The sequence below is a fragment of the Cupressus sempervirens genome, chromosome 7 (assembly GCF_028749045.1).
Source record: "Cupressus sempervirens isolate cs-2001-9-10 chromosome 7, ASM2874904v1, whole genome shotgun sequence".
In the NCBI taxonomy this organism is placed as follows: Eukaryota; Viridiplantae; Streptophyta; class Pinopsida; order Cupressales; family Cupressaceae; genus Cupressus; species Cupressus sempervirens.
This window is the reverse complement of record NC_143124.1, coordinates 367,735,802-367,879,980: the sequence shown is the minus strand read 5'-3', so window position 1 is coordinate 367,879,980 and position 144,179 is coordinate 367,735,802. Positions and strand designations below refer to the sequence as shown.

The window sequence follows — 144,179 nt, the reverse complement described above, 5'->3', positions numbered from 1 at the left end:
TCAGCAATTCATATAGTATAGACTACCATGTCAACTTGCTGGGTCCAATTTTTTCCTAACATCATCAATCTATGAGCATAAATTTGTCTATCATTTCACTATCACTAGAAAGAAAAATTGCACTATAGATACAACCATTTGGATGTCAATTTTAGCACAATGTTTTTTTGACATCATTAGTGCAGGCCCCTCATCATGTGTAGTTTTGATTTGATAGTCCAACTTAAGGAGGCCATATTTTAGTAATCTGAACTCCCAATCAGGTGCAATTTTTTTATTTGGGATAGAATTTCCTAAATTTTTTAGTGGTGCCATAATTTTCTAGTTTTGGTGCATGGATTTGTCAAAAAATTAATTTTTGGTGACTATACCTATCCAATCTTGCATTTTACAACTTCAAATGCTCTGTACGGGCTAATCTAGACACATATTTAGGTTCCATTTTTTTTGAAAGTGCATAATTTTTTTGTCTACTTTATTGATCTATAATTATATTATAGTCTTTTATGGACAAAAATAACAATTTTAGAAATACATTCTTGTTTTCATTGTATTGCTTCGATCAAACTTCAAAATTGTTGTATATCTAAGCAACATTACTAAGTACCAGATTTGAACTCCAAGACAAGGTTGTAAATAGAAAAGTCAAAAGTCCACTTTTTTTTTGACAAGTGGTCTATTATAATTTCACTAAGTATAAAGTTCCTAAAGAATTAATTTTGCGGGGGGGGGTGGTGGTGGGAGGGTTATTTGATTGATTGAATAGGGGGATGTGTCTTGTGTTCTTTCATCTCCTTGATATTGTGCTCTTCCTTTTTCATTATGGGTTCTTTTTCTAAGTTAACACCACATAATTATGCTACTTGGAAGGAAAAGATAAAGGAACCATTAGTTGAACAAGGTTTACTATGTTATGCAACTAGTGCAACAAAGAAACTTGATGATGATGCTAATGAGTCTTGTAAAGAAGACTAGGAATCAAAAAAAGAAATGGCCTTAAAAACCTTGTTATTGAATATCTCAAATCCTATCAAATATCACATCAGGAACATTACCAATCCAATTGAATTTTGGGATAAACTTGAAGAATTTTAATGGATAGTAGATGAAGATATGGCCTACACCATTGAGGAAAATCTTCTCAAATTGGATCCTAGGAATTTTGACACCATCAAAGATTATCTTACCCAAGTAGACATGTATAGGACAAAAATTAAGGATTGTGGTGAACCCATAAAGGATGGAAAGATGATCAAACATGTGATGAGTCATCTTCCTCCTAAATATGTCACTTTTGTTTCAAGTTACAATACTCACAAGTTAACAATGGGAAGCGCCTTCACTAAGCCTTCATTTGTGTCATTTTTACGAATGTTGGTCTTAGAACATTAAACGTTAGTATGGGAATTCTCCAATCTTCCAAAACCAAAGACTTGGTAGCTAATCAATGGAATCAAGGTAGTAAAATTTCCAACAAGAAGGAAAATTAGTGGAAGTCTAAGCCACAAGACAACACAACAATCTTCCTCTACACATCAATCTTCCTCCACACAAAAATCTTTCTCATAACAAGGCAAGTCTTTTTCAAAAAATAATAAGAAGGGGAACAACTTCAACAAAAGGGAGAAGAAAACTTGTGCCTATTGTAAGAAGAATGGTCATGATGAAAATGAGTGCAAGGATAAGAAAATTGATGTGTTGCTAAACAAAAAGTTAATGTGTCAAATGCCTATAAGGATAAGGGATCTTCATCCACTTCAAATGGTAAGGGACAAGCTTTTGTAGCAAATACAAACAATTTTATGGAATGGTTTCTTGATTCAGGAGCTACACATTAAATGGGTGCTTTAAGGGGCCATTTTTCCTCTTAGAAACTGTAACATGTACCTTACATCTATGTGGGAGATGACACACAAGTGGAAGTTGAAGGAGAAGGAAATGTTGAGTTTGAAAATGGACTTTTCAATGATTTTCTTCATCTTCCCAACCTTAACACAAACCTCCTTTCAATTTGCCAAATAACTCACCATGGATGTGGTAACAAAATGGAGTTCCTTCCTAATTTAGTTGTGGTGAAAAATCTAAATGATGATTCTATGGTGGCAATTAGAAAGGCCAATCATGATACAAGACTTTGTTCTTTTTTCTCATTTTGTGCCTAAGTCCACTTCATTTTCCTTGTTGACCCACTCAAACTCACAAAGTAAACTATGGCATGAGAGGTTTGGACATCTCAATTACTACTACCTTCAACAACTCAGGAACAAGGATATGGTCATAGGTCTACCTCAAGTCAAGTATTTATAGGGTGTATGTATAGGATGTGAAGCAAGAAAGCATTCCAAAGAGAATTTTGACAAGGGGTCTTGAAGAGCTACTATTGTTCTCAAATTGGTTCATAGTGATGTAGCTGGCCCATTTCTAGTGCCATCATTTGGAAAGGGTCACTGTGTTCTCACCTTCATTGATGACTTTTCATGCTACACTTGGATATTCTTTCTTGCTCATAAGAGTGAAGTGTTTGATGAGTTTATCACCTTCAAATCTCAAGTTGAGAAGCAATCAGAGAAAGTCATTAAGTTTCTTCAAACAGATAATGAAAGGGAATATGTGAACTCAAGGCTTATAGACTTTTGTACTCATGAGGGTATTGATCTTCAACATTTAGTTGCATCCACTCGACAGAAAAATGGTGTTTCTAAAAGGAAGAATAGAACCCTTAAGGAGATTACCACTTGTAAGCTACAACATAAGTCTCTAGATCAAGTTTTTTGGGTAGAAGCTATGTGTTGTGCCAATTACATCCAAAACATAAGTCCCCATAAAGTCTTGGATGGAATTACACCTTTTAAGGCTTGGTGTAGAAGAAAACCAAGTGTAAAACACTTTAAAGTTTTTGGTTTTCCAACATGGACAAGGATACATCAACAAAAATGGAAGGCATTGGAACCTCAAAGTAAACGTTGTATATTTGTTGGATATCCTAACCATCTTAATGCATAAAAACTCATGGATCTAGAGACACATTAAATTTTCTTTGAGAGGAGTGTTCACTTTGAAGAAACTTGTCCAAGTTTGGCTCCTTCAACTCCTCCTTCCTCCTTCATGGAAAGTGATGATAGTGACTTGGAAGATGATATTCCTTGAATTTTGACTTATAAGACACCAACTTCATAGGGTCTAAAAATAGTTGAGGATATTCCTTCTTGTTCTTCTACTAGGCCTCATTGGGCATAACAAACACCTGATTCAACAAGTTCATTGGTGGGGAATCCTTCAGACACTAGGAGGACAAGGGCACAACACAAATCATATCCACATGCATATATTGTCATTTCTTCTAATCCATAGTTATTTAATGAGGTACAGGGGTTCTTTAATGGGACAAGGCCATGGAAGAATAATATAACTCTTTAATGAAAAAGAACACTTGGGAATTAGTTCCTCTTCCTAAGGAAAGAAAGTTGGTTCAGTGTAAGTGGATCTATTGGACCAAATTTTTAGTGGATGGAAGTGTGGATAAGGCTATACTTGTTGCCAAAGGTTTCTCATAGGTTCTTGGTATTGACTATACTAAGACCTTTGCACTGTTAGCTAAGATGAACTCCATTTGCTTGACACTAGCTATTGTTGTAGCTCATGGTTGGGTTGTACATCAAATGTATGTGAAGAGTGTTTTCCTTAATAAGGATCTTCTTGAAGAGATCCATATGGAGACACCTTAGGGATTCATACAAGATTTTACTATGGTTTGTAGTAGGCTCCTAGAGCTTGGTATGCCAAAATGGTTTCCTTCCTACTCTTAGTAGGATTCACCAGGTTTCATTCAGATTTGAATGTCTACATTCTTTAGAGGGATGACTCACACTCGATATGCGTGCTTTATGTAAATGACTTGATCATTACAGGAAGTACTTCATCCATCATTTTTGGTGTCGAGACTTCTTTGAAAGACAAATTTTATATGGATGACTTGGGTTTACTTCATTATTTTATTGGTATTGAGATCAAACAATCTCTTTAGCTAGGATCACACTTTCTCAACCCAAGTATGCTCTTGATTTACTTTCTCACTTTTGCATGAGCAATTGTAAGCCTACACCTACTCCCTTTCTTTCAAGTGTTAAATTAGAGGCCAAAAGCTTGACTCCATTTGTTGATGCTACATTGTATAGAAAGTTGGTTGGGAGTCTTATATAGTTGACATATACATGCCTTGACATAGCTTTTATAGTTGGCATGGTTTCTCTCTTCATGCAAGAGCCACATGAGCTTCATTGGAAGGCCACCAAATGCATCTTGCACTACATATAGGGTACACATACACATGGGATACACTATGTAGTAGATATTGGACTTCATTTGGTTGGATATATAGACTTGGACTATGTAGGGGATCTTGATTCCTGCAAGTCTACTTTAGGTTACATGTTTCATCTTGATTCTAGACCCATTTGTTGGCAGAGTAAGAAGAAAAATACTATTTCTCTTTCTTCAACTAAGGCTAAGTATAGAGGGATTGTTACTATAGCTATAGAGGCTATATGGCTATGACATATCTTGAAGGAGTTTAGGTTCAACTTTCCATAGTCTACAGTCATTCATTTTCATAATCAAAGTGCTATTGAGATCTCAAACATCTAGTTCAACATTAACAAACCAAACACATTGAGGTTCATATGCACTACATTAGAGAGTTGATACATGAGGAGGTCATTACATTATAGTATTGTCTTACTATAGAGTAGGTTTAAAATATGTTCACCAAACCCTTCACCGAGGTCAAGTATATCCATTTGTGAGATCTCTTGGGGGTGCATGATATTTTAGTAAGGGGAGTCACTTGAATTCTCTCTTCTTTCTTATTGGAGGGATCTTTTCCTTATATAAGGTCTTCTTCTCTCTCATTTTCTTTTATTATACTTATCTCTCTTTTTGGAGGAGTTTCCCATGAGGTTTTCCCTCTTTCTCAGTTTTTAGAGAGATTGCATTGCATCACATCGCATTGTATGTAGAGAATTTCCTTTGTACATGGATACCTAACATGGCCTAGTAGCCCAGACCCATCATGCATTTTTGGAGCTTTAGTGAGCTTAAGTGCATTCCCCTATGTTGCACTTAGGGGGGGTGTTAGTTTACATAATTATTTTTTTGTTATACTTTACTTAAGTTTACTTAGGTTAATACATTATTATATTAGTTTTTATGTAGACACGTAGGAGTATGCATAGTCATATGAGTTGTCTTTTTGACAATACAAGAGTTTGCATATTCATCTGAGTTGTCATGTTGACAACACTATTATTTACACTCCAATTGAGTACATAGTGTCTAGAAAATCTCTTTATGAGATACACCTTTGTAAACTTATGCTCTCATCATTGTAAAAACTCTTGTGCTTAATGGAGGATAATCTACTCTTGGTACAAATGTGCTTAGTTGTGAGGCTTATCACATTGCTGACTCCTAGTCATTTTAGATGCCATTATATATAGGCACATGTAGTGTGTATTTAGATAATATTCATTCTCACTATTAATAATATGATCATCCATTATTGGTCCATATTATGCTAGTTCTTGAGCTTCTTGATCTTGGTGTCATTTTTCCCTAAGGAAAATTCTTACATGATCCTTAGCATTAGATTTTTTATTTTCTACTTTGTATTTGTCTTGACTATCAAAGACCATCTCCAAAACAACCAATATTTTTAAGATTTTATTTTTAGTTGTACAAATTCCTACCCAAAGATAGTCTCCTTACCATCAGCATTTTCAACATTTATTATACCATCAATCTCTTGTCCCCAAAACTAGTATTCACAATTTAAAAATCTAATTATATATTTGTCTTCTTCAAAGACTTTCCAATTCTAAACATTATCAAGAATAGATGGCCTAATTTGTATTTGAACATTTGATACACTAGAAAATGAAACGTCATCAAGTCTAATAGCTACATTAGCTAATAGGTCAGCCATTTCATTGTTACTTCTATCCTTCAAGGCTATTCCAAATGCACTAATACATTCAATTATTTGAAACATAGACTCCTCTAACCTGGGAAACAATCAAATTAGAATCCCAAATAACATGCATTTTCTTGATTCCATGACTTACTACAACTTTCAATCCTAACAAAAGTGCTTCATACTTAGCAATGTTATTGGTGCATGCAAAATTTAAATTAAATGAATATCTATGAGAATTCTTCTCTAGTGATATAAACGCTACTCCAACTCTTGAGCCTTCCTTACAAACTACTCGATCAAAATACATGTTCCATAAATTGTATGAAGTCATACAAGAAGTAACTTCCTTTTCAATCAATGGTGGAAGCTTCTCAACTTCTTGAATAATCAATTATTCTCTAAAGGCATTAACATTAGTGTCTAAGAAACATGTAGCATCCTTGTCAACACTATCTCCAAAAGCATAATTGACCCTTGACTCTCCATCATCCTTGATAGATTTTGTCACTTATATCAAAAGTGGCATATGATAGGTCACATTGTCAGCTACCTCCCATTCTAACACTTCATTTTCTATAGAGTAGCATTTCATAGTGAGGAGGAATATCAACTACAAGGACTGTCATGGTCATTTCAACCTTAGAATAAGAAGCTAGCTTGAAAGGAAATACACTAATAGTACCTATAACAGGAGATCCTCTTGCATCCATCATACTAAACCTTCCTTGTTTGGTGTCTACTTCTAAATCTAGGTCTTCAATGACTTTGAAAATGCATTATGGTATTAGATGCTCCTAAATCTATCATACAGTTCTTTGAGATTTGACCATTTATGAGTAGACTAAGGAAAAAGGGATCAATATCCTTCAATTAGGCTACAAATGAGTTGTCTACATATGTTTGAGGTATTTGTGACATGATTCAAGTATCTTCTACTAAATCTTGTGTTTGTTGTATAGCAATAGGCTTTTGTTCAACATTACTATTACTACCTATCCACCCAACAAAGCAAGAGCCTTACTCTTATGTTCTTCTATCCTAAACATTTCAAATAAAGGAACCTTAACATTAATCTAAGACAACATGAAAATCATATTAACTAGATCACAGACAACACACTTAATAGAAATACCTAGACCTGATAATGTTTGAGTGGTAGATCTTGTTATTTGTTTGATAAGATCAAGCTCTAATTTCTTATCTTGAACACTAGCTTTGACTATTTCAAAATTATAAAACTAAACTTTCTTCTTAGGCTCCAACTTCTTATTTTTAAAATATTTGACATTATCAGTCATTAGACTATCCTTCTTACTATTATTAGTCATCTTATGAGTGATATCTTTGATAAAGATACCAGATGGCTTAGTACTATCACTGTTGACATTTCTATTTCTGAGATTATAGTTATTGTGCACTTGAGGTATCATCTCTATTGTAATTCTATTAGTTTCTTCCTTAGATGATATTTTTAAATTTATGTGCCCAACACTTGCTGATCTAGTGTAGACCTTGTTTTCATCAAATCATCATTGTCTGAAAAGAGTTGTTGATGATGTACTTGATAAACACTTCTCTGATCATCAATATCATTTCTAGGTTCCTCTAAATCAATATTCTGATAATCTTCACATAAATTCACCATGCTGCAATTTACATCCTCATGAGCTTTTTCTTCCTCTCCTTTCTTATTTTGTACATGTTGATTTGCAACAAAAGATTGGGCTAATGCATAATAATTAATGGAATGAGGAGAATGGCATACAACACACCATGGTACATCATTTGTAATATTGAAAAAATTACTTTGTAGAGGGTCAAAGGTAATTTTATCTTTAGTATTTTGAATAGGGTGAGGGATAGGCTTTCCATCTTTCCATTAAGTGCTATATGGATAATTTTGCATTCTAGGCTTCCTATTATAGTGGTTATTAAATTGAAGTATATCACCACTATTCTATTTGTTTGCATTGCTTGCTAGTGGATTCATGTTCTTTAGAAAATGTAAAACTTGACTAATGGTATCCTTGTTAGGCTTCTTACCTACATCAATATTATAAATTTCCTTTTTATTATTCCTTGGATTGAACAATTTGGGGTCATCTCTCTTTCCTAGCTTGCCAGAGGCCTTTTTATTATTTTCAATATTTACTCCCATCTTGTAAGAATCTTTTAAAGTCTTATGATCTTTGTCCCTCAATATATATTCCATATTGCTATCAAAAGAATTAATGTAGGTAATGATACATACATCTTCATCGAGTCTCATCACTTCAAAGAGCTTATACACATGTCCCCTTTTGAAACCTCACATTGAAGTCAAAAGTGGAATCTTTCTAATTATTTTTGATGTTGTTGAATTCATTCAACATGAAGACAACATTAGGATTATCTCCATATAGTTCCTTAAAAGATTTTTCCAAGTCACTCAATGAATTAATGCTATCATTTGGAAACCCCATAAACCAATGCTTGACATCTTTAGTAAGTTAATGCACGAACAACTTCATAACTACATCATGATGTTCCACTTAATTATCATTTATCATGTCTAAAAATTTTCTTAGGTGTTCTTCACCAATGATAGCATCATTTCATCAAAACAGTACAACCTTATCACTAAGGTTAAAGGAGATAGGATGTGAGAACTCAGGGATACCTATAAATGACATTTGTCTCTAATCTAGGTCCAATAGAGACATGGCTTGACTTGGAGATTTACTAGGAATGACTTGAGGTTCATTTATTTGGATTCCTAAAACATTTTTTTTACCCTTATCAAGGTGTTTCACAGTCAGGTCTATAAGTTCTAATTCAATAGGTTTGTAGGATTGTATTTGGTGTAAGACAAGTCCTTCTTTTCCCTTTAAAAGATTTTCCTTCTCTTGGACTTAGATCTCAAAACTTCAACATCTCCAAATACATCTAAATATAATTTGGAGGAATTTTCTTCTAATTTTTTGTTCTACTCTTTGAGAGCAGCCATTCGTCTGAGTAAGTTATCTCTTTTAATAAGAGTATTCATGGTTATTTGTTCCTTTTCCTTCTCAAAATGAATGCATTTGGTCTCTTTTTCAAGAACTTTTCTTCAAAGGAATTCTACCTCAAAAAATACATCATCATGATCTATAGTTGTTGCTTAAGATTCTACAAAATCATCCAAATCTATCTAATTTCTTTCAATATAAGGGACTTTCTCAAGATTTGACCTATTTAACTTAATACTTCTAGGTCTAAGACATTGATTCTTCTCTTCTACAACACTGGTTTTGAAAATAGTATCTCATACAAATTATACCATTTTATTTTGATAAAACCAAACTTCATGATAAGGAATTATGAAAACATTACCTAGGAGTGTAGTGGTTTCAAATTCAGAGCTATGAGATGAAATTTCTTTCTTAGCTCAAGGCTGGTATTGTGGGCTATCTCTAGGTTTCCAAGTATGACTTGATTCTCTTTGCTTCTTAAGCCAACTTTTTCTACCACCCTTTTGTAATTTAGTATACAATGGGATATCTGGGTTTTTATCACATAACCTCTTGTATTCTTTCTCTTATCAACCATTTTTCATCTTTTAAAATAAGAACTAGTATCAAAGCCTAAGATTGAGTCACCATCCACTAGGGGAAAATATGTTCACTTGGCTAAAAGACAAAGAAACTTTTACACAGAAAAAATCTAACAAAGGTGAACCCAACCCTAAGCTTTTATATTGTATACTTTTTAGAAAATAACTCTATTTGACCAATAAGGCTCTTCCTAAACCCATTCTATAATACAACTTTTGTGGTATTGGAAATTTTCATAAATTCTTGAGGTTTGTCACTTATTTGAAACCAATACCCAAGCATAGACTTACACAATAATAGGATAATGATAGTAGATATGGAACACTAGTAGAGATTCTAGAACTTCAGACTTATTTTCTTTCATCGACTCCCTAGTAGACTTCCTATTTTTTTGTCATTTCAAAACCACCAGGGAACAAAGTACTTGATACCAAGTTTAAAAGGATAAGTCTTGGTCTATAGGTTAGCTACCTCTTATATTCAACTAGGAAATCTTCATATTTAGATCCAACTTTAACACAATCATAGGGACTCTCTACTTGTACCTTAGGGATAAGTGGATATATGACTAGTTTATGGCACTTGACTTCAACATATGCTTATTAACATTATCTTTCTCTTTCACTTCTATCCATTCCAACAAAAATTGGTTACAGTTCTTCAAAAACTTTTCAAATAATCCTTGATACCACTAGCTAACAATGGCATACAAGGAATTATTGAAAATAAGTACTATGCAACAATGAAACTCATCATACAAGATAGTAAGAATTGATTCTATTTTGAATTTTTTGCTTCATTTCAACCTTATGATCTCTTCAATATGCAACTAAATATATGATTGGTGCCCTACCATTGGCATTTAGAGTCTACCCAACAAGTTTTTACCTAATTATTTCCCTTATGATATTTATTATATCGATAATTAAACCTAAACCCCACTCTTATGAATATCCTTCATATATAACTGGAAATCCTACCAATTCATTGAAGCACTTACTTAATTGCTTGAATTAAAAACAACAACAAATTGATATACAACTTATATTAGTTGCATTGAATTGCATTAACCTTTCTCATACAATCTCAACATAACCAACATATAACAATGGAGATAGAATTTAGATAAAGAGGTATAGAAAAAGATTCCTTTTGTATTAATTCTCCTTGAAAATCATACAATACTTATGTAAACTCAGAAATAGTTCAAAAACATGACAACTTATCATTCACTGTTCAATTGTATTCTCGAATATGCAAATGAATACATGACAAGATTGACACAAAGACTAACCGGACTAAGTGCAAGACTAGCATAACACTAAAATAGACATCACATTGTGACCTAAACTCCACATCCTAGAAATCCTTTTAAAGAAGGATTGCAACAAGCTTTAGATGGGAGGACACTTGTCAAAAATCTATTGGAAAATAACTACAAAGATATTTTAAATTAGTTACATCACAAAAATTCTTTGTACTTGGCCAAAATTCTGAAATGTAGTTATAAGACTATCAAGTGGTGTTTGTCAATAGCTCACCCCTTAGAAAATTTGATTTTTCTTCAGCTCATGTCACTATCCATGCATTTTTCCTTTTTTCTTTATACCTTTAACTACATACTAATTGTATCCTTTAGTAGCACTAGGTACTATCATTAAGTGAAAAAGCTTTGATGTCTGCAATTAGCTCTAATTCATCTGAGAATTTGGTCGACTTGGCATCTATTGTGTGATACAGGAGGATCTAGTGGTGTAAGGACCATACTATATCAGCCAAAAATATGCTTCGTGTTAGTTTTTTCTTTAATGTGTTTTCATTTTTGGATACCAATTTGGGTCAAATAAAGGTTCCAACTCTCATAGTTCCACTATTGGTTTTTTGGGTTAGAGTTTTTAAGTACCTTGGGATATGTGCCAATGTAGAAAATAGGTTATTTTGTAATTGATCCATAATAATGATGAGTTAGAGGTTGTAATTTGGAGATATGATTATAATTTTAATTTAAAGCACTCTAGAAAAAAGAGTCAAGTTAAAAGCTTATGGTTTGAAAGTTATTACAGTTTTAAGTTGTCTGGAGACCTCCTAAGAGTACTTCAAAGTTAGATTTGAGGCACTAAATGGCCTTGTATGGGCCCTAAAAATGGGAGATGAGAAAATCTATCCATAGGCCTATAAATTTCTTGAAAAGATTTTTGTAAATGTAAATGAATCCTCAATTAGAGTCCCAGATCAAAAGTTAAGCATCTTGAAAGTTGGACTACCATTTCTAGATTTTTCTAATTTTACACCACCTTCTGACATGATTTCTAGAACCTTCTTTTTTGGTGGTGGATTCCAAATGGAATATTCTAGAATTTAATATTAACCCTAAACCTAATTGGGGCTACCTAAGTATATTTCTAGCATTGTAAAGGTAGTTTTTTGGTGGAGTTTGGGAGAGGGTATTGTGAGGAGAATTTTTCTCTAGAATCATACAATTGTAAGCCCGTAGGGCATGTCTTTAAGTATGTTTTAATTTTACTAAATGTAATACCATATCACTTCTAATAATAATATTTTACTTTTCCTATTACATTCATTTTTGTTGTGTTTGTGCCCTCATCAAGTGGTATCAGAGTAGGTTTTCCTGAGTGTGTAGATAGAGTGTTGACTGTAAGGTATTTTGCACCAGGACAATGTATTGTGACCTGAATACAAGAAGATTCCTCCATGAAGGGATCATGGTGGAAGGGTTAGAGTTGTTACTCCTGAGGTTAGATCCCTCTAGAGACAAGTTTAGGCATTGCAGGAGGAGATCTACAGAGGGATAAATGTTGTCGTAGGTGATGAAAGTAAGGAAGATAATGAAGATAAAGGAAATATTTGTAGGAAGGGGAAGGAGATGGAGAATTCCTAAACCATGTACAAGAGAATCTTTTAAGGGTCATTGCCAAGCTTGGTGAAGACCTAAAATTGACATCAACATGTTTTCAGGAAATCTAAACCTGGATAAGTTTATCAATTAAATCAATGAGTTGAAGGAATATTTTGAGTCTAAGGATATTGGGGACCATGATAGGTTAAGTTTGCAAAGGCCAAAATGAAAGACCGTGACAAGATCTGGTGGCAAGAGATTCAGTTGGAAAAAAATAGAAGAGGAAAGGAGAAAATCACAAGATGGGATCACATGGTGGACAAACTAAAAAAGTAGTTCATTCCTTTTAATTATGAGCTTGATTTGTTTAAAAAGATGCAAGGGTTAAAACAAGTGGGAAAATATATTCAAGAATACATAGAGGAATTTTATCGAGTCCTTATTAGGGTAGGGCATGTAGAAGCAAACAAGGAGAAGGTTGCTCATTACCTTAGTGGGTTAAGACCTAGCATTCAAGAGGAGTTAAGTCTAGTTAGAATGACTAGCACTAAAGAGGCATATTAGTTTTCCTTATGAGTTGAGGAGAAGCTAAAAAAAAATTTTGATGGAAGGAAAAGAGGACACAGTCAAGGAGGAAGGGGTGGTGGTAGGTCATTTGGAGGCTACAATGAGAACCAGAAGAAAAATGAAGATGTGGGCACTAGCCGAAACTAGAGGAATCAGGGTTTCAACCACTCCTGTGATCAAAACTTTGGACATCAAAGAGGAATAGGTAGAGGATGTGGAAAAGGTTTATGAAGAGGAGGCTTTTGTGGTACCTATTTTTATTGCAATGAAGAAGGTCATCATGCCTTTGAATGCCCTCAACAGAAAGGAAGGATAGATAGGAGAGCTGGTGGTTAAGAAAGGGTTGCTCATGTAGATGGTGATGCATCATCATCACATTTAGAGGATGAAAAAAGAGGAGAGGTTATAGTTAAAGAAAGGGTCTTATTGAGCAATGAGACTAAACCATCTATTTCATACTAGCTGCAAGTGTGAGGGTAAATGTTGTGATGTGATTTTTGACGATGGGAGCACCAAAAACTTGGTATCAAAGGAGATGGTATCAAAGCTAAATCTCAAGAGGTAGAAACACCCTCAACCCTATTAGATTACTTGGGTGTAGGATAATCATAACGTCTTGATTAGTGAGAAATGTCTAGTAAAGTTCAAGATTGGGGGTTACCATGATGAGACTCTCTATGACATCATTCCAATGGATGTCTATCATTTATTGTTGGGAAGGTCATGGAAGTTTGATAGGTATGCTATACATGATGGTCATGCAAATACATACTCTTTGAAAAAAGATGGAGCATACCACAAATTGAAGCCCTTGATAAAGGAGGGTGAAAAGGTATGTAATAATGCTAGGGTATGTCTTCTTGATGGAAGAAATTTTTTGGATGGCATGAAACATCAACATATGTGTTATGATTTAATTCCTAGGAAAGATAAGGAAGGTAGTAGTGAAATTTGACTTGAAATTTTAGGTCTATTAAGTAAGTATGGAGATGTCATCTCTCATAACATTCTAGAAGGATTGCTGCCAATAAGGAAAATCACTCATCAAATAGATTTAGTCCCTAGAGCTAGTTTTCCTAACAAGGATGCTCAAAGGATGACTCCTACTAAGACTAAGGAGCTATATAGACAAGTTCAAGAGATATTGAGGAAAAATTTGATTCAAGAGAGCCTAATTCCATGTGTTGTACATATACTACTACCACCACAAAAGGATGGAGAATGGAGAATTTGTATAGACTCTTAGGATATAAATAGAATAACCATCAAGTACTGGTTTCCTTTGCCAAGAATAGATGGTCTTATGGATTGTTTGAGTGGATCTTAGTACTTCACCAAGATAGATCTCAAGAGTCATTATCACCAGATATAAATATGATATGGAGATGAGTGGAAGACTAAATTCAAGACCAAGGAGGGTCTATATGAGTGGTTAGTCATGCCCTTTGGACTGACCAATGCACCAAGAACATTCATGCAGCTTAGGAATGAGGTACTAAATTTTTTTTGGGAAATTTTGTTTTTGTCTATTTGGATGATATTTTGACTTTTAGTAAATCATTGGATGAACATTTATTGCACATTCATATTGTCCTTGAAAGGTTGGGGGAAGAAAATTTGTTGATTAATTTGAAGAAGTGTAGCTCTTTCAAAAAGGAGTTAGTCTATTTCAGGTTTGTTTTATCAGCTGAAGGTCTCAAAATGGATCCAAAGACGGTGAAGGTCATGTTGGAATGGCCTACTTTAAGGTCTGCTACTAAGGTGAGGTCATTTCATGGTCTAGCTAGTTTTTATAGGATGTTCATTAGGAATTTTAGTAGCATATGTGCACCCATAACTGAAACAATGAGAGGGGATAGAAAAGAGTTCAAGTGGACTATAGGAGCTACAAGGAGTTTTGAATTACTAAAGAAGAAGGTGATAGAGCAACCTATGTTGGCACTTCCTAATTTCAACAAGGTATTATAGGTGGATTATGATGCCAGTGGTAATGCTGTTGGGGCTGTGTTGAGCCAAGAAGGGAAACCTATTGCCTATTTTAGTAAAAAATTGAATGATGCAAAGAAGAAGTATTATGTTTATGATCAGGAGTTCTATGAAATAGTTCGGGCCTTAAAGAAATGGAAGCATTATTTTTTGCCAAAATAATTTATCTTGTATGCTGATCACCAAGCATTGTAGTATCAAAATAGCCAAGGTAAATTGAATCATATATTCATTTGAAATGGGAAGAGTTCATGCAAAGCTATACATTTGTATTACAACATAGAAGTGTAAGGTCAAATACAATTGTATATGCATTAAGTAGGAGATAGTTGTTGCTAATAGTAATGTAGATTGAAGTGGTTGGATTCGATGAACTCAGGAATTTTTATCCTAAGGATCTTGACTTTACAGACTCATGGAAGGCTTGTAAAGAATGTGTTACTCTAGATAAGACTAGGTGGTTGGATTACTTGATTCAAGATGGATTTTTTTCTTGGATTGTAAATGACACAAAGGGGTAATGACTCAATATTTATGGCAGTTGATAGGTTCTCCAAGATGGCACATTTTATTCCATGCTAAAAGACTCGTGATGCAATACATATTATAGATTTGTTTTTCAGAGAGGTGGTGGCTACATGGTCTCCCAAAATGTATTATTTCTGGTAGAGATACTAAACTTGTTAGGTATTTCTGGAGGACTTTGGGGAAGAAGTTGAAGATAAAATTGAAGTTTAGTTCTACACATCATCCATAGAATAATGGACAAATAGAGGTATTGAATAGGAGTCAAGGTAATTTTTTGAGGTAATTAGTAGGAGATAAGCCCAAGGGATGGGATTTGATTCTACCACAAGTAGAATTTTCTTATAATAATTCTATAAATAGGAGTACGGGTAGATCACCATTCCAAATTATGTATTGGAGTAGTCTAAGGACTACACCAAAACTAAGGAAGATGGAGCAAGGGGAGAGGACAAGTGTTGAGGTAGAATAATTTGCTAAACATGTCAAGAACCTACATGAGGAGGTACATGCACATATTACCAAAATGAACCAACAATATAAGGCTAGGGTAGATCAAAAGAGGAGACATAAGAAATTCCAAGTGGGGGATTTGGTTATGGTATACTTGAGGAAGGAATTATTTCTAGTAGGTACATAAAACAAGCTAAAGTTGAAGAAATTTGGACCCTACAAAATTTTGAAGAAACATGATTTAGGAAATGCATATGAGGTGGAGTTGCTAGATGTAATTCACATTTCTCCTATTTTAATGTTGAAAACTTAACATAATATCATAATGATGGTACAGATGAGGAGTTGATGCTAGAGCCATTTCCAATTCCTACTTCTAAGAAGGAAGAGATAGAATAAATTCTAAATAGTCATGTGGGCCAGAGTACTAGAAATAGGTAGTATGAATAATACCTAGTTAAGTGGAAAGGATGAATAGTAGAAGATTCAACTTGTATATCTATAATGGAGGTTTCCCAATTAGACTGTCCTCTACCAAGTATAAATTGATAGGGTCGCTTTTCAATCTACATTGGGTGTCTGATGTAGGAGCATCCAATGGTGTATGGGCAATGCTGTATAACACAAAAATAAGCTTAGCACTAGTTTTTATTTAATGTGTTTTCATTTCTTCATACCCATTTCAGTCAAATAAAGGGTCCAACTCTCATAGTTCCACTATTTATTTTTTGGGTTAGAGTTTTTTAGCACCTTGGGATATGTGCTAATGTGGAAAATAGGTTATTTTTAATTGAACCATCATTATGATGAGTTAGAGGGTGGAAGTTGGAGGGATGATAAAAATTGTAATTTAAAGCACTCCAAAAAAAAAATCAAGTTAAAAGGCTCTACGGTTTGAAAGTTATTGCAGTTTTAAGTTGCCTGGAGACCTCTTAAGAGCACTTCAAAGTCAAATTTGAGGCACTAAACAGTCTTCTATGGGCCCAAAATATGGTGGATAACTAAAGCTATCCATTTACCTATAGAGTACTTGGAGAGCTTTCCAGAAATGTAAACGGTTCATCAATTAGAGTTCTGAATCAAAAGTTATTCCTCCTGGAAGTTGGACTACCATTTTTGGATTCTTCTAATTTTAGACCGACTTCTAATGTGATTTCTAGAACCTTCTCTTTTGGCGATGGATGCCAAATGAAATATTCTAGAATTTAATCCTAAAATTAAACCTAATTTGGGTTACTTAAGAATAATTCTGGCATTGTAATGGTAGTTTTTTGGTGGAGTTTGGGAGAGGGTACTATGAGGAGGATTTTTCTCTAGAATCAAACCATTGTAAGCCTGTAGGGCATGTCTTTGAGTCTATTTTCATTTTACTAAATGTAATAGCATATCACTTCTGATAATAATATTTTCCTTTTCTTTCTATGCTCATTTTGGTTGTGGTATGTACCCTCATTGTTGTGGCTTTAAGTTCAGCTGTTACTTTAGACATTTCTGCCTCTATCTTATAAAGCATATCAACCATCTCATAAACTATTGTAGCACTTGCTACATTATTGCTATAAGAAAAAATCCTAGGAGGATCAAGATTGTTATCAAAATAGGATGACCACTCTACCTAGTCTTTCATTTTTCCTTCACTATGCAAAAGTTTAGATAAAAAATTAGGTGCACCAGCAACAATTGTCTTCATCCTATTTTGGATTAGCTACATCTTGAGACCAAAGAAACCATTCAAATATTTCACTTTATGAATGACTTTCCTAGTGTGTAGAATAGTTTCTTTTGGAAAGTCTTTCTTCTTAGATAGCAAAGGGACTAAACTGACAAAAAAAATCATGTAATGGCCCCACGTATTAAAAAGTGGAGATAACAGAGAAATAGCCTCTAAACATCTATATTATGCTCCTTCTAATGCCAGGAAACTACTATGCACATTATGAGAGATTGTCCTTAGTGGATTTGTCTTATTAATGAGCAAGTTTTTCATTGTTTTGATTTATGTATCCTTGCTTTCTTCTAAGTCACTCTCATCAACTTCCATTATACAACCTAATGTCTCCCCTTTCTCAGGTTCTTGGCCTTCTGTTTGCACACCTTTGTCATGTACTTTTGTCTACACACCTTTGTCTAGTTTAATAGTCTTCTTCTTCAAGACACTTGTTTTCTTCATTTCCCCTTCATAGCTTATTCTTATCTTGATAATTTTTTCATTTGTTTTTTCTAGCTAGGCCTAAAGAGTATCCATCTTGTTCTTTCCCATTAATGCTACTAAATTATGCATCCCATATATTTGATCACTAGATGTAGACTATGCATTTCAGAAAATGGCATTCCCCCTAGGAGATGCTTTAATCTCCATGAGGGTATGCTTATCATGCTCTGGAGCTAAACTCCATATTGCCACTGTTTGAGAATCTATGTTATATCATAACCCTCTCAAATCTCCATATTGATTTTCATCTTGAAATGAGATTGATCTCTCATGTCTCATCATTTGATCTACCAGAAAAGATGAGCTAATATTCTATGCTAGGAAAATAATCATTCTACTCCTTGTCACCAAATCTCTTACCTCTTCAATAGTGAGGATTTCACTCGTAGGATCATATTTGTATAGCTTTTACATTAATCAAGTAACTATTTCATTAGAATTTCTAGGCTTCATTTGTAGGGCTAGTTTGTTCTACTTTATTTTAAACAAGAATTTTTTTAATTCATCATATTTGATGAAATTTTCTTCACTCATACTCTCCTGAGCTTCAGTAATCTTATCATCAACCTTTTGAACCTCTAATTGTAGTTTTCTCATTCTCTGGTCATCCTCTGATCCTTGAGATATTAGGAACCTCCTCCTAATATCATCAAAATATTTTTATGCTTAAAAAAAAAATGGAAGGCCTTTTGCTGGGCTTTTTTTGGTAATTCCGCCATCTTTTTCCTTTTCTTTCTTTGTTCTTCCCATTCAAAACTCTTAGGGGTATCTTCTTCAGGCTGATATTCTTTAGGTTGATCCTCATCATTAGAGACCTCAACCATAATTTCGTCATCTGAATAGTTAGTGTCAATCTTTTTTCTAATTGCCTCAAGGAATTGAGATGCTAACTAATCAAAATTTTCCACACATTTCTGCAATTTGGACTAGTAATCATCATTAGGATAAAAGCCCTTGAACGATGGATCTGCTTTTCTCATTTCATACCCAAAACTGATAATGTCCCTATACTTCACCATCCTTTTCCTATAGATATCCTCATTTAACTTTCCATCAATAACATCTTCTTGCCACATAGGTTTTGTGGGAGGAAAATTGTATCCTCTCATGCTCTTCTGGGCATGTCTGACTACATTGAATGGGTCATAAGGTCTGGCTAACCTAGTTGGAAATTTATAATTTTTTTAAAAATGCATTGGTTTCCTCAATGGAATTTTCATGAATTTCAAATTCTCCTAGTTTACTACATCTATCAAAAAAGGTTCCGTCCTTTACAACCTTTCCCAAGTATTCTCTATTCAAAGATATCAATTGCTAAAAAAATTCTACAAACCCTAACCTCTCAAGGACATACTTGGGGAGGATATGAGGTGGCTAAGGGTCTCCAAAGATTCTTATAATATTATGATCCTTAAACAAGAAAGAACTTCCCTAATCATGTGTCAATTTCTTTCTAGCATCAAATAACAAATTTTAGTTTTAACAACCTTTCTGACACTACTAGGGATTCTTGCAATTAATAATCCTACAATTTTCAAGACTAGATAAACAAAATCATTATAAACATAAATGACATTAGAATACGGGTAAAAAAAATTCCATACCCTTTTCCATATTTGTACTAGCATCCTTTCTCCCCACTCTTGTGTAGATTCAAAGAATCTCTAATCAAATATATTAACATTCTTGAACAAGATCAGGTGCATGATTAGGGAATAGTGATTGAATTTAAAATCCTTCAATTCTCCTTGCTAGGAAGTAGTGATCTCATTATGGATACTCTCGATGATATATTTTGCAAAATCATTCCCAACATTATGATTTGAGTCTTGGATATTCAAAGCCATGACATGATGTGCTCCTGAAGCATTCATGGTTCCATCTAAACCTCTAGTTTTGTTGATTCCAGACATAATATTTTGAAAGTATCTTTTTAAGAATTCCAAGGGCATAATCATTTCAATATATTTCTTCTTTTGAATGTCTCTCATGTTCTTCTTTATTAAAGGAATGTGTCTAGTCATATTCTTGCCTATGTAGAAACTCTTATGATTCTTGAAATTTTCATTTAGTTTCTCTATTTCAATTGGAAGTGACATAGGTCCACCCAAGTAAAATTCCTCTATGAACGTTTCTTTATCCAAGGATAGGAAAATTCTTCTATGATTTATATGGGATGACTTATGAATAGGATTGTAGCATTTGATTAATGCTTTTACCAAATCCATGTCTACAAACACTTCTGGCATAATTAACTTACCCTAGTTCCTTACCTAAGCATTACATACTCGAACCTCTACTACTCTTTTCTTGTAGAAATAACAAAACAATTCATACCCATTTCTATTAGGAACCTATGCATCTCTACGTAACACATAGGGATCTTTGAAAGCAAGATCATTTGCATTTTGGGCATTGGTGGAAAAAGGAAAAATATGTATCCACGCCTCTCCAAATGTGATGGGAACTTTTGGCAGTGTATTTGGGTCTTCAATCATTGCCTATGCAATTACTTCTCCTTCTCTCTGGACTAATTTTGCAAGTAATTCTATTAACTCTATATACTAGATGCTAAAAGGTTATTGGAAATCACTCTGCAACTCGAAATTCACTCTAGAAACTTATGCAATTATGAAAATGGTAATGAAAAATTCCTATCTTTCAAACTTTATTTTCCTCTAAAATGGGAGTGTGGCATTAGTGGCAATTAAGATCAGCATACTTTAAAACATATCAATCTTCAAAAAGCTAGAAAAATCTATGCTTTTTCATATCTTTGTACCTCCAACTCAAATGTTTTTATCCACCTCAAACATGGTCATTAAAACTATTTTGATGCCTTAAAAGTGATAGTTGTAATGATGCAAAAACCAACTCATCACTCCTTCACAATGAGTTTTATGTTCTCCTTGATTCTAGCTATGTCCATGCAGCTAGGTTATCTTTCTTATGTTTCACAACCTCACATCTTATCTTTCTAACTATTGAGTTCAGCCTGTGATGCTACGAATGCTTTTATTCACTCCTTTGCAACTCAATTTTTCTTTACCCTTTAGATTGCTATGATCTGGTGATGAATTCTTTATGTACCATTTCATACTTTCACTGCTATCTATACCTTAACATCTTTTATCCTTGTGATGATGCACTACTTTAAGTTCTTACCTTATCAACCATTTAGGATCGTCAGAGAAGATGCTCATTCTAACCATGTGATGTTATGCCAAGCATTTTTCATTAATACTTTATTCATCTTGTAACATTGCAACTTAATGCCTTGAATTTCTATGTAAGCATGTGAGAATGCAAAAAGCATCATTAACTACAAAAGTTCCCTTGCTCATAACTTTGCACCATTATTTTCTTACTTTTACTCTTGAATTCCAAAGATGTGCTCTATTATTATTTTTGACTATTATCTTCTTCTCATGGCTTCGAAACTTGGATCTTAACTATTATGTGAACCCTTGCAAACTTACACTAGTCTCTAACCTTATATATTATGAACTTATGAATTTCCTCCATAGTTTCACAACTTGGAAACCACCCTTGCCACTTAACTATGCAATCATGTGGTTATCCTTTATGTTGACTACTTTCCTTCATTCGTATTGTCACCAACTAAAACTTTAACTCAACAAGTAACCTTGGGAAGATGTGACTGAGAGATTTTGTAGCCTTACTTCACTAACAATAGGTTCTCTTAACTCTCTTGTAATGGTGCACACACTTATAATGCTTAACTATCAGTTCCTTTTCACATCCTTGTGGTTTAATCTTCACATTTTATCTGATCCCCTATGAGGATGTGTTGACATCCCTGTTCATTGCTTCCTTTTGTTCATATAGTCACAACTTAAGATAACTTTAATGCTTTATTACTTGTGACCTTATCATGATAGTCTTGGCTTAACCCTTTTCCTTTTATCACAACATCATCACTTGAAATTCCTCAAGTAAAATATGACCTGTGATGATGCACTCATACTCTTCTTTCTCATTCACATCTCCAACCTTGATGTTATTATTAGCCACTTCGAAACTATGCTAAGCTTAGGATAGACTATTTCACCTATTCACAACTTTGGAAATGGTTAGTAAGCAAAGTGGAGTGATGTTGTGATTATTGAGACTTCAAAACATCATAACTTGAAAGATACAAAATCACAAAATACAAAGATGAAACATTAGCCTAAGACCTAGTGATATAAAGCTATAAAAAGATTTTTCACATATGTCCTTCTAAAAGGTAAATGTATTTTCAATGAACTTAAACAACATAACAAGACACATATTTTACCTAGTATTTTTTATGAAGGCTAACATAACCTTTTAGAAACCCTAAGCATTTTAGACATAGTTTTTCCTAATTTTCACATATTTTAACAAGACTGCAAGCAAGTGAAAAATCAGGCCAATAGGATCCTACAAGGTTATGTAACTATATAAATTTTTTTACTAAATTGTACTCATATTTTTTAAATTAATATAAATCTAGACTATTTTACACCTTACTAGATAATTTTTTATCAACATTTTTACATCTTCCAAATGGAAATTGGTTGTAAATAGAACATAGTGGAGTTATACCAAACAATGGTATATTATTTGATGATTATATATCAATGGTCAAAGTTTTATTTCGGGTCAAATGCCTAGATGAAATCACGATCTAATTTTAATTTTTGTGATGGTGAGAAGTGTCCATTGTTCTTGGTACTATCTCCACTTGGCATGTGTAGTGTGAGTTTTCATTGATTAGATGTCCCATTGTTGTCAATTACATTCCCTCTATCATTCACTTTGCATACTTCACTTTTGCTTCGGTACTAAAGAAAAATTATTAAATATAATGTTGCATATGAGGGAAATATTTCCAAATATTTTCTACTAATAGAATTTAACTTTAAGTACTAAGGGAGACAAAAGCTTAAATGAATGCCATGAGAGTCAACCTTATTAAGTTATTACTAGGCTCTTTTCTTCATCATTTATATAAAAAAAAAAATTTGAAGTGACTATGATTGTGTTTTTTAGTGATAATATTTGTCTAGTTTAGCTAAAATATTTCTAGTTTAGGTAAACTCCGCCTACCTCTAGTGTTTGTGGTGCAATTTTTTTTTGTATAGTTAAATTATCTATAGTCGACACTCCAATAAGATTGAGGTTCAAATTGGAAGAACCACAAAAGGAATTTCTAGTCCCTTTTGCTAATGAAAACCATAATGAAATTTGTAATGATTGTTGGTCCTTTTATCTTTGAGGCTACAAAAATGGTGCTCAGCCATGAGTTTTAGGAGAATGAAAATAGGTACCATGTCAACACAAACTTTACTTCACAATTTTTGGTGTCTCTCCTTTATCTTGGAGGAGAAAAGGAAGACATGCTTATGCCATTGAAGAAGATGTTCAAACAAGTATATATGGTTGATGATATTGATGTTAGCATGCATGAAAAATTAGGTTTGGGCATCCTTTGGGCTCATCAATTGTGCAATATATTTCAATCTTTCCAAAATGTGGCAATGAAACCTTTTCTATTTGACCTTAGAGTCAGGCAGTTGACACACCATAGGAAATTGGAATGACATGGAAAAGGCATTTTAATAAAATAGTTTTATTTGGGTGTTAAGACTACAAAGGACCCTTCCTACATGAGTATCTTGATGAATGTATAGTTTTAATCATTATGAAACAATTCTACACTAATTATGGGCACCACTAGTAGGGGTTGACAACCTGTAACTATCATATTGGGTTTTATTTTTCTTTAACAAATTATAAGAAAAATGTGCATCATTATCATGAAAATTGTAATTACTGTTTGAATATTAATGAAAATATGTAGTTTCATTTCAAATTTTCATGAATGAATTATGGACTTGTAGACTCATTCAAATATTTGGAAATTATTTTAAAGTTAAATATGATTATGATTTCATCTTTTAAAGTTTTACATTCGTAATGAAGCTAATCCCTTTAAAAGTTTTTGATGTTGTCCCTCACAAAGAAAACACATGTCCATTTTACTCAAAAAGAAAATTACATTAGTAGTGGTAGTAGTAGTAGTAGTAGTAGTAGTAGTAGTAGTAGTAGTAGTAGTAGTAGTAATAATAAGAAGAAGAAGAAGAATTATAATACAAACATTGATTAATGTTTTTGTTTGTGTAGTTTATGCCATAAATAGTGAAAATGTATTGCCATTTATTCCATTTTAAAAAAATATTAAAGGATCAAATCATATTTCAGATGAAAGCTTAGAGTTAGGATTCTTTTTTTCAGTTGACCCCTGCAAGGAAGACATGTGTCCATTTTTTCTCAAGATAGTTTTGAATTTTGTATCTCTTCTTGAGGTTTCTTTTCTTTTTGGTGGCTCATGGTTACTCTTCTTTGTCACATCTCTTACTAGATAATGTCTTTAACAAGAATATATTCATACAATATATGCCTTCTTCATTTCATTTATGTTAAGGGAATACTTTTTGGAAGATTTTTTTAGTGATTAAATTGTATGCTTTTATGGCATTTATAGTGATTGGTTACTAGGCACCCCTTAACCTATTTATCTTGAGGCTTGGTTTTCTAGGCTCCTCTCGTGTTCAATAGATACTTTGATAAGGCTTTCTTGCCCCATCATCTCATGAATTTCAAAAAACCAATCAAAATAGAGTGCATTATGCAAATTATCAAAGTTAAGAATATGGTGATTTAGTGGACTATCTTATGATCCTTAGGGACACAATTTGTTAATAGTCCTAATAGATTCTTGTCCAACAAAAATATTATATCCATGTTCATTAGAGTTTCTCAATCTTTTTATGTGGACCAAGATCTTATAGCCACCTTTGGTAGGAATTTTTTTGAAGATGTTCTCCTTGGTGACTTGGATGTTGTCCTCAAAAATATTAGGGTTAACCTTATTATCCCATTAGCAAAAAATGATAACTTGGTTTATGTTTGTCAAAAACCCATTGTCACCTACCCAATCATCTTTACAAATAACCTATTTGGCTTCTAGAATGAAAGTGATTCTCCTATGAGGAACCTTGTTTCCTCTTCTAGTTGTGCTCAATCCATGAGCCCTTAGAAGAAAACTGGCTAGAGTGGTACTTCATGGAGGAGGATATCCTACAAGATTGAACCCCCAGGGATGCTATTAAGGACCTTCAAGAGACCTTTAAAGTGGACTAGAAACTATCTTAGATTTTTGTTTTAACTTAATCTATAGAGTTCATTGAAACTCAAGCTATAAAAATCTCATTATATTTTGTTTTATTCAACTTTACTCCTATTGCTTATTTAAATATTAATATAATCATTAAACTATTACCATAGATTTTTTAAAAATAATTATCTATGGATGGTTTTATTGGTAGTTATTTTTGAGTCATTTCCAAGTATAATGATGAAAAATGCTCTCTATTATTATTTTCTTGGAACATTTGGTTATTTAAGGGCTTTTATATCAGTAGAATTTAAGTGAAATCCTTGAATGGTATTTACTCCTATGAAAATTATATCTAGTGTTTAGGTTTATTACACTCTAATCCTATTCAATGTTATTTTGACATGGTAGTTGCTCTTTCTTGTGGTAGGTGGACTAAAGGTAGATAGAGGATTACCATTAAAGTGTCCCTTAAAAATTGTGTTCGGTCTCTTTTAAAAGTAAATATCATTTGTAAATAACCTTTAATAAATTGTTCTCATTCTCATGAAAATTACTATAATAGGGGGTATGCCCCCTATTATTTCTTGTAAAAGAGGCAATCATGTCCTTTTCAAGTCTCATTTAGGGAAAATGTACATATACAAGACTTCAGTCTTTCGCTATATTGAGGGTTTTCTTTACCCCATTGTTTTTCCTTGGTGCCTATACTTTGAAAAGGGTTGTATAGAAATATTTTGATATTAATAAAATGGTTATTTTTGGGTAAGATCTCAAGGAAAAAAATGCTTTTTCAAATCAGTATGCTATAACTGTAGATTGTAGAATTTAGGGTTTAATTTTGAATCATGCATGTAACTTTGTAAGCCTAAATCATTAGTAGTGAGTAGTTACTAGTTTCATTCTAGAATTATAACTAATTTGAAAAGTAAATTATATAGAATTACTTAATATAATTTAAATTTGTAAAAGCTAAACTAATAAGATCTATGCAAATTTTGGCTCTTAAAATAAATATCAAACTATCACCACTAACCCTTAACTCAACAATATCATAAACCACATAAACAAGTACTACAATGATATGTCAAATTTAATCTACTGAACACAATGATAAAATTACCAAGAAATTATGAATAAATATCACAGAAAAAAGACTATTAGATTATAAAAGTTCAATGTCATGAGGGCTATACTAAGGGTTTTCTTTACTCCATTCTTTTTACCCTATTGCCTACACTTTAAACGAGGTTGTATGGAAGTATTTTGATATTAATAAAATGGTCATTTGACACATTCTATAGGAATTTCTTATAAATATTTTTCTTCTTATGGGAATTTTATGGGCATTGAGCATTGGCCCTTAGATCACCAATAATTAATGGTGTTTGATGGATTTTAGTAGAAAGGGTAATAAAGCCCAAAATCTTGATAGGTGTTAAAATATTGAAATATATAAAATATAACATAATTTTTTGTTGTGGCCTAGCTTTCATATCAAGTAGTTTTCAAGAAGGAAGGGGAAATGGGTCCAAAACATTACTAAAGGATTCTGCAATGATGACATGTCGACTATTAGACATATCATAGCATGGAAATAGTGATAAACATAATCTCAACTTTACATCAACTATCAGATCATAAAAGATCAATGTCGTGAGGTGTATTTTGGGTTAAATGGGAAATAAACAATGTATTTTACAACAACATCCTAATAATAATGACATGTGTTGACTCTATAATATCACTATGTGTTGTGTTTCGATCAATGATTACAGGCTTCATTTCTTAGTTATAGTATGTATAATCAAGAATGTACATACTAACATAAATAAATCCCCAATATGTGTCATACACCAAACATTAAATTTTTAAAATTATGTCTTTGCGTAAAGTTGTCCCCACTAGTATTTTTATTGATAAATAATAGTTTTTCAATTCTAAACTTGTATGTAGCAACAATATTTCAAAATTTGAGTCATAGAAAGGCTTCTTGGTTAAGGAAAGCAACACACTTTGTCATCTCTTTCACCACTTTCAATATTTTAGTTCTCTTCTCAAATTCAATTTTTGGGTAAGATCCCAAGGACTAAATGGTTTACAAATCAATGTATTGTAATTTAGATTGTAGAATTTAGGGTTTAATTTTGAATAATGCATGTAACTTTGTAAGCCTAAATTGTTAGTAGTCAGTAGTTACTAGTTAAATTGTAGAATTCTAACTAGTTTAAATTTTTTTTTATAAAATTACTTAATTTCATTTAAATTTGTAGTGGCCAAAAGTAGTTAGTTTTTAATTTTGTTTACCCCTATAAATTATATTTTGTGACTGTGAATAACTATAAGAATTTTCCTAAGGGAAAAATTCACCCAAGAACTAAGAACTCAAACACAAGCACAACTATAGACCAAAAATGGATATGATCAATTAATCAGAGCATTTCCTAATACATTTCTCTATTCAGCATATGATGTTCAAATGCACTAGGAGTGCTTGTATATAAAGGCCTCTCAGGAAGCACCTAGAATGTCTCTAGCAAGAGCTAGGAGATAAGATAAGCATCATGACGACTAAGCACATGCCTTATCCAACATTCTAGATGAGTGGATAAGAATGACAAGGTTGTAGACACCATGTGCTTAATTAGTGTTCTAACTCATGTGTTGTAGAGACCATGTGCATAAAAGAGGTGCAGACTCTGGTGTTGTCAACATGACAGTTCATAAGAGTACACATACCCCTAGGTGGCTAATAAATAAATAATAATAAATATGCATTAATCTATGTAATCTTAAGTAATTTTAAATAGTAAATATGTATTTATGCCAACACCCCCCCTTAAGGGAAATTTAGGGGAATGTCCTTAAGCTTACGACTCCCAGGATAAAATGCAGGATGGGTCCCAGCTACTTGGCCATTTTTGGTACCCATGTACGAAATGAAGATGCAAATATCCCATAAAGCAGAGAAAGAGGGAAAAACTCATGGGAAAAAACCTCCCCCAAAAAGAGAGATGAAACAGGATGCATGGATGGATGGAGTAATCAAGACCCCCCATTATGACACACATTGAGTATATACAAGAGAAAAATGGAGAAGGACAAAACCCACTTAAGAGGAAAATGTCCCACCCAAAAAGAAGAAGAAGGAGATGACGTAGTCCCCCCCCCCCTTTAAAAGTAGTGTGTTGATCAAAGAGTAATGCTCTAATGTAGAAGCCGATCCATCACCTCTAAATGATGTTTCTCCTCGTTGGAAGAAACAAAGGCAAGGGTACCTGTGAGATATGTCCCCTATATGGGGAAGGGATCTCTATGATGACCAATGTTGTTGAAACCTGTTCAAGTGTCCCTTTGTTGATACTGATTATGGCTTCCTCAAAAACTATTGAAAATATGGGAAAATCAAATAAGGAGTGTTGTAGAACCTATGTCAGAAAACCAATTGTCTTCTCAACTGACAAAGAGACCTCTTGCAAATGTTGTAAATGAGAATCCACAATCACACCAACTTGAAAAGATTGATCATGTAGAGCATGGACTTGAGGGTCAGAGTGGGCCCTTGCAACAACTAGAGAAGGATCCTCCTCAGAAAAGAGAAGTGATAGATCATCAAGGAAAGTCTTCCATATCTATTGTGTGTGACTCCAAGAATAGAGCCGAAATATCTAGTAAGAAGTCATCACCTGGAAGACCATGTGTACCCTGTTGTGTTGAAGCTGTTACTATAGAAAAAGAAGACGAACATCATGAAGAATGTCTCCCACATTGCAATGTGAGGCTCCATGAATAAGCCTTCAAGGGTGGGAAGGAAGTCTTGAAATGAAGGTAGTGTAGGAAGACATAAACTATCCTACTGCATTGAATCCAAAGCATTTGTGGCTGTAATAGAATTGGTAGGAGCAATAGGAGTTGGAGGTGTGATCTCATCCAAAGTTGAAGAAACCATAGCTAGAGTGACTGGATGTAGAATGTCCTCTAGATATGGAGGAACACATGGATCTCCATATGCTTCCCAAATAGACATCCAAATATCATAAGAAAAATGTGCCATTCTAAGAGGAGCAAAAGATTCCTTAGTCATACTATTATACAAAAAGCAATGAAGGTTTACAAGATGTGTCCAATCAAAATGTGGTGGTAATGAAAAGAGATAAGGAAGCAATTCTAGATGGTCTCTTAGATGATCAGCTATCAACGTACTCCACTTGTGATAGTTCCTCGTTGTCAACTGTGGTGTAATACCAGGCTAACAAATTTGACAAGACTCCATGAGATCAATCAATGAACCCCCAAAGAATCAAAGAATGACCCCTAATATATGATTTAGGCACTTGATAGCCACTTTCCAATTTAGGGACTACTTTTGAAAGTAGTATTTCTATCTATAGAACCTATAATTTGATTACAGATCTAGAAAGTAGACAAAAAAAAGCACTTTCAAAAAAAATGAAACCCAAATACAAGCACAACTGTAGACCAAAAATGGATATGATCAATTAATCAGAGTATGTCCTAATACATTAGTCTATTTAGTATATGATTTTCAAACACACTAAGAATGCCCATATATAAAGGCCTCTCAAGAAGCACCTAGAATATCTCTAGAAAGAACCAGGAGATAAGATAAGCATCATGACAACTAAGCACATGCCTTATCCAACATTCTTGATGAGTGGATAAGAATTACAAGGTTTTAGACACCATGTGCTTAGTTAGTGTGCTAACTCCTATGTTGTAGAGACCATGTGCATAAAAGAGGTGGAGACTCTGGTGTTGTCAACATGACAACTCACAAGAGTACACATACCGCTACATGGCTAATAAATAAATAATAATAAATATGCATTAACCTATGTAAACTTAAGTAAGTGTAAATAGTAAATATGTATTTACACCAAAAATAACTATTCAAACTTGGCAACCAGTTCAGAATGATGAAAAGAAACATGAAGAGTGTAACACAAAAATAGGGGAAACAAAATGATTTGACATACTTCTTTGAACTACTTAAAATACAAGATTGCAATGTTAAATTTCATGATATTTATGATCCTATTATATATTGGAAAAATATCATGGAAATTAGGTTTTCACTTAACAAACAAGTGGAAAGATCAAAAAATGGATGAAAAGTACTCTAAGTATAATGCTAGTGTGGGGACCATGACATATAAACTAGCAATGTGGCTAGCTAGAATAGCCTATTTAGCATTTCCTCCAATATTCCCTTGTCCAAAAATTTTCATGCTTTGTGCTAAAAACTATGATGTAAATAAAAAGGAAATTGTTATTATAAATACTCAGGAGGTAATTTTTTCCATAACATAGATTGAATTTGCTAGACTATTGGGAGTAGCATAAGTAGCACAAAACTCAAATGTGCACATTAACCTAGAAAATTGGATAATTCATTCGAGAGATTACCAACCAATAGAAAAAATTCCTATGTCAAAGAAGAAATGTTATCCACATACAATTTTCAAAGTGATCATAAGCCTCCTTATAAATTTGATATTTTTTTGCAATGGGTTCAGTGTACTATATCCTTGCTTTCATTTTTTTGGGGGTTGGAAAGTAATGAGGAAGTGGGTGTTAACGTTCTGGAAATGATTTATAATATTCAATGTCAAATTGTAAGATATAATTTTATGAGGCACATTTTTCAAAGAATGGAAGAAAAATTATTAATGATTGACAATGGTTCCTAGAAGACATTTAGACTCATAACCTACTAATACTATCTCCTACTATCAAAGCATCATCAAATATTTCAAAGTAACCAGCATAAGCTTAATGTTCAAAATACTACCTAATTCTCGTAGAAATTGTATTTAACTGAGAATTTAAATACAATTGGATGATTGGTATTTCATGGAGGATTTCATTGTATTAAGGTTTTACGGTTCAATGATAGAACCCTTCAAAATTCTAATACATTTGACACAAATGGTTTCTAAATGGAATATGTATGATAGATAGAGAGTGTAGATATACTATTTTATGGTAAGAGAAAGAAACCCCATGTTTATTTCCTATCCTTTCTTATGTGGAGGGTTCACATTTGATAGATCAACATTCCAAGTGGCTTACTAGTAGTATGATCCAACAAACATAATTGTCTAAAAGCCTGTATAGTATGGACACAAACCAACAAAGTATATACATGAGAGTATCACAATGATTGAATAATTTAGAAAAATGAACTCTTGAGAAGTTGTTATAATAGAATTGGAGATATGTGTCACTGAAAGAAATATTTTAGATCAGTAATTACCAGAACCAATTAGATAATTTCACAACAAGAAAAGAAAAGTGGAGCCCATCACATCCTATAATTTATACTAGATAGTGGATAAACCAAGTAAAATTCCTATTTCAACATAAATAGAGATTGATTTTGACCTTCAGGGTTGGATTGAAACCAAAATTAGAGAATTTTGGAAAATGAGGAACAAACTTAGTAAGCCAAAGACCTCTATAGAGCTTGATTCTTTGGATAAGGATAAAATATCTAGCTGATTTTTGGTTGAAGAACATCTAGAAGCATTAAAAGCACTACTTGGGAATGGGTTGGAAAATGATTAGAATGAGTCTTCTATGGATCCCCAAATACTCTAAGTACAAGTATAGTCTAACTACTTTTAGAATTTTCTATACTCAATACAAAAAGAAAGGAAACTTATGATGGAGGGGTTGACATGATACAAAAAATGGGTTATTCAGGTGTTGGTTAGCTAGGACCAAGTGTTGCTAGAATTTGGTTTCCACCTCAAACATTAGCTCCACCAAAATATGGTGTTTCTCTAGTCCTTAGGGGTGAATCATCTTTATCAGATCCCTCCATAACTAGTAGTTTCATTACTAGTTTTCCTAGTTTTATCTCACATTCAATTCAAAATATATCTACTACTACCCTTGTTTCTAGTGGTGCAAAAAGGACATTACAAGTGTATATGCATAAAGTTTAGCTAGATTCTAAGAAGAAGAGAAAGGCTATGCCAATGGTTGTCATTTCCAATCCAATGCTAAGCTTGATGCTTGCCACTAATACAATTCCTTTAGGACAAAACCCTTAGAACAATCCAAAAACTTCACTAACTACTAACACTGGAACAAGATTATACTAGATCAAAGTGCAATAATTAGAATGTCAAGAACAAGTGAAACTAGAGATAGCTGCATTTGTGCAAGTGTTATTTCTCCTTAAAACATTATCTTATGTCTATGAGCCCAAATTTTAGTTTCAATGATTTTTTTGCAAATTTTTAATAGACTAAACTTAGTAATAGAAAAAAATAGAAAGGTGTTGAAGAAGAAACTAATTGTTGTAGCTCGTGATGAAGTACCTACAACAAGATATTTTTATATTATAACTCAAGTAAAGAATTGATAGAGTTCACAATTTTTGTGCCCCAATAAACAAATAATAATCTCGTAGATAGCAAGATATATCCATCACAATTATAGTTAGCACCCTATCAAGAGTTTTCTCCAAAGTAAAAATGTGAACAAAATTAATGTGCCCAAAAGATGAAGAATGTGGTCTAGTCCTTACTGTTCAAGTTACAGAGAGAAAAATAAGCTCAAGAAGACTATTGAAAAGCTAAAACTAGCATACCTTGGAAACCAAAAGGAATAGGATAAAGTAGCAGCTAATAGTTGCAAAGAATTAAAGAAACTAATAAAAAATGATTCCTTCAAAGAAGCAATTGAAGAGAAAATAAAATGGAGGAAGAACTCAAAATTATAAAGAAATAGTTAGAAGAAAGCAAGAAAAAAATTGGTGATGTAAACATGCAGGTAGTAGAAGAACCCAAAAGGATGAGGAGATGATTGCAAGTAAAAAATGAAAAACTAGAGAAAGAATAAGATTCCACAGTAAAAAATTTCAAACAAGTGAAGTTGGTGGCACATCTAAACAATAAATTAAGTGAGGATATTTAGAATAAGAGGGAAAAATAAAAATAGAGGAAAGAAAAAAAAAATAAGGAAACAAGGTGAAGATGAATTGTCAAAATTACATAAAGAGATAAATAAGGAAGATAAAATAATAAAAAACTATGAAAATGGCTTTAATCAATTAACAAACAAAATGAAAAATACAATGAAGAAAATTTAAAATCAATTTGGGTGGGAATTAAAGAAAATGGTAATAAATTGTGTGATTTTTTTGAATTGTATGGTAGTCTTGATGTTGTTTATCAAAAGATCTAAGAGCATGTTAAGAAGAGAATTGATATTTTTTAGGAGCAGAGCATTGCAAGAAAAAAAAAATTAAAAATCAACATAGAGTGACAAGTATTTAGCTACAAGGGAATTCATGACCATGTTACTAAAACATGATAAGAAAGCTATATCATTCAAAACTACTAGAAATTGAGGGTATCATATGAATATTTGACATCATTTCAGAGAAAGCTCACCAAGATGACTAATAAAAATAAAGGAATGAAGGGTCTTGGTTTGTCAAATTAATCTGCAATGGCAAATTAATACAATTCATTAGAAGGGAAGGTTACCTAAAAGAGATCAGGGACATAATGAGGTCTAAAGTAGTCAAGTTTCCAAGGGACACAACTCCCCAAGGCATTACAAATTGCATCAAACAATTGGAAAATCTAAGTGCACTATTGGATTCTTTATATCATTTAAATATATCTTCCATATATGAAATTCTCACAAAGTTGTAGGTCATTTACCATAACTTAACCACCGTCCAACTTGTAGTTGAAGAAGAATGGGAAATCCTAAAAATGTTGGTAGAATCATGTCTCATAGTTGATCAATCACAGTATGTGAAAGTACTTTTAATTATTGATTCATTTCTATATAGTTCTACTGTATAGTTTATTTCTATGTTTAATGGTTAGATAGGGTTTTTAAGCCTTTAATATATTTCTTGAACATGATAAATGTAGCTAAATATAGATAGTAACATTTTGAATGGGGCCCAATAGATGTATTTTATGTAAAGGCTAGTTGGAAATGGGAAATCACCTATTCACCCACTGTCCTTTTTCAAGGGAGGTCTAGGATTTTTTAACTAAGGAATTTGGGATTTGTTGGTGCATGTCAAAAAATCTTCTAGATTTCTTCTGTCTATGAAAAAGTTTGTTCAAATTTTCTATTTTGTAAGAATTTGATACCTAGATTTTGCCTCCTTTTTGCTGGGGAATATGGAAGGAAAGGAACAAAAGAATTTTTAGAGAAAAAGAGGAGCCTGCCTTCATTCTCAGGGAAAATATTTATAACATGAAGGAAAACTACCAGGTGAGGAAGGGAGGAGAAATTGAGAAGGGAGGTAAGAAGATAGAGAAAGAAAAGGAAAGGAAGATGAAAAGATAGGAAGTTAAATGGCTTTTTCCCCCGGAGGGATGGCAAAAAGCTAATTTTGATGGGGCTTCAAATGGTAACCTTGGGCCTTTGGGTTGTGGAGGTGTTATAAGGAATAACTTTGGAGAAGGTGTGTAAGCTTTTTCTCTTCCTTCAGGAGTGCAAACCAATCATTTTGTTGAAGCCAGTGTTGCTTGTCAATCTGTTAAGCTAGCATTTGATATGGGCATCAAAAAATTTTGGTTAGAAGGGGACTCTAAAAATGTCATAAATTGTATTAACCTTATTTCTCAACCTCCAAGGTCTATTGCTAAATTATTGGAAAAGACTCATACTATCCTTGATAATTTTGAATGTGTCCACATCGTGTTTAGAGAAGCAAACCCCCTAGAAGATTGGTTTGACAATGAAGGTGTCGGGCTAGATAAGTTGTCGACATGATACTTGGGAAGGAATATTCTGGTAGAAGCCAAGAGTCTCATTTAGCTAGAATAAATCTCAAGGTGTACGGTGGAAATCTAATTGCCATTATGATTATTTATCGATATTGGGGAATGAGTTTGAGTAATAAAGGTGTTTATGGAAAACACAAGTAGCTGAGGTTATCTGTGTCATTTTGACATGTATTGTGGGTCAAAATTTTATTTTTCTACTTTGTATGGGATTATGTAAAACAATTTGGTTCTTTTCAAAGGAATAGTAATTAGATTTTCCAAACTTCTTAAAAGGGTCTATAGAGAGTAGAGTTTATGAGAATCACTAGTTTTGAGAGTGAAGAGATGGTGGTTGATCATATTAGGAAGGAGCCTATGGGTGATGTGGAAAAGTGGAGAAATAGGGGTAAACTTTGGAAAAAAACTAGAGAAGGGAGGTATTGCCAAATGCATTACAAAACTCCATAGTTTTGACCTTGCTGTAACAAATAGTATGGTGAATTTGTGGAAGGAAGTGAAGGTGAAGGTGAATGATGTTTCTTTTCAAGTCACTGAGGAAGTGGTTGCTATTGTGTTTGAAATTCTGGCAGAGGATTTCAAATTCTATAGAGATAAGAAGCTTTTGACGAATGTGGTGAAGGATTTTGTGAAAAGTGTTGAGGAGAAGAATGGCCTGGTAAAATGCAAGACATACTATGATATGGATTCCATTAAGAAACTTTGGAGGTATGTTTTACGAGCTTTTATTGAGTACATCACTCTAGATAAATGATTTGATCGAGTGAGAACTTACCATTTTGTTCTTCTTAATCACTTCCACCATGATGTTAAGATTTCCTTTATGTACTATTTATTTACATCTATAAACAAGGCTATCTCTAGTTTCAAGAAGAAACCCTTGGTGAATCCTACTCTAATGAAGGAATTTTATTGTTAATTCATGAGCATTTCAAGGCTCAGACTATTAGGAATAACCCTTTGCATGATGTGGGTGCTACTGAAGTCACAGATAGCTCTAGTTTCTCTTCATATTTTAATGATATCTAGAGTATTAGCTTTGAGGGGGAGGAGAACATTTCCTTATGTAAGAGAGAAAAAGGAAAGGAGATGAAACATTCTTCTACCAGTATCCCTCATAGGAAGAGTCCCAAAGGTCATGGGTAAAAAATTTCTAGTTAGGATGATAAGGACTATAATGAGGAAGGGGAGGACATGGTTTTTGAAGAAGAAGGAAAGGAGGAGAAGGTTATAAAATTGAAAGATATTGTAGGGAAGAAATGGAAGAGAGAAAAGGGTATGGATGAAGAGAGGATTTCAAGCTAGGAGCCAAATATTTTGACTATCCATTTTTCCCTAGTTCATCCCTAGCTTAAACCCTAGGAGCAGGAAACAGAGGATATTGGGGGAGAGGGTGGTGAACTGGTTGTGAATGATAGGAGAAAAGCATGGAAGAACTTCAAAGTCAGAACTGTGATTATGGGTATTGTAAGATAGGTTATGAACCCCCAGATTCTGGTTGATAATCAGGGAGAGCCCAAGTTTGAAGACCTCATTGACCTTGCTATTGTGGAAATAATTGATAATGCAAGGGAGATGGGAATGAATCTATTAAATAATTATCATAATAGCATGATTGATAACTTCAGACCAATCGAGTGGCTTTATCACGAGTTGGAGGAGTTCAGGGAGAAAATGGAACATATGGAAAGAAATAAGAAAGAGCTAAGACAGGGTTATCATAAGGACTAGGAGGAAAGATTCAGTTTGGCTAAGAGGAGAATTCAAAACCTAGATAACTATAACAATAACTTGGTAAATCAAATGTTTTCCATACTCAACTCGATCAATGAAAACATTTTTTCACTTACTATTGTGTTAAAAGCTAGAGGTGTGCTAGAAGAGGATGATGATAAGGACAAAGGAAGAGCTAGAACTGACGAGGATGTGGCTACTAATATTAGCTTCACTAGTATGGATTAGGTTGCATAGAAGATCCATGAGAAAAAGGTAGAGGAGACCCATGAAGCCTATGAAGCTACTCAGACTATGCAGGAGCTCAAGAGGAAGACAGAAGAGTAATTTTCCTATTTTGTCTTTTGTTGTTTGATGTTTTCTATTTTTTAATGGTTTTGGCTTGTTTTGGATTTCTGTTTGGATGTTCTATTGGGCTTATCATTGGTCTTTGTTTGAGGCTGGGCTTTATGCTTATTATCAGCTGAGAGACCTGTCTTTTTTTGGCTGGGCTTTAATTGCTTATTATTAGCCATAGTTATGTATTTACTTTTGGGTTTCAGGATCCCTGTAAAACTTGTTTACCTAATCAAAAACATGTTGAATAGGCCTCTCAGTGGACAAAAGAGACTCATATAGAAAATTTGATGCTAATATCCCCATCAAGAAAATCAATCTAAAGTTGTTGTTGTGTTCTTACTATAAAATGGAATTCAAATTTATTTTCTATTGTTAACGTTTATAAGTTACAACTATGTAAAATGAACTCATTGAACTGTATCACTATCATACTTATATAATATATGTAAGGTAATCACAATTAATATGAATTGGTATATATGGATTAGAAATTACTAATACTTTATTTTCAAAAAATTAATGAAACTCTTCATGCAATGTACCATAACAAGTTAACATTATATGATAATGAAACAATTCTATTTGACTCTTCACATAAGACAAACATAAATAGTTAATTAGTTACTATGGACTTGTAACTTGAATTGTACTACCACCATTACTATTTGGAATTGACAACTGCAAATAGAAATTACATTCATGTGTACTACTATAAGAGTTGTCTCCTATGAATGGCTATATTTTCAAAAAAAATTATGAAATTCTCAATCAATACAATTTATAATGAATAATAATTATAAAAGTAGATTTGCATTCAATATCACCAAGTTATCAAGTTACAACCATAATGCTTAATAATCATGCACATTTGATATGCATGATTAGTAAAAAAAGAGTGCAATAATAAATTTAATTACTAATAAATACCTATGGCTTGCTACTGCTAAGTGATAAATTGGATCAAGCTTTCACATCCTACCATCCTCGACATCTTTAGGTTTTGAATTTATAGATTCCTTGCTATCAACTAAATCATAGTTTCATTTATTATCCTTATAGTTTCCTTTATTAGTCCTTGTGTTATCTTCACTCTAAGTTTGCATCTCAAGCTCATAAGTAGTACTACTAGTCCATCAAATTCCACTACCACTACTAGAAAAAATATATGAGTCAATTCCAGTGGCATTCTTCTTTGCACTACCAATCCCACTTTGGTTTGAAATATTTCCCATCCCTCATCGTTGATATTTCTTCCTCTATATTTTGATTCTCCTATCATAAGGAAATGTAGGAGCATCATACCTAGAATTTTCCATCCTCAAGAAAGTATCCAAATTCTTATCTAATTTATTTCTTATATTTGACTTTATGAACCCTAAAGGACAAAAAAATATCTCATCCTCCACCGAACCCAATATCATGGTTAGGCATAATTCAGTAACCTTGAAATATTCTAATATTAATCTCTTAAAATTTAACTTTGAGATCTAAAAAGTCCCATATCCTTGTTACTAATCCTTGTTCATGGGGAAACTTCATAGTATTATAGTGTTCCCTCATTGTGTGTGAAAAATGGAATAATTTCTTTCTTAAAAGAGATTCATCTAAAATTGCATTTATAGTTTATCTGAAGTGAATCTAAGGGGAATCTGATTCTATTTTTTGAGGAAAGATCGAAGGTAGTTAATTTTGGAGAAGAATTTACCAACTCAATGATCATGGTGAAATCTTCCTTTTTAATACATGTCATTCACCTCTTAGGCCTCCTTTCTAATCACTTCTCATTTTGTTTCAACCTACTATTGCATATTACATTGGCATGTAAATTCAATTTACAATAGCACATAAATCTTCATCTATATTGATATGTAGATACTTGTTAGGTCTATCCAAGTCTATGATTTTCTAGCACTTATCAAATTTATATCAAATAATGTTTTTTCAAATTAATAGAAATTATCAAGGTTCAAGCATGTTTTTTTACGCATGCTATAATATTTTGCAATAAACATAGCCCTTTTATAGGCATTTTTCATTATATCCCTTATCTCCTCTAGTATGGGTAGAAGAGTTTCTAAAGTCGAGAAAAATTCTGCATTTGTTAACTTCAAATAGAAGACTTGAACTTTTATGTTTTTCAACTTGATCTTCTTGGAGTTAATGATTCCAAGAAATGATGAATATTCTAAAAAAATATGATGGCCTGGTTTGTCCAAAGAGACCCATCTTGTATTATTATCCTTAAGAAGCTTGTTCCCACTAGTTAGTCCATCAAAAAAAACTTTAAATTCCCTGAATCATTTAAGAATTTAAAAAAATATTAGAAAAGCTCCTTGATTAAAGTTTCAACTTTCTCTACATCAGCATTTAAGCTCACAACTTCAAATGCTAGATTCATTCTATGAGCCATGTTGTGAATGCCAATAATGTAGGGTGCAGAATAACTTTCTATCTTTGTGCAAAGACTATTCATATTACCTTTCATTACTAAAGCTCCATTACCTCTACCACACACCAACTTTTTAGAAATTTTCATATTATCGAGACCTCTATATTCAATTAGACATTTCTTGAGAAGTTTATATATTTGTTTTACATTTTCACTTCACTCCATTTTAGAAATATATAGTAGTAGAGATTGGTGAACAAGATTTTTTACACTATAAACTTACATGCATATCCAAGAATTATTATCTACTATTGTAACTTCTTCTAATGACACTACAATAAAAGTTAAATCTTTTATTTTTTATTTTTTGTCTTCTTTTTCAATCTCTGCAAGACAACTTGCCCATTCTCATCTATTGTTAAATGACTAGTGATTGTTGGGATAGTTATGGACTTTTATAAAGTTCAACAAACTATTCATCAATTGGTAATTTGTCATAGGATACCCTCTCTTCAAAATATAAAAGAAAACATTTAACTAAATAACTTTCCAATTCGTTCACCTTTTAGTAATCTTCCAAGATAAAATTCAATAGAACCTTTAAGTTGAGTAATCTTCATTTGTATTTTCTTCTGATAATTACATATTTCAGCATTTTTAACATGCTAGCACTTATCTATCATTTTCTAAACTGCCACTGGTTTTTCAACTCCATCTCTTTTTCCATTTTTAAAAATTTACCAATATACTTTTCTATGATGTTGAGTATTAACTATAACATCTTTTCCTTCTTATTTATCGTGGAACAAATATTGCATCTACATTCTACTAGAGGTTCACCTTCGATTGGATTGGGCATTATTTCTATGAATGGGTACTTTGAAGCCCAATCTAATTGAAAATTGCTTGACAAATCCCACCTATGATATATTTTTGGAATTGTGTTATGTTTTCCCCTAGTATGTCTAGTATTATCATCTAAATCTATGACATTCTCAGCTAACTCAAGTTCATTATATCATTTTGGATACTTTAGGTATCTTCATGTATTTGTAAAAATTTTCGAAGTAAACATTGTCATCTAAAATATAAGGCTCACCTACTTCTTCAATATGCCTCATGGGTTGTGAATCTTGACTATGGTTGATGTTGTGATTTTGTGCCTTTTGAACAATAAATCATGATGATGAAACTTGTTGATATTCACCACCAATGTATAATGATAAGCTTTTTTTTTTCATGCCTCCCCACATTTAGGGGGTCCTACCCTTCTTCTTATTTGGCATCTTCAACCAAATAATGGTTGCCAGAAAAGATTGAACTTACTGATAGGGAAGGAAAGATGCAAACTACGATATACACTACCAACTACAAATAATAATAAATAAGTTAATTCTTTAACCCTATTAAATCAAATATAATTATAAAAATAATGTTCGATATCTCCTGTCTAGTACCCACTATAGTACTAATTTTCCCCAAGCCCCACTCAATAAGAATGACCTAAAATTTATAGAAATTTGATTAATCGGTAGCGCTTACCTCTAACATGACTCTCTTGAGACTTCTTTGCTATTAATCAAATTTTAGAGATCAAAATAAAAAAAATTGAATAAAATTAAGTTGATTAAGAATTCTTTTATAGAACTCTTAAGCTCATTGGTTCTTTCTTTTGTGAATTTGATAGTAATCTTATTTGGTATACAAATATTCAGCGAAGCTCTTGTAATCATGACACATCTTGAATAATTTTTGAGGAGACAATGGTAGTTCCACTCATTTCCTATGATTAAAAGAGGAGGCAAAATAGTCAAGATTTAAAATACATGTTTTGACAAATGGTGAATTAATTGTGTCCAATAAGACACACTTGAAAATCATGGCAAAATTGTTTTTCTTAAGCCTATCCTAAAAATAGAATCCATTAGTGATGAGCCTGGGTGGTGGATCCAATAAGTGGGAAAATCTCATGACATGGCCAACCCCATATGTATTTTTCATCTTCCAAATCCATGTCTACCAACTAGCAAAATTCATCAAATGACAAATATTTTCCACTAATGAAAACCATGTTGGACAATGCATTTGCATGTTTCTAGATGTGTATGAATATTAAAAAGGAAATAAAAACAAAATGCATCAAACAAATAATTCTAAAAAAATGAAGTGAGAACTAAATTGATAACTATAAAATTGATTTAAACCTTTATCGAAATGGGACAATGGTATGGACATTTATCAAGAAATTGAAAAGTTTATAAGATTTCCTATTTAAGGAACCATACTTTATAGTTTGAGTTTAAACAAATGGATCCCTATTTCATCAGGTAATATTATATCTTTGTATTGTATGTTCTCTCTACAATAGGTAAATTGAAATGATAGTTAATCAAAAATTGAACTCCTTTACATTAAAATATTTTCTCTAGTGTTCAATAGTTTTTCTCTTCAAACAATTTTTACTAATGTTTTCTAATCATTTCTAAAAATCTTAAGAAAATTCAAGATTTTGATTTAGATAAAGGTATTTGAACAATAATATATAAAACTTAAAAATAACATTCTCAAAAATATAATACCTAGAAGTTGGTTTAGTTGATTTAGTAAATTAAATGTTGATATGTCACATCGATAAATGTAAAATATGATATTATTCAAGACAATCATGATTTTAGACTACATAAAATCTTTAAAAGTTAGCAAATATAAAAAATTTAATACCTTAATATAGCTAAATAGAATGAATATATACTAAAATGATTTATCTCCTTTCAATTCACTTGTTTCTTTTTTATATATTATTTATTTAATAATTATGTCAATTGTACTTGCAAACATGAGAATAGTTATAAATTGATGTTTTTTTTGTAAATTATTGTGTCCATGAAATTTATAAAAATATAAATGACTAATTAGAATTAATATAGACACTTATATTTTAAACATTACTTATTAAATTCATAGAATCCATTTTTTAACAACGATTCATAAAAACTTTAACATTAATAAATTATAAAATTATTCATCAAAAATATTTATTTATCATCATTTCTTTCTTAAACTTTTCTCTCTCATCCAATAGAAATCAACAAGATAATATTACCATTTGACACTACTATCTTATATTATTGATATAAGATCAAACCATGCATTATCCTCTCTTTTTAATCTCTTTCCAAGGAAAACTACTCTCAGTGTAATTTTAAAAGGAAACAATGATATAAACCACATATAACCCTTAAAATTTTCCATTTAAATAATACCCAGTCATAGAGTAGTTTAATCATTTAAAAGTTCAAAATTATCTCTCTCCTTGTATCTATAAATCACTGCTAAATCTTTATTTTCATATTTATCTTTCCCAATTCCACTCTCTCTTGTCTCTTGCTCTATTTATATTTATTAATTTATTATATATCTATCTATGCCTTGTCTCTCCAAATTTCCTCTCACTTTATAATTATATTCCCATTTATATATCTTGATTTTCTATCGTCTGAAACTATTTGCAAGAACTTTGATGCATTGTATCTCTTATTTATGATGTAAATAGTATGACTTCATCATCTGAAATATTTTAATTAATTATAAGATACTCATTGATAACTATAAAAAAAAATTCACATCTTTATTTCTTTTTAGAAATCATTTATTAATATTTAAATGTGGTTATATTATTTTTATTTGTGAACCTTTGTATTTATTGTTAATTTATTTTATGTTATGTTTTAGCTATTATCATGATTTTATGGATATGTTTACTATTTGAGTTAAGTGTATATGCATAAGTGGTAAATTACAAAGATGTTCATATCTAACACATTTGAGTTAGATAAGAAGTGTTTTTATTAATAAAATTAGGAGAGGACCCAAACCCTTAACAAAAAAGTAACATCAATTCCATAGGATAGAAGAAAATGGTTCACAATCCATGACACCTTACATTAATAAAACGTAAAATAATATTTAAATAAGATACACACACACACACATGATAAAATGGGGGAAAATAAAATCAAAGATCAAACCACCAACCATTAAAAATAAACCCCACACCATGAACCATGAACCATCAAACTTGCAAAACCACATACTAGAATAGACCAAAAAATTAATAACACACAAGAAAGCCAACAATGTAAACAAACATAGATACCAATAGGTCTGAACACAACGCACCCAACTACCTTTGAAATTACTTGAGATTATCCAAGGAGGATTATTTGGTTGGATAGGAGGAACTGAAATCACCTAGCCAAGTCACTTGTTTAGTAGCCATCCACAAAGCCTCATCTTTACTCTAAGAATCCTTTTTCCTCTATCTTTTGATCTTCCTTTCTTGGAGATCCTTCTTAATTCCTCTGATGGAGGACTCCATCGTCTTATGATTAGCATTATGATGAGACACCATCTATTTTAATTGCTCCCCCATCTTTTCTTTGGAGTCCTTCATGGAGACATAGAATTAATAATCTCATTCTTATCCTCTTTGGAAGACAACATTACATGAATCTTAGATTCTCTCTCTTATAAAATCTCCCAATTATGAAGCTTATCCCCCAGTCTCTTCTATCCTCCCACCAAGGTTCATCCCTTTTGTTACTAGTTAGTTCCTCTAGGTTTCATTCAACATTAACCAGGCCTTCTAATTAATTAATTTTTTTATAGGATGTATTCAACAAGAATAAGAGTCACATGGGAACTATCTTCGACTTGTTATAGGAAATGACAAGCTCATTCAATGTAAATCTAGAGCCTCCAAACTAACACCTTCATTTTCCTTTCTAGGAAGAAGGGAATTAGAGCTAGAGTGAGGAATTTTTATGTGCCTAGGATAACTCAGATTAGGCTTGGGGGAGGGGGGTTTAAGGGAATTATAGGGGGATTTAGAAGTAGATAAATGGGTGGATATTTTAGGATCCAAGGTAAATTATGTGGTTTAAGAAGACTACATAGTCTAGTAATAAAAAGTATTAACCATTTCATAAACCTAATCTGATTGATCCTCTTTTCAATATTTTTATTTACACTCATAAAATACGCTTATATGAGAGATAGAGGTACCTCAATGGATTATGTGGGGGTCTATAATTGCTTCACTGAAGATCAATTAATGGGAAATTCAAGGATGTTTAGTTCCAAAGTAAATTTAGGAGAATTTTGAGGAACAAGGTCCTTATAAAATTTAAATAACCTAAGTAACAAGCTTTGGTGGAGAGGAATGCAACCCTCAACCTCATCTTTCCCAATAGACATAGAATGTGTAGAAAAATTCAATATGAATAGAATAATTTCTCATTCCTAATAAAATGGTCGAGAATGTTGAAAAGATGAGAGTGAAACCATTTATACCTTTCTTCATACATAACAAAATTTATGAGGATCATAGCCACAATTTTCCAAGAACTTGGAAACAACTCCTTGTTGAAACCCATTTGTAATTTGAAAATCCTCCCCTAGCTCTATAAATATCTTAAAGTTCACCTTGAAGGACATCTTAGTCTTACAAAGGTTTTGAAAATTCTACATGTTAAGACTAATCATGTCTAGAATGGTCTCTAGAGTGATCTAAAATGAAACACTCCACATAGTGACCTTCCCCTTATCCCTATAAACCATAATTATTAGAGAAATTTTTGGGTTATAACCATTCATACCTTCATAAAAGGATACATCCCTCCCCTATTCAATAATATCTTAAAACTTGGGGTCATTCCCATAATCTTCACAAGTATCTAGTTCAATTTGATATAGAGCTCCAACCATCCTTTCTCTTTGATGGTTAAACAAAATAATCCTAATTTTGTAAACCCAAAATATTATTAACTCAAGAATCCACAATTGATGAAATTTTCTTAATAGAACTAGCCCCTCAATATTCATAAATTTATAGACCAAAGGATAGAGTAAAAATGCTCAAAAATGAAGAAAAAAGAAGGAAAGTGTACATCTTAATTACCAATAAATATATTTTCATCATTATTTTGATTGGAAAAATCCTACATCAACACCACATGTGCCTCTGTAGACATAGATGACATGTCTTCCTAATTTTTAAATCCTTGGTGTACTTTCCTAGTGGAGAAAACATGTTTGTTGAATGATCTCCTTCCTAATATGTGTGATGTATGTCACTTCATCTACCATGTCAAGTAACTGTCTTGTGTGATTTATGATATCCTTCCTATTTTGTTTGACATCAGCAACATCATTTAGAATGTTAATCACATTTAGCACATCACCTTCAACAACTTTTTTGAAACCTTTACCCTTCAACATCTTGAAACCATGGTAAAGAGCTAGTATTTCAGCCACATAAGCCATTTGCATTCCAAAATTGACTACATAACACCTCCCTCTAGAATTCCTCTAAAGGCCACCCCTATTTGTCCAACTTGGGTTTCAAGTAAATGATCCATTGAAATTACATTTGATCCAATCTAGATCTATGGGGGTAGTTAGATTTTTTTTTTTTAAATCAAAATTTAAATAAAAGTTTCTTGATCTGTTAAAGTAATAAAATACTTACAAGAATCAATATTATTTAATGATTCTCCTTTCCTTATGTTAACTTTGTAAATTATGTGCATTAAATCACTTCTTTTTTTCCTAGTTTAATTTTTTTTATTACTAGGATTGTTTAATAAATTTTTGAAATAACAAACTATAACCGTGATAAAATTTGAGGATAGAGACAAAGAAGGTATTTGAAGAGGGTTAGACAAGGAAACATGTTTCCCCTTATCTATTAATAATTGAAATATTTGAAGTGTAATTAATAATATTTGAAGTAAAGAAATAAATCTAAAAAATATGGATGATATGTTTTCCCAAGTGAAGGATCTAGCAAGAACTACTATGTTTGGACATGTGAATATTAAGGTCGATAAAGAGGTCTTGAATATTTTCATCCCATTAGGGGTTTTGAATTGTAAGGTGGGATTGTTGAAGGTAAATGCAATGAATTCTAAATTTCTCGTAGGGTGTATCTTCTCATGGAAATATTAAGAACAATAATATTAAACAAGAAATTTGTGAGACGCCTCTCCTTTGGAAGACCACATCTCCTATGGGTGTATATAATGCCTCCTCAAGAGGCATAGAAACAATCACAAATGATATGTCTGGACATGGACATCCTTCCTTTGAAAGTCCATATCTCCTTTGAGTGTGTCTAATGCCTCCTCAACTACTCAAAATTTGATGACTTGGATGTGAAACTAAAGATTTGAGTTCCACTGATAATGCATCACTACAACAAAAATATTTATTATAATATGTTGACCAATTTTTCCCTTCCCTTGAACAATAATTACTCTTTATGCAAAATATAAACCCATTTTCTAGAGACTTGATCATAGATTAATAATCTCCAAATGCAATATATGTATACTTAGAGCAATGCCAAACCCATTATTCAACCTTGCCAGGATTATAATTACTTGAAAAAAAAATGAAAGAAAAATCCGTGTGTTTCCTGTAATGTTCAAATTGAAATAAAATTCCTCAAGCCATGCACCTTAGAAAATAGTGAACAAAATCAAATGCCTCAAGCCACGCGCCTTAAAAAATAGATAAGAAAATATTGGATGCAGCGACTTATAAACTCTTCAAACAATCAACAAAGACACCTAATTTTAGATCATGCAATGAATAAAGAAAACTTTATGAAAGTCTCGAGAAAATTCAACGTTCAACTTCCTTAACTGAGTAGGAAAATATTGTGTTGGTATCCTTTTTTATATTTGTAAACAATATCATCATCGCTGCTATCCCATTGTTTTGAAAATAAAACCTCTGTTTTTGAATCAATAGGAGAAATGAAGCACTTATCACAATAGTTCAAGTACTCGTCACAATTGTCCTACAACCTCCTCTTCATTATATTTACAGAGGCAATGCTTTGACACAAGAAAACTGCAGATTGATCTAATGACGGCTCTCTCACCCTACCATCTATTGTAGTAATTTCCTTTCTCACCCCTCGATTAAGATGCAATTTTCTCATCTCTAATTTTTTACGAGACTCAAAATTTGCAACGACAATATTATTATTTATAAAGACTTAATAGAAAATGAAATAGGAAGATTAAAGGCCAAAATACAGGTAGTTATGTAACTGATTTCACAGTATATTGCACATTCCTGTAAGGGTCCTTTTTTTTTTCATAGAATTGGATTGGAATTGGAATAGTGGTAATCTGAATTTGTCAAATTCATTGTTTGTGTCCAAAAATATTAAATTGGAATTATAATTTCAGAATATAATTTTGCCCCAAAATGAGGTTACAAGTTTTCTATCCAGATAGGTAGAATTGGTAATTGAATTCTAAGATTTACATTTTGAAGATTGGGAAGAAATTAAAATATATTAATTTTTGAAGTTTGATGATTTTGTTGTTGGGTGACTTTGGAGTTTTATGCTCATAGAGGAGCACACTGTATTTTATCTGTAGGCAACCCATGTTCCAGACCGAGTACTAGAGCTGATCTACTTCACAATATGAAGGGGGTTTGAGCTCAGTTTAAAGTCATAAGGGGATGATTGTGGCACACTTATGTCGCACGAACAAAGAAGAGAAAAGGGTGTAATAGTAGTCCACACTCCTTGCAATCTGTTTGTGACAAATCCACTGTACAGGACTTAGATGAATTGATATTGAGCCACAGGAAGATGTGCACATGGCAGAGAGGGAAGGCAAAGATCGATGAGGGTGAGTAGAGGCTAAAACGAAAACAAAAAAACTGAGCTGAAGGGGTGGTGCAACACGAGGTAGTCGACGTGATTGGGGGGTTATGTCCTAGTAGAACTCACATAGTGGAGGCCAACTACTACACTTATGGTTTCGATCCAAACACAAATTTTGACCAAAATTTTTTTCTAATTCCAATTCAAATTTGATGAAATAAACATAGAAGATGATTTTTCTCACTCATTTTCCAAGTGAAACAAATGGAACCCAGTAGTTTCTCAAACACTGATTTTGCCAAATTCAAGATTTGAATCAAAACCCAAGTTTTCCAATTCCACAACACAAAGGGGTCCTATATGATTTAAAGACTCAACCAGAAAAAATAGATTTTTGAAAATAATATTGTAATCATACTTAGCTGAAACAATCACTCCCATTGAACACAACATTGGCAACTCCTTTCATCACAAATATAAATCAAATGGTTATCATATTTGATTCAATTGTATGCCATAGCCATTTCTCTATTTCAATGTATGTGATCAGTTTCGTCATAAATTAATCCTCTAATATGCTTAATGCCAAAGTACAACACTTTGAAGTGCGATATCATCACAGGCTCAAATATAATAATTCATCAGCAAGGACTCAATAAGAAGATTCAAACTCTCCCATTGTGTGCTCTGAAAACAAATGAGAGATATAAAAATAGAAAATAGCTGATCAAGGCATATTCATATTTAAAATAGTGTTTCTATATTTTAGAGTATCTAATCAAGTGATTTCTTTGTAATGGTTTCTTAAAACCATATTTTTCTCAAATATAATTGACCCACATGAATAACTTCCCAATACAATTATTTAATAATCTAAATTAACCTGTGTTAATGTAATATTCCAACAATTTTTCTAAGCTAAAAGTTAGTGTTTTGACACTCTATAGCTAATCAAGAAGTCTAACCCCAAATTAACACTAATTATTTCCTTATACTCATTTGTAATCCTATTTTTAGCCCTAACCATATTTTGTATTATAGTCCAAACTCCCGACTAACAGTTGCTATCATTTGACCATAACCCAAATTGAACTATAATCTCAAGCATATATGTTAGATCAACCCTAATATAAACCTTGACTAAAGATTAGTCATTATTGAGACTTAACTAGATAGTTCTAATCCAAAGTTATCTTTCTCATAACATAAAAGTTCAACAATAGTAATAATCCTCATCAAATCCTACAAGATCTTTGATTCACAAATAGATTGACCATATAATTTGCTAGTGTAGAGTGTAGTGCCTACCCCTAGTTCACATTTTGTTATCATTGCTGAACTCTTTTAGAGCTAATTTTATGTTGTTGGTTAGCAGCATTCTTTTGAGATTATCAGATATTGTGCTATAGATTCAGTTTATTATGTGATGAGATTACTTAGACTCTACATTTCATGTATGTATGATGATTATTTTTAGTGTTCACAATTATTGATGATGATTATTACATTGCTTTCAATTAGTAATGATGATTAGTAAGATGATTTATTATCATATGTGCTTTCTTATGGATACTTACCCCATACTTGTATGTGTATGCTGTGCATGTTTGCTTTTGTATGGCGTGTCTGATGTGGTTAAGGAAGGGAGTCATAGTCGCCTGCTAGTCGGGATCTACACGATGCACCACTTCCTACTATTGTCTGTTTAGTTTAGTATATATTGTGTTTGTACATGCATGATTTTTATGCAGGTTGCAGGTACCGAGTATCGACTTCTCTGAATTGTCAGGATGAGCGTACCCTATCACATTATCTCAATGATAAGAGAGGGGAGATAAATTCTCAAGTCCAAATCCCAACCCTTTGAGTCATTTGTCCTAATTGGAAAATTAGGACAAGTATTTGAGTTGAATACCCACCGAATGTGTCAGATGAAATATATTTCATGATTTTTGACCCTTTAGATTTATTTTATATGATTTGTTCTATGATGGGTTTTCATATTTTATCTTGGAGGTCTATGGTGAATTTTCCATTAATTAAGTCTTAATAAATAGATTTAATTAATAAATTATTTATTTGAGAAAATTAATAAAATATCATGATCTTTGATATTTTGATTATAATTAATTAAATGTGAATTATTGAAGAAAAGAAATTAAATAAAAGAATATTAGAAATTAAAATTAATAATAATTATAAAATAATAATAATAAAAGTTATAAAAATTAAAATGAAAGTTATAAAATTTAAATAGAGATTATTTAAAAAGTAAATTGGAGTTATAAGCTTGCATGAGAATTAACATGTGTCAACAACACAGGAGTTAGTGCATCAATTAAGCACAAGGTGTCTACAATTCTATGACTCATCAAAAAAAAATTGGAAAAGACCCATGCTTAGTTGGTGACACCTTTTAGCAGTTTTAAGAAGCATTCCAAAGGTTTCTTGAGAGCTCTTGATATTCAGGCATTCATAGAAGCTTAAAAAAAAGGGGGGGGTGGAGAGCAATTGAAGCATTGGAGGACTCAAGAACTCTAAAAAAGGGAGCTTGCTCTGCGAGTTTTTTGAGGAAGAGCGAATTAGCATCAGAATCCAGGTAGATTCTTGTAATTGTTCTTATGCTATTTCTGCATCATGCATTCCTGTCTTCTTCGTGTCTTCCATATGTCTTCTGAGGAATTTCATATTTTTATTGTATGCATTTTCAATTTGGGCAATTAAATTTATTTGAGAATTTTATATGCATGGATTTAAAAACAAAGAGAAAATGGGTTTAGGTTCGAATTATAATCAAATTGAAATAGATTTGAAAATAATTTCAAGATTTATAGCCAAATCCATTTGTGAAATTATTGGATAAATTTAGAGAACAATTACCTTTTTAGAAAAAAAATTTAATTGTCCTGTCGTTGCCTTTTGGATAGACCCAAACTCAGTCATTCATAACTTTTTATTGGGATCGAATTTATTCGATCGCTCTGGTCAGAATTGGCGCAACTTGGCCCTCTCCAACATATTTAAATTTCAGCTTGATCCAACGGTTCATTAGGAAGATATGGCCGTCGTACTAAGACTGTTTTATTCAAAGACAAATATTTCTCCATCTCCCATAATCAAGAGTTCTTTATGCTTAAACTTTACAAAAATAATATATCAAAGCATGGAATGAATTAAAGATATTATTGAAATCTTCCCTTATTAGAATCTTATTAATATGCATTAGTTTTATATGATTTATTATCTAATTTAATTAAATCAAATTTAATTAAGATTAGTTAATAGTAGAAGAAGTGTAATTAATTATTAGTCAATCTAAGTAAATAGATTTTTAAATGAGAAAAGAGATTTTTAATATAGTTTATATAGTGGAATTTTTGTAATGTATATTAAATACTATTTAATATATATTAAATAATTTAGAGATGGTAATTTTATATTACGTTTTTAAATGAAGAGACTTTAATGATAATGGATTAAGATTTAATTGACATGAAGTCACTATTATAACATTGTTATAATTTGAATTACTATGTTATTATTAATACGTTATATATTATTAACTAAATTATTTATATACCTTAATGGTATTAAGAGTTAACTAATGAAGCTTATGTAAAATTCTCTAGATCGATTAATAATAGTTTTGATGAGTTTATTATTTATTAATGTTTGTTGGGACTAACAAACTATTAATAAAGAATAGTGTAAATAGTTTAAATAGTTATCAATTAATACAATCAGAGTTAATCTAGAGGAGATTAGTTAATGATTGAAGTACTATAAAAGATATTAATCAAATTGAATTGGTTAATAATTTGGAGTATTAATTAATTGAATTATCGTACATAGGGGAAACTTATTTGAGATAATAATACTTGGTATTGAAGATTTACTATAACTTGTTATTATTAAAATAAAATGGGAACATTGTTGAAAGAATGACGAATGTGGTCATTATAAATTTATTAATAAGATTTTCAATATAGCTTGTTATTAAATATTACAAGTTATTATTATTGAACTATGAATATGAATATTTGTGTACTAAATTATAGATGACTTTTAACTTACAAAATTATAATTAGTTATTAGTCAACTAATATTAATTGGAACATTGCTATGATTATGTAATTATTAATTAAATCAATCAATGAGAGTTAATTAGATTTAATTAACAATTAAGTTAAGTAATGAAGATTTAATTAATATAATTCTTCTAATAAGATTGTAGAAATATTGATATCAAGTTGATAGGTCTTATTCTTATAACTTGAATGACAACCTTAGATGTTTTAATGGTGAGACTTAGTATTATTGAAGTGGAAACTATTAGATGTTATTAGGTCATGGATGGTGTACCTATGTTAATTGTTTAATTTAATTGATCATTTTAATAAAGTTATAATTCTTATTAGTTTGATAATTGATTCTTTTATAAATGAATAATGATCCTTGATTTATGAAGGAGAGTTAATCAATTAAATCAAGGAGAGTTAATCAATTAGAATATGAATCATGGTTAAATATAAATGACAATTTAAATAAGGTCAATGATGATCAATTTAATGAATACTTATCCTTAAGTTATTCTTAGAATGTAATTCTTAATAATGGAAGGGTAATGCTATCGGGGAACAATTAGGTTGACTTTTAGGTCAAATGATGAAACTTATGACACTTGAAAGTATACTTGCAAACAGAAAACTGAAAACTCCTACACATTATTCAACTATGTGAATTTAGTAAACCAAAACATATGTTTGCATCGTGTATTCTATATGCTTTTTGTTTTGGGTTTTGGGTTGACTAGTGTTGACCAGTCCTAGGTTGTTACCAGAGGCTCGAGGGTTATGAGATGTGATGGCATGTTGATCTTATTTGGTCTTGATCTTTATAAGCCCAACCATGGTTATGTGATCGTATGCTCTATGAAATGTTTGTATTTATTCTTCAGCCTTCATGTGTGAAGCTAAGATGTATATATATTTGAGATGCTTGAACTAATCATTTTTAAGTCATCGATCAATTATCCTTGGATTACTTTCTAGTCGCCATGATGGGACTGAAATATGGATTTATTTCTTGATGATGTCATGTTGTGGCATGTTTGACTCAACCATTTTGGAGTCTTCGAGCAGTATGATTTTGAGATATTCTTGGTTGCTTGTTGAGAACCACTTATCTTGAGATATATTTTGGTTATTGAGAACAAATTGATACTTATGATTATCAGTGATGCCTTCAGTTACCAATAGAGAACTGTTGTGGTCATGATTTTCTATGGATGCTTTTTTAGATGCTCATGGAGATTTGATGATTCTTATCTTGGAGATTTGATGATTCTTATTATGGATATTTGATGCTTTTATGCATGTTTGATGATTTTATTATGAATTATCTTTTATGATTTTGAGATTTATGATTCCATGAGCTTAGGGTAGGTAATCTACTTGTAGTGTCGGGAAGTGGCTTGCAATGGGAACCGGGGCCCTAAGTGGCTGCCAGGGTAACTCATTGTAAGTTTGGTTAATAAGTGATAACATTTACACACTAAATGGAGATTAAATGAACCTAAAAGGATAATTGTTTTGGTTCTCGCCCATGCCTTGAGCACTTGTATAGGCTAGGATGGGAGTAGTGAGAACGCAGGGTTGTGACCTTGGATTCCGTAGTATGCCTTGTCAGTATGAGAGGATACTAGTGGCCACATGAGATCAGTATGGACCCGTGGAGTTTAGCTAACTACCAGGGTAACTTGTACGTGATAATTGCGATGGCACTTTCCTGCTTGCAGAGTAGGTTTCCTACATGTCTTTGTATGCCTCTGAGAATTAGATGTCGGTTTTGTGTGATGGAACCTTTGAGTTAGTATACTTTTAGGATTCCTGGACTTATAGAGATTTATGCTTCATGAATTGATATCCTGTTTGGGACTTGAGATTATCTCCTGAGCACGGTGGGAGTGGACCACTTAGGTTCCACGCGGTCAGGTGGTAGTGTTTTTTTCACTCTTATCATTTGGGATCTATCCGAGACACCGTGGCTGGAGTATCCTTGGTTGGTATTTATTCTTCATTATGTTCTTGGAGCATTATGATTGATAATATACCTTATGATGGATGTATTTACTGGTATGTTTCTTATATTGATGATTTTCTTTACTTTGCATATGTTAGTTGATGATTTATTATGCTATACTTTGCATGTTAGTAGGATGTTTTAGGAGTGACATTCCTACTATGTTAATGTCGATGATCTCTTCAGTGCTTTGGAATGTTACACACGGAGGGATGGCTAGGATCCACGATGGTCTAATGATGTTATTTATGGTTGGGAGGAACCGTGCACTTAGTTATTTATGTTTGTGATATATGGTTATCTTTTGTGATGGATGTTTATATCTTTTGTGATGATGTATCATGTATGATATGTGATTTCATTTATGTTATTGCATCATTGATTAATATTAGATGATGATGATGTACTTTATTTACTTGGATGTTTATTCTTTTAAGCTTTTCATACCCTTTGATATGTGCAGTGGATGATTGAGCTAAATTAAAATATAATTACAAAAGAACACGTGTATATTGTTTAAGTACATTGGATGTATCACTGTTATTTCATAAGGATGGGATGTTAGATGAATAGTTAATTTAGATGTGATACAACGTTAAGGGATCTTTAAAGAATGTAGTCTGTTATGTATATGTTATGTTTATTTTCATTTGAATTGTTCCTATTGCTTCCGCAAATGTTAAGAATGGTTTTATCTTTCATGTTTTAAAAAAAAAAATTGTTTGGTAAACTTAGTAAAATTCTTTGGATCCCTTGGCGGGGCATTACATAGAGAATTGTTTTAGTTTAATTTAAACTAAAGATTTAATTCATTACAAAAAAATATATTAAAAATAATTCTATTACAAGGAATGAAACTAATTACAAATTTATCTTAAATTTAAATATTTACACACAAATTAAGTAAACATTAAAAATAACCAATTGACAAAAATAAACAAAAAAATCGTATTGTTTCTCTTAGACTAAAGAAAATCAATGTGTATGAGAGAGAACAGAAGGTTTACATTCCATCTTGAGGAAATCAAGTGGAGATAAATATATATTTTCCTTCTACAGCTCCATTTTCATTAATGTATGCAACCATCCATACTTCAACAACCTTCCTCACCCGTGGTTGGTCCATTAATTGGAAACCTATTAAAGATTACTATATTGGTATCATAACAACCTTCAAATTGTTCAAACATAGATGAAAATATAATATCTCAAGAATCCAATAAGCCTATGATAATATTAAATTGAATTTTTGAGGTACTACAAATGAAAATATCTTATAAAAATAACTTGAACCAAAGAAGAGGTTGTCTTGAAGAGAAACAACATGGACATTAAGATCATGGTCATATAATGCCTTTGTGATCAAACAAAAACTAAATCTAAAATAATTTTAGACTCAACCATTTCATATCTCTTACTCTCTTTAAGATTTCTATTTTTTATAGTTCAAAATAACTTATTTACTAGATTTGGCAAGAAATAATGAATTTCGAGAATGAATCTTCATGGAACATTATCATTTTTTGTTTGAAACATAATAATAAAATAAGAATACATTTAAAGACTTTGTCAATTTTATTTTTAGTTCAATAGTTACAGCTAAATAGATTTACCAAACAAATTTACCCTCTATCACCAACCTCAATCTTGTTATTTAAAATTAGCCACATGTAAAAAAGGGCTAATCGGGTTGTTACAATTCCATAACCTTCTACTCTCTTCTTTTCATTACCTTTGACATGATTTTTTCCTAAGATCTTCACACATTTATTGTTTTCATATTTACATATATGTAGTAAAGGTCATGATGCAATAGAGAAGGCGGCAATAGGATATTGAATCAAACACATTGACATAAAGCTGCATATTGTATGTTTAATATCCTTTCTACATTCCTTCACTATCCCTTCCCATTATATTTAAAATTATATTAAGGTGAAACTATGTTTTCATTGTACATTCGCCATCAAAGCGATTTAAGTCCACTTCTCTAATTTAAGGATCATTTATTTTTATTTTTTATTTTTAGAATATGCTCTCTCTCTTCATAGCTAGTTAATTATAATCAGATTTTATTTTTACATAAGACATTTAGGAGATTAGTATAAATCTATAATAATATCTCTCCAAATGATCAGAAATCGTATCATATGTATGTATGTATGTATGTATGTATGTATGTATGTATATGTATATATGTATATATACACACATATATACATATATGCATATATACATATACATATACATATATAGATATATATACATATACATATATGTATATGTATATACATATACATTTATATATATATATATATGTATATGTATATACATATATATATATGTATATACATATACATATATATATATATATATGTATATGTATATGTATATACATATATATATATATATATATGTATATACATATACATATATATATATATGTATATGTATATGTATATGTATATACATATATATATATATGTATATACATATATACATACATATATATATGTATATACATATATACATACATATATACATACATATATATATGTATATACATATATACATACATATATATATGTATATACATATATACATACATATATATATATATATATATATATATATAGACATATACATATACATATATATATTCATATATATACATATATGTGTGTGTGTGTGTGTGTGTGTGTGTATATTCATTAACATATATATACCTATATATGTATATATACATATATATGTATATTTATATATACACACACACACACATATATACACACATGTGTGTGTGTGTGCGTGTGTAACTTGACCATTCATAAGGGTGGCTTATTTGAGAGCCTCTTTATCATTCTTATTGTCCTACTCATTTCTTCTGTAGAAAATGGACTAAACCTTTTTAGATAAATTTGTTTGATGTATATCTACAATCATTGTGATTATCGACAACACATCTTTTGTTTCCTATTCTTCTCTCTACACGTCATATCCCATGGTACTTACTTTCATTCTTGTGTTCCCTCTATCCATTACCATTAATGGATGTCCATAGCCCATTCAAATATCTCATTTCATTGTAATAGTGATGATGCTTATAATTGATGTGAAATTTACATTTTCATCTATTTTGGGCATATTTTTTGACCTCTATATTTCATGAGAATGCATTTCTCTTATTTGGTTTGTCCAACCTTAGCATGCCTTCTCCCTCACTTCATCTTCATTTGTTTCTTTGTTTCTCTTTTAAATTATTTTTTACTTTATTTTCTCAAAAATAGCAAGCATCATAATTTCATTTTATTCAAAAAGTTGTCTGTAATGAGATTCTTTTGAACTATGGTGGAAGGTTTAAGGCTTACAAATGTATTTATGCCAAGATAATTGTCTCATGGACAATGAGCCAAAATTGGTGGCTAATACTTTGGCATAAACATTATTGATATTGATAATTTTGGCTATTTTATAGGAGTGCAATGAAAAGAGTTATTTCTTTTCCTATGACTTAGTAATTTGACTCATAGTCTCCTTGGTATATGATTTTAGGATCCCATGAGGAAAATGACAATTAGATTAATATGGCAAGAGTTATGAAGCAAACCAAAATTTTATGATGTTTTAAAAAGTTGTATTCATTCATGTAGCATCTTTGATTAAACTAAATATAATATACATATTTTACAATATTATCTTTCTTTTCTTAAAATATAGATCAATATTAAGAATCATTCTCCCTTCATCATCTTTAGGAAAAAGTTTTGAAAATTTGACTTCTTAATATCCTTTTAAACTTAATACAAAATTCATTATGAATCTAACTATTTTACATAGTTTTAATACATTAGTAACCTCCCCAATATGTTGTATGGTATTGTAAGCTCCACAAAATCATTTTTATAAAATGTCTATGCTCACCTCAATTTGAAGAAAAGATATGTATACATTTTTAATCATAGAAGGATCATATCCCTTATTTTGAACATTTTCACTTGTCAATATTTATTAACATATTTTTTATTTTATTTTATTTAATGCACTCTACATAGGTTTTCCTTTAGAGACTTGACAATTAATTTACTTCTATTAATAGATCTTTTATCTATTTTACTTTCCAAGTTTTGATAACTAAATCAATAAAGAAGAATACATCATAATCAAATCATACCTTTGAAGGTACCATTATAATAGAGATGTGATATCTAATAATTAAATATAATATAAACCATATTCATGGTGATATTTTGGTCTCTTAAATAGATTTTTATGTCCAAGAGTCACTACTCATATATCTTTTAATTAAAACATTTGATGATGATCTAATTTTAAGATATTATTTTTATCTTTCTTAGAAAATCAATAATTCAATTGAAGCAATGGCTTCGCCTTAATATTGGTTTATCTTTAGAATAACTTCATACATGCAAAGGATAGGATTTCTCTATGCATAGGTGACATAAGTATATAAACACAAAATCATAAGTTAGAATGTACTAACAAAAACCGGCTACCCAAGTAGTCCAGCGACTGATAGATATCACATTAAATATTCAAGTTAGAATGTTTTTCTAGCAAGAATTCTTGTTCTAACTAATGAATGATAGTTTAGTCATTAGTAATAACTCTTACGATTACGACGCACCAAGTTCATTGATATGGATGAGGGCGCTAACATAGAAGCCTTCCACCAAGTTTGAAGGATCAAGCTCCATCAATTAGATGAATTTAGCAGACGAAAGCCTTGGCATATAATTGCTCACTCTAAAGTAACTTTTGATTTAAATATATGCTCACTCAAGAGTTATGCTTTACTATATTATGAGATAGAGATGTTAGACATCTATAATAGCCAACTTCTTTCCACAGAAAGAAAACCTTTCCGTAAACAAAAAATAATTACAGTCGTATGGTGTATCATTGGATGAATCTTCAGAAGTTGTATTTCACGTTTTTAAAACCCCTCGCCTCAGCATGATCAAATATTTTAGAGCATTCAAATATCAACTTGAAGCAAAGATGTGACAATTAGCGTATTTAGTTTTGCGAGAAGCATGACGGTGTGAGAAATCATGCGATTTCCCCTTGTTTCGATTAATATTAGAAGCATGAGGGTGTGAGAAATCAATGCGATTTCCCTTTGTTTAGATTAATATAAGTAAGAATGAATCCAAAGCATCCATAAAGGTTGTCAATATTTCTACTCAATGCGTCATTTAATATTTCTTTATGTCGAGGGATGTGCTTGGCAAGCTAAATTGTATAGCACGAAAAAGAATCAAAATAAAATAGTTAGCTTTCAGCAACGACTTAATCAAGTTAGTTTCCTATATATAGATGCCCAACATAAGTTATTGATATTGTAATATCAACGAGCGGAATTCAAATACAGTCATGGCAGAAGCAGCAGCCGAAAACATTGTGAATGTGAGGACAACGTGTACGGTAAAACCGGCCATCCCACCTCGCACGCAGAGAATGTTCCTCTCCAGCTTTGATCTTTTCTGGATGCGCATGGACAACGTTCAGGCCTTTTTCTTCTACAAACTCTCTCCTACAATCGAATACACTTCAGTAATAGAGGGACTAAAGAAGAGCCTGTCCTCAATTCTCGTGTATTTCTATCCTCTGGCTGGTCGGTTGAAAACTGGAGAATCGGGACGAGCAGAGGTTGATTTGACTGAGGTGGGAGTCATATTTAGGGAGGCATCGATCAGTATAGCGTTCGAAGATTTGGAAAAAGATGGCTTTCAGCGCAAACCCTTTTTCAAAAATCTTTCCGCCGAGCTCGATGGAGACTATGGCATATCGCTTCTGTCAATACAGGTATTTCAATAACTCTTAATGCTTCCATCGACTGTGAAATCAATGTCAAATTATATTTATCTAGTTATTTCAGGTCACAGAGTTTGAGGGTGGCGGGATCTGCATTGGAACCACCTTTCATCACGTTATTGTGGACGGAACTTCTTATATCCATTTCATGAATTCGTGGGCGGAGAGCAACAGAGGCCTTCCCATCGCCAACCCTCCTCAGCTCGACAGAAGAGTTTTCAAACGAGAAAACAAGACCTCCCCGTCAATTTCTTACAAAGCCCACGATATTGTAAGCGTTGGGATAAAAGGAGCCAAGATTTTCAAGTTTGTACCAGACGATTCACAGTTACAACTCAAGATGACAGTGAATAGCGACAACGGTGAAGAGTGCGGAGAGGCTCTACAGAAAAGGACCGATCTGATGTACTCGACATTTTGTTTAACGGAAGAGATGATAAAAGAGCTGAAAAAGAAAAGCAGAGCTAAATCCTCTTTTGTTGCTGTGGCTGCTCAGTTCTGGAGATGCGTAGTGAGAGCTCGCGAGGTGCCGCCCGAAGAGGGTGTTCATTTCGTAATGTTTGCTGATTGCAGAGGACGTGTTAAGCCACCTCTTCCGCCTACTTATTTTGGAAACTGCGTATCTCCGGGTGTGGCAGAGACAACAGCTGAAACACTGATCAATTCTGACATCTCCTTCGCTGCTGAAGTTATCGGGCAACTCATCAGTTCTTTCACCGAGGAAGAGCAGATCCATTATTTCATTGAGTGGGTTGAATCGTGTAACATAGATGTTGCAATAGAAGCCGGTTGGAAATATGGAACTCGTGTTGCGAGCTCTCCGAGATTCCCAGTGTACGCCATAGACTATGGATGGGGGAAGTCTGTGGATGTTCATATGGCAGATCCTTCTGAAATTGGAAGCATGGTTTTGTCACCTCCAAAAGATGGGGGAAAAAGTATGATGGTCTCAACGTGCCTTCCACAACACCAGATGGACTTCCTCCAACACCTCCTCTTTTCAACATGAGAAATGGGATAACATGAAGCATCATTGTGGAAGGCTCTTTGTCAAGTTTCTAGGCAGTGCAGGATCATGATAAAATACCCTTGTGGTTGATCTTTCTTATTTTTATTTTCTAATAATTATCATGTTAGAATATGTTTATAGGACTTTTTTGGGTAATAAATAGCTCATCTAAGCGATATTTAGTAAATTAAAGTATCTTTGAAAAAAATAAAACAATAGTAAATATCTTATCAAGGACTATTTGCTAAATAAATTATGTTTGATATTTTTAACAAAGTCATTATAATGGGATTGATCTATATTTTTAGTAATGGTGTCCTATATTGTGATTGTGTTATGGTTGTTATGTTGGTTATATGGCTATATATTAATGTGATGTGCAATATTATTGTAAGTGAATTGGTAGTACTTTGAATAATTACAAGATGTTAGAGTATTAGGCTTCGTATGTAGTCTTAGTAAAAAATTTATTTCATGTTGAATTAAGTTGCAACAATCAACTAATTGTTACCATCATTTTAACATTACCCAAATTGAATTGTACTATTAAGCATATATGGTACTCCAACGCTAAAGAAACCATGGTAAAATAATAGAGTCCAATTGGATAGTATAGAGTTCAAAAACTAGAGTTCAATTCAAGCTATGATGATATAATGCTAACAATTAGTTGATTGTTGCAACTTAATTCAACATTAAATAAAAAAAAAACAAATCACAATCAAGCCCTAGCTCTAGTTTTAACCTAAACATATCCAAATTTCATACAATCATAATGCTAACCCTAATTTAACAACAATTATAACTCTTATTGAATGCTACTAAAAATGTTATGATAATTAAAACTTAATTTTAACCTTAATTAAAACCCAAATTTAAATCTATTGGAATTCTTATGATAATAAAAGAAAGATCTTTAATGGACAAATAGGGTAGTAATGTAATTAGAAAAAATACATTATTCAAATAAAAGGAGTTGTTTAAATCCTTATAATATCTACATGGAGAGTAATTCATTAGAAGGAAAACAAAATTGCAAGGAAAGCATTGATAAATTATTATAACGAGAAGAAACTCCTTAATTTATCAAAACTTTAGTTATGCCTTCAAATTAAATTTACTAAAATCCACTACATAACCATAAAAATTAATTCTCATTTGAAGATATTTTTTTTTGTTAAATTAGTTGTTGGTTATGGTACTTTTTCACTTAAATTGAAATACTAGTTAAATATAAGTCTATTAATTTTTTTTAAAAAATGGTTAATAAGAGAAGAAGAAAAGGAAATTCTATATCATTTCTCTTACACTAAAAATATCAATTAGAGAAAATGTCATGGTATAATGAGTGAAAATGTTATGGTATCCTTTGATTCTAGCACATACTATCTTAGACAATACAATTGACTAGCATGGATCCAATTTCATTCATGTATGCAACATGAACATAGTATATTAACCTTCACCATCTAAGATCAATGTCATAATTAGGAAACCTATTAATGATCACTATATAAGTTCTATAAAGACTTCCACATTCTTAATACAAAGGTAGAAGTCCACTATCAAGGGAGTCTATCCAGTGTTTCCTACTATTAATATGGGTTTCTAAGATGATACATGTGAAGAGATCTTATAAAATAACTAAAGAAAAGAGTAGGTTGTTTTCAAGAAAAAAAAATAATCTAAAAATGTATATTCAAATCATGCTCTTCAGAGTCTTCCATAGTTAAACTTAGTAAAAATAATAAAATATTTTTAGGCACTTCAGTATTCTCACCTCTCTTAATCTCTTTGTTCCCAAGAACTTATCTGACAAACCTTAGAATAAATGATGAATTCAGAGAATGAAACCTCATAAAGAAATCAAAGTAGTTATTGTTTAGTGATTCATTTATAGAGTCTAATAAGTGAAATCATAAGAGTCCAATCAGAGACTTTGTTAAACTAATTTTTATTTTAAAAGTTATAGATAAACAATTGCCAACAATTGTACCCAAATATTTTCAACCTCAATATTGTCTTTTCAAATTCTCCCCATTTTGGTTGTTGAAAGAGCTTCAAGTTTTTCAAACAAAGGTACACATAGGATAATATAACTAGTCTATCACATTATTGATTTTATTTTCTAAGATACTAGAGAAGTGAACAGATCCTCTAAATAGTCAATAAAGAAAAGATGGTTTGCATGAAATAATATAGGCTCAACATGGACCTTTAGATAATTCTTTTTAGAGTCCTCTCTACTAAAAAGTATAAGTAATTGAAATGTATGGCTGCATTGTTCAAAATTTTTAGTCTCTATTTGTCATTCTAATTTCTATTTCTCATTGTTACAAATAATGTTTCTAGTAGACTGGGAAGTGTAAGTATTATATGATTAAACTTTTTGTTAAGTTATTAACCAATAATTAATAAAAGTTGTATCTAGTATAAATACATTCAACCACATTTATCCAATGGAAACTTGTCTAGCAATATACAAAATAATAACACAAAATAACATAAAAGTTGTATCTACTATAAATACATTCAACCACATTTATCCAATGGAAACTTGTCCAGCAATATACAAAATAATATGAAAGTAGCCACACTAGTAACACAATAATACTAGTTAATTTCATGTGCATAACCTTGATCAAAGGGAAAAACCACGGTGATAATTAGTCCCCAAAAGTGTTTTGAAATATTTTGAAGCATGTTTGGTTAAAGACTCCCCCTCTATTAGAATTTTATAATAATGCCTAGTTAAGAGAAAATTCTAATAGGAATCAATCAGTTAAGGGAGATTCATTTTACCTTGTTAGGGGTTTCACCATGCAAAGAATAACCTTATCATTTTGTTTGAAGACTTATAACTCAAGTTAATGAGCCACCTAGTTAAGGGAATTTATCTTAAGACATATTAGGCTATAAAAAAGGAGATGATCTAAGAGTATAACTCTTCTCCTTTTCTTGTATACATCGTATTCAGCTCAAGTTATTCTCCTTCTAGATATTCAAAAAATTACTCAATTGTACCTAATATATACAATCTATGAAAATATGAAAATGCAATTGAATGCAATATTAATGCATACTTCACCTGCTAGGAAAACTACCACCTTAACAAAAATATATTATATTTTGATCACCTCTTGCATGACAAAACATATTACCAAACTTTAATCCATAATTTTCAAGATTGAAGTAGCAGCACATTTGAACCACATATTATTTTGGCAAAGAAAGACTAGGGTTTTTACTTTCTCCAACATATATGAATGATTTCAAGAATTTTAATCTTAATTATCGATGCAAAGAAAGATCATCATAACCCAAAATTGGCACATCAATTACATATCATCAAAACACCTTTAATCTTATCTGATCCACTAGAGTCACTTATAACATGCTCCTAGTTAAGGGGAAAAAATACTATTCTAAGTGTTCTATCAACTTTCAATATAATGACATTTAATCAATAAAAACCATATCTTGTAGTTGAAAAAATACTACATGATTAAACCATTAATCACACAACATAGTCTAAATCATATATTAAAAAACACAACATTTTCCATGATATATTTTATAGACCACTCAAATCACATATATCATTTGTTACTTTGTTTTCTTCCCAGCTACTCGTTCATACTCAAGTTGATTGAATAAGTTTTTCCATTCTCATTTTTGGCTTGTAGAATCATAAAAACTATATATACAAATATATTTGAGTCTTTCCTTTCAACCACACACTTGAACACTTACTACAATTATTATTTCTACTCAACTTATACTAGAACAATTCTCATAGTAAAGTGTTAATCAAGATTAATTAAGTTGACATCAATTACCATAAACTAGCTTATCAATTGAGAATTGACCCTATACTATAAGATCTCATCAATATAATATGCATTAGTTATAAAAATTATCTCCACCTTTGGCATTTACGAAAACACTCACTATCTTGATAGCAATGTCATTCCCTTAGAGGAGACATTATCTCTTTTAATCTTCTTTCTAGGTATCTTAGGTCTCATCTCTTCATATTCCTTCTCTCCCTTACTTAAGGTCATACTTAGGTAATGACATTGTGAAAATATATCAAATCTACTCCCTAGATATCACATAATACATCTTTCTTTATTTGTCTTGCACATTTTTATATAATTAAATGTAACTTAATGGAAACATTCTTAGTCTTAGGGTGTTTCACTAGGATCTTGGAAGTGTTTATTACACTAGTATTGTCATAAAAGATAGTGACAACTTATGTTATAATATCATTGATTCCATCTTTAACTTTATTTATCCATACAACATGTGAATAATTACAAGAAGCTTCTACATACTCTTCCTTTGTAGTAGACTGGAAATGCAATTTTTCTTCTTTCTTATCCAATACAAAAGTCTTCTTCCTAGAAATAATGCATCGGCACTTGTGATTTTCTTATCATCAACTTTTCCTACCCAATTTGCATCATTAAATATAATTGGAGTGAAATAATGTCATGCCCAAAATATGAGGGCAAAAACACACAAATTTTTTGAATAATAATTAATAATTAAGCATGCTCTAAGATGAAATGATAGATAAAAGTTTTAGTACAGGTTCTCTACATTAACCTTCAACAATAAGAAACAATTAATTTAAATGACAATGTAATGTATTCGAGTTTAGATTAATTGAAAGTATCTAATCAACATCAACTAAAAAATCTCTTAAACAATTATCGATTGACAATCTTAATCGATATAGGAAAGTCACTCAAAAAACACAATTAACTAAAATCAAAACTGAATGTATATATATATATCTATATATATATATATATATATATATATATATATATATATATATATATCTAAAATTTATTAACTTAAACATTCTGACTATTTTAACGTAAAAATCAACTATCATAAACTTACTAATTTTAAATTTAATCCACTAACAACTAAATAAATTCTGACTAATTAAGAAATTTAAAGCTTCCTAAAAAAATAATTAAACAATCAAACCAAATCTAAAAACCTAAACTATCTAAATCTAATATCTATACTTAAATAAATTAAAACTGACTTCCCTTAAATTCATTCGAATAATCAAAACAAGAACTCATTAAAAGACATATCGCATCTACCCATACCCCTATATAAACTATACTTAATTTTACTTCGATCGTAATTTTATAAAAATCAAATAAAACATTTATAATATAATGACCATATGAATTTAAATTAAGATAATAAAAATATTTCATGAAACGTTATCTACAATCTTTAACAATACTTTAACAAAACTAAAACATGATTGGGTATAACTTTAGAGCAATCATTCTGAATATCATTTTAATTAAGTCTATTAATTAACCAATCATTAATTTAAAACTTTATAAAATAGTAAAACAACTAAATTTATTTAAAACTAAACTAACTCCAATTGAATTCTATCTTAATTTTTTTATACAAAACTAAACTAAACTATATTTTAAAATACGAGCTAAATTAAATCTAAACTAAGCCAATTTAACTCATATAAAACTAACTTAATTTAATAATAATAAAATAACTTAACTAAATAACTTAACATTTAAGAGGAAAGCAAATATCTTTTAACAAATAGCAATTAATCAACAAAATTAAAACTTAAAAAAAACTTAAATGAAAATCTAAACTAAATCTAAAACATGCTAGCAACTAAGTTAATAATTAACTTTAAACATTTAAACAAAATTTATAACAACTTTTTAATAACCACTTACTAACTAAAGTTAACATAAACTAACTAACATATACTAAACTTTACTAAAACTAAACTAATCTTACTAACCTCTACTAATCCCTTATCATTCTAACTTAATTAAAAAATTAAATAAAACATAACTAAATTAATTCAAACAAACAAACCTACATCCTATACCCCTAAGACCCTACACCCTGCCCCAACCCTACTCCTTGGGCAAGCGCTGTCCTTGGGACAGCGCTCTGCTCGAGGGAGTGCTGGCAGAGTCCCCCCTCAAAACTTGCGGCCAAGGAAAGGAGGGCAAAAAAATTTTGCAAAGTCAATGCACTTTGATAAAAACAAAATTTAATAACCTTTCTCTCCCAAGGATGAGCACTCATGTTGGCTAAGGAGGTTTGGGATGGGACATGGGGCAGGGTGATGTCACCCTCCCCATGTCCAACTTGATGACAAGAAAAACTTTTAAAACAAAACCTCTTAAAATATGCATCCTAAGAATTGACGCTCAAAAGGGGAGATGGGTAAACATTTAAGTTAAAAAGTTTATTAGGTAAGACTTAGATATTTAGGATATTTGAAAAAGTGACAAGTCTATATTGGAATTGCACATTTATTAATAAATTGATTTATTTATGTTTATATTTTTCAAAAAAAGAATAAAAGGAATCTTTATAAGATTCTCTATTGTAGTGAGGGGAATTAAAATGTCTTCCCATATAAAAACCAGAGAGTATTTACTCTCTTGTAACATTTTTTTTTTTAATCATATTTTCTAAGTATAGGATTTCAAGGCAAAGTATATATATATTTTTGGTCTATAAATTTGAATAGAATTAAAACATAGATTTTGCCATTGTGGGACAATAATGCAAGTTTGATTAATATCTAATAATCATAAAAATTAAATCTACATGCATGATCATAAATTTTCATTTTTCAACATCTATGAACAACTTGATATTTTTCCAAACTAAACATCAACATTATTCCCATCCTATTCTTGATGTGCATCCATCTAAATTAAAATTATGATCAAAACAAATGACAAGCAATTTATACTCAAACACCAATTTTATTGGCAAACCTGATTCAAAGGCTCAACCGAGAAAGAATCAGGAGGAAAACCCAGCTTCGTTGCCAATCCAACAAAGTTTTGAGATACAAATTACATAGGATTTCAATCCTGAATTACAACACTTAAATGAAATTTCTTTCATGACCCTCAACAAGGGTTCCATATCCAATTCTGCAATACGTTTCTATGAACCGTGGAGGAAACAAAAACTGATCAGGTGACAACAAACATAACCAAGAGACAATCAAACATGCATAATCATACATGGTTTACACAATAGGATTCACAATGAATCAAAACTAGGGAAAGGTGGATTCTTCCAACTAGGAGAAGTCAAGCACAACACCAAACAGATGCCCAATCGGGGCTATATACCAAGAACTTTCGTTCTTCCATTTCAACATACCAGAATCATACAAGGTTTGTGCTGATAGGTAGGGGCCCATAACACCCTACACTTTCTCCCTCTTCTCATCCTGAGAAGAGACTCTACACTGGTTGGAGTCTGACTAAACAGACCTTTCCCAAAATTGGTCACTTCCGCCCTCTCCAAGGGTGAGTAATACCAAAACACCCATGCAAGAAAATCTCAAAATTGCTAACATGAACATGAAAGGAAATCATCCAAAAATAACATGGTTTTCAAAGCTTCCCAACATACCCACAAACATACAACCATTGAAACAACAACAAGGTAGCATAAACATGAAACAAGAATGAAATCTGAACATGGGAGATGAGAATTCCAACCTTCACAAAGAGGTAATGGAAATGAACAAGTTTGAGTAGAGTTCCCTTCTCCTTGCTTCAATCTTCAAGAACTCCTCTCTAAATGTAGAGATTGGGTAACAACCTCCACAAGTCCAAGAAGGGCCTCTAAATAAGTTTCAAAATCAACCATCGAAAAGGAGCAATAACTATTTCCACCCACTAGCAATTCTAGAAACTCCTAACTCAACCCACACTAAGGTTAAACTCTAGAAGGATGTGAGGTAAGACAACTCATGATAACCACATGCAATTTTCGCACAAAGGAAAAAAGGGACTTTTTGAGTGACCTCAAAAGTCAATAAAAGGGGCTTAGGGGTTGGAAAAGACCCCTAACCCATACCCATACCCCTTGGGCATAATTATTTCATGTTTTGAAGCCTTAGGAATAGGTTTAGAGCCAAACAAAGGCTAGGATATAATTAGGACCAAACTAACAACTCTAAAATGCTGATGAGCACTAAACTAGATTAAGGGTGACTAAACTCATTTAACAAACAAATTAGAAAAAGATACTATCTTAATCTGACTTAGGTCCAAGGGTTACACAGCTAACCCTAACTAGCATGCTGAAGAACATAAACAAATCATGAGTGTCAAGCGACACCACAAGAACACAGTTACAAACATTAACATTTACTGATCACTTAAGGATACATACATACATCTCACAATACAATACGTGAATTACGAACAACAAGGTTTCCAAAACTAACACATAGAGATCAGTTATGTTCCTCCGTCGATTTCCTCGACTAAAATATCTGCACTCATTGCACACATCAATAGTCTCAAAAATCACATGTACATATATACGTATCAGAAATTCACATTAATTGAACCATACATCAATCAAGGTTTCTTCCATCCTACTTAATTCTTAACCATTTAAAATATCTTAAATCAAAGTATCAATCATACATTTACCGATTTCATCAACATACATATACATAAAATATTAAATGATAAACATCAATATATCTGAAAGTAACATGAAATAATATAATATATTCTAAGTATCAGATAATGTCTCGGCATCTCGAGTCATGAGTGTCAAAATGATAAAATAACAACTAAGGCTATGAAGGGTCAGGGCGAGGCCTCACAAATAACCACTATGTAGATACCAAATACCATATTTACTAGTTCGTTTTATTATTGGAATATACTTTTTATTGCAGCCAACATGATATTTCTAAGGGTTTAACTAGAATATTGTCATTATCCCAACATCACTCATAATATACAATATCCTATGAATAATATAATGTAACTTAACAATCATTTGCCTATAAAGAGTTTCATTTATTGCACATGACTCAATGTCATTGGATAAATTGCATCCTATCACCATTGGGGTTCAACTAATTTGTAGTCTTGCATTCCAAATGTCTTCATTACTTCCTTCATATATTTTGATTGATTAATAAAAATATCAACCTTCAGTCGCATTACCTACAATCCAATAAAAATTTGATTTTTCCTATCATTGACATCTCAAATCCCTTTTCACCTATTCTATAAAGCCCAAGCACATATCACCATCACCACCAAATATTATATCATAAAAAAAAAATGTTTGTTATCAACAACTTACTATTGACTAACAAATGATACCGCACAGTATTTAATGATAGTTTTCATGCTAGGTTTTTCATTTTTGGCAAAAAACTATAGAAGAAGAATTCCTACACACAATTTAGTCAAATAGGTGAAGAAATAAAGACAACATGTAAATAGGTACACACTATCATACATAAGGAATAAAGAATATAAACTAAGTCTTATTAAAAGACAAGAAAAATATGGTTCAAGTAGGTATTATTAGAAGACTACATTATTCTCAACACAAAGGATACACACAATGATAATCTGCACAAAAATGAAATTTTTATTATTATCATAAAATTGTCATTATTGACAAAGAGCTAAAGTGATGAATAAGTAAAAATTAACCCACTAACAAGAGCACAAAATAGTTTTCTACAAATGATCAAACTTATTCTATCACAAATAAATTCATCAAACCTGAATCGAAGACAAATTTAGATACTAAATTCTAAAGTGGAAAACATTTTTAAGGGGATCCCAAGCCCCATTAAGTTTTTAGAAAGATATAACAACAAAGTCCAAAAATAGTTTAGAGGTTGAGAAAACTAACATCCCTACATCCAAAAACCCAAAAAAACGAAACCAACAACTACAAAAACCTAAAAAAATTAAAGTGGGAGAAAAACACCTACACTACCATGACACTAGGAGATGAAAAAAGATTACACAAGACTTAAGTGAAAATTACAAGTATAGTTGAACTAATAATATTTTACCTTGGAAATAGAAAAGAATCACAATGTCTCTACCAAATAGAAACATATTATGAAAAGATCTAGATGGATTCAAGAGGAGGAAAGAGGATGCCATAATTAAGTATGTTATACATGCAAATTTTTAAGGCTTATTAGGAAAGGGATAAAATTGGTCAAACATATATAGAAAAATGATGTGATAATGCTAAATTGAGTTGTGATGAAGGATCAAATTATATTAACATTAGAGAGAGAAAGAGAAAATAGTATGCAAGGGATCTAAAAAGGATTAGGAAGAGAGAATTGATAGGAAAATTAATTTCTTCTTAGAATACCTAATAGTTTCTACAAATTATTGGAAAATACCTTAACTATGTGGTGTTTAAGTACATGACTTAGGAATTCTGAACTTATTATAGATCCTCTAACCAAGTGAACACTATGTAAGTGGGATTAAATATATTTACTAGGTTATTATTAACATTATTTTTAGATAAATATACTAATATATCACTTTGTTGTTAACAATTATTCAATTGTATATTGTCATTGATGTTACACAAATTTTATACTCTAAGCGAGTATTGCTATTTTAGACTAAGTTCAGAAGAGTCCAATATCAGCTAAGAAAGTTCAAGATTCTAGTGTAAACTGAGTCAGGTTAGTTACCAAAGGAGTTTAGTTTAAACCAAATTAGGTCAGTTACCAAGGAACTCAGTGGTAACTAAGTAACCTACATTTAGTTGACCTTCAAAAAATTAGTTTTATTTGTTAGCTAGTTTATGCAAGATGACTCAGTAGACATTATTTGTTTATTTGAAAGGGTTTTCAAGCTGACTTGATATTGAATTTAATATATATGAAAGTTCAAGTTGTGGATTGAAATATGACAATGAGAAAGTGGTGAAGAACATAAGACGCAAAAAGAGAAGCATATTTGATTAATAGAAGAGTATCCAACAAGCTATGAAGAATATTCTAATCAGAAAAGATCCAGAGGATAAGCTAGAATAGTGATTTGAATATGATCTAATTGCTTCATAAATCAAGTCAATCATTGTTACTCTCTAACAAGTTTAGAAGTGAAGAAATCTCTTAATAGAATGACTTAACAGTCATTTTGTAAATCCTCTAACTAGGCGACATTTCTAGATTGAAGTTTCTTAAGACCTCTAACAAGGCCACTCCTAATAGTGTAATTTAAATATTTTAACAAGGTCACACCTAACAGTGTACTTTTTAACCTTTAATAGGGTTGTCTCATAACGTGGCTCACTTCAAAAGAGTGAAAAGTTGTAACTTCTGACAATAGCGGTTTTCCAAATTGTGTTTCCACATTAAATTTTGGTGTCTCATGTGTTCATGCTATTTTCTTACTTCTTTATCTTTTTGCAACTAAATTACTAAAGTTTAATACTAATTACTATATCAAATTTCTTTGTTAACCAAGTTAAAGTGAAATTTTTTTCTAGCTGAGTTGTGAATTTAAAGAAAGTTTGTATTGACATCTAAGGAATTTGGAATAGTTTTAGTTGTAATTGATTCACCCCTCCCCTCTTAGTTTCTCCTCTTATATTTTCAACACATTCACCCCTGAAAAGGTTTCATGTGTAGCTCTTAGCTAGATATATATGTTTAGTGCAGTGATGAGTTATTGGTAATATCTAGACCATAGTTTTTCCCTCTAACCAAGGGTTTTTGTGAGAAAAATATCATAGTGTCATGAGTAAATGCATTATTTAGTTTATTTTATGATTTTACTATCTTTACATTTCAACATAATGATAAACTAGCTGACATTAGAAAACTTATCAAGTACATGAATGGTTAAGGTAAAATACATTGAATATTTTTTTATTAAAATTATTCCTGTGAGTGATTCACTTCCCCCTAGTACTTACCCTTCTAACTATTGGCATGGAAGATTAGTTCTCGAGAGGGAAAGTTTACCGACTTAAGAGTAGAACTAGGAATATGGAAACATATAGAAGAGAGACAACTAGAAGAAGCTTTGGATACATGTAATGATCATATACAAGATCTAAAATGAAATTTCAATGCCTCATTTGCAAAGATGAAGTAATTTTCAAAATAATTGAAGTTAAGTTTTTTAAACATTGAAGAACTATTTGAAAGTAGTTTAAATTATTACCAATCCAATGCAAAAGTTACAAATCTAATGAAAGATACATAGCCCTAGAAGAAAAGATAATAGAATCCAAAAAGAGAATTGAAATTCAAGCCCTAAGGATGGATGGAATAATTGAAAGAATTAGAACAACCAAAATTGTTGAGGATATTGTTGAAATAATAAAGATAAATATTAAGCAAACCATTAGAGATAAGGATTCTATTATTCAAAGGCTACGTCACAAGAATAACACACTAAACAAAGAAGTAAGTTAAAAAAGTAATAAGAATGTGAGAATTCTTAATGAGTATGAAATTTTGAGATAAGAGATTGAGAATCTAAGGAATAATTCAAAAGTTGAAAAACAAGTGAATGAGATACTCACAAGTTTTAACTAAGCGTGCAAAAGGTTTATTATCAACTAAAGAATCAAAGGAGGCCTAGAGGCATGAATATTCTAAGATATACTAGTGACAAAATTTTTAAATTGATGAATGGTCCATGTCAAAAGATGAGAACCTATTACAAAATACTAAGGAACCTATCAATAGACAAGATAAGAAACCCACTAAACCTACATTTTACAACTATATAAAGCTTGGTCATACATCAAATGGTTTTAGGAGCATATTAGTTAACATTCCAAGAGGTACAAAACTTAATATACATTATTATAATTGCAATTAGTTTGGACATCAACGAAAAGAATGCATATTAAGATCTAGTATCATATAATGTAGAGGAGGTTTTTTAGGATACTATTATACATGCAATCAATATGGACACAATGTTAAGCATTAAAGATTAAGAGTTTCACCGACAAGCATACCAAACCAACAGATAAGCATACTATGAGGAGAGGAAAAAACTACCAATATGTGTAATATTTATTGAACATGTCCTTTTAACAACTTTCACCTTCTCTAACTAATCAACAAATAATCATTATACTTATAAATCAGTTTCAATATTCAACTAAAAAATAATAGTTCACAACATTATGCATATGAGAGTAACAGATAAAATGGAAAATATCCATAAACTCATTAAAACCAATATCTAACATGGAAACCCAATTTAGGTAAAAAAAACCACTACGGAAATTACAACTCATAAATAATCTACTCTTCTAAAGTGAGATCAACTAAGAACCAACCCTTCAAAATGTTACAAACATATTTTGTAGCTGTGACCATGTCTGGGGATTTTCACCAAAGATCAATTAGATCTAACCCTACAATGAGTAGAGTAATTAGAGGAATTAGTACATTCATTATAATGTTACATTACAAAGGATTTACAAATATAAGTGTTATACCCACTTGGTTAAGATATTTTATGCTACAATGGTGAGAATGTAATAGTCAAATGATCTATTGAAACAAGAAACTCCCTTTTCCTATTCAAATCTCATTATCACTCCTCTAAATCTCTCTTGATATCATCACCTTTCTTCTCTTGATTCACTCCTTCTTGTATCCCTATTTTTCTTAGTGTATCCTTCTATATTCACTTTTCTATCAGCAGTAACAACCTTTCTCTTCATCCCTTTTATATTCAAAATTTTCCACTAAATCACATTTATTATGGCTTCCTTGAATTTCTCTTATCTATTATATCAAATATCAATTAAAATGCATTGAATCTATGAATCAATTTTTTTATATGCATCATGTAAGATGTAGCTTTCCATAGAACTTGAACTTTTCTTACATCACAAACCATCCATTAAATATTCATCATTGGTAGATGTTTTCTTAACCACTTTAATCTATTAATTTTGCTAATGAATACTTTTCCTTCCATAGAATCTTCTACATTATTCTAGATCATTACACAATTCGATACTTTAATTAACTTTTCCAAACCATTCTTCTTTACTGGCCTATGTTCTTATTCAACCGAATAACCTCATTTCCTTAGTTGAGACTGCCAACTATGTTAACACTATGCTCTTGGTGATATTATTTTCTTAGGGAGATTATTTACTGGGTGACATTGTTTTCTCAAGTACATTGTGCTTCAAAATAGTCTCAATTTACTAACACATCTCTAAATTTACTTCAACCAAACCATTTCTTTATTTATCAAACACCATTTCTGGCATAGTAGAACACAAAAATTCCTTGTCTTTTCACTTCCTAACTTTACTCCTTTCTTATTGACCAATATAACTTACTTGTGTACCATTATAACACTTCATTAAATCATTTAAAAAAATCAAACCAATATTAACTTATCAAAGACAACATAACAATTGATCCAATTCTCCTACATGCAATTCATTATTTTGTCTAACCTTATTTATCACCAACATTAGTTTGGGGTAACAATATTAGTTGAGGCAACAATATCCCCTTTTGGTATTGGTGGAAACACATATGAAATATACCATTGTGAAATATCTCTTGTTGTTTGTTCTTTGTAGTCTTCATTTTTTTTGGTCATCTCACCTTTCTTATATTCTCCTTTACTAATTTTCTATTCATATTCCTTTTACTATTAGTTCTTCTCCTTTAACTATTCTTCTCCTTCCTTTACTAATTATCTCCCTTGGATGTTTTCTCCCCTTTTCTTCATTGTCTCCTCTTTCTTAACCTTCTTCCCATTTAACAACAATGCCAAAGGTATTGATAAAAATTAATTTTCATTGTAGTTACATACCTTGTAACTTTCTTGTACCAATTGTGTATGCTTCCTCTTCATTTTCTCACGAGTTTATGCTTATCCTAAAGAGTAAATATCTACATCAACTCATAAAATAGATAATATGATAAATAATAAACTCATGTAAGGTACATCTTTCTATAATGAACATTAGATAGGGGATTGACCCCTAGTTTACCCCTTAGATACTCAAATGTACCCTTAGGTAATAGGTTTGTGAATTTATGAGCAATATACTCCTTGGATTTCACATATTCCATGATGCACAAGCATCCTGGGTGGAAAAGAAATCTTGCATCACCCAAAAATATTTCCTTTTAGTTATTTCAATAAGGGTTTTCTTAATGTAGAGTTATTCTCTATGGAGGCTTGCTGCTTAGTAAGTTAGTCATAGGAGCTTGAAATATTCTAATTTAAGTGGTGAAGGTTTATTTTAGTTATATCAAATTTTTAGTTAAGTTTCATGGCTAGATTATATGTATTTGTAAAGTTATTACATATTTTCAATGTGTAATTTTCATATAGAAACTCCAAGCTTAGTTTTGAAGGCCTTAGAAGCCCTAGATGAGGCCCAAAAACTTGACGGATGGGCACTTACACATGTCCAAGCCTATAGATTAGGAGCCAAGATTTCTAAAAAAGTTCCTATAACATCTAATCAAAGAAATAGTTTGAGAGTTATGGTCTTCTGAAGTTGGGCTACCTAATATTTCTAAAATAAATATTAAAAGTGTATTTGGTTGACTCTATATGTATTGTTAGGGTTTCTTAGTCCTGGGTATTAAGTTTGAGTTTCTAGAACCTTCCTAAGTGGCATAAAATTCCCTATTTAAGAAAGGCCTAAACATTGTCTAGGACAACTCTAGGTGATAGTTTGTAGCTTTTTCTTGAAAATTATTATAATGAAGGCACCCATGTGGGTTAGCATATTGTAATTTTGAATTCTATAACATTGCATTGTCGGTGATAATAAGTGTTGGAAATAACAATAAGAAAGTAAACTTTGAGATGGGAGGGTGAACCATCACTTCAAAAAATTTAACCATAAAACATTCACCACACATCCATCTCATTATTTAGCATTTAAAGTAAAAGAGCTAACTACACATGTTCATCTATAGCATGAAACAAATAACACATTGCACAATTTAATTTTTTTTACCCAAAAACCCTTTAATGAGAAGGTAAAATGAAGGTGGGGATGACACCCACAAATCTTCATTACTATAGCTTAAACTTTAGACAATTATGGTTACAATGAGTTTTACCATAGACTATGATCTACTCTATGAGGGCTCTTCCCTATTAAATGCTTACAAGGATTGTAAAGGCATCACCTTGTTAAAGGATTTTAACACACTATTAAAAGTGTGCCTTGTGAGAGGACCTAAACTTACAATAAAGAAAGCATTTGGTTAAGTGATTTACACAAGTCTATTAAGATTAATTTGTTAGGAGATTTTATGTGCATCACTTGTTAATATTATTTAACACCATGATCCTTTGGTTTGCACTCTCTTGCTAGATGTCAGATCTTCTCTTTACTGATAATTCCTTGATCCTTGCTATTAGATATGTCTCCTTTGTCCTATCTTTGCTTTTCTATGTTAGATCTCTAATTGATTCAACAATTTAGATCATTGTGACAACCTCCATAACTACCATGAATGCTCTCTTTGCACTTAGCATTTTCCTCCTCATGAAAAATCTTTAGGCTTTTCCTTGATAAATAAACATAGGTGGAATGAGGTTAGGTAAGAATCAATGGTTGTGGTTGATCCATATTGTCACTTAAAGAATCCCTTAATTTGATTGGTTGTAGGTACTACATAGGGATTTGTAATATACCTCCATACTTATTTATAGAATCATAAAATAATCATTATGTTGGTCCAGAAATAGTTTACCTATAAGTTTGTGCCATTACAAACAACTATCTCCAAAACTATTTACTTGACATATTAAGGCTCTGATTCTTGACCATCACTACATTATCAATGTTGTAACTCAATTTCTAAGTGACTCAACATACACTATTCACTCGACTCCTAAATCACTAGGCATGTGTAGACTGATCAACTATTAAGTTACTCAGCACTTACTATATACTCCACTTGTATTTTATGATAACTAATGCTTGAAATGCTTTGATCACTTGGCTCACTGATTGCTCAGCTCACTCTATTCACTTGGGTTACACTAAAATACTAATAGATAACTACTGTGTGTTTTGTCACTGCCTTGTTGAAATCAATATGAGATTAACATTAAGAAGCCCATATTTTGTTCTCACAATTTTTTTATTTTTTTATTTATGTTATATGTTTATAGTATTAGAGTTGGAGTTCCTAAGTGTGTGGATAGTTCACTGACTATGAGGCAACTCGCACGAGGACCATGGTTTGGGCTAAGTGTGTAAACAAATCACCTATTTTGAGATAGTTTTCTTAAGGTTTCAATATAAATGCGAAACACTCCTCCATGAAGAGAGTGTGGTGGAAGAGTCAAAGGTGTCACCCTAGAGAATTTTAGATACCTCCAGAGGCAAATGCAAGCATTGCAAGAAGACTAACAATGTTACTGAGAGGGGAGGGGTGAATCACTAACTCTAAAACTTTAACTCAACTCTGCATAATAATATTTTTACTAATCATCCATTTGAACTACTGTATGCATGAAAAGATAAACATTTGTAACACAAGAACACATAGATTTGGTGACCCAGAAACCTTCCAATTAGAAAGTAAAACTGGGGTGGGGATAATACCCACAAAACTTCAATACTGTAGTATAAAGTTGGCCATTTAAGGCTTACAATGATCACTTCTGATGATTTTCCCTATTAGGAGCAAGTAGGACTACTAGATCCACCTTGTTAAAGGATTTACAAACATACAATGAAGTATGCACTCTATTAGGAGATTTACAAAAGACTGTTAAGTCTACCTTGTTAAAGGATTTAGCAAACTGATTCACCTATTAGGATGAAGTAGTGTATCTAATTAGAACTGATTGCTGGTAAGATCCTTTGCGCTCTGATCACCTAATTTGATGAATGTATCCTTTCTGCATCAATGTTAACCTTGCTGTATTCCTCTGTTCTTCTGGTGATTCGCTTTCCTTCTTCTCAAATTATTGCTACACATCATAACCTTCTCTTTAACATCTCATCATTTCACATGATATATACCAATCCAATATTTACACTAGCAAGGTCGGCCAAATACAAGTGAACAAGTATTACTGAGTCGGCTAGGTGGTAGAAAACTTGGGTTTCACAAACTAACTCGGTGACCTTCTAATACTCGGCATCCACTACAATACGCTGCATCATCATGCACTCAGTAAGAGTAGAGGCACGGTCCATACTAATCACTCTAAGTAGCTTGGAACTCAGTAACCATTGGTGACTTGATAAATATTGTGTCACTCGGTAAAAATTGAATCCATTGATAACTTTCTTCACTTGGTAAATAGCGATTCCTTCATTTACCTTGGTTACTCGGTAAACACTAAGTTCTTTTTTTACCTTGATCACTCGGTAAACACTAAGTTCTTTGTTTACCTTGATCACTCGGTAAACACTAAGTTCTTTGTTTACCTTGATCACTCGGTAAACACTAAGTTCTTTGTTTACCTTGATCACTTGGTAAACAATAAGTTCTTTTGATGACTTGGTGAACACTGACTGCTTGGAGAACACTATTTTTCTTGGTAACCACTAACTACTTGGAGAACACTCTTGAACTACCCATATGCTTGGTTTCCAAAAGAATGCTCGGTATCAACTGTTTACCTGTGGAATTTATAAGGTAACCATCGAATGCTCGGTGTGAACTATAGACTAGGTGATGAGCTTGATAAGGATTCAGAATTGAATAAGTGTTGTCACTAATGACAAATATATCATAATTCCAACAATCTCCCCATTTGGCATTAGTGACAAAAACACTTATGAGTCAAAACTTATATACAATATTTGACATACTAACACCTGATTCTATTGAATATACATGGCTTCCTTGCATATGACTCCCCCATACAATATACACAAGGTATTTCCCCAAGTTATATGACTTTTATTTACAACATCTCTTTGTCTTTTTTGTACATTTATCTCACCAATAACTCTTTCTGAGTATCTCTTTCTCCCCCTTTTTGACAATGATGCCAAAGAATTTTAAAAAAATGTATTTACATAGAAACACCAAAATGTGAGATAAACTCTGAATGGACCTGAAGAATGAGTTGCAGAGTCTTGTCCCAATTCTCTTGCAGGATTTTGCATGTGGATAGAGCTATTTGAACTTCTGCAGAGAGTTCAATCACATGATCTGCAACAGAGAAATTTTTGTCATGGATCAATGTTTTTGAATGGGCAATGTGCTTTTGCATTGTGTCGATGATGCGAAGGATCATATTCTGAATATCTAAAAATCTAGATCAGATCCTTGACTCTTCTCTCAGCAATTCTACTTGTTTTTCTGACAAAAAATTGATTCTGAGGTGATGAGATGAGGTTGAACTGGGGTCAAGCTTCAAATTTTGTGCGCTTGTCTTCAGATCCTCATCTATCTTATTCAATTGCTCTCTTATTTCTTTAGTATACTCGGTAACATCACAAAGCTTAGCAAAAAGTGATGTTACATTATTAAAAGAATTTTCAATGTTGGCCAAAACTGAGGTTAATTCAACCTGTTTTATTGCTATATGCTGAGCAATGTGCTCAAGCACCTTACTATCAAATTTCTTCTCTGCCTTCTCTATCAACTTTTCTTGACCGGAGGTGTCCTCATTGAATTTACTGACTACCACTTCTAATTGTAGCAAAATGTGTTGAGAAGTATCAACATCAACACCTATAGCCTCAGTAATTATATTTTTCACTTCATCAATAATTCTAAATTCTCTATCTCTTTCATTCCTTAGTTGTTTTTGTTTTACCTTTGTAAGGAAACTTGGCAATAAAGAATATAACCGTTTCCACATAACCCATAATAAATCTAAAATAAACATGGAATTAAAATCCACATGCAAGAGAATAGACAACATACCCACAAAATGTGACACAAGATATACCCTGGGAAACCCTCATTGAGGGAAAAACCCAGCCTCCAAAAGCATCCATCATCATGTATTATTCAGCAAAAATACCATTGCCATACAACCATGGAAGCCTTCATGTCCATAGCCACAACCGAGCAAACTATGTGAACAAGCATGAATCCACACATCCCATGCCATGCTTTCAACCTTCACAAATGCTCCCTTGGCTAACCTGTCAAGCCTTGTCCCGCTTGACTCTTGCCTTTTATCTTCTCCTTGTCACTCTCTCTCTCTCTCTACAACAACTACCCTTGTGGCTGCTTATATAGTAGCAAGTCCCACAAAACCACCAAGTGGTATTACATAAACCATGTGCTAAAGCCATGTGCTACCTAACCCACTGATCCCACATTTAATATTGGGCATTTAATTCTTTTCCCCAATATTAAATAATTACATAAAATATTATCACAATCTTACAATACAACTCATCAAGAATATTCCATGGGAATCTTTACATGTTGCACGTCCATCTAGGTACAACATTACATAATAAAATAAAATAATAAAATAACAATATTATGCAATGTGTACAACACCCATTATCTCAACAATCTCCCACTTGTTGTATACATTGCATAGGGTCAATCCGTAGCCACATAAATGAACAAGGGAACAATCCCTCCCAGCACATCCACCATCATGGATCAAAATACATCGAGTGCTCCATCCTGGTACCCGCAACAAAATCAAAGTATCCAGCATCTTGAACATGAATGATCTCACCTCCTATTATGCCACTCCCACTGGACATACATAGAAGCCATCCAAAGAGAAAGCCACCCAACCTGTCAAATTAGAAGATCATAAAATCCTGTACCAACTGAAATTCCAAGCACAAAAAACCTGATCCAAAGGTAATCACATGTATCCGTAGTTGTCAAAATGTCCATAGTTGAAATAGCACCCACAGCAAGTGCCAAACCCATCCAACTATCCATACCTCAAAGGTATAACAAGTGAATCTCATATCACTGACATATCCAATCTACAACCTGCAATCACAAGCCTCAAGAGCAATACCTACCACATATATACCAAGAAGCTCCCACTACAAAAGATAATGTCACATCTATAACCAATCCACTCAACACATCTCAAAGAAGTGAATCCATGTAGCATCAAGGACATCCACAATACATAAACCAATATCCTGCAAGAAAAAAACTCTCATAACAAGTCTCCAATGCTCTCCCAAGTTCTCTACAACCAACAGAGGAAAGAGATAAATGAATAACCATGTCATCTCTCACATGACATACATGAGCACAAACCAGTGATCACAATCTTCAACCAATCTCAAATCCAATGTAAGAAAAACTGAACATCCAGGAAGATAACCAAGACCAAGAGAAACCATGCAAATCATAACTTGTATCATGTCCTTCTACACACACCTCTAGATGTAAATTGTGCAAGTATGATCTCCTCCATTAAAACCCCAACAAGAAGCCTCAACAACACCCAAACCATATCAAATAACTAATCATGGATGTAAGCCTCTCACAAGAAGATCAAACTCAATAAACCCATTCCTAAACCAAGGAATAACCATTCCTAATCCAAGGAATATGCCCAATATAAAACCATCTCCCAAACTCAACCAGCATAACAACATATGCACATGGAGATAACCAATGCTAAACCATCTCTCAAATGAACCCTTTAGAACTAACTCATGTACCATAGCTCAAGATCCATATCCATGAAAGACAAGCATAAATATAATGCAACTGAGAGAAATAATGGGCTATACCTCTCAAGTAGCAAACCGTCGAGTAGACCAAGAGTGGGGAATGAGAATGCTCATCAAGATACCCAAGTCTCCAACCAAGACTCATCTAAGAACAATCTCCTCTCAAGTCCATATTAGGTGACTGCCCCTCGGACTTCCTGCTGAAACCATTAACTGTCCCAACAAATACTTCTCTAATCAAAGAGAAATCAGCGTCACCACCGTCTCTAAGTATCCATGAGCACCTGTAACCAATCAATCCATGCCAACTCCAAATGCAACATAGCAATATCATGAAGTATCCAACTTATGATCAATGTACTCAATACCAAGAAACTAAACCAAGATCAATGTCAAAGTTCCAACCATGGCCTCAGGAACATAAACATGACAACATGATCTTACCATCTCAACTAAAGAGATAACATGCTCCATATGAACACACCATAACTTGTCACAACTCTAAATGCGTATCAAGAGTATACCATGACATAATAATGAAACCATCCTTATACCAAGGATAACATGCCAAATAAAAGCATAAACCACACCTTTGCCAAGAACCCTGTGAGTCCTCAAGATGCAACCATCTCCACACACCATGAAGAAAAAACCATCTCCACATACTAGGAAGAACCATCTCCATACACCATGAAGATAACCAAGAACTCCATGAGTCCTCAAGATCTAACCATCTTCATACACCATGAAGATAACAAGTGCACCATGCAAATGTCAAAGATGCTTCTGCAGCAACAGGATCTAAGACAAACCTCCAACATCTACAAACACTCAATAAATATATCAATGCCAACAACTCCCACTCAACTGTGGTACCAAGTCACCTATGGCATCATAAAATCCATCCTCTCCAAACCAAGAAGATATAAACCAAACCAGGAACTAATCCTGCACTGTCACCCCATCATTGTCACAAGCTCCCACTAAACCGTGTATCCAAGCTATCCATGACATAATGATGAAAAATATCATCCTCTAACCATGAGAATCAACCAAGACATCAAACCATCAAAGAACTCAAAGTGCACATCATGAGCTCCTCAAAAGAAACCAAATAAACATGATCCTCAACCAAGAAGATATACCACCATAACTAAATCAGAAATCCAAGTTAATGAACATCAAGGATGTACCTGTATATCCAATCATGTCATGCCAAAATCCATAACACCATGATCACATCCATGAACTGAGAATCTGGTTCTCAATATGTCCAACTTGTCAGCATAGTCAACCACAATCCTCTACCATGACTGTATCTGGTAACAACATCTCATCCCTTCTACATGAAGATAAAATCATGTGACTCAGGGCATAGACAACCCAAATCCAAGCCACCAATTTGAATATGCATCAATAATGAAAGATCAATGGGCAAAGACAATCCATAACCAAGCTATAAATGCAACCTGTAAGTATAGACCGCTTACAACACTGCACAACTTGTAGACCCAACAAGTCATCATGCATATCCACTGATAACCATATCATCATGAGACCAAACTAAAATATGAACTGAGTATACAATGACATCAAAACTTAAATCTCCAATGCCATAAACTCACAATGTTACCATAGTCAAAATATACCTATAAAATGTTCAGATTAATATATCAATAAATAAATCATGCCAAACCTACACCAAATCTGAACCAATGTGTAGAGCTCTCCAAGAGCTTTCTGTTGACTACTTGAAGTCCAAAATCTGACTCCGTACGCCCAAGTTATGCCCTAATCCATGCTCAAAATAAAGAACATCTGACTTTAGGGCTCTTAAAACCTGACAAAATTTCAAAATCATAGAACCAAACCTACACCATCTTTCAGTGCTCTGAATTAGCTTTCCAACGCCTGTAAGAACTCTGAAATTCGATATTCTGAGAGAAAGTTATGGCCATTTTACTAAGACGATCTTTTTACCATTTTCAGTACGATTTTTCATTTTTTAATTTTTCAGTGACGAAAATTCTGACGGGATTAAATTTGACAGCCATCATGAGCTGAACCCAAAAAACTCTTTCATTTCCTCTCAACATGGCCAAACTAGGGCATATTATATATCAAAATTTATGGAAATGTCGACCCGGATCCAATGGTGAGGTCTGTTTTTACCCAGGAGGTCATTTCTGCAAGCTACCCCCAAAACCCTCATTTTAAATGAAACATCCGAAAAACTCTTTTGTCCAACAATTTCACATGCCCAAATCTTTTAACATCCCATCATAATAGCAAACCCAAAACCCTCAGATCTGCAATAAATCATTTGTATATCTTGTCCTTTTTTTTTTTTTTTTTTTATCCTCTCATGCATTCCCATGGATTCAATCTAGGGTTACAATAATAAAACCATAGCTCTGATACCACTTGTAAGGAAACTTGGCAATAAAGAATATAACCGTTTCCACATAACCCATAATAAATCTAAAATAAACATGGAATTAAAATCCACATGCAAGAGAATAGACAACATACCCACAAAATGTGACACAAGATATACCCTGGGAAACCCTCATTGAGGAAAAAACCCAGCCTCCAAAAGCATCCATCATCATGTATTATTCAGCAAAAATACCATTTCCATACAACCATGGAAGCCTTCATGGCCATAGCCACAACCGAGCAAACTATGTGAACAAGCATGAATCCACACATCCCATGCCATGCTTTCAACCTTCACAAATGCTCCCTTGGCTAACCTGTCAAGCCTTGTCCCGCTTGACTCTTGCCTTTTATCTTCTCCTTGTCACTCTCTCTCTCTCTCTACAACAACTACCCTTGTGGCTACTTATATAGTAGCAAGTCCCACAAAACCATCAAGTGGTATTACATAAACCATGTGCTAAAACCATGTGCTACCTAACCCACTGACCCCACATTTAATATTGGGCATTTAATTCTTTTCCCCAATATTAAATAATTACATAAAATATTATCACAATGTTACAATACAACTCATCAAGAATATTCCATGGGAATTTTTACATGTTGCACGTCCATCTAGGTACAACATTACATAATAAAATAAAATAATAAAATAACAATATTATGCAATGTGTGCAACACCCATTATCTCAACAACCTTCAGTTCTATTCGCTGACTGAGCAGTCTTAGTTCATCAACTGAAGCAGTATCAGTATCTATCTTTGGAATGACAATTTTAGTATCCATGTCTACATCATCATCAATTGCCTTGCCTGTAAGCAAAATTTTTAATGGAGTCTTTGGTTTTTCTGTTGTACTAACATCTTTTCCTTTTGAAACAGAGACAATGGTTGATGAGGTTGGACTGGCTGTCAAAACTGGAATAGGACCAACTAAAGGAAGACTGTGAGAGGGGCTAAATGTATCCAAAATTTGTATACTTTCTAGAATTTATGTGCATACCAAAATATTTACAATTGAAGAGCTCACTAATGCAAAAACTGGTGCTAATGTAGCTAAAGTTAACAAAATTGGAGAGCAAACTAGAAAACTTATTGTACATACTACAGAAGTAATAGATACTTTTGATGTGGTGACTGCTGTAGTGGATGACTCGATAACTGAAGGAGTTGCCTGTAGCCCGGTAGATGAAGTGGTAGAAACTTCCATTGATGATACTTGGAGCTGAGATGTGGCAAGTGCAAATGATATATCTGATGTAGTTGTGACCAAATCTACCGAAGCTGATTCCAACCTTGATGATATCACAGTTTTAGGTGGAGAGTGAGGAAGGGATGCAATAACTACTGCTGCAATTTTCACAGGGTCATCCTCTTCCTTGTCTGCCTCTTCAACTTCTTCCTCCTTATCTTCTTCCTCCTTATCTTCCATCAATGCATGCAGCTCTCCTGGTGAGACTATGATGGATGGAGTGCTATCAAGTTCATCGTCACTGTCGCTGTCATCATCTTTGATTTCTACTGGGTCTACACTGGCCTTATGTAGATGATAGATGTTTTTCCACATGTTTGTAGCATCATTTACAACATGTTCAATGTCTTTAATCAAAATCAAACAAGTGTGGAATCTGATCATCATTTTACCTTCATGGTTTTTCATTTCAGCTTTTACTTCTGCTCCAGTGAGACTTGGTTAGAGATTCCTTAGAGATTTCTCATAAATATCTTTTACCATTTGGGTGGCTAACTCCCATCTCAGTTGCAATCTCTCCAGTAGTTCTTTTGAGATTTGAGGGGCAATCTGGTCTGGGGAGTATTTCCATTTACCAATCTTGTTGAGTACTAGTTACTCAATCTGCATTTTCTCCACATCAGTTCTAGTTTCAAATTTCAATGCTTTGAAATTTGTGATGCCAGCTCCTTCCTCCAATTGTTTGAGCCTTTGCTCGAATGTGGATGCAGGACTAACTAGTATAGGTTCCTACTTACCTTTCCTGGTTCTTCTGGTGAATACTGCAGTAGGCTTCTTTTTGGGTTTGGTAATGATTACCTTACCTTTTTTCTTTAGCTGTTCCTCTGTAGATTCTTCTTCTCCTTCTTCTTCACCTTCTTCTTCTTCTCCTCTTTCTTCTTCTTCTCCTTCTTCATCTTCACCTTTTCCCTCAATGAGCATAAGAGAACTGGTAGAAGTTTTCAATTTTGCTATTTTCCTCTTGCCCTTGCTTATGGCCTGAGGTAGCTTGATTTCAAGCTCAATTCTAGCCTTAGCTTCTTCATAGGTTCCAAAAATTGGTTGCCTTGGGTCTACTGGCTCATTTACCAATGCCTCTATGATGTCTCTGGTTTCATCAATATTTACCTCATAAGGAAGAGGTTTTACCCATGCAACTCGGGGTATGACTGCTTGGATGTATACCTTGTCACAGTGAACCATGAAGCACACATCATCTTTGTAATCCTCAACAAGCTTAGGAGGGATTTTGAATCTGTTATTCATTCTTTCATTGAAGTCTTCAAAATAATTATCCATAATACTATCAAATTTTTCACCCATCTCTACTACAAACTCATTTATTTGATACAAGACTGGAATATCTTTCCTCCATACAACTGTACCTTTTGAAGGAAAAAGTTTTTGTACATAGAAAAATAAACAAACTAACAAAGAACCAAATTTACAAGAATTGGTTTTTGAGGTTCTTATACTGTCCATGTTTTTATTAAGTTGTTTTAGCAGCACATCTGCTAGGTCAAATTCCATGTTTTTCTTCACAACCTTATAGGCTAAATCTACAGCCTCACAGGGCATGTTGTTCAATCTACTGGAACTATACATCTTATATGCAATTAAATAAATTTTGAATCTTAACTCTATATCAGATACATTGTTAGGTTTTAATCCTCTTCCATCCCATTCAGCTAGGGTTAACTTCTGGAGTTCATCCCAACTTAGGGTTTTGGTGGTTTTTGATTTTCTTAACATTGGCAAACTCATGATCCTATGAATCATTTTCTTTGTTATCAGGACGGGTTTCTCTAACCACAACTGACCATTATGCACACGACTTAAAATGTATCTTATCTATTTCATTTGAAAGTTCCTTGGCAGATGCGAGATATGGGTCAAACCTTTGGTTTCCAGATGTTTGAATTCGGGTTTGAGGGTTCCATCCGCACACAACTCAGCTAGGGCATTATCCATATCTAGTGTCCCTATCTCTTGAATAGTGCATTTAAAATGAGTATGAATGTCTTTTATAAGAAGTACCTTTGGTGGAATTTTTGATTAAGCTCCATGAGGGTTGAGCGAACGAGCTTGAAGCTGGGTGCTTTCCATTCTATTCCCTTCACAAGCATTTCAGAGCCTCTTTTTGCCTTGCCGATGCCATTGCTACTTCGTAAGTGAATGATTTCATTAAACAAATTCTTCGCTAGAAAATCACTTTAAATTGCTTGAACTCTCTTTCACACTCTTGGAAATTCTTCGCTCTGTATAGACTGAATTCATGGTGAAAAAATGAGATCAATTTCTGCCCTTTTGATGAAATATTTGCCATTAATGCTTGGGTACGAAGGTAGCTGAGGTGACCTAGGGTTTGTTAGAGAGTCACCGACTTACTCGATAAACCTTGCAACTCGGTATACAAACAAAAATCTTTCATATTACTGACCTAGCTCGGTTATGTCTGAAACCAACCTTGCTTGGTAAAATGCTTCATAGTGAACAATACTCATTTGTCATTTGCACTTCTACATTCTAGAACTACTTAGGATATTGCTTGAAGATGCAGTCCCTGGTCCTTCTTGATGAGTCTAATTAAAAATGGTGGACTCGCCCACTTCTTGAGTGACATAGCCATTATTTGAATTTTCTGGCTCAGTAGATTTTGGAATCCACTGTTGTCTCATCTGCTTTCGAATGTTGTCAGCTCTAGCTTTCTTTTCATCTTCAATTCTCCCTGTATTCATGCAATTCTTGGATATATGACCAATTTTGGTACATGTATAACATCTTATAGTAGTATCTTTCTTCCTTAGGTGATGCCTTGCATAGTTTATTCCAATGTGTCCATATTCTCCACAATAGTGACATCTGCACCAAGTATTGTAGTCCCAACCAAATAATGCATTGACAATTTGTCCTGCTGGATTGAATATTTTAGATCTACATTTAAATGCCTTGTGACCTTCTTTCTTGCATTTGTGACATTTGCCTTCAAACTTTGGTTTCATTTTGCATTCATTTGCTTTGTGACCATGTTGATTGCAATTGTAGCATTTACCATTGAATTTTCTTTTACCATTGCTCCAACATCTGTTAGATGTATGACCTAACTTTCCACAGTGATTGCAAGTAGGTTTTTGATTCTTTTGGGTACCCTTTTTGGAAGATTCACCTTCTTCATTGTATCCAAGGCCTGCTTTACCTTTTTCTCTATGAAGATTCTGCTCATTTTGCAAATTCAATTGATCCATATCTGCTTGAGATTTTATCATCCTTTCATTGACTTGTTTTTCAACATTTAAGTCATTTTTAAAACTTTCATTGTTTTGCCTTTCAGATCTTAGATCACTTTGCAAACTTGCATTGATTTGTCTTTCAGTGATTAAATTATTTCTCAAACTTTCATTCTCAAATCTTAGAATCGTAATTTCTTCATTTGCATTAGATAGTTGTCCTATAGGATCTTCATGCTGAAGGGATAGATTATTTCTTACCTCTAAGTCTTCATTTGCCTTGTTTCTTTGTTCCAAAACTTCACATAACCTGATGGATTGGACTTCTTGTTCTCTTTTGAGCTTTCTTAATTCTTCCTGTAGAGAACCATTCTTTGCTAGGAGTTCCTTGATTGCTTCATTAGCTTCATTTGAACTGCATGATGGTAAAAGGTCTTCAATCCTTTCTTCAATATACTGATAATCATTCATTTGTCTTGCAAGTTCCTTCCTTCTTTTCAGGGATTGAGAAAGATGCTCTTTTGCTTCATTGAATTGAGTCATGGCCATTTCTAGATCTAGTTTTTCATTCTCAATAGATTTGTCAAGTTTGAATATCTCCATTGTCCTTGAACTTTGCTCAAGCTGTTAAACTTTTATCCTGTTAACCACAAAGCTCTGATACCAATTGTTGGAAATAATCAAGACAAACAAGGTTACTGAGAGGGGAGGGGTGAATGAGTAACTCTAAAACTTTAACTCAACTCTGCATAATAATATTTTTACTAATCATCGATTTGAACTACTGTATGCATGAAAAGATAAACATTTGTAACACAAGAACACACAGATTTGGCGACCTAGAAACCTTCCAATTAGAAAGTAAAAATGGGGTGGGGATGATACCCACAAAACTTCAATACTTCAGTATAAAGTTGGCTGGTTAAGGCTTACAATAATCACTTCTGATGATCTTCCCTGTTAGGAGTAAGTAGGATTGCTAGATCTGCCTTGTTAAAGGATTTACAAACATACAATGAAGTATGCACTCTGTTAGGAGATTTACAAAAGACTGTTAAGTCTACCTTGTCAAAGGATTTAGCAAATTGATTCACCTATTAGGATGAAGCAGTGGATCTGATTACAACTGATTCTTGGTAAGATCCTTTGCGCTCTGATCACCTAATGTGATGAATATATCCTTTCTGCATCAATGTTAACCTTTCTATATTCCTCTTTTCTGCTGGTGATTCGCTTTCCTTCTTCTCAAATTATTGCTACACATCATAACCTTCTCTTTAACATCTCATCGTTTCACATGGTATATACCAATCTAATATTTACACTGGCAAGGTCAGCCAAATACAAGTGAACAAGTATTACTGAGTTGGCCAGGTGGTAGAAAGCTCGGGTTCCACAAACTAACTCAGTGACCTTCTGATACTCGACATCCACTCGATAAGAGTAGAGGCACAGTCCATACTAATCATTCTAAGTAGCTTGGAACTCGATAACCATTGGTGACTCAGTGAATATTGTGTCACTCAGTAAAAACTGAATCCATTGCTAACCTTCTTCACTTGGTAAATACTGCCTTGGTTACTTAGTAAACACTAAGTTCTTTGTTTACCTTGATCACTCGGTAAAAATTAAGTTCTTTGTTTACCTTGATCACTCGGTAAACACTAAGTTCTTTGTTTACTTTGATCACTCGGTAAATACTAAGCTCTTTTTTTACCTTGATCACTCAATACACACTAAGTTCTTTGTTTACCTTGATCACTCGGTAAATACTAAGTTCTTTTGATGACTCGGTGAGCACTGACTACTCAGAGAACACTGTTCTTCTCGGTAACCACTAACTGCTTGGAGAACACTACTGAACTGCCGATATGCTCAATTTACAAAAGAATGCTTGGTATCAACTATTTACCTGTGGAATTTATAAGGTAATTGATGAATGCTTGGTGTAAATTGTAGACTAGGTGATGAGCTTGGTAAGCATTCAGAATTGAGTAAGTGTTGTCACTTATGACAAATATATCATAATTCCAACAAATCAGTCAACTGAAATTTCTGTTTAAGTTGAAACTTAATATCAAAAATCAAAGCATCTGAATTAGAAGTGAGAATTAGATCATCCACATAAATAATAACAATGATAATATCATCTTCAGTATGTTTAATATACAAATTAGGATCATTCTTACTTCTAGAAAAGCCTTGAGAAATAAAGAAAGAATTAATTTTAGAATACCATTCTCTAGGTGATTGTTTGAGACCATAAATAGATTTTTTCAATTTGCAAACTAGATCTTCACTACCTTTCTTAACAAATCTAGGAGGTTGAGCCATATAGATTTCTTTAGGTAAATCACCATTTAAGAAGGCACTTTTAACATCCATTTGATGAATAGGCCAATTTATTTTAGATGCTAAAGCAAGAACTAATTTAATAGTAGGCATTTTAGCAACAGGAGCAAAGGTTTCATTATAGTCTAATCCTTCAATTTGAGAAAAGCCTATAGCAACTAATCTAGCCTTAAATTTACTAATTTCATTATTAGCATTCAATTTTGTTTTGTATAACCATTTACATGAAACTGTATTCTTGCCATGAGGTAACTTGACTAAGTCCCAAGTTTGATTAGCAATTAAAGAGTCATATTCCTCTTGCATGGCCTTTTTCCAATGAGGTTGAGAGTTAGCTTGATCAAAAGGCTTAGGATCATTAGAATTCATAATAGTAGTCATCAAAGCATAATTACAATAATTAATCCTTCTATGTTTAATTCCACCAAATCTAGAAATTTCGTCATCACTTTCATTGATTAAATTTTGAGCCCATTTAGCTTTACATTTAGTTGCAATGGAATCATCACTAGAGGAAGAATCATTATCAATAAAAGCATCATTAGTAGCTACTTGAATATCATTACTTGTAGAAGCAGAAATAATAGGTGGTGCTTGAGTTGTAGGGTTAAGAGGAGGAGTAGGGTTAAGAGAAGGAGGTTGGTCCTCCACTAGCACAATTTTAGTGCCATTGAATTCTGCATCATGTGTAGTAGAACAGTCATGGACACCATTTTCTGCAATACAAATATCTCTAGCAACTTGAACTTTGTTAGTAGTGGAATCATAAACACGATAACCCTTAGTGTTTTCATCATAACCAACAAACATATAAGGAGAAGACTTAGCATCTAATTTATGCCTTTTCTATTTAGGAGTATGAACATAAGAAATAGATCCAAAAATCCGCAAATGATGTAAATTAGGTTTCCTACCAGACCATGCCTCTTCTGGAGTAATATCCTTGAGAGCTTTGGTAGGAGTCCTATTAAGAATATAAGTTGCACAAAACATGGCTTCAACCCAAAATTTATAATGCAGATTCTTAGCATGCAACATGCATCTAGCCAATTCAACAATGGTCCGATGCTTTCTTTCTGCCACACCATTTTTCTATGGTGTATAAGGAATAGTAAGCTCATGTTTAATTCCACATGATTTAAAATAATAATGAAAGGCATTATTCACATATTCCTTTCCATTATCATTTTTGAGAATTTTAAATTTAAAACCAGATTGCCTTTCAACATATAACTAAAATTTAATGAATATATCAAGAACTTGATCCTTGCTCTGCAAAAAATAGATCCAAGTTCATCTAGAAAAATCATCAATGAAGGTAAGTGCATACCGAGAACCTTGGATGGAGTTATTCTCCATGGGGCCCAAAAGGTCACTATGGACAAGATGCAACTTATGAGTTGCCTGCCATGATTTAGCACTTGGAAAGGGCTCCCTATGCATTTTACCACTTAGAAAACTAGTACAAGCAATCTTAGAAGGAATAATGTGAGGCAAGCCATCAACCATATTGGTTTTTTGCACTAAAGTAACATAATCCGAATTTAAATGGCCAAGTCTTTCATGCCATATATTGAAATCAATAGAAGTATGTAAAGAATATCATGAACTAGCAAATTCATGGAATTTAAATAAATTGTCATTATCCATTTTAGCATGAGCAATCACTTGTTTAGTTTGAGGATCTATGACATAACATGTATCTTTATAGAATTCAACTTTATAGTCCTAACATAACTGTGAAATGGAAAGCAAATTAGTTTTTAGATCAAGTACATATAATACATCATGCAATTTACCATTAGGAATAGTTACATCAACTAAACCTTCAACTTTAAAAGTCTGATTATTAGCTAACTGAATAGGAATGTTAGCAATATCAGGTTGCAGAGAATCAAAAATTTCTTTCTGAGAAGTTACATGTTGTGATGCACCACTGTCATACTTGGTTTGCAAGATTGTTTCTTATTTAAGGGACAGCTCTACATCAAGTGGTATTAGAGAAACCTAAGATCCCTTAGGGTAAGAAATTTGAAAACACCATGGAAAGAGAAGATGAAGGAGGATTATATTCAAGGATGACCAACTTAGAGACTGTAAAGTACTCGAGAGAGCAAAAAATAAGGAAAGATGAAAAAAGAGACAAGGATATATAGTTGATGAGGAAAGAGATGGATAAGCTTAAAGAATAGATTCATAATAGAAGTAGTGAAAAATCTGAAAAAGTTACACAAGGGAGTGATGAAGAACCCTTTGAACAGGAGGAGAAATATGCTCTACTAACTAGAGGTTTCTTGTGAGGACGCTAAAACCTATGGAGAGGATAACCACCGATGCTAAGCTTGACTTGCCCATATACAATGGGAAGATGGATCCAAAGGCCACAATGGGTTGTATAGATTCCTATAGTAGTATCTTTGATTGTAAAGACATCCCTAAGAACCAAAGGGTGAGGATTGACAAGTTTAGACTCAAGGGCTCTACACTCACATGATGGAATTTCACTCAAGATGATAAGGTGAAGAATGAAAAGAATCTAGTCACCACATGGAAGAAGATGGTGGCTCTATTCAGAGAGCACTATGCCCCTAAGGAGTATGAAGTTCAAATTCATAAAAAAAAAAGGATTAGTTTGAGGCATAAAGAGATGGACAACCCTACATACACTGAGGAATTTCAAAAGTTGGTGATGAGATCTGAACTTGTTGAACTTGAAAGTGTAAAATTTTCTAGGTATATGCAATGACTAAGGCTTTCCAATTAAGATGAATTGAGGTTTACAAGCCCTACCACTATAATCTCATGATATCAATTAGCACTCAAGGTTGAAGAAAAGTTCAAGGGGAGGAATGAATAGAGTGGTAGAAATAAACAAAATAATGATAGAGGAAAAGGAAACTTTGGGGGTAAAGGAACAGAAGGCAATAGACCCCAAGGAGATTCCAACAAGGAGAATACCCAAGATGAGAATAGTTCAAGAGGTGGATACAAAGGGAGGATAGGAAATCATAGAGGAAGAAATGGTGGAAGAAACAATGGGCAGATCAAATGCTACAATTGTAACCAAATGGGCCACTATGCAAATAATTGTCTTGAGAAGCAAAACAACCAAGGAGAAAGAATACATAACCTTTTTCAAGAAGATGATGATGATGAAAGTGTTAGAGATTATATTGGTGAATAAGGGGCCACTCTTGTGATGATGACAACATTTATCCCAGCACTTATACTAGTAGAGGTTTCACAAAGGAGAACTCTCTTCAAGACCAACTGCAAAAGTCAAGCAAAGGTATGTAAAAGGTAGTTATTGGTTATGGTTCTAGTGAAAATATTGTTTCAAAAGAAACGGTAGATAAGTTGAATCTTTAAAGGATATGAAATCCTAATTCCTCTCATGTAGATTTAGACCCTAATCTATAAATGAGCATTCTTGGGTATATTTTCTAATAAAAGATTATAAGGATAGCATCCTCTATGAGATTGTAGACATGGACACTTGTCAAATTTTATTAAGTCATCCATGGTAGTATGACCTTAAGGAAAAATGTGATGGTGTCACTAACAAATATCAAATCACCAAAGATGGACATAAATACAATCTTCTTCCCAACCTTGACCTTCGCTAGGAAAAACCCAAAGAATAGTTATTTGTCATGGAAAGTTAACAAGAGATCTTGAAAACCATCAAAGACTCTCAAATAGGGTATTCCCTAGTCCTCAAACCTATGATGAAGTCTAAGTCACCAAGGAAGTGCCGAATGAAGGAAACAATCTACTATACAAGCTTACAAAGGGATACTTGTAGGAGATACTCTAGATGAACTCCCACCATTGAGAGACATTGCACACTAGATTGAATTCATACTAGGTGCTTCTCTACCCAACAAGGCTACATATAAACATACCCCTAATCAAAATGTAGAGGTATCTAGAAATATTAGTGATCTATTGAAACAAGGACTCATTCAAAAGAGTCTTAACCCTTGTGCAATCCCTAGTTTTTTGCCCCCTAAAAAGGATGGCAATTGGAGGCTTTGCACTAACTCTAGGAAAATTATAAAATACAAATAAGGTATAGGTTCCCTATACCTAGGGTTGAAGATCTTTTAGACCAAGTTGGAGGAGCATATTATTTTTCCAAAATAGACCTTAAATTAGGCTACAATAAAATAAGGATTAGGCCTAGAGATGAGCAAAAAGAAACATTCAAAACCACTAAAGGCTTATATGAATGGCTTGTCATGTCATTTGGTCTAAGTAATGCCCCTAGCACCTTTATGAGGTTGACGAATGAAGTGCATCATGACTTCATAGGTAAGTTTTTGGTGGTCTATCTTGGTGAAATATTGATATGAAATAGGTCCAAAGAGGAACACATGAATCATTTGGAACTAGTCCTTTAGAGGCTATATGAAAAGAAGTTGGAAATCAACCTTGAAAAGTGTGAATTCGTGCAAAAAAAATTGAAATTCTTGGGCTTTATTGTCTCAAAGAGTACCTTGAAGATGGATCCTAAAAATGTTGAGGCTATCCTTAGTTTTCCAACACCTAAAATAATAGGGAAAGTCAGAAGTTACCATGGATTGGCTATATTTTATAGGAAATTTGTCAAAATCTTAAGTCACATATGTGCACCTCTATTGGATACCATCAAGGGAGGAAAGAAGACAAAGTTTTAATGGATTACTCAAGTAGATGAGTCATTTAAATGCTTGAAATGTGGGGTGGCACAATATCCAATCTTGGCACTACTGACCTTAAGAAAACTATTCATAGTAGAAACTAATGCAAGTAACCTTTCCAAAGGAGCAATTCTTAGTCAGGAGGGAAGACTGGTGGCTTTCTCCTCTAAAAAACTAAATGATGACAAGAAAAATTATATTACATATGGAAGCACTACTTGCTTCGTAAGGAATTCATTGTCTATATAGACAATCATGCACCAAGCTTCCTAAATAGCCAAGACAAGTTGAGTTGCAGACACATGAGGTGGGTTGAGCAACTCCAATCCTTTACATTTTCAATCAAACATAAGAAAGGTAGTGCAAAAAAAGTAGTAGACTCTCTTAGTAGGATAGTCACCTTGGTGGAATAAGTCCAAATGCAAAGAATGTCCATTGATGCCCTTAAGAAAACTTTAGGGAAATTAATAAGGTTTGTTCTACATTATTTGATGCATATAACACAATAAGCTCTAAATATTTGTTGCAGAATGTTTTATTGTTCAAAGAAGGTCAAATTTTCATTCCTAGATGATCCATGGGGAAAAAAATAATTAAAGAGAAGAATTGTGGTATGTTAGGTGGTCATTTTGGGATTGACAAAACTCTAGAACTCCCAAGGAGAAACTATCATTCGCCCAAGTTACCTATTGATGTCAGATAATTTGTTGAGACTTGAACAATATGCCAAAGAAGAAATGTATTAAGGACAAATCAAGGCCTTTATCAGCCCTTACATATTCTAACCAAGACACGGGATAGTATGATCATGGATTTTGTCTTAGGTCTACCAAGGAAAAGACAAGGTTTTGATAGCAATTTTGTTATTGTAGAGAGATTCAGTAAAATGGCACATATTATTCCTTGTAAGAGCTTTAATGATGCTTCACATATTGCTAAGCTATTTTTTAAAGAAGTAGTCAAGATTTATTGATTAGTACCATCCATTATCTTTAATAGAGATGTGAAATTCCAAGGTCACTTTTGGAGGACCTTAAGGAAAAAGTTCAGCACAAATCTATCCTTCAACTCTTTGTACCATCCATAAATAGATGGGAAAACTAAAGTGGTCAACAAATCATTACACAACCTTTTAAGTTGTCTAATAAAGAAACATGAGTAAAAATGGGATTTGATCCTCCCTCACGAAGAATTTTCCTTCAATGAATGAGTGAATAGGTTAATAGGGAAGACACCATTCCAAGTAAACTATGGATTCCATCCTAGAGGAGTTACGAAACTAAAAGACTTACCAAGTTAGTTCAAAACTAGTGCACAAGGTGAAGAATTCTCAACATGGATAGAAAAATAAAATCTATGAGCATGTTGTGTGCTAAAATGTTGACACTCTTCTATGAATCATTATGTCCAAGATTTCTCAAGAATGAGATCTCAACTGTCGATCCATAGCTCTCAATTCATGGAGTGCAAGGGTTTGTAATAGAATCCGTCAGTTTGACCTAGTTTGTGCCCATGCAAGTACACCATGAAATGAGAGATTCAAAGAGGAAAAGCAAGATTGCTAGTCTCCATGATCATCAAATATGTATGCAAATGAAGATGCAAGCTAATCTAAATGATAACAATGTAAAGCAATGCAATAAATGAAATCTAATATATGAAAAGAAACAACAATGCAATATTAAATGATGAAAACAAATATGACTCTAAGATAATACGAAAATGCAAGGATGAAACTTGATGATGCAAGCCATGGATGCTTGAGAGAATAAGAAAAGAGGAGAGAAGTTGCAATGAAGCTCCAATATCCAAACCCTAATGCTCAAACTCCTTCTCCAAAATTGCTCTCCAAACCTATAGCATAACAATAAAATCTTCCTCTATATTTCTTTTTACCTCTCTATATATTTCTCTTTATGTAAATGAGAAGGAGAGGGCTCCCTATAAAGGAAAATATGGACATGGGAGGATTGTCACAATCAATATGGGATAATAGAGTTTGATCCATGTGAGACAATAATCCACTAATAAGAAAAGATGAGTATTTCAGAAGAAAGTGGAGAGAGGAAAAAAAAATCCTAAATAGAAATATGTGCATTCAAGTGTAGAGAAAAAGGATTTATTTATTTTTATTTAATTTATTTTCTTTTTTCATCACAAAGAGATATTTAAGTGAAAAATTATTTATTTAATTAAAAGATTGATTTTCTTTTAATTAAAAGAGGATTTACTTTCTTTAAAACTAAAAGAGAAGTTTTCTTTTAATTAAAGAAGATTTAGAATAAGATGATCAAACCTTAGGAAATATTGAAATAATTAAATTAATTACAATTTGATCAAGGAAAATAATTTGAATTGATTCAATAAAATATTACAATGCATTGATTCAGGAAATCAATAAATTGAATAATGTGGGCCCATAGTCTAGGTGACCATTTTAGGGTACATACATTTGCCTCTCTTTGACTAATGTGTGATCATTTCAATAACACATGTAGTCAAATAATGTAGTTGAAGTTTGAGGTAAATTTGAGATCACAACACAACAGAGATGTGTGGTGAACTTAGGAACACATTAGGACAAAGAATTAAAAATTTTGATAACAATTTTGTCTTGACAAACACAAGGTTGTCCTAGGTGGAACAAAGATTGATAGAACTGAATCAAGGATTGAAGTTTGATAGGTATTTCCCCCTCAGGATTGAAATTGAAATGAAATAGAGGAGAAACATTGAATTGATAAATTTGATCAAATCAAACTAAAGATAATGTTCTTGATGTAAGATGAAAAATATAAGGATCACAAAACCAAGGTAGATCATAAAGCATGAAATATTACACCCCAAAGTAGAATTAGAAGAAAAGAATTGGGGTGAAAGAAAATGAAAGATAGAAGTTTGGAATAAGTAGAAAGAAATGGAAAGAAGAAAGAGAATTTTCCTCAAGAAAGAGAATGCCTCAAAATTAATCAACTATTTAAGATATAAAATTTTGATTGAGATCATAAAAGAAGATAAGGAAATGAAGTTGAAGACATGACCATAGTTGATTAAAAGTCCACAAGAAAGATGATGGGAAACCCTTTGAAACTCATAATGCAACATAAAAAAGAAAATTAACATGAAGTATAATAATGCAAGCTACATAAAAATGCAAAGGTGTAGTTGCAACAGGGAAACTATAACATAATATTTTGTGTGTGTGTGTGTGTGTGTGTGTGTGTGTGTGTGTGTGTGTGTGTGTGTGAGAGAGAGAGAGAGAGAGAGAGAGTCACATTACTACTTTCCTTGGGACATAAAATTTGCCAATGCAACAAAGAGACCAGAAAAACACCACTTATGCCCCATAGACCCTAGAGTAAGATCAACTCCAAACTAGGAATACCAAAAGGACGTATGAAGTGAAATGGATTAAGCTCAAAGTGAAAAGTGATATGATGATAGAAATAAGTACAAGGGTCTCAAGTAGTGCTTTTTTCTAGGTTTTCACCACTTGAAAAGCTTTTTTTAATCTTTGTATAGATTATTTCAGGACTTTTTAGAATTACTTAGAGATTAGTAACTCTGAAGGAACATCACATGAGTTTTTCTAACATTTGGCAAGGTGTAGGATATGATGGAACAACAAGCTGGTGGATATGATGGATAAGCAAGGAGCGTATGAAGCAAGTGAAAGTGATCTTCAAGGAATAACTCCTAAAGAGTACCCAAGATAGGGAAAGATAGTCATATGAATCATGTGTTGGACAAGCCAAGAAATCTAAGAAAGGAGATAACATGTGGGATAAGTAGTGAAAACTAGAAAGCAAGATAGCATAAAAGCCTATAGTCCAAAAAAATAGGCATGTCAAGAAGCTTGTGAGAGCCATGTTTTTCATTGTGTGATCAAGACCAAGGGGTCAAATAGAAAGGATAATGATAGGATATAGAAATGAGGATGAAGCTTTATATGAAGGCTATGAGTGAATTAGAAAGAACAATAGGGAAGTTTGTAGATAAGATAGCCAATATGCAAGGATAACTCAACATTGTAAAGATCAAAGATGAACTATGGAATGAAAGGATTATGGAAGAATTATACATGATGCCTATTTTCTAGGTTTTCATCGTGGTACTTATCCAAGGTGCTACAAGAAGTGGTTTTCAACCTAGGATGAATTTATTTCTCTTTACTCTTGCTACCAAGGCGCCACAAGAAGTAGTTTTCACCAAGGAAAATTTTCATATTTTTCCCTTATTTTAATTTTTGTGTTCTTTTCATAATTTTTTTTTTAGAAAGAGCTAAAGTTGTTTTAATTTGGATAGTTCTCCTATAGAAAAGATGAGTCATGGTAAGAAAATAGCATAGAAAAGTATGGTCAAAGATGCTAATAGGGTGATGGAAAGGAGATGATAGATTATGCATATGGAGGACAAGGTTTTATGCTTTGGAAAGATAGAAGGAATATGAATAGTAGGTAATTGTAGACATTGCATAATGGTAGGTGAGAAAGTAGGAAAGATCAACATAGACATAGAACTTGAAGGGTTGTAAAATGATGAAGTAATCATGGAGGAAATAGCTTGAAGTTTAGATGTATGAGGAAGTAAGAGAGTTTTGGAAGGAGATGGATTGGAAGCCTTTGGAAGCTTCTTAGGAATATTTTTGGAAGAAGATGGAGTGGAAGCCTTTAGAAGCTTGAATTCTAGCTTTTAGGTATTTTCAATAGTCAAGTCATTCAAAAGAGACTTGGGAGTCCATACTATTGAAGTTGATGAAAGATCAATCCCACAACTCCCAAGAATCACCTGCATGCAAACACCTTTCACAAAAGAGAGAGGCCAAAAAGCTATGGAGGAAAGAATTTTCAAATCCATAGATTGGACATTCTTGATGAGAAAAAAATAAAATTGCTATAAAAAATGAATTGATGTAATTGCTGTAAAAAAAAACACTAGGAGGGCATGTTTATAAAGGCTTCTAAGAAGCTTCTAGAATGAGCTAGAAAGCACTAGGAGATAAGTATGACAACTAAAACAAGGTTGGAACAAAATCCTTTGTTGTCAACAAGTCAATATGCAAAAGTATGCTAACTCCTAGATGAAAAACTAATAAATAATGTAATTATCTTGAGTAAACTTAACTAAAGAGTAAATAATAATTATTTACACTAACACCCCGCCAAGTGAAAATCATAAGAAGGGAGAAAAGGTAATTTAATAAATGAAATAAAATTATCCTTTTTCTCTAACATCCCCCCTTAAGATGAGCAACAATTTAGCTACAAACAATGTAGAAAGCAAACTTGGGTACCAACAACAAGGCCTAATGAGGTATCCAATCACAAAAAAATCTCTATGAAATGGAGAAATAGAGAAAATCCAATGGGAAAAACTCTACTCCAAAAAGAGATAACAAAAAATCTAGTGAAGGACTATAGAAGCCTCCAACTAGAGAAATGTTCCAAAAAATAGGAACAAAGAGTGATCATGAAGAAAACCACTGAAGCATGAAGAAGCCAAAAACTCTATAAAAAAGAAGCTGCTAATCTATAGAACCTCCTTTGAAATAGAATGAAAAGAATATTGTTTGTATGGTAGATAATCCATCTCATTAAAATGCATAGGTATCCAGCCACTGAAATCACCTAGTACATAGGATTAAATACTAAATATATAGCTCACTCTAATGAACCAAGGAAGCATTAGAAACAACTACAGAACCCCCCCCCCCCCCCCCCCCCCCAGTGCACACTAGGGTGAGGTGATAGGTAACTAAGAAAGTGGGTCAAAAATCTCTTGCAAAATAGAAAGAACCAGAAACACCGAGAGTAAGGAAGAGGTATAGGCACCTATAAAGGCACATGTAACCAACACATCATGGGGATAATGTCATGTAAGGGACACTCACTTGACAAAGGAAGAGAGCCTAAGTGGAAACAACTACCCCCCTATGGCACTTTATAATATAGTGTGAGTACAATAAATCACAATGATGAAAGAGATCCTGAAAAGCAAGGAGTGTCACTTTATCTTAATGTGTTTGCATAAAAATGTTTACAGATGATATCAACAATTATCAAAAAGGGGAAAATATGATACAATAGATATTATAACCCAAAAGAAGAGATCCCATGCCATGAGAATGATCCCTAGACCTTACACAACCAAGATATCCACCATAGAGAAAAATAGCCAAAAACATGATAGAAAGAGCATGGAGGAAAATCTAGAAGAAATTATAGTATTTCTAAAAAGTAGAAAAAGCTAACTTTCCAAAATTATTATAGGGTGGGGTGGGGTAAGGCTATGGGGCCCGACCCTAGTGGATTAGTAGTGGGGACCAAGAAGATAGCCGTTGGTGGGTGCGAGAAGAAAGTTAGCTATCATCAAAGTGCCTTGCTATTCTACGGGTGCCCCGTATAAATTCTATGGTACCCTCCTACCTAATATAGGAGAGGCATGTATGCTGAAAATATGTGCTATGAGTTGTTCCACCAAACCCTGGTCCTACTGAACTAGATATTGAAAAACCTAGCCCTTTCCCCTTTCCCCTTTCTAATATACGGTAGGTGATATAACATTTTCATAAAACAGAGATGAGACACTCAAGATAGGCCCTTGGGAGTGAAAAACATAACATCTAGCTTTGACTGCCAAAACAAGAAACCAATCTACATCAAAAAAAAAAAAAAAAAAAAACCTATACTAGTGTCTCCATCTCAAAACTAGCTTTCGGGTGCATTTTTTAGATCGAAAAAATATGTGCATATGCTCAAGTTATAGAGAAAAATTGAGAGGGCTCCTCAAGATGGAAATGGAGTTTTTCAAACACTTTGAGCTCAATGGTGATGTTCATTTGGGCTCAAATTGCACAAAAAAAAAAGACTCCCTACCCCACAAATCCAGTGAAATAATCACTAAAAGCTTAGATCTGAAGAACAATGTCAAATCTGTCAATAATAAAACATGGCCATGAAGTTCTAGAGCTCTGATACCATGTTGAAGTTGATGAAAGATCAACCCCATAGCTCAAAACAATCACTTGCATGCAAAAACTTGTCACAAAAGAGAGAGGCAAAAAAGCTATGGAGGCAAGAATTTCTAAATCCATAGATGAGACATTCTTGATGAGCAAAAAAGAAAATTTTTGTAACAAAAGAATTGATGTAATTGCTGTAAAAAAATACGCTCGGAGAGAATGTTTATAAAGGCCTCTATCAAGATTTTAGAATGAGATAGAAAGCACTAGGAGATAAGCATGACAACTAAACATACTTCCACAAAAGGTGGACTATCCTCTATGTAGACGAGAGGATAAGTATGACAAGGTAGGAACAAACTCTTGTGTTGTCAACAAGTCAATACATAAAAGTATGCCAACTCCTAGATGACTAATAAATAATGCATTTATCCTAGGTAAACTTAAGTAAACTGTAAATAATAATTATTTATACTAACATATACAACTTTAGATTTTTCTTTTCCTTTGGATTCTTTAGAACACATTTCTTCAATCATGGATTTAGGAACCCATATTTGCTTTGACTTAGCTCTTTGGGTAGTAGACCTTTGTGGTCTCTTGAATAATTGTTCCTTTTTTTCACTCACATGTTGATTAGATGGGACATAGTGATATTCATTTTTCAATGAATTCTTATGTTTGTTCTTAAATTGATCATGCAAATTGCTTCCAAAAGACCTGAGATTTGTGGATGAATAAGGATTATATGACTAGTTCATATAAAAGATGAATGAGATTTCATCAAGGATGAGTGTCATTGTTGATCTCGAGGTATGATAGGATATCTAAGAGATGAGATAGGACTGAAAGTAGGAGATGGAGGAACATAAGGTTCCAATATAGATAGAAGGTTTGAAGGCTTTAGCTTTGACAGATAAAGACAAAGGATAGATTTAGGCCATGCGAAGGGATAATGGACAGGGATATTAGTATCTTTAAAGTGAGAAATGTGACCAAGGCCATCAATAGATTGATGAATATCTTTAATAGGAGCAACACCTTTGATAGAGGTATTTGAAACTTGAGCATAATTTTAAAGTGAATATGGAGAAGTAGAACAAGAAAGGATTCTTTGATCTTGTCAAGTTTCTTTGGATAAAATAGGCATAGAACATTGTTCACATTTTTTAGTAAGCTCAAGGGAAATAGTGGAAGTAGTAACTTTAACATACTTAGGAGGTGGCTATGATATAGGATATGGAGGGGTGACATCTTGAAGGAGATGAAGGGGTGCTTGATCTTGATCTCCCTTGACATTTTTATTTTTATCTTTTTGAGAGACCTCTTGACATGGAACCACTTCTAAGGACAAGGGATTATATGAGGTTTGCATGATAGGATCTTGAAGGGGTAATTGAGGACTAGAAGAAGTGTGCATAGTAGACATAGCACCACATGAAGGTTGAGGATTTTTAGTTTTAGAAGCATGAAAAAGGTTTTCAGCCAAGTGTAGATTAGCTTGAGTTTCATTTATAGGTATCCCTTGAGGATAACTGTAGGGAACTACATGAAAATAATTAGGACCTTTGTTTGATGGAATAATGTTGGATAGCTTTAAAGTTTTGGGAGATGCATAAGTATTGGAAGAAATTGAGGTATCAAGGAAACCATCACTAGACATAGCTTCATCAACATGATCTTGCTCGAGAGAAGCATCTTCATTATACAAGTCTTTAGGATTTTCAACATCAATGATTTTGTCATCAACAAGATCATGAATTATACATTTAAATGCAATACATTCTTTAGCTTTATGACCTTTGTTTCTATGGTAGTTGCAATATTGATCATCTCCCCATCATGATGGTTTTACCTTAGTTTCATAAGGTTTAGAAAATTTGTATGATAAAGTAATGATCTTGCTTGTAACTAATGTCTCAAGCACCATGTCATATGAAAATACCAAAGGAGTAAAAGCTCTCTCAAAAGTATGTCTAGGACCATTTTTTTCATTCTCATCTTGGTCAAAGATAGGCCCATCATGAAATATTGGCATATTCTTAAAGGAATTATTACTCACTTTCTCTCTCAAGAGGTCTTTGGAGTAGAAGATGTAGACCTTAAAGAAGATGATTCAAATTTATGTGAAGATCTTAAGGAAGATTCATGTAATTATGTAATCATTTCCTCTAGCACTTTCTTCATTTCTATCATGTGTCTAGGTAGAATAACACGTAAATCTTAATACTTTTAATAATAGAGGAGAACTCATGATAGAGAGGAGAGCTCATGATCATCTAGAATTGACTTAGGTTTGGTAGCACAAGGTTTGAAACCCATAGTGGTTTTGAAAGAACTTAAAAGGAAAGAATACATAAGGCTCAATTTGATGGATGTTTCCCCTTTTGTTCAAAGTGTGGAAGGTTCTAAACATTAAAGCACATCAAACACACCAACAACCTATTTAGGGTTCTATAAGATGCACAAGCTCAACTAGGTGGTGTCCTCGATATACACAATGTACATAAGGCCCAAATCCATAGATGAAAGAGAATACTGCCAAATAGCTAGGAGGAAATGATAACCCAATATTGACAATAAAGTTCTTCAAGGCTTAGCCAAGATTGACAATATGACTACTTCCAAGAGACCTGTCTTTAGATTCATGCCACACTATTTATACTCTTTTAGAACACAAGAGTTGAGGTCATCCCCTAGAAAATGATCACTTCTCTAAGCAAGCCACCTAATAAATAAAAATCATGATGCCTTATTTAGGTTCCCCTCAAACTCCTTAACAAGGATGCAAGAAGAGAATATCAATATGAAAACCTTGGGAATTATAAGACAAAAGGAGTTTATTTTAAGCCCAAATCCAAATGTGCATGATTCATTTAAAATCATTTTTTCAATGTTGGGAAGACACACCAAACAGTTTGACAAAAGAAAGAAAATAATTTTACAATGAAAAAGAACATAGTGATCACTTTTTATAATTCAAATGAGAAGGTTTAGAATGTGTGCACCTTGATTTCACACTTTCCAATTTTTTTTTCAATTTTTTCTCTTTAGACCTCCAAGTTACCTTCAAAAACATCAATAAAGTGTATGAAATCATGAATAAGTAGGAAATTTCACATGAAAATATATTGAACTATTTGATTCCATGAAAATTGATAACTCTTCTCATGCATTAAACTTTGTGCAAATAAAGTGCAAGTTAATCGTGATTTTTTACCTAGTCAACAAGATTGGATCTATATGTCATGAATTCTGACCCAAAATCCTAAATATAGAAAAGAGGCCCCTTTTCAAAAATAGAAACATTTCCAAAAATGTCATTAATTTAGAAAAAAAAATTCATTTCTGCCCTAGGGACCATTTTGTCAAAATAGAACACATTTTGTAAATTAGGTGTTTGAGTCCTTATATGAGTTCTAAACTAAAAACACAAAGAAACAACCCTATTAATAATTTATAAAACTCTCCAAAACTATAGATTTTTCAAAAAAAATTATAATTTGAGCCAACTAATGATTTTTCATTATAATTTTCTTTTTTAATAAAAATATGAATTACCTCAAAAATATCTAAGATTTTAATTGAAGGCTCTTTGATATGTCACCAACTTGAAAACAATAATTCAGACCAAAAAACCAAGTTGTTTGGGAGATATGATCACATCTTTAAGGTTTAGGGTTTTTAATCTCCAAACAAATATACACAAGGGGGTTAGCTCCAAAAATAGCCAAAACTATCAAGTAAAGGTGGGTTTCCCCATAGTGGGTGCCAAAAATGTGTGCTAAAATGTTGACACACTTATATGAATCATTATATCTATAAGAAATTTCCTAAGGGAAAAATTCACCTAGGAACTAAGAACTCAAACACAAGCACATATGTAGACCAAAAAATGGACATGATCAATTAATTAGAGTATGTCCTAATACATTGCTCTATTCAGTATGTGATGTACAAACACACTAGAAGTGCATGTATATAAAAGCCTTACGAGATGCACCTAGAATGTCTCTAGAAATAACTAGGAGATAAGATAAGCATCATGAAAACTAAGCACATGCCTTATCCATTATTTTAGATGAGTGGATAAGAATGACAAGGTTGTAGACACCATGTGCTTAATTAATGTGCTAACTCATATGTTGTAGACACCATGTACATAAAAGAGGTGTAGACTCCTATGTTGTCAACATGACAACTCAAAAGTGTACGCATTCTCCTAGGTGACTAATAAATAAATAATAAAAAAGATGCATTAACCTAAGTAAACTTAAGTAAGTGTAAATAGTAAATACTTATTTATACCAACACCCCCCCTTAAGTGCAACTTAGATAAATTCCCTTAAGCTTATGAAAATGAGGATGAAATGCAGGATGCATCATGGCTATTAGGCCATGTTAGGTACCCATGTACATAATGAAGATGCAATCTCTCATAAAGTGGAGAAAAAGGGAAAACCTCATGGGAAAAACCCTCCTCCAAAAAGAGAGATAAATAGGGATGCATAGATGGATGGAGTAATTAAGAGCCACCAATTATGACATGCATCTAGTATATACAAGAGAAAAATGGAGAAGGACAAAACCCCCTAAGAGGAAAATGTGCCACCCGAAAAGGAGAAGGAGATGAGGTAGTTCCCCCCTAAAAGTAGTGTACCAATCAGTGAGAAATGGTCTGACATAGAAGCTAATCCATGACCTCTGAATGGTGTTCCTTACCTTTGGAAGAAACAAATGCAAGGGTACAAATGATATGCATCCCCTATATGGAGAAATAATCTCTAAGATGAACGATGTCTCTAAAACCTGTTCTAGTGTCCTTATGTTGATATTGATGATGGCTTCCTCTAAAAATACTGAGAATAAGTGCAAATAAAATAAGGAGTGATGTAGAACCTATTTCAAAAAACCAACAGTCTTCTCCAATGACAAAGAGACCTCTTGTAGATGCTATACATAAGTATCCATAATCACATCGGCCCAAAAAGACTGATCATGTAGAGAATGGACATGAGGGTAAGAGTAAGCCCTCACAAAAACTATAGAAGGATCATCCTCAACAAAGAGAAGTGGTAGATCAGCAAAGAAGTCTTCCAAATCTGTTGTGTGTGACTCCAAGAACAAAACTAAAATGTCTAGCAAGAAGTCATCAACTAATGTTGAAAGACCATGTGTACCTTATTGTGTTGAAGTACATCAATCTGTCACTGTGGCAATGAATGAAGATTTCAACTCAAAGAGAAAATGAATATCATCTAGGATGTCTCCCACATCTTCAATGTGAGACTCCATGAACATGCCTACAATGGTGGGAAGGAAGTCATCGCATGAAGGTAAACTAGGAAGACATAAAGGGTCCTGCTACACTGAATCTAAAGCATCTGTGGCTATAACAAGATCGGTAGGAGCAATAGGAGCTAGAGGTGTGATCTCATCTGAAGAGGATGTGGCTACTAATGGAGGTATGATATCTTCTGGGAATGTAGGAACGGTTGGATCTCCATACTTCTCCCAAAGATACATCTAATAATCATGTGGTGGCCATATCTTGGCAACTAGCTTATGACAATCAAAAGAAGAGAGACTAGTAAGAATGATACAAATTAGTCTACCAATAGGTTCCTATGATTCATCAATGATCAAGTTGTTGGAACATAAATAAGGAAATACTTCCTTATGCTCTCTTCTAAGATGACCAAGGAGTGTATCACTCCATGTGTGATAGTTGTTATTTGTCAACTTGGGTCTAATGCCATGTCGACATGTGGAACAATACTCCTCAATGAGACTAATAAATGAACCCCCAAAAAACAAGAATAATTAATCAATGAACCTCCCCAATGTATGATTTAGGCACTTGATAGAAACTTGCCAATTTAATACCTATTTCTGAAAACAGTATATCTATCCATAGAACCTATAATATGATTGTAGATCTGGAAAGTAGACAAAAAAATATACTTTCAAAAAAAATGGAACCTCATTTGGAGTCCAGATGAGTCTGTACTAAGCATTTTAAGTGGCAAAATCTGACATTTGCGAGTTGCTAAAAAATTTAGGAATAGAGATCTCAAACCACCTGCACCAATGTGTAGATCATGAAATCCTACTCCAAAACAGAAAAAAAATCCTCACAAAAAGGATTCTGTATGAGGGAGATATCACTGTTTGAAAATTGTTGCTACTGTTATTTTTTCTAAAATTTCATCACAACTCCAAAAAACAAATGGTTCTAGATTTTGCCTTAGGTGTCTAATTTGGATGAAACAAAATTTGATTTTTGGGGTTTTTGGACCTTCTAAATGTAGTTTAAATATTTGATTTGCACCACGAGGCTCCAATATTCATCTGCAAAAAATCTCTCTTATGGCCCTATGCCCAAAAAATTTAAAAATAATGCAAATATGAAAAAAATAGTAGAGATGCAAATGAAAAAAATGCAGATCTAAAAATTAAATGTACAAATCTTAAATGATCATATCGATGCTAAAAATCGGTCCTGTAGGTGTCGATTTGCAAAAAAAAAAATCCTCACAATCAACTTTGGCCTAGGGTAGGCAACTTTATAGCCAATTTTTATCGAATCAGCATTCTGGACTCAATGGTGAAGTCATATCTAGCTTTAGATGCTCTCAATTTCTGCACTTCTCTAGATTTGGGCTGAGGTGTTAAAGCAACAATGGTCTTGAACGACTATGCGATTCAAAAATCTCCAAGTTCTAATACCATGTAAGAATTTTTCTAAGGGAAAAATTCACCCAAGAACTAAGAACTCAAACACAAGCACAATTGTAGACCAAAAAATGGATATGATCAATTAATCAAAGTATGTCCTAATACATTTCTCTATTCAGTATGTGATGTACAAACACACTAGGAGTGCCTATATATAAAGGCATCTCAGGAAGCACCTAGAATATCTCTAGAAAGAACTAGGAGATAAGATAAGCATCATGATAACTAAGCACATGCCTTATCCATCATTTTAGATGAGTGGATAAGAATGAAAAGGTTGTATACACTATGTGCATAAAAGAGGTGTGAACTCCTATGCTGTCAATATGAAAACTCACAAGAGTATGCATACTCCTAGGTGACTAATAAATAAATAATAAAAGAGATGCATTAACCTAAGTAAACTTAAGTAAGTGTAAATAGTAAATACTTGTTTACACCTAAAATATCCAAGATTGCTGAAGAATGAGATCTCAAATGGTGATGCATAGCTCTCTATTCATGGAGTGCAAGGGTTTGTAATAGAGGCCCTCAGTTTGACCTAGTTTGTGCCCATGCAAATCCACCACGAAAGGAGGGATCAAAAGAGGAAAATCAAGAGTGCTAGTCTCCATGATCATCAAGTATGGATGAAAGTGAAGATGCAAGCTAATCTAAATGATAACAATGCAAAGCAATGTAATAAAAGAAATCTATGAAATCAAATGAAATGAAAATGCAATATTAATCTATGATACCAAATATGACTGTAAGAAAATATGAAAATGCAAGGATGAAACCTGATGATGGAATCCATGGATGCAATAGAGAATAAGACAAGAAGAGAGATGTTGCAATGAAGCTCCAATGTCCAAATCGTAAGGCTGAAACCTTAGTGCTCAAACTCCTCCAAAATCTCTATCCAAACCTGTAGCATTACAAAAAATTCTTCCTCTATATATCTCTACATCTCTCTCTATATTTCTCTATATTTCACTATATGAAGATGAGAAGGAGAGGGCTCCTTATAAAGGAAAATGTGGACATGGGAGGCTTCTCACAATCAATATGAGATAATAGAGTTTGATCCATGTGAGACAAAATTCCACCAATGAGAAAAGAGGAGTGTTTGAGAAGAAAGTGGAAAGAGGAAAAAAATGAATCCCATTTAGAAATATGTGCATTCAAGTGTAGAGAGAAAAGATTTATTTATTTATTTTTATTTAATTTATTTCCTTTATTTAGCACAAAGAGATATTTAAATGGGGATTTATTTATTTAATTAAAAGAGGGACATTCTTTTAATTAAAAGGCAATCTATTTTATTTAATTAAAAGAGAAGTTTTTCTTTAATTAAATAAGATTTAGAATAAGATGATCAAACTTTAGTAAATATTGAAATAATTAAATTAATTGCAATTTGATCAATAAAAATGATTTGAATTGATTCAATAAAATATTGCAATGCATTAGTTTAGGAAATTGATAAATTGAATTAGGAAATTGATAAACTGAATAATGGGGGCTCATTGTCTAGGTGACCATTTTAGGATGCATACATATGTTAGAGTTAGTCTAAATCAGAATACTACAAAATACAAACAATAGGCAGACAAGAAAATTAGACATATTTCATTCAAAGAAGGAGATCAAGGATGGACTTATCTAAACAAAGCAAGACTACTAAGAGGACACACAAAAGTATAGATGAGGAAGATTGGACCCTGTTAGATATTGCACAAATTTGGAGAGAATGCCTTTGGAATTTCATTTCCTCCTAACATATCAATTTCTTCTATCTTTAATGTCTATGATCTCACCTTTTTAAAGGTGATCCAGGTATAAATGATGTAATGAAGGATACTGATGAACATGCAGAATGGATCAAGGATATACCACCTAGTCAACCACTTTAGTTCGAGTAGATTTTAAATTCTAAGATGGTCAAGAAGAGAAGAAAGAAGACCCATAAAAAATACTTGGTCAAATGAAAGGGTCTTCCAAACATAGATGCTACATGGATGAGTAAAGAATGCATTGCCAAGTATGACACCTCTATTCAACAAGTATCCTCAAGTGGGACTTGAGTTTTCTAGGCAAGGGATTTTGGCGTAGGAGCACCTTAGCCTCCATTCTGCATAGAATTTATCATTTTAACTCTACATGAGTTCTACTCAAGGGCATTTGTGCCTAAGAGACAAATATAATGGGTAGAAATACTTATCTAATAAATAAAGCCTACTTGTAAGGCCTAGTCACCATTGGTGTTTTATAAACCATATATATTTTTACTATGGTCACTAGGAACATCTTACTCCTAGGATAGGATAGATCCTATATGTTCTTAGGATTCTAAAACTATGTACTCAAGTAACACTGAGAATCCTTTATTAACTGACCCAACTCGGCATGGACTTCGAGCTCGACAGTGCTTGAGTATTGCTAGCATAGAATTTATGTTGATTTTCCTTCATTAATTGACCCAACTAGATTGATGCTATCTTTGAACTCAGTCAACACTAAAATACTAGGCACATATGGGGGAATTATCTTCAATGACCAAGTAGGCAAGGCTAATAGATTTTTGTTACATTTAACAAACTTTCAGCTAGTCACTCCCAATAGTTAGAACCATTCAAATTTTGTTGGATTAGTTGGGAAAGGTATTCAAATTCCCCTTTCTAGTGGGTGGAAGATGGATATAGATACACACAAAATATGTAATTTTCCATTTTTGAATCAACTAAAGATCCTATTTTTCTTTTAAAATGTTTCATTTTCATAGTATATGGATTGCTACAAATTGGCATATGTGAAGAGCTAATTTTTTGTAATCTTGAACATCATAGAAGAAGAACACAATTGGTTTGAGGGTTTGAAGTGATTTGTAACTAAAGTTATCATAAATTCTTTCTCAGGTGTACCAAAACCCTCCATTTGGTGATTAGCTTTAGGAATGATGCCCTAACTTGCATTACCACCATGGTCATTTCATGCCACTTGATAAACTACAAGTTAGGAGGTTGCTAGCAAGAGGTGGGCCAAACATATTTGTGTTTAGTGTAGGAAAACATGTATTTAATTGTTTCAAGCACTTGGGGGATGGATAATTATATATATTAGATCCCTACATGTGTTTCCTAATTGGTTTCTTAATTTGATCAATCATTGATTTCATGTTTCCTTCACAAAAGCTAGCAATTAGGCCTAAAAGGAAATTTTTCTATCTATGATTGTTGGGAAGAAGATAGGTAGACCATACCCACCAATTTGAGTTGGATAATTATTTTGATATAAACCCATAGGTTCCCATTTCAAGCATAAACCTAGCATTAGGAGATTTTGTGCTTAAGAAATAACTGTGCCCTTCCAGGTACCTAAGATTTTTTTTGTGTAACTTTATCTCAAAGGTGTAAAGCCCCCTCTTGACTCCATTTTGGGGTGTTTGAAGTAGTAAAAGGACACACCACAACCTTTTTTCTTTTTTAAGAGAGACCTCTGCATCAGTATTTTAGGTCAATTGTGATGCTAGTGGTATTGCAATAGGAGTTGTTTTGAGCCAAGAAGGTAGACCTATTGCTTACTTTAGTGGGAAATTAAATGATGCCAAAAGAAAATATTACATTTATGATAAGGAATTTTATTCTATAGTTTAGGTATTGAAGAATTGGAGACATTATCTACCTCCTAAGGAGTTTGTTTTCTATGCTAGTCATCAAGCTTTGCAATATTTGAATAGTCAAAGAAAATTGAATCAAACAAATTTGAAGTGGGTTGAGTTTTTAAATAGTTATACATTTTTTTTAAAACACAGGACTAGGAAGTCTAACTAAGTTGTAGATACTCTTAGTAGAAGACAAATTTGGCTAACAAAGATGTAGATTGAGGTTGTTGTGTTCAAGAAACTCAAGATTTTTTATCCAGAGGATCTTGATTTTGGTGAAGCATAGATGGCTTGTACTAAAATTGTTACACTTGATAGGACAAAGGGTGGGATCTCATAATCCAAGATGGTACATTGTTCAAAGAAAGCTAATTGTGCATTCCTAGAAGTTCAATAAGAGAGAATCTCATCAAGTAGAAGCATAAGGGAGGATTTGTTGGACACTTTGGGAAAGATAAGACCATTACTTTGATATCTAAGAACTACTATTGGCCCCAACTACAACAAGATGTGAACAAGTTTGTATAGAGTTGCAAAGAATGTTAGGTGGCAAAACGAAAAGAAAAATATAGGGTTGTATCAGCCATTACTTGTACTAGAGAAGCCATCGGAGAATGTCAACATGGATTTTGTTCTTTGATTACCAAGGACATAGTGAGGACATGATTCTAATTTGGTTGTGGTTAATAGGTTTTCAAAGATTGCGAATTTTATTCCTTGCAAGAAGACTAGTGATGTTGTTCATGTGGCAGAGTTATTTTTCATAGAAGTGGTGAGACTACATGGTCTACCAAAGAGTATAGTCTCAGATTGAGACACCAAGTTTTTTTAGTATTTCTAGCATACATTGTGGAAGAAATTGAAGATAGATTTGAAGATCATTTCATCACATCATCTACAAACTGATGGGCAGATAGAAGCTGTGAATCCTAGTTTGCAAAATTTGTTGAGATGTTTGGTTGGAGACAAGCCAAGAGGCTGGGATATGATTTTAACACAAAAAAAATTTCCATATAACATTTTTTTCAACAAGAGTACTTGTAAATCACCATTCTAGATTGTATATGGGAGTAGTCCTGGAAATTATTTTAAGTTGAGGTTGTTGGATAAAGGAGAGATAAGTAGTGTTGAAGTAGAAGAATTTGTTGAACATTTGAAGAACATCCATGAGGAGGTGAGGAAACACATTATCAAGATGAATACATAATATGAGTCTAAGAAAAACATGAAAAGGAAGTATAAGGAATTTTAGATTGGAGATGATGTCATGGTTCATTTGCGAAAGGAGTATTTTCAGTGGGTGCATATAATAACCTAAAAATGAAAAAGTTTGGATCGTACAAGATAGTGAAAAGGCATGATTCTAGAAATGCCTTTGAAGTGGAGTTTCTTACTAAATTGAATTTGTTCATTAGTATTTAATATTTCAAATTTGACATAGTACCATAAAGGAGGTGATGGGGATGAAGTCGCAAAAGTGCAATGAAGTATTCTAGCAACTAGTTCAACTATAAAAGAGATTGAGGAGATATTGGACATATGTGTTGGAAAAACTACAAGGAGCTGAACTTATGAAGAATACTTAGTCAAATGCAAAGTTATGCCAGTAGCAGAATTGTAATGGCTAATAAAGAAGTAGGTTAACCATATTGGTTTTTCTCTTAATACTTCAAACGTGATAAGGTCACTTCTCAAATTACCACAGGTATCTGATGTAGGAGCATCCTTGGTGTAAGAGGAATCTTGCATCACCCAAAAATATTCCTTTTAATTTTTTTAATAAGGGTTGTCTTCATCTAGAGTTAATGTCTATGTGGGCTTTCTACTTAGTAAGTTGGTCATAGGAGCTCAGAATGTTCTAATTTCAATGGTGAAGGTTCATTTTAGTTATATTGATTTTTTAGTGGAGTTTCATTACCATGTTAATATGTATTTCTAGAGTTATTATTGATTTTGTAGTTTAATTTTTGTATTAAAAATTTAGGATCAGTTTTGAAGGCCTTCAATCCAATAGATAGGCTCTTGCATTGATCCAAGCTTGTAGACTAGGAGCTGAGGTTTTTGAAAAATGGTTATAATGGCCAATAACAAAAATAGTTTTAGAGTTATGGTCTTCCAAAGTTTGACTGAGTAAGCATATTGTAATTTTGAATTCTATAGTATCCCATTTGCGACAATAATAAGAAGCCCATATTTTGTTATTGCAATTGTTGTTGTTTCTTTGCTTCTATTATGTGTTTATGGTATTAAGGAGAGCACCCTTCATCATTCCATCTATACTTGTTTCTTCTATACATTTTCTTTTAAATAATGATACTTTATTAATATATTATTTTTCTTTGAGTGCATCATCAAGTTCTTTGAAATGTTTATAACACTAATATAATAACAAATGATAGTCACATAACCATTAACTTCATCTTGTATCCCTTGAAGTATTTTTTTGATCTACACAATGTTAGAACAATTGATTGCAACAACAACAAATTTTGCTTCAATAATTCATTATGAAATACAACTTCATTTTTATCTTATCCATGTCAGTAGTCTTTCTTCTAACCAAAATTCTTGTGCTTGTCATTAGAAATTAAATTCCACCAACATAACTGAGAATTTCGGGGGGGGGGTGTTAATCATTTATAATATAAATATCAATTTTATCAACCCTATTAAATAGTAAACATGTGATGAATATCAACAACAACCATAACAGGATACACATACAAAATAACATTAGATATGTAACTAGGGAAAACCCAGTAGGGATGGTACCCATAATATGATGTACTAATATATAAGTTCCTTGTAAGAGGATGGAATCTCTTAGGAGCCAAAAAAATGCATTAAATACGTATCAGTCCCTATTAGGAGACATTGAATCTGTGTGAGGAGATTTCAACCCTATTAAAAGTTATGCCAACCTTGTTAGGAGTTGTAGAATGAAGATGGACCTACTATCCAAAGAGATTAATGGGAAAGACCAATGAACTCACTATCCAACTAGCCTCTATGTTATTCCTTTCAAAATAATATAAATATAATTGATCCTAACAATTCAATTTTTTTCTTTATCCTTTTACCATACCTCTTTTGCACCAGAACACTTCCTAGATCTTAGCACCAAATCTAAAAACTCAAATCACAATGAACCCTTCGATTTCTTACTTCTATTTACCAATCTTCCTCTATTATTGTATTCATAATCACTTTCATTCATTACAATCATTATCACAAGGAAAATATCTTTCCTTTGTACAATATCCTCAAAATATTCCATTGAGTCAACCTTCAGTCTTTGCCAGTTACAATTAAAATAGTACATTATTAACATAACATGATAAATTACATATTTTCATAATTACTTAATACTGTCAGCTTATAATCTTCACAACTTCTGACATGTACAACCTCAAACATTGTGCACTCACCGATTATCAATGCTTATCTCTCAGAGGAAATTTTTAAAATATCTATATAAACTATTAATCATGAAGCCTCTTGCATCACATTAAATCATTTGAAAATCTATCTAACATCATTTGAATCACATTAAATCATTTGAAAATCCGTCTAACATCATTTGAATCAGATAATACTTGACTTTCTATAAATTTAAAATAAAATTTAAATTTGAAGGCACTTTCAAAATATCATTTCTATTTTTAATATTTGTTTTGAAAAACATATCTTCAATCATAAAGATTATAGGTATTTCAAGGCATTTCATATTTTAATTATTGCATCATATAAAGATAAAAATAGTCACGAAAAAATAATATCAAAGTTGGAAAAGTATTTACCTCTCTCTTACCTTCTTAAAAACATCACTTTTTGAGTTTTTGGAAGTCTCCCAACATAGACTTTCCGATTTCGCAATTTCAGAAACTTTTATATTTCAGAAATTTTACAATTTAAAAAATTTACAATTTTGGAAATTCATAATTTTCAAAACCTACTTTTATATGCTCTCCGATTTTGAAATTTCAAAAAATCACAATTTTGGGAATTTTGCAATTTTGAGAATTTCGCTATTGGAAATTCACCATTTCGGGAATTTTGTTAGTTTAGGAATTCCACAATTTTGGAAATTTTTAATTTTAGAAGCCTCCTTTTATATGCTTTCCAATTTCGAATTTCTTAAATCTCTTTTTACATGCTTTTTGATTTTGCGATTTCGGAAACCCTGTTTTACATGCTTTCCGATTTCGTGATTTGCTAAATCACTTTTTACATGCTCTCTATTTTTTCCATTTTTGAAATCTCTTTTTAATAGCTTACAGATTTTTCCATATTGGAAATCTCTTATTACAGGTTCAAAGAAATATAGCTTTTGAGAAAATAGAGATATTTCTTCACTATGATTTTGTGTGCACATGAGATATATTTCTGTTGTTATGGCAATGTTGCACTCTATTTGCTTAATCCAATTTAATCATATAGTAACTCTAAACTCTTGTAAATCCATTTTTAAAACTCCAAACATTCTTCAGCCATTGTTTAGGGTTTGCTAAGTGTTTATGAACTTATTAGCTTCACAAAAATGCACAAAAACATGAAAACCTTGCTATGCAATGATGAGAAAAGGTTTGGGAACCATTTGAGAACTATAAACATTCATTTACATCTAAGAATAATCTTTAAAAGCTTCCCAAAAATAAAGAAACATGATCCAACATTCCAACAGTGAATGATACAATCTGCGTTCCACTTGCTAAATTATTCTACTCTCTCTTTACATTCATGAGCTTATAAAACATATCTCGTGCATATGGAAGAATAAATCTTATAATATCTAATTTCTTGTCTGAATTATTTGTAGAAACTGTAATTTCACTTCGAATAAACCAGAGAGCCTGAAGCCATGAAACATTACAAAAGCTTATGATAATTGGAATATAAAAAAAAATGTTTTATTTCAGATTCCAAATAGCCCAACAATTTTAGGTTCTTCCTTTTCAAATTGGCCTACTATAATTGGTTATGAACAATGAAATTTTTAATTCAATACACCAAACCAACTCTGATCTTGATGAAAATGAAACTAGAAACCTTTGACATCAAAATATAAGTCAGTTCCTTTCAAATTTTGTACATTTGAAACTATTTTTGATGCATTTTATGCCAAGAAGCGTTCTACCAAATGGTGTGTAAATATTTGTCATTATTACCAAGATATTAATCTACAATCATGACAGTTTCCTATTTTTGAACTTTGCATTGTTAAACAATGCAAAACCAATTATGAAATGTATAAAATGATATTATAATAATGTACAATTTAGCATGAGAATGTAGAATTATAGAGAATAGATAAATCAATACAATGGTACGAAAATTTAAAGAAATATTGGGTTTTTAAGAATGTGCACCTAAAGTTTCGTGGATATGCACTTACCTAAGAATTAGTCACATGATTTTAGGACTGGTATCTGAGAGTTTAAAATGCTTAAATTTGATTGGATAAAGAAAAAATACTTCCTTAGTTTGATAGGGACACTAAAATTTTGCAAAGTTTTAATGTTACAACAGTGCCTCTTTCTGGAGACGTATATTCATTATGAGCATAGTGAGTTCCAAGTTACCTCTGGAGAAGTAGACCATGCATACAAATTCTGATGTCGACCAAACATGGGAGTCCCAATGCTCCCCAAAAAGAATTTTTTCAATTTTTCTCTATCAAAAATATTATTTTGATCACACAATAATAATTGAAATCATAGAACACCTTTGACATTTGCAATTAGAAAATTGTGTTTCATAGTCCATTCTAAACACGCAGGATTCCTCATTAACTTCTTACTTGTCATTTGTGAAATAGAAACTCGTATTTATATTTGGAAAATGATTCTCCATAATGAATGATCCATTTTTTAAAAAATATGATATCAAATTTAATATCACAGCAGGATATTCTTTCAGGATAGTAGTATTTAAAATTATAAGTCATATCAATATCAATTTTTATATCATCTACTTCCTGGAAGTTGAAAAGTATTTTTTTCTTTTCAAAAAATATTTGATATGGTATCGGCTTATTCAATTCAAACATTAGTTTTTGAAAAATATAATAATTAGTTTTAAATGAATTGTGTATAATATTTTTCTAGTGCTTTACTCAATTTTTTTTTTTAAAGGCTTCTCTGAAATACTTATCTCAATTTGTTGTTCCCGACGCATACTTGACTCAAGCATATCCTCCATTAGTAACTTCCCTTGAATGGACCTCCAACATCTTCTGTTTGATCTTTGTGCAAGGGTTCATAGAATGTGTTTTAATACATCCTTTGACTAAATGGATTTCATTGAGAATCCTTTCGTGTTTTATCATCAGGAGCAACACGATCTCTTAAAACGTTTTCCTGTATAAGAACCGTGTATTGATTTCTTTCATTCCCTATTCTAGATGAATATCAATCTTAGAAAATGGATTAAAGAATTTTTCTTCATGTCCTTTTGAGATTTGATCATTTTTTAAGAGTCTTGTATGATAACAAAGTGATTTATCCTCTAGAAGTTTATCACCAACCATTCCTTGGGTATGCTTATTTTGCTGACCTAAAAAATAATTGTGATTATTTTTATAAATATATCTGTCATATACCATATTTAGTAAATCTGAAATTTCTTTTGAACTAATAGAATCTTCTCCCTCACTTTTAGATTTTGTGTAATCAATATTCATACTAGTCTCTTTATTGACTGCTTTTGCTAAAATTTTGATCAAGATTTTCTTCATATAAATTGCTTTTTCTAAAATTTTGATCCAGATTTTCTTCATATGGGATGGATTTAGAGTTTTGTTTTCCTTTTAAATATTTTCATTATCTTCCTCCACTATTGCATTCAATAAAATCATCAAATCAAGACCATCTAAGATTTTTAAAATTTGTATTTTATCATAGAATTGACTGTCTGAAGGCTTCATATCCAAGGGGATTTCATGATAAACATTTATCATGTTGATGAATAATTAGGCTGTAGATTTGAATCATCATACCTTTATAAATTGAAAAGTACATCCAAGGGAGATGGGGTTGAGTCTCCTCCCATGATATAGTACTAGTCATCTTTACTTGAGTCTTGTCCATCAACAGAGTCACTAATCATTATATGAACGAAGTTGCCACCTCTTTTCAAGAAATCATGGCCGAGTCTCTTGGGCTCTTCCTCCAAAAGAGTGTAAAAATTATTTCTCTATTCTGTGAAACTAAAATTCTAGGGTAACTTCACAATCCAAATTGTGAGAAACTCTCCCTAGTAGAGTGGCTAATCTATTGGTTGAATTCCTACAAGCCTTTCCTACTCAACACTGGGAATCTCAACACAATATTGGCCAACTTTAGAGATTGAAACTCAATAGTTCAATCTCCAAACTTCATTCCCCATGAACCTTGGTGGTTGTACATTATTTCTCAACTCTTGCAAATGAGAAGAATCACCAATGGATACATGAAATTGAAACTCTTGAGTTGGAAAGAACTTTCTCAAGGAGAACTAAAATGTAAAATTGAATGCTTTGAATGTTTTGGGAACACTTTTAAATAATAATTGGAAATATGGATGAGAATGGATGACTAATATGTAGATGATTAAGGTAAAAGTCCACACTAACATGCAATTGTCTATAAACTCAAATCGATCAAAAGACAAGTCCCTTTATCCAATTTGGGAAAATGAAGTCAACCTTGCATCTACTTATCATCAAACTCATATGGAGACATCTCGGCACACCATCAACTACTAGAAAGAGAACTTTGTACATAAAAATGTAGTCTAAATTAATTTAACCCCCAGTAAAGGAGACCAGTTAGACAAATAACATAACATACTATGAAAATATATGATAATCAATTATAGCATTTATGAAGATCAACCTATCTAATAGTAATTATGGATCCAAGAGGATGGTAAAGTATGCATGTTTTGAAAAACCAAATAACCAAATTGAGACACAAAAATAATATTTATTGATTAAAAAAAGGAAGCACAATTGAGTCGTGTTCAAGTTGTATAACCCAATCATACTGCTATAAACATCCATCCAGTGTCTATAATTTATTTTCTATATATCTCTCTAACTATGTATATTGTGAATGATCATGGTATCCTTTATAGATACTCAAAGGATGCATACAAGTTTCAGATCATCATGGTGCTTCCTAACTAGAACTTAAAATGTATTTGAAAACATAATTATTACAATGCAAAGCTTCAAATAGAATAATTAATTTGGAAGTTCATATTTGTTGAATAGTCACATCCCTTGGGTTTCAAAGAGTAATAAAGTCTCACTAATCTTCTTGATTTCATTCAAGAAATATTTTTGATCTCCTACTCAATGCTTGATAAATAATTCATGCATAGAAACTAATTCAATAAGGAACTTTATAATATAAATCAAATCAAATGAATTACCTTTTTTGTCGTTAATGATATGTATTATTTACTACATAAAACCCTTGTTAGAGAATTCCATTTTTGGGGAAATATTTAATTGAACACTAAACACCATTAGGGAAGTGTTGTACAAATTTAGATCGGGAAAAACAAGATTTTATCCAATGTCTATAGATTTTTTTAGAAAATTGTACATTCCCAAAAAATATTTTGTTATAATATTTTTATAACTTCCCTAATTGCAAATGAATATATATTTTGAATAAAGCACAAAGATAAGAAATAAGATTAAAAAAATTCTTGTTGATACTTACTTCTAAGAAGTATTTGAAATAGTTAGCTTTTTAAAGTAAATGTTTTCATGTTCTTTTAATTTTCTCATCACATGTTTTTTGGGTTTGGTGAAGATTATGAGGGCTTATCTTTTTGAAGAAAATGTTAAATTATTTTTATAAAATATTAATCATGAGGCCTCTTGCATCACATTAAGTCATTTGAAGATTTGTTTAACATCATTTGAATGAGATAATGCTTTACCTTGTATAAAGTTAAAATTAAAAGAATTCTCAAAATATCATTTGTATTATTAATATTTCTTTCAAAAAGCATATCTTACATCATAAAGATTATAAGTATTTGATGGCATTTTATATTTTAAATATCCCATCATATAAAGATAAAAATAGTGATGTAAATATATAATTAAAATTGGAATTTAAATATTTACCTATCTCTTACATTCTGTAAATTGGCCTACTAGACCTAGTCAGAAATAATGAAAACTTTAAATTAATAAATCAAACTAGCTCTGATATCTATGAAAATGAGACTAGAAACCTTTGAGATACAATTATTAAGTTGCTTTCTTTATGATTTTATAAATTTGAAACTTCTTTCTGATGCATTTTACACCAAGAAGTATTCTATGAAATAGTTTGCAAAGATCTGTCATGAGTACTAAGATATAAATCTACATAGTTGGCATTTTCCTAATTTTAAAAAATGCATTGCTAAACTATCCAAAAATGAATATGAAATATACTGAATGACATTATAAGAATCTACAATTTAGCACAAAGATATAGAATATGATAGAATAGATAAATGACAAAAAGATACTAAAATTTAAAGAAATTTGGGTTTTTAAGAATGTGTACCTAAAGTTTTGTGGATATGTACTTACCTAAGAATTAGTCACATGAATTAAAGGCTGGTATTTGAGAGTTGAACATGTTTGAATTTGATTGGATAAATAAAATTTACTTGATGAGTTTGGTAGGGGACACCAGAATTTTATAAATTCCAACAACCATTCATAGGAGATTGATTTCATGAATTATCTCCCCTATTGGCATCAATGATAAAGGTCTCATTATTTCAATCCTCTAATTAGTGTCTTCAATCATCTCAAGTGTATATAGGCATTGTTCAATACCATTTACGAAGAGTCCTTAATGATTCAACTCAAACATAGGTATCCCCCATAGAGGAAGCATCAACATTTGGTTGACATAAACAATAGTTATTTGTATCACTAGACTAATGCAATCTCTACATCATCTACTATGAAGTAGGCAGGGCCATAACCCCAACCATATCTAAAAACTAATCAAATGTATCCTCAAAAATATGCTTTTTAAATATATCTGTAATCTCCTCCTTTGTATTAACATATTCCAATCAGATCTTTTTCTCTATAGCTTTGTCTCTCAAAACATGATACTTAATTGATATGTACTTTATCTTAGAATGTAACATGAGATTCTTAGACATACTCACTATACTAGTATTATCACAATGTATGGTAATTGGTTCTGAAAACTCTATCCTAATATCCTTCGGCATATGTTTCCTCCACATGATCTGATTTCAATTGTTTGCTTCTTATACATAATCTTCTTGGGTTGTACTCTATGAAATAAAATTTTGTTTCTTACTTAGCATGAAAACCAATCTTCCTACAAGAAAAAGGACTCAATCACTTGTACTCTTTCTACCATCCATACTTCCTACCTAGACCACATTAGTATATGCACATAGAGTAAAGTCATTTGATCTATCATATTGCAACATAAAATTAGATGTAACCTTCAAATATTTGAGTATCCTCTTTACTACTACATTGTGTGATTCCTTAGGATCCACTTCAATTATTTCTACTTTACCAAATACATTTTCAATATCTAGTGTTGTGTGAATCATATATTGCAAACCTCCAATCATGGATCTATACTTCTTCTACTCAACTGTAGGCATCTCATCTCTTCTAGATAATCTATGACCATTTATCATAGGTGTAATAATAGGTTTATAACTTTCCAAACCAAACCTCTTCAATAATTTTTTCAATGTACTTAGTTTGAGAAATAAAAAAACCTTCATTGTTCTGCACAATATACAAACCCAACAAGCACTTCATCTCCCCAATCATGCTAATCTCAAATCTCTTCTTCATTTTATCAACAAAATTTTCACTACTTCATCATCACCTAAAAGGATTATATTATCCAAAAATATCACAATTATCAAAAAAAATTCTCAATTTATTTCAAACACAAATAACTATCTAGACTACTTTAGCAAATCCATTTTTTGACAAATACTTATCCAACCTTGTATACCACATTCTAGGTGCTTACTTTTATCCATAAAAAATCTTCTTTAGCTTGTATACCATTACTCCTTGATGTAAGGAGGTAATAGAATCATTAGGGCCAAAGGCATGTCACCAAGCAATCCAAACCAACCTTGTAGAGTTAAAACAATGGAAGCAAACACACAAAGGGAACAACACCACACAGAGGAAACAAGACACTTTTATTGATAAAGCCAATGATCAACATACATGCCTAGTTATAAGGCCTTCTAGGTTACGACCAAATACAAAATACATTCCAGATCTAAGATCCAACTTCAAATTTGCACTTTCTAGTTCTACTCTCCAATCATCTCTAAAAACTCTTTCGCCCCAAAAATAAAACTCCTTAACTCTAAGCCTAAATACTCTATTTATACTTTCTAAAATGGCTTCCAGATCATTCTAGAACATAAAAAATCCACAAGTTGGCTCACAATAGTTATTAACTACATAAATTAACTACAAGTAAGGTCATCCCAAATAGGAACCAGACATTGATAACTTGGCAAATGGAGACTTCACAAAATACTAGCACTCAACAATCACATGAGCTCTGCATCCAAAGAATCACTCGACAACAACGAACTTGACATCCTCTAATGCTCAAAAACCGCAAAGGATTTGACACCCAAAGGATCAGTCAAAAATCAAAGGAATCACTTAGAAACTAAAGGATCACACAACAGTCAAAGGATCATCTAGAAACTAAAGGAATCACTCAGCAAAAACTAAGAACTTAAAAACAAATGAAAATTGCCACTCGACAATAACTTGAACTCAGTAGCAACTAATAGAATGAACAAAAGTGTAGGATTACAAGGCAACCCAAGATTCTCCTACATTAGACAACTAGGGTTGGAATGATTCTCCTAAATCATTAAGATGCCACAATCTGAGTTGAATCTAGCTTAGATTGAGAGATCCATGAGACATCTTCACTAGGTCTATTCTTCCACTTCACCAAAAATTCATAGTAATCATTTCCTCTTGTGCTCTTACTAAGCCTCTAATTTAATATTTGTTCAACTTCTTCAATCTTCTTCTTAGGATAATCATCTGATACAACAACTTAATAATCATGCTTATGATACTTATATAAGTCAACAACATTGAATATACAATATATATCCATGTCCTCAGGCAACTGAATTCATAAGCATTACCATTTCCAAAATTCTTCAAGATTTAACAAGATCCAAACTTCTTCATCTTCAACTTAGTGTATGTTCCAATAGGAAATCTTCCTTTCTTCAAATGAACCATCACCTCATCACCAACTTCAAAATCATAATGTCTTCTAGACTTATTAGCATCCTCTTTATACTTCTGATTACATTGTTCCAACCTCAACTTCAATTCCTTATGCAAAGACTTCATAAAATAAGAAAATTCTTCATGTGCATCACTTCTCATTTCTTCACCAGCAATATCCCTAAAATTTGATACTCCTCTAGGCTATATTCCAGTAACAATCTCAAAAAGTGTCTTCCCTATACTCCTATTCACAAAATTATTATATGCAAACATAGCTTCTGCCAATACCATCTTCCAATTACTTGGCTTATCTCCTACTAAGCATCCCAAAAAATTACCCAAGCTTCTATTCACAACCTTTGTCTATTCATTTGTCTATGGATGGAATGTGGAGCTAAGCTTCAACTCATTACCCATCTTCTTCCACAAAGTCTTCCAAAAATAACCAACAAACTTATTGTCTCTATCAAAAATAATATCTCTTGGTAATCCACACAATCTCACAATCTCTTTAAAGAAAAGTTCAGCAATATGCTCAGCATCTAATGTCTTCTTACATGGTATGAAATGAGGCATCTTAGAAAACCAATCCACCACAACAAATATAGAAACATACCCCTTTAATATTTTAGGCAATCCAAGAACAAAATCTATAGTGATGTCACTCCAACATTTCTTAGGAACAACAATAGGTGTATACAAACTATTATTTTTACTTACTCCTTTTGCAACTTGACAAAATCCACAACTCTTTACAAAAGTCTTAACATCCTTATACATTTGTGGTCAATAATACTTATCCTTTAGTAAACTCAATGCCTTATGAATGCCAAAATGTCCAACTAATCCACCACTATGTTTATCCTTAATTAAATTCAACCTCATAGAACCCCTAGGAATACACAAATGAATACCTTTGAATAACATACCTTCTTGAATAAAATATTCATCATACTTAGTGATGTGATTTTCTAGATTTGGTGCTCTACACTCTCTCCACGTCTCAAAATAAATAGGGTCAATATCATACAACTCTTTCATTTCATCAAAACCAAGAACTTCAACCTTCATTTCAGTCAAAAAAGAACATCTTCTCCTCAATGAATCAAGAACTCTATTAGTAACTCCACTCTTATGCTTAATTACAAATGTAAAACTCTGCAAATACTCAACCAACTTCATCTGTCTCTAATTCAATTTATGTTGACTTCCCAAGTACTGTAAAACTTTATGATCAATATACAACACAAACTCCTTAGGAATCAAATAATGTCTCCACTTCTTCAAGGCTTGAACACCAACATAAAACTCTTGATCATATAGAAAATACTTCCTTTTAGAATTATTTAACTTCTCACTAAAGAAAATAATAGGCTTACCTTTTTGACTTAATATAGCTCCTATTGCAGTACCACTAGCATCACACTCAACTTGAAATACCTTATTGAAATTAGGTAAGGCCAATATAGGTAACTCAACAACTTTTTGTTTCAAAGTCTCAAAACTCTTATCAGCTACATGTGTCCACTTGAATTCCTTTTTATCTCCTCTCATTGTCTCAGTCATAGCATTACAAACAACACTAAAATTATTTATAATTTTTTTGTAAAAACTAGCCAAACCAAGAAATGATCTTACCTCACCCACATTCTGAGGTTTAGGCTATTCAAAAATTGCTTTAACCTTCTCTTGATCCATCTTCAAACCATCAGATGAAATCATGAATCTCGAATATACAATCTCCTCTTGCATAAAAGAACACTTTTTAAAATTAATCAGCCACTTCTCCACTTTCAATCTTTGTGATACTTTTCTAATATGCTCAATATTTTCTTCCTTAGTCTTACTAAATATCATTAATTCATCCAAATAAGCAATCACAAACTTACCCAAGAATCTTTTTAGAACTTTATTCATTAATCTCATGAAATTGCTAGGTGCATTAGTCAAACCAAAAGGCATAGCCAACCATTCATACAAACCATCTTTTATTTTGAAAGTTTTCTTCCATTCATCACCTTCTCTAATTCTAATCTAATGACAACCACTCTTCAAATCAATCTTGGTAAAATAATTTTCTCCATTCAAACAATCCAATATGTCATCCATCCTTGACATAGGAAACTTATATTTCACTGTGATCTTGTTAATAGCTTTGGAATTAGTACACATCCTCTATTATCGATTTTTCTTAGGTGCCAATAAAACATGTACAACACATGGACTCAGTCTTTCTCTGATCAATTCTTTCTCCAAAAATTTATGCACTTGTCTATTAAGTTCCTCATTCTTTGTAGGTGTCAATCTATATCATGCTTTATTTGGAAAACTAGCTATAGGAATCAGATCCATACATTGATTTATACTTCTCACTGGTGGTAAACCATTAGAAATATCCTCAATAACAATATCCGTGTACTCATTTAACAATTTTGTAATGTTCTCTAGTACTCAGCCACCACTATCTACTATCACTTGGTCCTCTAGGAACTATACCAAAATAGTCTTGATTCTTCTTCACTTCTTTTTCAAATTGATTTCCATTAACCATGCAAACTTTTATTGTAGTACAATTAACCTCATCTGGTCTTTCAATCAAAGGTAGTAATATTTGCTTCTTCCCATTCACCCAAAGATTTTATTGATTCAATCTTCCATCATGTATAACATATCTATCATATTTCCAAGGTCTACCCAAATAAAGATGACAACAATCTATAGGCATAGTATCACACAAAACTTCATCAAAATAATGTCCAATTTTCAACATCACAAGGTATTTCTCACTTACCAATATCTTATTCTCATCTTTGATCCATGAAACATGATAGTGGTTGGGATGTTACAACCTTTGCAACTGCAAATTTGTAACCAACTCTTCTAATGCCAAATTTGTAGAACTTCCACTATCAATGATCATTTTGCAATATTTTCCAACCATCGTACATCTAGTTTTGAAAAGACTTCTTAAAACATGTTCCTCATCACTTCCCTTATTACATAGGGTTCTTCTAACCATAAAATTTTCACCAGAATCATGCCCACTTGGTGAACCCTCATCATCGCCTTGTATCACAACATTTCTATTACATTGTCAATTTTCAAAAGATCTACATTAAAAAAATCTGTCCCTTTACCACATCAAAAACAATTACCATGAAAGCCACCTCTAAAATAAGAATTACACCTTCTTTAGTAAGATCCAGTACCTCCTCAATAAGAATCACCAACTTTCCATTCAGTCTTTCCCTTGTCATCATTCTTCCATTCAGATTTTCCCTTGTCATGCATAAAATTTTTGGATCTACCATCTCCTTCATAAGATGTACCTCTACCTCTCTAGAATCTACCACCTCTAACACTTTGTATTTTTTCATGGCTCTTTTTCAAGATCTCCTTAGCTTTCAAGGCATATTGATATGCTTCTTCTACACTTTTCAATTTCACAAAACTTATTTCATCTTGAATTCTAGATCTTAATCAATTTATGTACCTTGAATTTTTCTTAATTGTTGGATACAATTATCTAATTGTGTGTTGTCTTTGATGTCACAAAAATATCATATTAGTTGTTAGTTACTACTTATCTAGCTCACTTGGGTAGTGAAGATAGTTTTCCTTGTCTACTAAATGTTCCCAAAAGTTTTCCTTGTCTACTAAATGTTCCCAAAGTTTACTCTGTGAAGACAGTGTCTACCGAGCTCACTCAGGTGTCGAAGGAAATTATGGCAGAAAAAAATGTAAACCGAGTTCACATGGTTAAAAAAGGAAAGTTGGACAAAGTTAGTGCTAACTAAGTTCACTTAGTTACCAAAGGATTTTTGAAAGTTCACATTGTTAATCAAGCTTCTATTGGTTAACCCAGGAAATTGTCTCAAAACTAGTGTTTACCAAGCAGGGTTGGCCAATAAAGGATTTTGTTGTTTTGGCATGAGAAGCTTTATTATTTTGAGTATTGATTCTAGCTGACCATGGTAATGATTAGTGGCCATTTTAATTTTTAATGAGCCAACTTGACAATTTGGATGATATAAATATAAGGTCAAGTTTTGATTTTCAAGTGTTGCAAGTGTGTTGATTGAATTGAGAAGAAAAGAGAGGAAGTGTACTTGAAGGATAAGAAGGTATCCTTGTGGAGTAGGAAAGTAATATTAGATTAGGAAGGATCAAGTTTAAATAGAAAAGAGATCAAGATTCAGCAATTTAGTTGCATCATAATTAGATCATCTCCTTGTTACTCTCTAACTATTGTAGCAATGATCTAAAATCTCTTAATAGAGTTGGTTTAATAGCCAGCTGTAAATCCTCTAACAAGGCGGCAATTCCATTTAATTTTTTAAGACCTCTTGCAAGGCCACTCCTAATAGGGTGATTAAATCCTCTAACAAGGTCACACCTAACAGTGTGTTTTGTAACCTTTAAAAGACTTGGCTCCTAATAGGGCTCACTTCAGAAGAGTGAAAAATAGTAACAAGTTACATTGGTGGTTTTTCCCAAATTGAGTTTCCACGTTAAATCCTAGTGTCTCAAGTGTTCATACTATTTATCTTATGCTTGAAAATTAATTACTATTCATGTTTTAAGAATTGCAAAAAGTAATTCACACTCTACATTAACCGAGTTACAACATTTTTTGTGTGTTTACCGAGTAACAACAAAAATCAATTTTTTGAGTCTAATGTTTATTGTTGACATCTAAGGGATCTGGGATTTATTTTAGTGGTAACTGATTCAGCCCCCCTCTTAGTTACTCCTATATTTCCAACAATTGGTATCAAAGTATTTGGTGCTTGCAGGAAAGGTTTCAAGGACCTAAGATAAAGATCAAGATGTCTTACAAGAGAGAGATTCCAAAGCTAAATAGAGACAACTTTTTAGCATGTTGGGGACTCATTAGACTTCATCTAGCCACCATTAGTGATTCAAGCTACAAATACCTTGATAAAGAATACATATCTCCTACTGGTACATTATCTATTGGAGATCTTGCTGACAAAAAGAAACATAACATCATGATGATTGATATTGCATCTACTCTTAGCTATGATGAATTTGATGAGATCAAAGACTGCAAAACTACTTTTGACATGTGGAACAAGCTAAAGGACATCTATGGTGGTGATGAAAATGTAAGGAGACCCAAAGAAAAAGGCCTTAGAGGATAGTTTGATTAGATGAGAATGAGAGAAGATGAAAATGTTGTCAAATATGTGGAAAGTATCAAAGCTAGTGTTAGTGCAATCAAAGTTTCTAGAGGAGAAACCAAGGAAGAAATTGTTGTAAGAAAAGTTCTCAGAACATTACTTCCTATCTATGAAATTAGAGTATTTTCTATTCAAGAAAAGAGATGTGACCAAAATCACAAATTAAGTATGGATTCCTTAGTAGGAAGATTGACAACTTTTGACGTAGACAACTTTGACAATTATGCTATAGCTTCCAAAAATGTTGAGTCTACATTTGAAGCTAAACTTTCACTTAAAGAAAAAGGCAGGAAAAACAAGACATTTAGTTAGAAAGTGAAGAGGAAATAGAGGAAAGTTTTGATAGTGATCTTGAAGTTGTTGAAGATTTACTTGTGAAGAAATATTCTAGAGGAAGAGGAAAGTACAAAGGTAAGGTTCCTTTAATCTACTTTTGATGTGAAGAGATTGGTCATATTGTTGCTAGATGCTTAAACAAAGAAAGAAAGGATGAGAAGAAGAGCCACAAGTACAAAGGCAAGAAGGAATCCAAAAGTCGCAAATCCTTCAAAGACAAAGATAAAAAGACTTTTTTTATGGCTAAAGATTCTAATAATAGTGAAGATGAGATAATATACATTATTGTAAAAGATGAATCTGATGAAGAAGAAGATAAGATGACACTTATCTCACATCTTAGTAAAAATGATAGATGGATCAGAGATAGTGGATTTCCACATCATATGACTAAAGATAAAACAAAATTTGAAAACTTTGAAAACTATGATGGAGGTAGTGTAAGGTTTGGAAACATTGAACCTTATTGAATAAAAGGGAAAGGTTGAATCTCATTAACCAATGAACTTGTATATGACAATGCCTATTGGGTTGAATGACTGAAACATAACCTACTAAGTGTGGTACAACTAATCAACATTGGACTCAAGTTTGAATTCATGCATGGAAAGGCTAGACTATTCGATGACAAAGGGAATCTGATTGGATTAGGCAAACAAACAAGAGGTAACCTATTTTATCTTAATCTTGGTGATTGTTGATGTTTTATTGCTCAAATGGAAGAAAATTAGCTATGGAAAAGAAGACTATGTCATGTAAACTTTGATAATATGGTCAAGATAAGAAAATTTAGAAAAGTAAGAGGTATCCCTAGTTTGAAGAAGCTAGATGTTGGATTATGCAAAAATTGTCAGATTGGCAAAATGGGAAAGACTAGTTTTAAGAGCAAAAACTATCAATCTAAAGATGTCTTGGAAATGGTGCATACTGACCTATGTGGACCCATTGGAATAGAAAATTATAGTGGAGAAAATTTATTTATTATTATTTTTGATTAATACTCTAGAATCATGATTGTTATGTATCTTAGAGAAAAGTCAAAAGCATTTGAAAAATTCAAATGGTATCTAGCAAGAGTAGAAAAAGAAATAGGGAAAAGAATGAAATGCTTAAGATCAAATAAAGGTGGTGAATTCATCTCCAATGAATTCAATAAATTTTGCATTGAAAGAAGAATCAAAAGCCAAGTATCAACCCCTAGTACTCCTAAGTAGAATGGAATAGCTGAAAGAAGAAATAAATCCATGATGGATTGTGCAAGGACTCTGATGATTCAAAAGAATGTTGCTATCAAATACTAGAAGGAATCCATCAGAACTATAGTTCATACTTTGAACCAAGTTCAATTGAAGAAGGACTCACACAAAACTCCCTATGAATTATGGTATGGCTATTAACTCAATGTAAGTTACTTGAGAGTATTTGGTAGTAAATGTTATATCTTGCCAGAGTTTAGAAAAGGCAAGTTTGATGTAAAAGGTGATGAAATATATTCTTAGGATATTCTTGTAGAAGTAAGGCATATCAATGTTTGAATTTGTCTACTAAAATTTATAAAAGGTGCAGATGTGAGAATTGATTAGTTGGAAAAAAAGACTAAAGAAGAAAGAAAAATAGAACCAGAAGATTAAAAAAGATTTGTTTACTTCAAACCTGATACATTACCAGGCACATCTAATAATAATGAGACTTCACCTCCCAAGTCCTCCTTAGCTACTAAGTTGCAAGAAGTACAAACCATGTCACAGGGACCCGAGTCATATTTCGAAGCTATCGAGCTAATTCCTACTGAGTTTGAATGACCTCAGCCTGAAGTTGAAATTCAAAATGAAGATAGTGCAATTCATTCAAAAGGTAAAGAACCTGTGTTGGCCAAGTATGATAGAAGACATGATGCACTTGATCAGATTATTGGAGATAAATTAGAAGGTACTATGATAAGAAGCAAATTGAAAGGTACATGTTTACTTGCTTATTTTGAACCTAGAAGTGCTAAGGATGCTATAGAAAATGAAAGTTGGATTGAGGCAATGAACAATGAAATAGAACAGATAGAAAAGCATAAAACTTGGACTCTTATTCCCAGGCCCAAAGATAAGAATGCAATTGGAACAAAATGGGTATTCAAAAATAAGTTGAATGAAGATGGACAAGTATCAATAAACAAAGCTAGATTAGTGTGTAAAGGATATTCTCAAGTAGAAGGGATTGATTATGGTGATACTTTTTCTCCTATTACAATATTAGAAGGTGTTAGGACCCTACTTGCATTTGTAGCTCATAGAGGATCCAAAGTATATCAGATGGATGTTAAATCTGCATTTCTCAATGGTATTTTTAATGAAGAAGTCTATATTGAACAACAAGAAGGTTTTAATGATCTAGAAAAAAGGGATATGGTCTACAAATTACATAAGGCACTATATGGTCTAAAACAAGCTCCTAGAGCATGGTGTGAAAGGTTACATAACTACTTGATATAGATTGGTTTTCAGAGAGCTAATGATAACTTTGGTCTGTATATCAAGGAAGGACTAGATAACAAGATTGTATTGGCAAAGATATTTGTGGATGATACTCTATTTAGAAGAAATGATGATCTATGCAGAGCATTTTTAGCTCAAATGAATAAAGAGTTTTAAATTTTCGTTTTTGGTGTGAAAAAATTCTTTGTTGGATTATAGATACAACAGAACAACAATGCTATCTACATTGCTCAATCTAAGTATATCAAGGAGATACTCAAAAAGTTTGGAATCAAAGATTCAAAACTAGTTGGAACCCTGATGTGTACTCGACTAAAGCTTACAAAAAATGATGAGTCTAAAGAAGTAGATTAGACCTTCTATAGATCAATGATTGGGAAATTATAATATGTGGTTCATACAAGGCCTGATATTGCTTTAGTAGTTGGGATAGTGGCAAGATTCTAAGTTAAACCTAGAGAAAATAATATGATGACAATCAAAAGAATCTTAAGATATTTGAAAGGCACTAAAGACTATGGTTTATGGTACAAACTTGGAGGGAACTTAGACATAAAGGTATTCATTGATGCTGATTGGGTAGGTAATCATGATGACAGAAAAAGCACAAGTGGTGGAGCTTTCTTTCTTGGTAAAAGGTTGGTATCTTGGACAAGCAAGAAGCAAAACTACACATCCCAATCTATAGTAGAAGTAGAGTATTTTGTAGTAGTAGTGAACTATTCTAACATTATTTGGTTTAAACAATTGTTGGAAGGAATGAAGCTTGAGATCAAAGAACTAGTAGTCATATATTGTCATAACACTAGTGCAATTAACATATCAAAGAACCTAGTGATGCATTTCAAAATAAAGCACATTGCTATAAAAATATCATTTTGTCATAGAATTGGTGCAAGACAAAGAAATCAGATTCAAATATGTCCATACAAAAGAATAGATTGCAGACATATTCACCAAGCCATTACCTAAGGGTGCATTCTTGTATCTAAGAGGTAAGCTAGGGATCATTCCCCTATTTGAAGCTCACTAAATGAAGCTTTAGTGATGCATCAATAGGAATCAAGTTAAAGATCAATCAACTGATGTAGGATAGTCAACATAATATTGCATATGAATCAATACTCAAGGTACATTGATACTAATTTGGTATGTGTTTTCTTTGGCATGCATTGTCAAAGAGGGAGAAGAATTAATGTCATATCTTTCTGAAATTTATTTTTGTCATTTCAAGAGGGAGAAGTTATGTAATTCCTTCATAGAGGAAGATTACTACATGAAGGAAGAAGCTTTTGGTGAAAAATCTAAGAGGGAGAAACTTTCTATTAGAGAAAGTCTCATTCTGAAATTTCATTGTGCTATGACATGTTGTGTTGCCATCAATACCAAAGAGGGAGATTGCTAGATACAATTGTCTAATTGTGTGGTCTTTGATGTCACATAAATGTCATATCAGTTGTTAGTTAGTGCTTGCCAAGATCACTTGGTTAGTGAAGATAGTTTTTCTTTTCTACCAAGCATTCCTGAAGTTTACTCTGCGAAGACAGTGTCTACTAAGCTCACTTGGGCATTGAAGGAAATTATGGTAGAAAAAAGTGTTAACCAAGTTCACATGGTTAACAAAGGAAAGTTGGACAAAGTTAGTGCTAATTGAGTTCACTTGGTTACCAAAGGATTTTTTCAAGTTCATAGTATTAATCGAGCTTCTGTTGGTTAACATAGAAAATCATCTCAGAACTAGTATTTACCAAGCAAGGTCGGCCAATAAAGGATTTTGTTGTTTTGACATGAGAAGCTTAATTATTTTTAGTATTGGTTCTAGCCTACTATGGTAATGATTAGTCGTTATTTTAATTTGTGATGAGCTAAGTTGACAATCTGCATGATATATATATATATAAGTTCAAGTTGTAGTTTTCAAGTGTGTGCAAGTATGTTGATTGAATTGAGGAGAAAAGAGAGGAAGCAAACTTGAAGGATAAGCAAGTATCCTTGTGGAGTAGGAAAGCAATATTAGATTAGGAAGGATCAAGTTTAAATAGAAAAGAGATCTGGATTCAATAGTTCAGTTGTTTAACAATTAGGTCATTTAATTGTTACTCTCTAACCATTGTAGTAGTGATCTAAAATATCTTAACAGAGTTGGTTTAATAGCCAGTTGTAAATCCTCTAACAAGGTGGCAATTCCACTGAATTATTTTAAGACTTCTTGCAAGGCCACTCCTAACAAGGTGATTAAATCATCTAACAAGGTCACACCTAACAATGTGTTTTGTAACCTTTAACAGGGTTGGCTCTTAACAGGGCTCACATCAGAAGATTGAAAAATAGTAACTAGTTACATTTGTGGGTTTTCCCAAATTGGATTTCCATATTAAATCCCAATCTCTCATGTGTTCATGTTATTTCTCTTATGCTTGTAAATTAATTACTATTAATTTTTAAAGATCTGCGAAAAGTAATTCATACTCTACATTTACCGAGTTACAACATTTTCTTTGTGTTTACCGAGTCATAGCAACAATCAATTTTCTCAGTCTAAAGTTTATTGTTTTTTATTAGATAAGCGTGAAAATCTTAGCCAAAAGAGTTCAAGTTTAAAGGCTACTAATAAGCCCAAGGCTCAGCCTAAAAACCAAGATCATAGAAAAGACCAGGAATAGAAACTATTTAGAAATGAAAAAGGAAAAAACCCTGACAAAAAGCCAAAAAATAGATTGAGACAAAAGAACAGGGAGTGGATTAGTCCTTGTTCTTTTTCTCCAGGTCTTGCATGGCCTGAGAAACCTCATAGGCCATCTAGTTCTCCTCAGCCTCTTGCTAGTGCGCCCTTTGATTCTCCTAGTCCTGACCATTGTTGATGTTGTCCTTTGTAGTGTTGACCACTAGTCTACCTTTTTTCCTTGTCTTTTCCTTCCTCTTCTTCCTTCACAACTCTATCTTTGATTGAGCTAGTTAAAGAAATAATGTTGTTGTTAATGAAGCTTAGTAGCAAAATCATTTGGTTCGAGAGATTATGATTGTAGATTTTGAAGTTGTTAATCCTTCTCTCTGCTAGACTAAGCCTCTCATCATTGTTGTTTCTATTATTAGAATCTGCTCCATTCATGTTATCCTCCATATGACCCACCTACTCTTTGACCTCCTCCAGCTCATGGAAAAGCCACTTGATTGATATGAAGTTATCAATCATACTATTGTGGGCATTGTACAAGAGGTTTAGCCTAGATTCCCTTGCATTATTCGAAATAGCCACAATCGTCAAGTCTATAAGTTCTTCAAGCCATGCCTCTTCTTGGTTCTCCATAAGGACCTACAGGTTCATGGCCTCTCTAAAAATCCCCATTTTCGAGGTCCTAACATTAAAGTTTTTCCAAGATTTCCTCCTATCTTTAACCTGCACCTCTGCACCCTCAATCTTAGAATCAATTTTTGCTCCTCAGGTTGGGCTTGATTATGGATAGGAGAATGATGTAGTAAAGACATATCCCATTCTTGCTGCAATCTCTCATCCTCTAGACCCTCCCTCTTCTGTTTCTTCCCTCCCCGGTCTTCCTTATTTTCCTCCTGCATCTCCTTTTCCACCTCTTTTGTCTCCACATCCTCCTATTTATCATTGTCAACCTTCACATCCTTCACAGGTTGCTTCTGCCCATGAGCCCTAGGGCTTTTCCTACTTGGGGTAATGGAAGAAGGTGAATTCTTGACCTGAAGGATGACAATTTTATCAGCGAAAGAAGTCTCGCGATCCTTAGAGCTAAAGCTCTGAATATCATCCGAGTCTAAAGAGAAGCTAGAACTTCCAGAGGTCATATTCTCAGTCTAAGGTGGGGCATTTCTTATAGTTTGAGCCTTAAAGTGCTCAAAAAAGAGCAGCAAGAGCCCCGCATGTAGGGCGGGGTTATGAGTGGGCTTCTTTTTGAAGCTAACCACCACCTTGCTCATGGAAGTTAACAAGTAAAAAGGAAAAGAAATTTTATAGCTATGCCAAAAATGATTCAAAAGAACAAAGTGGTGGGTACTAGCCCAATGAAACCTAGGGTCCAGAGTAATGTACTCGATTACAGCTCTTAGAACATACCTCCATAGTTTCTTCATGGTATCAGGAACATAGTACATGTCAATCTTCTTCATGGTTTTCAGTTCCTTTGTATCCTTCAAAAAATCTCTCACAACATTAACCAAGAGCTTATTGTCCCTAAAAAACATAAAACGCTCAATCAAAACTTTAGAAACGATTGATATCACCTCCTTAGTGATCATGAAAGAAAACCTGTTCACCTTAACTTTGTTGTCCTTCCATGAACCAACCATACTATTGGTTACCTCCTGATCAAAACCATGTAGTTTCGCAATGTATCTAGTAATCCCACCCTAATCCAGCTGCTCCCAAACTTTTTCCCTACTCCTCCATTTCTCTATTTCACCAATCGACTCCTTTCTAAAGTTTCTTGTTGAAATCTATGGGATCTAGGATTTATTTTAGTGGTATCTGATTCAACCCCCCTCTTAGTTACTCCTTCTCTATTTCCAACACTCAACATCATCATCCACATGTCCAAATATAATGTGCAATCTAATGTCTGTTTGCCTCAATTTTTTCATCTTTCTCAGCAAGCTAATTTGGTAATCAGCAAGAAGGAATTTTTTCTTTACCTTTTTTACCATCTTCCCCCAAGTTCTAATCTTCTCCTTTCCTATCCTTCGTCTCTTAGTTTGCAAATGCTCCCACCATAGTGAGGAATGACCTTTCAACCTTGTAATTGCAATCTTCACCTTCCTATTCTCAAGAGTGTTTTCATACTCAAAGAACATCTCCATTTTGTAGATCCAATCTAGCACAACATTGGTATGCAATTTTCCATCATATTGAACAACTTCTATAGAAAGCTTTTAATTTTGTCTAGATAATACTCTCAATAGCTCTACTTCACCTTAATCTTCTTCAAGTTCTAGATTAGGGTTTGGTGCTACTACTTCATCATCACTTACATCATCAAGATATGCTCCTCTTCTCTAGGCTATTTCCACAACATCTAATCTAGCCAGAATCTATCTTAATGTATCCAATATTTCATTATCAACATTTCTTCTACCTCAAATCATCTTTACAAATTAGGTTTCTACAAGATCATAACCCTCTATAAGTTATAGGTCAAATTTGTAGATATTCTACACCATAACCAAATTCACTTAGGGTTCTACCTGATCCAATCACCACAAGATACCACGTAATGCAAGGAGGTAGCATAATCACTTGGACCAAAGGCACACCCAACAATCCAAACCAACCTTGTAGAGTTAACACAATAAAAGTGAATAGACAAAGGGAACAACACCATAGAGAGGAAATGAGATATTTTTATAGATTCAGCCAATGATCGGCATACATGCCTAGCTATAAGTCCTTCTAGGTTATGGCCAGATACAAAATACATTCCAGATCTAAGATCTAGCTTCAAATTTGCACATTCTAGTTCTACTCTCTAATCATCTCTTAAAACTCTCTCCCCCCACCAAAAAAATCCTTAACTCTAAGCCTAAATACTCTATTTATACTTGCCAAAATGACTTATAGATATTCTAGAGAATAGAAAAGCCACAAATCACCTAACAATAGTTATTAACTACATAAATTAAATGCATGCAATTTTGACCCAAATAGGAACCAAACATAGATAACTTGGAAAATGAAGACTTCACAAAATACTAGCACTTGGAAATTACACAAGTTTGGCATCCAAAGAATCACTCGGAAAAACTACGAACTTGACATCCTCTAATGCTCTACAACCATGGAGGAATCGGCAACCAAAGGATCACTCAACAATAAAAGGAATCACTTGGAAACCAAAGGATCACTTAGCAATCAAAGGACCACTTGACAACTAAAAGAATCACTTGGTAGAAACTAAGAACTTGACAACAACTAAAAACTAGTGCTTGGCAATAACTGGAACTTAGTAGCAACTAGCAGAATGAACACGAGTGTAAGATTACAAGGCAATCTAGGATGCTCCTGCATCACTTCTTTTGTTAAAATAAATCCTTCATGCTATCCCATGTAGACTTCCTCTTCAAGTTATTTATTTCAAAATAATGGCTTTACATCCATCTGATACACTTTAAATTTCTTATTTGTTACGTACACTAAGAATTTTCTTACTACTTCAACTATGGTAGTAGGAGAAAATATATCTACAATGTACATAGTCTATACCTTCTTGGTGTGAATATCATTTTCATGCCAGTCTATCTATGTTTCTCACAACCTTTCCTTGTTCATTCATCATATTTTTGAAAACTCACCGAGTTCCTATAACATTTTTGTCCTTGGGTCTAGGGACCACCACCCATGTCTCATTCTTCAAAATCTAACCTAGTTCTTCCTTTTTTTCTTGAATCCAATGATCACCTTTGCACATTTCATCTATACTCTTAGTTTCAAATGGAAAAATCAAACATAACTCTTCATGTACTCTATTTCTTTTCATAACTCCTTTGTTGTTGCTTCAAATAATATGATCAACATGGTGATTCTTTATCAAATTCTTATTTTTTGTTGGTGTCACTATCTCAACTCTTACTTTTAGTCTAGGTTCAGATCTTGGTTCCTCTATTTGTTCCACAACTTGAGTGTCACTTTTCAAATCATTGTTAGAATTATAAAATAACTCAACATTCTCATGATTAGTCTTAGGATTAAATTCTTCATCAAAATTGTACAATCAAGTATTCTATCTATAATTTCAAACTTCTCATCTACTTTTACATTTGCACTATCAAAAATAATCTTAGTCTTCTGACTAAACCATATATAAACTTTTATTTTAAGTGAATAACCAAGGAACATACCTTGATCTCTTATTACATCAAAGTTAACAATGTCATCATCTCTCTTGATATAACATGTACTTCTACAAATTCTAAAATACTTTATTGATAGTGCATGTTAAAACCATAATTCATGAGGAGTCTTGTTTGCACCTTTTCTTATCTACACTCTATTCATTGTATACACTACTGTATTAACTTGTTCTCTCCAAAAAAATTTCATGTATAGTTCTCAAACATCATAGCTCTAGCTACTTTAGTTATAAACATATTTATTCTCTCAACTATGTCATTCTTCTTAGGAGTCTTAGGGGTTGATAGTTGTCTTTCAACACCATTTACTTCAAAAAACCTCTTAAACTCATTTGAGACAAACTCTCCACCTCCACATCTTAAACATTTGGTTTTTAATTCAAACACATTCTCAACTCTATTCTTGAATACTTTAAACTTCTTAATTCCTTCATATTTTTCTCTAAGACATGTTACCCAGGTCATCATAAAGTTCCTTTCAGTATAGAATCCTCTTGTATTTGTAGGACAACTCAAATCAGTGTGAACAATCTCTAACTTTTTCATTGTGGTGAACTTCTTCCCAAGAAATAAGTTATCCTTGTTCTTAGCGATAACACATTCCTAGCACACAACATTAGTAGGCTTTACAGCTTTAGAAAAATCTCTCAAAATAATGTACTACTTTCTATCACAATATTTATATGATAAATTTTTTAATCTCTCAAACAAGTGTTGTCAACTTTAGCAACCAAATATGGCATTTCATTAGGACATCATTGAAATAAAACCACCTTTAGATCTTGTAAATGTGTCAATCATCTTACCATTCTTATCCTTGATGATACATATCTTCTCTACAAACTGTAATTTATATCTTGTGCTAGCCAATTGTCTAACACGTAAAAGATTATGTTTCACTAGATCAACAATTTAAACATCATCTATGTTAGTTTTACCTCCTAGAGTAATAGATTCCATTCCTTTGATATGATAAGACACATGGTTACCAACTCTAATAATTCATCCATTATAATTATTGAACTCAATAAATTTATTCATCACCAATTGAATATGATGTGAACAACCACTTTCTATTATCCAATCAGCTTTTTGCTCAAAATATAAATATTAAATTGAGTAAATGATAAAATCTAAGAAAATTTTGTGTCCATTGCCCACCAAGATAAGTGCAAGACCATGGTGGGAAAACCTATACCCTTAAGTGGTAGTCTAAAATCAAAAAATCAGGTCGATATCTACTTGGCATGCAATTTTGAGCTAGTTATGAAAATTATATTAAAAATTTGTGACAATAGAATCTATGGGAAATTGAATTTAGTTTATAAACTACTAGGCCTTATCTAAAAATAGTTGAATCTTATTGGTCAAATATTTGTATCTTAATGTATTAGTACAAAAATAAGAAGTAGGTGTAGCTCTAACCACCTTAATCATAATCATATAATAATAATTTTAAAAATATTATAGCTATAATATGTAGACTCACTCCTACATGTGACATAGATTTTTAAGTATTTGAATTCCCAAAAAATAATTAGTTTCAAGTTTTCTACTATAATATTTTAAAAAATAAGGCTTGTGTCTAACCACCTTAACTAACTTGAAATATTACCAAATTTTAATTTTAATTATTTTATTATAGTAGTCAAAGAATAGAATGTGACAAATCTTTTAGATTTCAAAATTGTTTTACTATTTAAAAGTTGTAGCCATTTTTCAATTAGTATGTAAATAACCACTTTATAGATATCTTCACTTAAAAATAAGCAATAATTAGTTATCATACTTATATTTAGACAAAAATTACATTGCTAGAAAGTTGAGAACATCCTCTAGAATCCCTTTTTGTTTCAAGAAAGTTGGTCATATTAAAAAATGGTAGGTACCTCCGTGATGTCTAGAAGTTACCTAAATGGGGAGAAAACACATTTTTTCAGTTGACCAAGGAGGCTTGGTAATTACCAAGCCTAAACATTGGGTATATGATATCTCCAACCTAGATATGTAAAGGAATCAAATTGAAAATGGAGTGTGGGCATTGAAATATGAGGAAGGGTCCTCATTATGCCATCCATGATCAATGAGAAGTGTTTTAATTATTACAAATGGTATTTTTGTTTGTGTGTTATAATATATTCATAGTATATTTTATTATACTATATTATATTAAATGATGATATATATTAAATTATATTATTATATACTATATTTTAGTACAATATATTTCATTGTATTATACTCTATTATATTATATTATGTGATACAACATATGTCCCTTGGGATCTTAGCAACCTTAGAGATATATTTTAATTGATTGTATGGGTTAAAAGGGTTCATAGGTTAACCTATGACCCCTTTAAACACATTTTATGGTAACATATGTTGAAAGCAGTTATAGTTTAACATATGTCCCCTTTTCGAGACATAAGATCAATGAGAATATGTCGCTATGGGTTTTAGGACCCCTAGGGACATAAGTTATCAATTAGAATATGTCTCTAGGGGTCCTAAAACATATGTTGTTATGAAATGTATCAAAAGGGGTCATAGATTAACCTATGACACCATTCAATGCATATGATAGATTACACTATTTCTGTAGGGATCCTAGGAAGCCTAGGGACATATGTTGTCCTAACATGTGTCAAAAGGGGTCAATGGTTAATTGATGAACCCTTCCAACTCATATGATCAATTAGAATATGTCCCCAAGGGTCCTAGAACTCCTAGGGACAAATCTTGTCATTAGATGTGTTGACAGGGGTAATAGGTTAAGCTATAACCCCTTTTGACACATGACCAATTAGAATATGTCCCTAGCACCCTAGGGCCATATATTTTCATCAAATGTGTCAAAAGGGGTGACAGGGTAAGGTATGACCCATTTCAACACATATGATCAAATAGAATATGTCTCTAGGGGTCTTAGGACTTGTAGGGATATTTGTTTCCATCAAATGTGCCTAAATGGGTCTTACGTTAAGGTATGACTCCTTCCAAGCCAAACCATTAATAATAATATATCCCTCAGGATACTCCAATCTGCAATGACATATATTGTCATGA

The 144,179-nt window shown here is 32.5% G+C and overlaps 1 protein-coding gene across 1 annotated transcript; it reads left to right on the top strand.

Annotated features, from left to right (window-relative positions):
- Nucleotides 1–59,719: 59,719 nt before the first annotated feature.
- On the top strand, nucleotides 59,720–61,172 carry LOC149547000 (hydroxycinnamoyltransferase-like). The gene is made up of 2 exons (XM_089794087.1): nucleotides 59,720–60,154; nucleotides 60,228–61,172. Exons 1-2 carry the CDS (start codon nucleotides 59,723–59,725, stop codon nucleotides 61,170–61,172), a joined length of 1,377 nt encoding a protein of 458 aa, XP_089650213.1. The 5' UTR covers nucleotides 59,720–59,722.
- Nucleotides 61,173–144,179: the final 83,007 nt, after the last annotated feature.

Coding starts and splice junctions, on each gene's coding strand:
- LOC149547000 (XM_089794087.1), top strand. CDS start 59,723: ATGGCAGAAGCAGCAGCCGAAAACATTGTGAATGTGAGGACAACGTGT. Junction 60,155..60,227: donor TATCGCTTCTGTCAATACAG/GTATTTCAATAA, acceptor TAGTTATTTCAG/GTCACAGAGTTTGAGGGTGG.